Genomic DNA, 126,158 nt, shown 5'->3' on the forward strand with positions numbered 1-126,158 from the left:
TGACATGAAACTCGTACAGGGATTTGGATAGGTGGGAGCCATGTTTCAGCACCTAACTGCAGATGATGGCAACTTGAGAATCTTTAATGGTCTCAAATGGCGAGAAAACATCTGTATTTCACTTTATAGACCCAACAATAGAGCAGGGCACTTGGCAAGATACTTGCTTATATTTCTTTGCATGGCTACAACACATTTGGGCCCTGAAACCTGGAAAGTCAGCAGTTACAGAGCACAGCAAACAACAGTCCCACAAGTGACACCTGTCCTAGGTGTAGCTCTTGCAGCAACCCATTTCTGCCTTGGCAAAGTCAAACCCAAAGCTAAGTCAAGCTACCTCCTAAATTATGGGCAATTTGCAACCTCTGGTGACAGGGTGGCACATCAGCAAGATGTGAAAGCATTATTTTATTTAAATTCTTCCTACAGGGATTTATTTTCTTGAGCAGAAGAACAGACACTGGCACAGCAAAAGGTTCTGCTGGACTGTTTAACATAATCTAGAGTTAAAACACAGAGGCAGTATTTCCTACGTCAGCTCACTGCTTCAAATCTTACCTGACATCCTGCATCATGTATGAGACATCTGTGCTACATGCTGGTGGAACAAATCTGTCAGCAGAATGAACGTGCAGGGACAAATCCCTCCCTGTTGCAGCAGCAATGGTGTTAGCCCAGGGGGCTGGTTTCGGCCCTCTGCAGTCAGATGGGATTCAGAGTAAGTAGGTCCTTATATGCATCTTGGAAGACAAATGAACGACTGAAATAGCATTAGTGAAAGCAGGAGTGCCTGTTCAGTATGCTGAGATACACTGGCTCAACCATGGCTATGGCAGTCACACTACGTTTGGATTCAAATTACCACCAATCAGTTATGCCCTATACAAATCCATCCCTTGGTTGAAAAAAATAAAAAAAACACCCTTCTTAAAACCTATCTTGTGTTATGCCTTCAGGGCAAATTTGCTTTTATGAGCATGAATAATTCATGCATGTTCATTTATTATTAATTAATATTCCATGAACATGCATGGTTTATTCACCCAAACAAAGCACTGCACCCTGCAAACTCTCCTTGCAGTCTGGCGTTAGCTGCTTGCTGCAGCCCAGCTGACCAAGGCATTAGTTCAGTATCATTTGTCACCTCTTTCTCCCCAGAAGCTACTAAGAACATTTTGACTGTTCTTGCTGGTCACTGGCTTTCTATATTTCCAGTGCTGGAATAGGGCAGTTCAACTCTTCTGAGCTTAAACATCTGGAAGAATTTGAAAACAGGGTTGCAAGAGGGAGGCAAGAAGAGGAGTTTGACTCCAGTGCCAGGCTGCACTCATTTCCGTTTTGGAGAAGCAATGCCAGGCACCCTACAAAATGCTGGCCTCCCTGGGCCATCACATGGGTGAGCAGGGTTGTTGGGGGGACTCATTTCTCATTTCCCACATGGAAGTCCCTCCAAAGAGATTTTGTTGCTTAGTGCAGCCCATGCCAACCACATGTCCCTGCTGTGCAGGGAGTTTGCTGAGAGTGCACAGGTTTTCCCCAGCAAAGCCAAGAAACTAATGGAAATCTCTTCCATTTCAATATAGATCCTGATGTGTATTGACTTTGGCATCAGTCCACACCAGGGGAGGACAGCTGGATTTTTCTTCTCAGAGTCTATCCTCTGAAAAGCCCACACTTCTTGTATTTGCTCACTGGATCTGCCCCTGACACATGAGCAGTGCCAGCAGAGCCAGTAAAATTCATGATCCATCACCATTCACAGGTAGCTCCAGAGGAACCCCAGCTGAGCCCCTTCAAGCAAGGTCAGACCTGCCACTTGTAGCTCTCCGCAACTGTCACCATCTAAAGTCTAGCAAAGCTCCACGTTCTTATGGGATGGGCAGAGCAGGACTACCAACTGCTCCTTAAAAACATCACCCACAACGCCATCTTCGTCATTGCCTCCACACAGGCCCAGGAGGACCTCAGGTGCAAGCAGACTTCCTTGGGTCAAGCCACCACTTGGATCTTTGCCCTCCCAGATGGACCCACAAAACCCCACACAAAGGGATGTTCAGCTTTTCAACCTTCACCTGATAGGTTGAAAGCAGCCCTGTCACTCCTGGATGCTCCATTCATGTCTCAGATCTCAAAACAAGCACCTCACCTGAATCCGCTGTGTTACAGTCTTAAGGATGCAGGATCAAGAGCTGGATTTTATTTATTTGGGCTAAAACATTGCAATCTCTTTATATGGTCATATGCGAGTCCTGATTTCAAGCACAGGAATGCTGAGAAGAGATAGTAGAAAAATCCCTGTGCTGGAACACTTTCAAATCAGGAGTTAGCTAAAGCAAACAGAGGAGACACGATTTTGGCATTTACTCAGGGTTGAAGTACAGCACACATAGGGAGGGAAAGAGCAGAGCATCACTTATACGAGATGTTCACATGGTGCTCAGCACAACAGGGTAACAACCAGAACGATGGCAGGTCCTTTGATATTCCTGAAGTGGAACATGTAGGAAGATTAAAATGAAAAGTAACAGAAATCTAACCTATTTTAAATAATGTTGGGTCCAAGTCACAGGTGTAGAGCCAGATAACCCATCTGTGATCACCTGGAGAGGGGAGTGGACACCAGGAGTGACGCACACCAGTTCCCTTGTTTCCCTGTAATGGTTTGAACCAAAGGACTGGGTCCAAATTCACCCAACCATGGCGTGTTTCAGATCTGGATCTGAAGTGCTTGATTCTCATAAATACCCCGGGCACCATCCTATTGACTCAAATTGTTTTACAAATAGAGATAAGTTCAGAAACCCTTTGAGAATTACAGAGGCTTTAATACGCAGGGACTGCTCTGGGAAAACTTAAAACTGTCATAATTCATCCTCCCCTTCCCCTGGTCCAGAAATGAAAGTTTAAACCCAGGAAGATTTATTAAACTGACATTTTAATAGAATTTTTGGACTTTCCCTGTTAATAGCTTAAATAGAATTGAATTCTATGAAAGGGAGGAATAAGGGATGGAGACAGTGTCCCCCAACAATAAGAATGCTTTAGACACTGGGGCATATCGGTAATGCATAATTTAGTCTTATTTGCATGGCCCTTAGAACTGGGAGTAACGAAAACACAAATCTAATTAACAGAGTGAAAGAAATGCCTCCACCAGCAAACTTCATCACCGGCTCCACTACCACACACCCACCCTCCCCAAGTTACAAACATGAAGCAGATGGCAAGGAGGAGAAAAAAATAAAAGGCATCACATGTCAGCTCTTGGAGAGGAAGGAGCGGGGGGAAGAGAGAGAAAGCAGAAGGGACAGGATGGATAACTGTGCTACTTGACGATGCAGCAATTAACTTGCTGAGGGTGGAATAATTCTTGCAGTGCCTCTCTTTGGTTGGAGCACTCTCACAACTTAGCTAAGGAGTAGATGTATTGAGTGCAGTGGCGAGTACACCGGTTTCATAAATCCCAGCAAGAGTCCGTTTCGCTTTATGAGATTCATGTGAAAAATTGAAAATTCAGGTTTTTCCAAATGCATCTGTAATCAGCAGCCTGAGCTGCGCAGGTCCCATGGGGTAACTGATCACAGCACAAAGTTGGGTTTCACAATCACACCGAGCTTCTCCGCTGCATTTTTAAAGGTTAGACGTTAATTCCTGATCAATACAGTGAACAGCAGGCTACCCCTACCCCCGCTCCTCAGCTGTCTTACATTATTAACTGAGCCTTGGTTTTGTACTGGAATTACTTTGAAACACAACTTGGGGCTGTAAGCTGCAGAGTTCCTCCAGATCCAGAGCAGACAGGGGTGAGAAAGGCCTTCCCCAGTACCTAGTTCTGACTGGCATTTACTTTTTTTCTTGCCCCCTTTTAATTTTTTGCCCCCATTAGCAAACTTGCTAAAAAGAGTGGCTGGTCTGGGTAGGGGCCTCCCTCGCTCATCAGGAACAAAACCTGCTACAGGTTCATGGAGGTAACTGGTGGTTTTTGACTTCCTTACTCCAGTGGTATTTCTCTTGCTGGACAGTTGCAAACAGACAAGGCTTGATACGCTTGGCATGGCTGTCATCTGGTTAAACACAGACAGCAACGAAGACTTCTAGAGCTCAGCCATTCACACAGTCCTCCTTCTTGTCAGTGTTAAAACAGCCATGAAACAGAAGGCACAACGCATCCAATCCTTAAAGAAATGGCTAAGTTGGACCAGATTAATCACCCCAAAGAGGTTTACATTTCTTCCATTTCTGACACATTTGGGCCAAATATTGGAAAGCTTTCTAATTCAGTCTCTAGAGTACATACACACACGGGCTTGCACTTCCATACACACATAAATCATATTTCATGTATTTCAGAAATAAATACCAGAATCTGAAGCTTCTCCACACCTGGCTGGACTATGTAGAAACAAGTAATTCCAGATTGATCTTCATGTTTTAATATCCCTGCCTTAACAAGGAGACACACTAAACTTATTTTTCCCAGGTTCCGCTGTACCATTACAAGACAACTCTCTTGAGCTCTGAAAACAAACTCATTCTGTCCCAAGCATCAAGTTTTCCAGCATATTAAAGAGAGGAGAAATAAATAAATAGATAAATAAATGAAACTCATGCTCCTCAATAGCATTTGGTGATCAAAAAATTTCTGGTCTTCACACTTGCACATTGGGCTGTCATTTGCTTTCCATTCATGCAGCAGGCAGTGGCTGCTCTTAGGTGAAGAACTGATGCAGTTTGACACAGTCTAGGTCAGTGGCAGGAGGGATGCAAGCTGGTCAATCAATCAGATTTAGGATAAACGTCTGATTGTTGGTCATGCTGGTTCCTCCCCTGCCTCCCTTTCCTATGTGGTAACACTCCTGCAGTTTTGAAGGTTTCAGCTGCTATCTGGAGGAGGTTCTTGGACTTCAGGCAGCATTTTGGGGAGGTTTTGGAAATCTTCACAGTTAGGCAGGCCTGGGTTCATTAGCATGCACTCATGGTCTCATATTTTTTATTGCCTCTCTTCAGGGCTCATTTACTCCACTGAAATCAAACAGAAGAATTCCCCCAAGGCATCCTTGTCAGATATGAAGTGACTGGGCTACACGACACACTCTTTCCAGGTACTGCAGCAGGTACAGGAAGGCTTACAATGGTTTTCAGTGTCGTATCAATTCATTATCAAAGTGAAATTGATGAATATCCACTTTTGCTGAGTTAGAGAGACTCCTGATGGTTAATGAGCGTGAATAAAATGTTATGCAAATTAGTAGCTGAGAAGGGAATTCTGGAACTGAACTTGAATATGAAATAGGTCATTAATACAATACGTTTTAAACATCTGTTGAATGTTTCTAGTGTTACATTTGTGTTAAAAATGTCTATATTGAGAATCAGGGAGAAGAATGCAAGATGACCCTGCACTCATGCACACACCCTCTGAACCCTGTGCCACACTTGATGTAAGAAAGCAGGAGTCATTCCGGATGAACAAACAGGTCCCTACCCCTGGTGAAGAAACACAATTTATGGCCCAGATTGCTGTTTTTCACCTGTTCAGGACACATCAGTATTGTGTGTGCCTAGCTGGCTGTGCAGAGTTCCTCATAAAATATGAATACTTCTTCCAGATACGCATGGTGCTTAACTTGCGTTTACTGTATGAACAGTTATAGGTTTCTATTATTATTTATAAGCCTGTAGAAAGGGAAGCTTTTCTCTAGTGCCCAAGAAGTGGCAGCTTCTTTCTTGCCAAGGACATACAGAAAAGAAGACACAGCAAGAGGAAGGCAAACAACAAACAAGAGATGTGTAGGCAAGGCAAACTAGATTTTCTCTAAGTTGTACAGGCCATCTAGGTGTTTAAAGACGATTAACATTGGAATGGATTTGGACTTTGTGGGTTGGTAGCACAAGATACGGTCTGTGCAAGACGTAAACTGTACCTTACAACCCAGTCTGTCTGGGTTCCTGTGTATGATGGGAATGTTTGAGGGGAGGGGGAGGGTGGCGGCATTTTTTCCAAGGCTGAAGAAAGAGTGATGAAAGCCAGAAGGTAAAACAGGAAAAACCCAGTTTCTTTGAAGGCAATCTATGGTGCCTGTAGCTGTCCCAAAGGGTCTCCAACACATCAGTTGGTCTCCAACGCTCCAGGAGGAGTGGCAAGTTAATGTTTGGAGGGAGTGTGTCAATGGTCTTTAGAAATGAAAAATTAATTCTGTGACAAAAACCCCAGTGTCAGAATAACTGAAATGTTCCTTTGAAGGAAACAGGCATTAGTACACACAGACATACTCTCAGCCCTCACCTCCCTTGCAGCAGGATTGAGACCTTCCAGGAGAGCTAGGTCTGGGTAGGAAACAGTGATCATTACAGGGCATATTTTCAGTCTGGTTCTGCAAATCAGCAACCTTACGGTCCTATAGACATTCAAAGGGGAGAGGGAAGGAGAGAGGAAAGGAAGGAAATCTCTTTCCCACCTTCCTGCCCAATGGTTATTGAACTGCCTATACAAAGTAAAAAAAGTCCAAGAGAAGAAAAACAACCCATCTGCAGCAGCCAATAAACTGTGAACAGGGCAATACACATGCAGGACACAGCACAGTGAGTTTCAAGCCATAGTAGGGATACAACCTTCAGATACTCACTTTAAGAGTGACCACCAAAATCATCTTCAGATACTTCAGTAGAGGATATTTCTCTGTCAGAAATTCTACCCTTCTGACAAAGTTTCAAATTCCATTAACTGCTTCCTACCATCCCATCATAAAATTCTACACAAGCTCTACATAGGACGCTAAGAGAAGCTTCTTCATTCTCAGCCATTGTCTACAAAAAGGAAAATCAAACCAAGCCTCTTGGCAAAAGCCAATAAAAGCTGGTACAAGTGGCCCATCCAGTCCATGGTCTAGAGTTTTGGTCAGCAATACGAGAAGAGCAAAATGCAATGATCACTTCTGGTTGAGGCACATAACCAAGAACAAGGCAACAGTGAAAGAGAAGACCAGGACGTGCTTCTTCAGAGACACAGGCATGGAATGGGGATGACTGCCAAAAAATTAAGGGAGGACAAAGGAAAGAGTACACCATCTTACAGTTTCTGTTGAAGGGCTCTGCCTACTACAGCCAGGCTCTGTGTAATGTCTACACTTGCTTCCTAGGTGTGAAGCCTCAATCACTGCCTGATGTAGGAGCTTTGATCCAATAGATTCATGCCTCAGGTGGTGCAATGCGCCAAAGCCTCCTGCCCCACAAAACAAGGATCACAAAACAAAGATTACTAAACATGTCCTTTACCAGAGCAAGTCACAGGGCAGAAAAATAGCAATGCAAATATTCAGGTTTTAGAGTCCTCCAAGCAGAGGACTCAAGTTGTAGAGACCCTCATCAAAAGCCAGGGCAGTGATCTCAAAGCCCTTATTCCAGGAGGGCAAGAAAAGGCAGTTACAGAGCTTCTCCATCCAGTGCCCATTGCAAACCTCTGGATTGAAACAGCAAGTTGGTATAAGGAACAAGTTATGGTGGGGTAATGAAAACTGGAAGTCCAGCCCAAGGACTGGAGTTGCCAGGACATCAGGGAACCAAGAATCACCTAAATTCTTGAATAAGGACCCACAGCCCAGTTTCAATGATCCTTACCAGTCCCCTATAGCTTTCATTCATTGCCTGCTCATAAGTGCTAGCAGTCACCTCAACAACTTCCCCTCCATTCCACAAACCACAGTGGTGGGCTACTATATTTATTATCCCATCACAATTAACCACCTCTGATTAGTTCAACTAATTACTGGGTGCTAGCAATTACTCACTGACAGGCCTCCTCAGAGCCTTTAATAGCTGTTCCCACAAGATCAAACAGGTGAAGGCCAAAAGAAGAAAGCAAAACAACTACACAAGTGGGAAATGAGGGAAAGAATTAAGAAATCCCTGAACAGACCCAGGTCCTTTGAGACCCAGAGGAGCAAACAGCCCAGCTAATTAGCAAGCCTGTTGCCTTGCCAGCATGCATGGAAATTTTCCCTCCAGCCCTTTTTCTTGCAGAAGTTCATGATTTGGGATTCTTCCACAATACAAGAACAAGACAAGTTGCATTTGCACATTCTCATTTCAACACTGCAATGACCCTCCAAAATATTAAATTATGTCTGGGTATTTTTATTTAGAGGGTGGATTTTGGATCCTAGGTCTCCAAGTGGAGGGATTTTCTTTGCAGCTGTCAGAAGATCTCTGACAATGGGAGGGATTAGGGGAGAATGAAAATGCTGACAAAAGGACAGCCTTAACTGATGGGAAACATGCTTCTTTTATGGATCTCAGAGGCAAAAAAAAACCTTAGGAGAATGCTCTACATGTTGTAACAGCAACTGTCTGTTTTCTGTTTCAGATCTGCCAACAGACCTGAATAGAAAATAAATTGCTAGACACTCATAGAAGTGATCTTGATCTGTATTAAATTCTACAGGGTGCAGAAAAAAAAATACAGAATTTTATCTCTTGCTTACAGAATGCTTTTACTGTTATTGCCACTGAATTTACGGAATTTTCCTAAACAGGAGAGCATCCAAATAGTATCTTTTATTTCCAGGTGTGTCTTTTTCCACCTGTGGTGGGGTTTTCAGATGGCTTATGAGGTCAGCTGAGGTGCCAGCATCATCTTTGACTATGGCTTAGTCATTTTTATTTGAACAAACTTGTCCATGGCTACCATGGACATGATAGTTTCTTCCTTGTGATGCAGGTGTTTGCTTTTCCCAGCTGTGTTCTCAGCTTGCATAAGAGCAGGGCTGGTTAGAGGTAAAGCATGAAAGTTTCTGAAGAGTGAAACAGTTAATTCTCTTTTTCCTGCCTTTTCTCTCCTCCTGCCCTCAGCTCCTTGCTTGGCTGCATGCTTCACCCCTGTGGCTATAGCACTTGAAAGATCATAGAATCACAGAATGGTTTGGGTTGGAACGGACCTTAAAGCTCATCCATTTCCAACCCCCTGCCATGGGCAGGGGCACCTTCCACTAGACCAGGTTGCTCAAATTCGCATCCTGCTTCCAGACATCCTACTCCAAAGCCTGTTGTCTTGAATGAAACTCATCTGACAGGTTTTAAGGGAGAATTTCAAGTTGTCCATAAAACACTTCTGTTGACTTCCAGGTGGCTTTTTAACCAGGAGCCAGCTAGCTACAGACAGCGTGGCCATGGATCCTGAAGCATCTCAGCATCCCAGAACCAGCCTCCAAGCACAGCTAACATTACCAGAAGGACTGTAATCCTGGCAAAGCTTCTGGAGAGCAGACATTAAGCAGCCTGACAATTTATAAGCTTGGTTCAGCACCTTCCTTCAAACATGATTTTCCAAAATGATGAATGATTGTTTTGCAAATAATGGATTTGCATTAGAAACACACCTTACTTCCTGAATTGACAGTCCAACCTGGAAAGACTGTTGCCAGCACAGGGGGATGCGTTCAACACTTTGAGGTACAGGTGATGATGGAAGGACGGGAATGCTGACATGGGACAGGTTGTCTGAAGGAAGCTGGTGGAAAACATGACCCCCTACACTGACAACAAGCTTCCTGAGCACAACCCCTTGTCCCTGGGGGTGGGCATCGGGGTTTGGCATCTGTGTGGGGTGGATGAATCCTACTCAAAGCCAACAAATATAGACAGGATCTTCTGCAGACCACAGGTGGAAGAAACACCTATCCCACATGCACATGACATTATTACCCAATGCACTCCCTGCTTGAATGGGAAGGGACAGCGAGCTGGCAGGAAGACCTCTCACACCCTGACAAACAGCACCATGCAGGTCTTTTCCCTTTTTGAAGAAAAACGAGGGGGAGAGAGGGAAGGTATACAGCTAAAGCTAAATTGCCCCATAAAACATTTCACTACAACAAACCAATTAACATCTGACTCTGCTATAGAACCCAAACAATACTACAGGCTGCAAAATGCCTGCCAGAAAAGGCGATGCAAAACAATACAGTCACACAAAGAGCTCTTGCCGAGGCAGGAAGGGTCCCCATACAGCTCCCCTGCTCAGCCACCGGGTGTTTTTGTGCTCATGCTAGCTACCCATGCTGAAAAGGCTCGGGAAAGGTGTTTTGTTTCAAGGTACAATCTATCCAAAGGAAGTGTGCGCTGCAGAATGCAGGGCACGCAAGGACTTTCCCCTTGTACAGGAATTACAAGAGCCCTCTGCTCTTGCAAATCAAAAGTACTCCTCAGGTTCTGCTTTCTGCCCCCAAGGCACTTTCCACCCATGCACAAACCACAGCAGGTTCATCCAGGAGTTCCCTCCCATGCTGCTTGCGGGGAGGTGGGAAGGACGTAGGGAACCAGAGCAGCCAGCCATGCAGCCACCACCTGAACTCAGCCAAGCTGTTGCTAACTGTAGTTATCCATTTCTGCAGGTACATTCAACTTACACAACTTACATTCTTCTAGAATACTGGATGGGCTTTCCAGACCTAATGAGATTATCATGTGAACTGGATTGGAGAAGACTAAGTTTTAACTCATATGCTTTTGCTAATAAATTAAACTCTGGAAATCAGCTAAGGTTCAAGCAGCCAGGAGCACCTCAAAGGTTAATTTGCTGCTTTTACTCAGCTATAAACAATACTTTTCCCTACAGACACACATAACAGTTTGTCCTGATGGTTCTTAGTTACTGGCTGGGTTTAAACCACGACAGCTTTTTTCCTTAAAACTCTTTTCATACCTTTTCACTTTCTTTTTCTGCCTGCTTTTTATGATCAGAGCTGCCAGAACATCTTCTTGCAGAAAGGCTTGGGGAGATCTTGAGAGCAACATCCCACAGGGCCAATTCCTGCACAGTTACCTCCAGCAGCAGAGGCAGAACTGCAGGTGGGCTCCAACACTTGGGGACCCAATGGGAAAGCAAGAGGAGCTGATGCACTGCCATCTCAACCACCCTCCAAAGTACAATGGGTTTTGGTGTCCCAGGCTAAAAGGTGAGAAGGGCTGGCACATGGGAGTAGCAAGCCATGGCTTGAGGAAAATGAGTGCAGGAATTTCCATGAGGGGTTGCTGTCAGTAAGGAGCCTCCTGGGTGAGAAAACATCAGCTTGTCAGCCAGAGGGTAACAACTGATGAAGGCAAGGTTCTTGCTGTGCCTTACAGGGGCTTTTTCTTTTCACCCGCAAGCAGAAATTCTGGCTCTCCCACATTCACAGTGAGACACGTCTTACAAAGCATTCTCCATGCTCAACCAGGCAGGTAGCAGCACAGCAAGTGCTCAGGTTCAACCTAACACTCCAGCTTCACTGAAAAGCAACCACTGGCTGTCATGGGTAGGTCAAGCAGCACTGGATAGGGGCCCATTTTTAGGGCTCTGTCTGCATAAGGGGGGGCTCTATTGTTCAGAAGGGAGATGTGCCCACGGGAAGCCCCACTGCTCCTCTCCATCAACCCCGGCAAACAAGTGGCCACAGCATGAATATCCATGCTGTTCTGGGATATTTAATATCAAACAGAGAGGGCATGAAGGTGCTTGGGTCTGTGACTGCTTTACACGTTAACTCTGGACAGGATGAAAACATAACCCACTGGTTTTGCCTTTATAAGCAATACTTGGCTTATTCTGTTCCCAAGCTTGTCTCCTGTGCAGTGTATTTATTTTGCTGATAAATATTTATGCTCCATGATTTTGATTTATATAAGGGGCTTAAATATTGTAAAGCTGGATATAACCAGCATGAAACAACATAAAACAAAGCGCTAGTATTCAGAATGGGGTGGACTAAAAAGGCATGGCTCCTACAGCAGCCAGATTTTACCCTGGAAATGACCTCTTTCCCCTCTAGGAGTGGCACAAATTGGCAGCTTCCCCCTCTGCTTTACAGTTGAGATTCCCAAACTGTGTGTATCAAACAGGAGAGGTGTTTGCAGTATTGCCAAGGTTACTAGAGTGAAAACATTGCAAATGGCATTTGCATGATTGTACTTTCAAATCCTAACTTGTAGCAACAGTGCATTTTAAATGAAGGGGATTTATAACTCAAACCAGAACACTAATCATATTCTGGAGTAATAGGATTTATTTGTTGGTTGTTTGGTGGTTGCGTTTTTTTTTAAGCTCAGAGGCAACAAGCTATGTTCATGAAAAGGGAAATGCCTGGGCTTAAACCCTACTCCAACAACATTTTGAAAGGATTAGAAAATAAACATGAATGTACTCCATTTTCAATATGCAGTTCAGAGCCTGTGTAGTCTTTAATGCCTCCCTGCTATGAGAACATCCTAAATTGCTAAGCAAGTTCAGACAATTGCCATTTAAAATGAAGAACTCAGATTAGCACAAAAAAAGGAGTCATCTAGGGATCAAGAATGGATGTTTAACAGCACCCAGCTGTTCTCCAGCTATGAAACTCCTTACCCAAAGCATATTGGGCATGTTATGAAGCAATGCTCAGTCCTCCTCCAAGACTAGGATTTACAGCCCAATATCTTGACCAACTAATGCTGGAAGCAGTTGCCATGTTCCCATGACATTGGATTTCTGGGATTGACTGTTAAGGTCCTGGGGCACCTAACTTAAAGTCATGCAATATTTATGGGGAGAAAGAGCTCGTTTAGGCCGTAATTTAGGAGGCACACTAAATCTCATGGCTGTATCCTTACATGGAATAAATGGATTAAGTCAATATACACCACCCAAAGAGCTTGATTTTAACCTACATGCTCTGAATACAGCAGGCTTATGAGAACAAGGTGTTCCATAGGGGACTAGAGGTTATCAGAAATAGTTCCAACAAATTCCCTGGGGTTTTTTCCAAAAAAAATGAATTTTTCCAGACATTTCTGAAATATCTCTGTAAAACACACATTAAAGCCACCTTCGAGGGCTTGTTTTAATATAACTATTCTCAGTGATGGTCTTTTAAGCTAACCTGTCAGACATGGAAAACCAAGAGTACTCATGTGGTCTGTTACTGCAGCAATCTGAAGAGATGATGACCAGTGAGAACTCCATATAACACACACTAACATGGTCATTTACATCATATGATCATATACTTGCTGGTGATTGACTTTGGGCTAGTTAAAGGGATGTCAAGTGAGACACCTAAAAACAGCACCTAAAAATTTTGGCCTTAAGTATGTTCATATACACACTGATTTTATGCAGTGTGTATGTATATATATATGTATGTATAATTTCACACACACGTATACATACATCTATATATGAAAAAATTAATGTAAAATATGTCGCCCAGCAATCTGTCAAATAAAGCTGATATAATAAATATGTCACTTTATTTAACAACTGATGCTGAAGAGAACTAGGCGGAATGAAAGAAATCAAGACAGGGCTTAGTAAAAACACTGAGGAAGGCAGAAATTAAAGCAATCAATCACATTCTCATGGAACGTCTACACCACTCGAAATAATATTTTATTGTCTGCTATTGATTGGATGCCACTGAACAAAATTGCAAACAATGAATCTGGTGTTATAAACAAGAATCACAATAAGAATAACTTATTTCAAAGCCTTGGCCGCACAATAGTTGTACTCTGCAGGGCCACGCATGGAGAACCAGCCATCTACTTGCTCTGCCCCTGTAACATAAGAAAACATCCCTGCTTGTCAACAACAGAAAGGTTTGCATGCGACTGCCTGAAATAAGGGCACACTCCCCTTTTGACTTCCTTTGCATTTTATGCATGAACATTTAAAGCTTGCAAACTTCGGTAGGACTACAGAGAAGGACAAGGATACAAAAGAGACGTGGCACTGTTTTTTTTCAAAAGACAAAACCTCAGTTCAGGCATTGGAAGAAGAATACATTGATTCAGTCATGAGAAAAACCAAGGAAATTATGCTACATCGGAGAGCAAAGCCTGGTTGTGGTACCCAGCAGCCAGACCCAGGCAACTTTGTGGAACTGAGAAAATGTAGGTCCCTTCCCAGGTCCTTTGCCCTTGCTCGGGTGGCACACTGCCACCCTGACCTGTTCAGGGACAAGGGAGACAGGTCAGAACTCAAGCTGAGCCTGATGGAGAGAACCGGGCACAGGACAAGTCATAAGAGGCTACGTCCTCTTGCTGCTAACCAAGCCACAACTAACACCATCAGGACAACCTGAGAATAAAAGTGTTACTCATGCTGAACACTGGTCTGAAAGATTCACTTCCAGGAAGGGCTAGTTGCCACAATTCCTTACAGCAATGTAATAATCAGACCCACAGCTGACTCCCAAACACTTCTGAGCTTGGCTTGTTGTAAGGAGCAGTGAATATCTGGCAAGTTCTTTGTGTAACTGAGAGGAAGTCCTACTTCTTTCTCACCCTTCTAAAGTTCAGAGGATGATAAAACACCACTACTAACAGCTCTAGGTAAATCAAATGGGACAGTGTTTGGATGTTACAATATATCCAGTGTCTAAAATAAAAGTGGGCAAATATGAATGCAAAAGGCTGGATGAAGGAGCAAGCAGTCAGGCTACATCAGAGGCCACATTTCCTCTTCCTGGGTTGTCTTATGATGCCACCAGGTTTACACACGTTAGCCTTTTACAGGCACTTATGAGTGGCATGAAAACACTGGGCTAAATCTATCCACAGTGCAGATTCATTGAGTTCCAGCAGATCCACACTGTGTTCTAATTTGGCTTAGTATGTATAACTGAACATAATTCTAATTGACAGGTTTGATTACGCCTCACATCACTTCTGCTCTAATTTACCCATGTGAGGAGAGAAAGAAGTAGCACACAGACTGAAGTCTGGCTCCAAGGGTGACAGCAACAGGATGAAGAAGGGAAAACATCCCTGGACCTGTGCACAATGGCAAGGGATGGAGGCGAAGGCATTCCCTCACTAGAGAAACAGTTACCCTGCTGGTGTTCAGGAATCAGCTTGTTTCTGATTTACCATTATGCACCTTTACCTACCTGACAGTTTTCTACCCACCCCTCCAATATCCAATCTCTACTATTACTACAGATTTTATGGAGTGGGTGTCCCTGTAGGTATTTTAGGGGTAACACCACTGCTTGGTATGCTTGAAGATCCATAAGAATCATGGAACGGTTTGAAACCTTAAAGATCTTGTATTTCCATCCCCCTGCCATGGGCAGGGACACCTTCCACCAGACCAGGTTGCTCAAAGCCCCAGACTGGCCTAGAACACTGCCAGGGATGGAGCAGCCACAGCTTCTTTGGGCAACCTGTGCCAGGGCCTCACCACCCTCACAGGGAAGAATTTCTTCTTAATATCTAATCTGAGTCTACCCTCTTTTAGTTGTGAGGAAGGGTGTGTTTATACATGGACGGGATTACAGTCCAGGGGATTCGGAGTTTATAATTATTTTCTCCCATCTGTCTCGTACATTCACCCTTCTCTTACAGACTTTTCATGTCTCACATTAGGAGCCAATTTCAAACCCACAGGGACCAGCGGTGCCAGCTGGACCTTTCTGAGGAGGAGACACATTTCCAGTGGGGATTCCAGTTAGTGTGGACAAGAGTCTGGTACACTGGACACATTCATCAACCCATTTGGAAGGAAAAGCTCTTGTTCTAGTGAATTATAATTGCTTCAGAAAGGTGGGCCTAGATCCCCAGCAGGGTGGAAGCATCCTTGCAGGGCTGGTACTGCACAATAGTGTCCATGGACAGATCTATGGATCTTGGTGAATTCATACTATTAATGCTTTGGGCCCAGAAAGCCCAGCTGATAGCCCCAGGGTATAGGAAAAGGTAAGGAGGAAAGACAAGCATGCAAGGTGGTTAGTGATGCTTCACTCCAAAACCTGCAGAGGCTTGCTTCAGATCTGGGCCTGGCCAGTGTCTAGATTGATGCCTTTGATGAAAGGTTGAGAACATGCTTGTGAAATGCATGCTGGGACCAAGCTTGAAAGGGGCACAGGTGCTCCAGAGGGGAGGACCAGAATTCAGATAGACCGCAACCTGAAACGCAACTATCTGAAAGAAGGAGGAATGAAATCCAGAGAGGTGAGTTCAACCTCCTGCCTTGTAAAGGACATCCCTGGAGCACAAGCACAAGAGGTGCTGGCAAGGGAAAAGGGCCACAGAGTCAGCAATGAGAGCAGCATCCCGTCAAAGCTGTGGGCTGTGCTAGCTGGAGGGGCTACCCAGGGAGCATGTTCAGGGACATTTCCTGTTACCAGGTCAAGGTATGTCCCACAGTCAACCCAATTTGCTGTTTGGCCACTGCTGAGTTTCAAGAAGCAGCTCTGGCTTTGTGACCAAGCCAGCCAGTGCAGAAGAGGACACCACACATCCATGGCACGGATTTTGAGGTGATCAGTGCTCTTCCACCTGGTTGGCAGCAAGGCTGTGAGCATACAGAGAGCATTCAGAGGAGTGGAAGGAGCCATCAAGATGTACAAAGCCAAATCTGTCCAAATCTGTCCAAACCTGTACGCGGGAAGGCAACAGTGTGGAGGAAAGCAATCTGGCACCCTCTAGTGTGATGCTCTGAGAAAAACTCGTCCCTCCCGCACCCTTCTCTCTACTCAGCCACGTCTTTCCTCACAACCACACAGGCCGTCCGTGCCCACAGGCTTAGTCTCGTCAGCCCCCTTTAATTGCCATCCACTGTAACAAGACACGAAACTCATTAGCTCGAGCAGCAACACTTCACAGTGAGCCTGTCTAGCCGTTTGCATCCCATTCTGTGTGTGCAAGCCTGATCTGTGGCACATGTGCAGCCCGGCAAGGATTTAAAAGAGATTTCCAAAGCTTTGGAGATGTGGCATGGCTGAGACCAAAGAAGTGCCGATGCCAAGATGCTGGGGCCACCATCACATGTTGCACCGCATGTGTGGAGTTCAGCTTAAAGGCAGATATGTCCCGGTGCCCATGCTGGTAAACAAGATAAGTTGCTGTTTGACAGCGTTAAGCCAGAAGAGAGCAGAAGTCTGCGTAACATCTGGAGTGGGACATTTGCATTAAAAGAGACTGAGTTACAGCAAAACCAACCCCAAGAACCAGCCTGGCCCCAGCAGTGCAGACATAGCTACAGCCGCCCAAGAGCATTTCACTTTTTATGAGTTGGCTCTCAAGCCATTGGAAGGAAAGCAGCTTTCTCCCTTTCCTAATCCCCTTCACCGTCCTCCAGTGAACTTTTGGGTAATGTATGCTGTGTCATCAGAGCAGCGCTGCTCCACAGATAGTAAACAGGCACCCATATATTTCTCAGGATGACAGTTCACATTATCATTGAACCCAAGGGGCCAATGCAGAGCACAGGCCAGAGGAAATAATATATCCCAATTTCCCCCAAGCCAGAGACCACCTTCGCCTTGCAGGGGGGTCTGGGACCACTTACACAAATGCTACTGAACAAAACGTCCTCCTCTTCTAGGGCTGTGCAAACAGAAGAGTTTTGGGGTCAGACCATGCATGCATGGGACAGCAGGTGGTAGCCTGGCCATCAGCATCTGGGATGGCATCAGTGGGACGACTGTCCTAGCAGCAACTGGATTGCCAACCATCAGAGGCAGGACAAGGCCAAGTCCCAAAAGGCTGTGATGGATATTGTGACTGGTACTGCAAACACATTAATGTGAGTATCCCTATCAACCCTGGAGAGCTGGCATCTAACCAACCTCCGTGCCACTGAAGGTTACCCCTTCTTGTCACATCATTGCTGGCATTTTTACAGGTCAGAGGTCTGCATGATCTGCATATACTTTTGTGTTTGGTTTAGGGCAAGCTTGTCCCCTCAGAACAGTCCTCTACCCTCACGCCTTGTGCTCTTCCTTGTCCTTTTAGTTCAATACCCGAGGACCCTGCTCAGGTAGGGGGCAACCCAGGGCCATGTGTCTCCTTCACCACCTTTTACATCCCCAACTGCTCTCCTCCATGGTCTTTGCTCCTCTGCACTAGCCAGCTATACCCCATGAAAACCATCTGCTGATAATGCAAGCCATGGATTTGGCTAAGCTCTGGGTAAAGCTGGAACCAATTTTACAAACCCCATCTCACAAGCAAGTTCACCTCCTATAAATAAACACAAAACCTGGAACATTTGCCTGGCCCCTCAAACAAAAGGATTTTTTGCTACACAGCTTAAATTTTTATTGCTAGTTAGTGTAAGAGAGGGGGAAATATAAAATCATGGGCTGAGCCAGGATCTACGCAAGCTTTTGCAGGCAGATCAGCCAGTGTATCCCTTAATGACCTTTAAAACGCCTATTGCCTGTCATGCTAAATCATATGGTCATATTGTGATGTAGATACATGTTCACAGAAGACTGAGACCATCCATGAGACAGATTACTCTCAATTGATACACATATTCTAGAAAGTGAGATTTTTCTCCCTTAAAGATGCAAGATTCTTCTTAAAATCAACTTTATTTTCAAACCATAGATTCACCAAAAATGAATACACTGAATCCAGAAAGAAAAAGTTATTAAAGTGGTGACTCAAGCCATGTTCAAGACATTAGAGTTATGACCAGATCACCAGCCCCTATCAGAAACAGGGCAGGAGGATAAATGTTAAAGTAATTCCCTTACAAGGGCATTTCCACTTGCAAACCAAGGTTTCCTTGACATGCGCAATGCTTGAACCCTTTTGGTAAATCACAGAAAGATACATCCTTGCCATAAGAACGTTACAGAAGCTGTGCTTCATAGGACATCACTTTAAAAACAGGTATTGGCAAAATGCAATGAGAGCAAGTACTGCCCTTCTCACTGCAAAGCAGGCTGATGCTGCTCTGTATCTTGCCTGCCACAACAGATGCCTGAGGAACAGTAGCACATGACTCTGAATGTATAACATTGGGTTGTGTTTTCTAGTTATGCACTTACAGAAGACACAAAAGGAAGATAAACAAGGACCGAAGCATTGTACTTCATCTACTTTTGTACAACAGTGCAACATCACATTTGTCCATGCCTACAGCTGTTCAGCACTACCGAAGCAAGAAAACTAATGCAATAATACCAAAACCAAATGAGACATCTTTCATCTTCCCCACAGCCTTCCTAAAAGTTTTGAATAAGAACCATTAAAAGACAGCTATAGGTCAATCTAGCCATCTCCTTTACTGTCAGAGAAATTGCATCAGGCAAGGGCTCAGCCACAGGGACTCAGGGAGGTTTGGACAGGGATTGTGCTGGTGAGAGCAGAGTGAAATCACTGACAAGAGCAACAGCCTGAGCTGTTGTAAAATTAAGGAGCTGAAACCAGCTATCATCTAGAAATAGACTAGACTATTTCAGTTGGAAGGGACCTACAGCAATCATCCTGTTCAATTGTCTGACTGATTCAGGGCTGACCAATGGGCATTGTCCAAACACCTCTTAAACACTGACAGGCTTGGAGCATGGACCACCTCTCTACAAAGCCTCTTCCAGGGTTTGAACGCTCTCTTGGTAAAAAAATGCTTCCTACTGTCCAGTCTGATCCTCCACTGGTGCAGCTTTGAACCATTCCCATATGTCCTATCACTGGATCTCAGGGAGAAGAGAGAAGTACCTCCATCTCCACCTCCCCTCATCAGGGGGCTGTAGAGAGCAATGAAGTCTCCCCTAAGCCTCCTTTTCTCCAGAGTAGACAAGCCCAAATTCCTTAGCTGCTCTTCATAGGACATTCCTTCCAGCCCTGCCACCAGCTTTGTTGCCCTCCCCTGGATGCATTCAAGGACCTTCATATCCTTCTTAAACTGTGGGGCCCAGCACTGCAAACAGCACTCCAAGTGAGGCTGCACCAAAGCTTGATACAGTGGGATAATCACCTCTTTTGACTTGCCAGGTCATGCTGTGTTTGATGCATCCAGGACGCAGTTTGCCTGGGCACACTGCTGACAACCAGCACTTCACTGTCCGTACTTTTCAGGTGGGAAAAGAGATGAGTGCACAAGCAATGACAAATATCTGTCTTTGTGCCATTAGGGAAAAAGCTTTAAAGTTAACACATTGTTTCTTGGTTTACAAAGATCATTGAAACAGAGAGAGATTTTTTTCAATATCCCTATTGCCTCATTTTTCTTGCTTGTTCTTTAGCCATTACTTAGTTCAACTCAAACTTATCGTTAAATGTATTCCCATCAATGCTGGTCAACAAAGCATTTAGGCATGTGCTTAACTCAAAGCAGATAACTAAGGTGCATTCAGCAAAACTCACACATATGCCTCACTTTTTTTTCTTTGAATAGGGGCCCTCCATCGTTTTAAAGGCTGTATTTCTTTTCAGCATAAAGCACTACAGCCACAAAAATCAATGCACTATGCTCCATCAGTGTGCATCTGTCACTCAGCTCACAGCATGGGAAAAAGAAGAGGCATGCCTAGAAAACACTCACCCAGTCCCCTTCCTTTAAGAACAGCCAAGAGTAAAAAGATGCATAATTTAGCAGAGCAGTTTTATTTGTGTATCGGGTTATTTCAACCGTCAGCTAAGGCTATGTTCTTGTCTTCAGGTGCTGCTGGGTGTTTCTTCAAAGTCATTCTGAGTCACTGCTCTCCATCTTCATCTGCTGATGGGCCCCCTGGTACTGATGGAAACATAACTTCCCCTGGCACGGATAACCTCTAATAAAGGAGGGACTTCCCTTTTGACATGGTGATTAGAATAAATGAGGGGAGGTGTAAAGGAAGAAGAAAGGGACCACAGCTCATGAAAGGCAAAGAAAATCGGTCATATCCTGCTCTCTGCTTTTGTGGCATCAGATTCACTCCAAGCTATTTGCAAAGCAGCAAGAAACTCATTAGACTGCTGCTAGGGCTATTGATGGAAATGTAAATCTTTACCTACAGTACCTTATTCCACAGCAAATGAACAGCAGGCTGGGGAAAACCAGAAAGCTATAGTCTCAGGTCTGTGAGTTTGGCAGACTGAAGCATCATCTCTGCTTTTCAGATCTCATTCCAAACAGAAAAACCCAAGGTCTGACTTCACTCAGATTTTCCATTAGTTGCATCAGCACTGACTTTAAAGACATTCCTTCAGGTTTACATGAACCTGAATAAGGTAAGGATCAGAGCCTGCGTGTTCAGTAAATCAGCCTCAGCCCGGTGCAATATGAAAGGGCTGTGCTTAAAGGGATACAGTCTGGCTGGCACTTTGCAAGATCAAGGAAAGCCTTCCCCAGAGTCAAGCTGTTGTTTTGGCCTGTCACAAGACTTGCCAACGTCACTAATTCTTTCCATTATCTTCCATGGGCTTTGGATTAGGTTGTTTATAGTATATGCAGCTTTGGCTGGCCAAAGTGATACTTTGTGAGATCATCTAGCTCAGAAACCAGGTAGAAGATATCCAGAAAAATCCTGTCCTGGTCTTCCAAGGGGTCCCACTGAGACAATGACTAAGTCATTGCACTGGTCCCAGTAAGGCTACTTGCAACTGGATCAGACCGCCAGGGACTTCTGCTCTCTAAGAAAAAGCATTAACACCCCCCATCTCGAACCCCTCAGTAGGGTCTGCACTCATTGTCACATGCACATTTTCCACAGAGCACCAAACATTGTCATTTACACCCATAAAAGCTGAATTCAGCACTCTTTCCATAAAACGGATCGTGAACCCTTAACACCACTTGCCTCTCCTTGGAATAATAAATTATGAGGACAAATGGCAGAATCATTATCAGTTTCAATATCCAGTCATAAATAGTCTTGTAAGAACACTCAAATGATGGTGTTTTATTGCATTAGATATCACTTGCCATTAATTACAGCATGAAACTTTTGTACTTTGATGAAAAGCATTTTAGCCAGCTCAGTTATAAATTTAAGAGTCTTAAAACAAAAGTCACCTCAAGTTGTAGAGTTTTTTTCCCCTCTATAGATCTGAACACAAAATAGCATTTTTGGCTTGGAATGACACAAAAGCAAGGTTTTGTAAAAGCTATTTTATTGCACACACATTCAGCTTTAGTGCTTACAGCAAACTAATAGTCCCCATGGCTATTTTTTATGATAACATTGTTGGCAGATGGATTTCACTGCTACAGATACTTCATAGTTCATTTGGTTTAGTGGGGGTTTTCTCACTAATGATCAAGTGCTGTTATGAATCAACGTGATCTAGTTTATGTTTCTGCCCTGTTTCTTTTGTTTGGATCATTTCTCCTTCCTTCTGTTGCTGTAACTCTCCTCACAGGACAGAAATATAGCTGGCTGCAGACCATCAACAGGAGCAGTCCCTAGCAAATGTGGGATACCCACAAAACCTCACATAGAGAAGTAAACCTCAGTTTAACTTCAGTGGGATGACCCACAGGAGTGATGCCAAGTTCTAAATTTTCATGTAATTGTAGGATCAATCTTCAAATCTCCAGGCTGAAGGGATTCAGGCTGTAGCAATTTAAGTTGCTGCTGCTCCTAGGGAACAGGGTACCATGGCATTGATCACATTCTGCATTCGTTTGCAAAAGGGATTAAAGGGATTATTCCACTGCCACTCTGGGCACAGTAAATTTACAACCACTGCAGCCCAATCCCCCAGACACAAGGATTCAGAGGCTCTGCTCAGGTGAACAGCGTCTATTATTAAATCCAGAGGGATTGCTAACATCCATACATGAATGTACAGTTCCAAACCCAGATGCACAGCACCAGCTGTACTGGCTCCCATAGATTTTTAAATAGATTCTGAGAAGACATTTTGCTTTCCTTTTCCAACTGTCCAGGAGGAATTATGAGTGGTCCAGTATTTAAATTATTCTCATGAGGCCTTGGAGACCAAGGTTTGGTTCCTGTCCTGCCAGGGACACAGGAAAAACACCCAGCTTCCCAGAAATATGGTGGGAATCTTAACATTAGCCTCCTCCCAGTGACTGGAGACCTTCCACTATCATCACCACCTTTCAGAGATGTTAGAGAGCAGTCTCACAACAACATCAACCAGATTCCTCAGCACCCTCGAACACATCCCATCTGGTCCCATGCAGTCATGTATGACCATTTTGCTTCAGTAGTCCCTAAACTGATCCTCCACTTCTATAGGTAGTATCTATCTCCCCTAAATTCTGCCGCTAGGTACAAAGAGACTTGACAGCAGATCTTGCCAGTAACGACAAAAGCAAAGAGCGCCTCAGCTTTTACCATGCCCTTTGTCACTAGGTTAGCCAACCCATTCAGCAGCAAATCAATCTGTTCCCGTTTTCTCTTTCTTTGGTAATTTACTTTGAAATCCTTTTTCTTGCCCTTCACACCCCTCACCATTTTCATCTCCCTTTTGACTCCTTGAATTTCATCCATGTTGGACCATATCTGAGATCTGAGGACAAATGACATTTCCCAGGACTCATCAGCACCTGTAAAAACAGATGTCATTGTCGCAACCCAACTGTTACTTGAAATGGTGACCATTTGCTTTTTGACACAAAAGTGAGAAATTGAAGAACAGTCTAACTGCTCATTTAAGACAGCCTGCTCTTTCCCTTCTGCTTAGCCAGTTAAAACCTCATTCAACAATCTGAGAGTTTAGCTCCCAGTGCTCTTGCTTAAAATATAACAGATGGCCTCTAATAAGTAGATTGAAAAGTGCAAATAAGGTTAAAATGATTTTTCTTTATTGAATATCATTAACTTCAAGGCTGTCCACTTTAAAATGCTAATTAAACCTCACTTCCTTTTGCAGGGCTCCAGTGAAGAAAGATTGCCATGGGGTAAATTTCTCTTGTTTGTAGAGGACTAGCCCAACAAACTGATAGCAAACAGGGCTATTATATGTTCCAAGCTTAAGAATTAGAGTTGGAAGCTTTCCATTTATTTGTCCCTTCCATACTAGTTCCTTCCCACAAACCAAACACAGTCAAGAAGGAAATTCAAAAGAGATCAAGTGTGAAACCCCACTCTGTCCACATGGCAAACAACAGCTTCTCTAAAGGTCACTACTAGTCCAAACTAAATGCTGTTTTCAGCACAGGATTTCTGCCACCATGTTATAGCCTTGCAAAATGTCATGCTGCAGGTATGGGGCTCTATATTCCTGGCGCCACACACAGAGTACAAATAGATGCTTCGGCACCTCACCCCCACCTTACTCCAAACTTCCAGATCAAATTTATTCCCAATCAGTATGTGCCAGTTGCTCGTGTGCCAACACTGTTCTTTGGATTGAATAGCTTCTCACCTGCTCTTTACACCCCTAAACTGAAGGGGTTTTACTGAGAGATGGGCTCATCTCACAGTTTCCACTTGCCACGCAAAGCAAGCTAGGCTTTTAGTCTCCTCTTCTAGGACAGCCTTTCTTTTTCCCTGTTCAACGTTATCAGCCCTCTTCCTCACCTGATCCAGTTTTAATTCTTCATTCTTGAGCACAAGTGAACAGATTTGCAAATCCCTCCCAGGCTGGGTCTTACCAAAGTCTTGCATGAGGCAGTGTTCACCTCTCAACAAGAAAGGCACAGCGGTAGGCTCAAGGATAACATTCACCTTCTTCATGGCCAGGTCATACTCAGAGTTTCTAATAATCACAACTCAGCCCCCAAAGAGCCTCATGTTCAACTAAAAGCAATGGGTGCAAAGCTGCCAGCTTTTTAGGCAACAGCCTCAGAACGGCAGCACATCATCTGGAGCAGAGAGCTCTGGGTGCTACCTCTGCATGGTGGGTTTGACCCCAGGTCCCAGTTTGCAGGCCAGTGCTGGCAGGCTGGAGGAAGCTAGAGAGTTTCCATACCTCCCATGATCCTGGGTTGCTGTAGAGGAAAAAAAAGCAAGATACATCAGATCAGAAAAGAAGGGAGCCTGACTGAGTACCTGGGTCCCCTCACCAAGCAATTCACAAGCCCATATGCATTCTTCCTCCCCCTCTAAACACATGGTTTTCACTCATCTAAGAAAGTTAATTCACTCTGTCACTTAAAGATTCAGTGTATAAATTACAAATGCAGAACTTGATATAAATCACCTGTCCAGTATCACCTCAGTGATTTCTTACAGAGGCAATCTGGCTCAACATCAGCAATCCTTACCCCAAAATACTCATACTATTGACAATCCAGCACTGCCTGTCCAGTGAATCGGAGATACAGCAATGTTTCTGGGCCAAGAGAAAAAGAGTTTCTTGACATTTACTCTGGCCTTTACAGGAAGCAGTTGCCCATGGTGGCTCATGGCGAACAATGAGGGTTGACTACCAATAGGCAGGGGCAGTTGTTAGCAACACTTGTTTAACCGGTCCATTTATAAAGCATGCCAAAACCGCACACAACACAGATCCAAATGAAAAATCTGTATTCACTGGGTAAACAGCAAAATGAGTCTCTGCTGAAAGGCTTCTGGGAGAGTCTGCTGTGCTGCAAACACAGCGAGATGGAACAAACGAAAAACAATGGCTGCACCTTCTGAGGCAAGAGTCACTCTGAAAAAAACACAATCACAGCAAGGAAGGCCTTGAAATACAGCTTATTTGCTTATTCATTCAGTTGAACTGTCTGACTAAGTCACATATTGAATTAGCTGCATTCAGTGTCTTCCCTCTGCTTGAGTAGGCATTTATTCTAAGGGACAACAATAAGAGAGACCAGAACAATTAGGATCAGAAATGGAAATCTGCAAAACATATTGTTGACTTTCAACAGCTTCTTTCTTGATCAAAAGGGTATTTCTGCTATATACAACTGTCCTCAAGTAGGGCAGGAATCTTATGTAGAAATGGTACCAGGAGTGACAGGGGAATGTCCCAGCCTAACCTAACAATCTATGGCAGCAGTGTGAAGAGATGTTCTCAAGAGGCATAAGTTGTGATACCGAAGTTGTGTGAGAATCCTTTGCTTCTTACTTGTTTTCTGCAATGTATTTCATTTTAAGATAAAAGTCCTCAGCTAAGAAGCAGCTCCATTTCTGCTCTGTTTCTCTGTCTAAACCCTGTTATACAGCATGGCTTAGGCTATTTTTTTAAGAACTCCATCTTCCAATTCACTAGTCAGATCTTGAACAGAGTTAAGGTTTCACGAGGGTAGTGCATACATGTCAGTCAAAGAGTAAATATTGTCTCCAAACAGCAAGTTGAGCAGACCTTTGTTTTCCTGTGCAATGCTTGTCTAAGTCTTAAGGGAGCTGTCTTTCACTGAACCAGGGTACTGAGCTTGCGGGCATAACACAAATGCCTGAAAGAGTCCAGCTCGAAGGGATAAACACAAGCAAGGGCATGCAACACAAGGACAAAAAGCAAGAATGTTAAGTAACAAAGCTCCCGACCTATGTCTGCTGGATCTCTCCATGCAGGTGTATGGAGAGGACTGTCTGAAGGAAGTTGGGGAGGTCAGTCTCATGAATTTGACAGTAAAAACAGAGCAGTCCTGGAACAAGAAAGCTTTCTCAGCCGTACGATGGTAACTGGGGACAAACCTTCCCTCCCAAGTTGAGACCAGCTTTCAATCATGTCTTCAGGAGTTTTGGCACAAGAAGTAAAACTGTCTTTTTCTGTCCTCTTCTCTAAACCACTGCCTTTCTACTCAGCAGGGAGAAATGGCTCACTCAAGAGACAAATCATCTAATCTGTTGTAGACATCTGCCATAAGATAAAATAAATAACAGAAAGAAGCTCCTCTCCCTTGTGGTTCTCTCTGATTATAAAAGGAGCCCGTATGATAGCAGACACAGATGTCTACACTGGTCAGATGAATCCCACACCTGAGTGACCAAAGACTTCTGTTTGGCTGAAAAGAGAAATGACAACCAGATGGATGCATTACAGACTACTAAGGCACAACATACCAAACAAAAGCAGAGCTAATCAGAGCATCGTAAGAAATAACATATCACTAATACCTGTCATCTAAAAATTTTAGAGCAAGAAATATTGTATGCAATTAAAAATATTGCCAGTTGTCCTAATGGGCAGGCTGACACATCAATGGATGAAGCAACTTAGTAAAAGACTAAAATCAGAGATCATAGGAATATCCATAAGCAGCAATAGCTGTTCCTTTACCCTTACACCTCAGGGATACGCTTCAAGAATATTGAACAAAATCATCAAGTTCCCACAATGGTTGATACATATCCTGAAGTCTGGGATCACTGCAGAAGCATCATTCCGTTTGTCAAGGCCAACTTTAAGAAGCAACAGAGGAGCAGAAGAACAAGTAAAGCAAATGACTCTTGGGGCTGGATTTCATGAGGAGACAAGTTCACTCAGGGAAGTGTCATGTAAGAGAAGTTCTTAACATCCCACAGAAGTGGAAACAGCTAACAAGGCAAAGCATGTACAATAAAAGGTCACATCTGCCGCAGGAGAGGTAAAAAATGTTCCAAGGGGGAAAAATAATCTACAAGTCATACATTCTGGTAATGTAAGCTTTGGTGACTCAAAGCTAAACCCCTCGAGGTGCCTAACCAAAGAGGCTTGACCTGGGCTGTAATAAAAGCACAGAAGGTGAGCAGGGGCTGTAACTACTCTAAATATCCCAGTCAAAGATGTCCTACTCACACACTTCAGAGACAAGCTCAGGAAAAAGCGGGTTACCAGAAAAATTCATCCCAAGTTAAATTCTTTTACCTTGCACATCACTCTCTGATTTTGACCTGTACAAGATGAGCGTAAAGTAGTAACAAGGTAAGATCCTTTGGTCCAGGTATGATTTTGTACCCAACTTGCACAAAAGTAGAACACTACTAAAATTTCAAGCCATGTGGAATCAGTCACCTTCAGAGAAGCTTCCTAAGAGAACGCTCCTTAGGGGATAATGATTCCCTGGTGTCTGAGTGAATGTCCACCCACCTGCTTTTCATCCTTAGCCATATGTTTGTTTTCAACCCAATTTAACATGAGGGTTGAGATCTCACAAAAATCAGAGAGGTCATATGAAAAATCAGCAGCTGAGGAGAAGAAAAATCCAAATAGCATCCTTCTGTTAGGGAAGGGGCTATAATTTGGCCCCATATTCATAACAAGTACCAACAGCAGACAGTTTACTTCTCTAAAATGTTACTCTTCCCTACCCTCAGCCACTAACCTGCATGCAGCAGTCTAGTGACCAAAGTAATAGAAATACAGATAAAACAAATGATTTGTTCAGAGTTCTGCTCTGTCTTTTTGTGGGTTTAGATACACATCCTTCACTGCACTGCTCTGTGATCTGTGGTGGTAGCTGCAACTCCAAAGGAAAATAAAGCTGAAAAACAGAAAGGTCCCACTGGGATCACACATGGCAGCATTCAGCTCAATTACTTATTAAAGCACTGACAGAGCATAGACTTTTTTCAGTACATTACTTATTCAATCAGAGCTCCAGTTCTCAGTCTGATCCCTTAAGAAAAAGCAAACATTTTTCCCTGTTTGTTTCCAGCTGCATCACAAAAGACTTTAAAGACTTCAGGCTGCAATGAAAACTGTTTGTCTTTGGGTCATGGTACACCAGGAGCTTGTGGGTGAATCCAGTGCAGCTCTGATTGATGGGTGAGGGCACAAGGCCATTGATCTAAGGAAGCTGCTTGGATTTTTCCATGTAACTTCCTGGCCCATCTCCAACCTAGAGTGGCTTTAGTTGTGCAAGACAGGAGCTGTGAGGTTCGACAGCGATGAACAACCTCCTTGCGGCAGTCAAGATGATATCAATTTTTCAGCAGATTAGTTTAGACTGGGAATAGCTCATCAGGTCTTTAAACACAGAAGCTAACCTTCCACCCAGACAAGATGGGGATGCCATGTTGTTCACCTTGAAGAACAGTAAGGTCACTTATGGGGAAGGGAGGGAATCAACCCCCATCAAATACATTGAGGTAGAAGACAGTGTCTTTCCTTTAGACTCCTGTTAGCTAAGATGTTAATTCAGTAATCTCTCTGCTCCAGAGAACCAGAATAACATAAGGTAGGCAAGCTGGCAGAAAAACCTACATGATTTTGGAAACCAAAGGGCACCGGATCCTTCTATCACTGGGGGATGTGCAAAAAAGCCTGTGGCTCCTTGGCAAGCTGATGTGCATTCCTGGAAAGACAAAAAGAAAAGAGTGGTGGGAGTCTTACAGCAGCATTTCTTCAAAGGACCTTTCAAGGAGAAGATTTATTGAGTCTTATTCTATTTGACACTAGTCAGTGAACATTTGAAACTTTGGAGAGCTGGGAAAAAAAAAGAGCTTGTCTATAAATTCTTACACACCAGACACCATTCCTCAGAGGCCAGCCCTAATAAACCCATCACCACAGCAATACTATAATTCAGTGGTGTTCAACTTCTGGCCCTTCGGAGCCATGCATCTGAGTCTTTTCTCAGAGACTCCAGCTCCAAGTACACGGTGCATCAGCTACCTTGAGGAAACAGTGTTTTAATACTAACATGGAACGCATCAGAGAGCCCCAACCCAGCTCAAAAGAAAAGGACATGTATCTTTCCTCCTATCCAGAAGAGAGCTCAGGCCCAGAAAGTCATTAAACCATCTAAACAACATCCTACTAGCACCACGTAACATTTTGCTATTATCTAGAACAATAGAATCGCAGCATGGTTTGGGTTGGAAGGGACCTTAAAGATGATCTAGATCCAACCCTAGAAACCATCTAGAAGTGTTCTAACATGTGGTATGAGCTGGGAAATATAAGCTTTAACCTCCTTCGGCTGAGTAAGAAATTGACCCCATGTCTCCCATTTCAGGGACAAATAAAGCCACAAGGCTACAAGGCACATCAGTCTTCTCACTCTGATAAGCCAAATGAGCTACTCAAGAAGTTGTCACCAAAACTGCACAAAGCTGAAACACCCCTCTGAATCCCTTCCTTGTGTGGTTACCCTTGATGTCAAACCAGTAACCAGGCAGAGCGAAAGACTAATGATGATGATAATGCTGCTTAAACTAGTAGGCATTGTTTAAGTTGAATTAATGAATCCTGCTGTACCTTTCTACAGCCGGGCTCAACAATGACAAAGCAACTGCTGACAGTGAAGGCCTGTGAGAAGTATTATACATTTTAGCACTGTACCCTGGGACCTAGAGTAATAAGCACATAAAAGAGATATATGTGTATTTCTAATGCTGCCTTTTAAAGCAATTGCTTAAAAGAAGCCTGCTTTAGAAACTCGGAAATGTAATTCTTGACCTTCCTGAGTAATCATGCTAATAACAAGAGAAATTATAATTATTCAGTTGTGAACAAAAAGAAAAGGCACTGTTCATTCTTGCAAATGAAGCACATAAAAGGGAGAGCAAAGGGGAACATGCCCATTTCCCTGCCACTTCAGAGGTGAATCATGGCAAGGGGTTCCCACCCTCATCACAGAGGTCAGGTAGGGACAGGGAGAGTGCTCCTGTGCCACTTTAATATGAAGAATACAAATCTGAGTCACCCAGCTCCATAATCCAGCTCTCAAATACTCAGTAGAGATCCTCTATTCCCTGCAATTCCCTGGCTTATTTCCTAGGCACATTTCTACAAGAAGGGAAGAAAGGATTCAGTCACTTTCATTAAATAAGTCTGGTTTACTCCCAGAAGAAATTTTATCCTAAGGGAAAGATACTGGCACTGCAGAATGGTACAGAAAAACCTTCCCACATGCACAGGGTGAACTAGGATGTTCACTCCAATTCTGCGACTTCCATACATCTCTGTTGAAAAATGTCCTGGCTTGTATTTTCTCTTTAGATTTTCTCAGCTAGATGCTGCTTAATCTGGACTACAACATTTAAAGTGTAGCAACAGAGTAAGACAGCCAGCAGTTCTGTTCAGTATCTCCAAGAAAGAAATGGGATATTAGTGATGCCAGAGCCCTATTTCTGCAGTTGAACTCAGGATAACACAAACTGTTCCACAGCCATGACACCTGAAGGAGAAAAGGAAAAAGGAATAACCCTAAACCAGTGCACTGATGAACTGATTCTGCTCTTTGGAACAGGAAGGAAACACGTAACACTTCCCACTTTTGATCCCTTATTTTCTTTTTTTACAGAACTGATGCCAGGTGAAACACTGCGCAATGACATCTGTATCATAAGGCCTCTGTGCTATCCACAATTTATAAAATCCAACTACGTCATGTGTTATCACACAACAGACTTTCCATATTGTCATGTAACAAGAATTCACCTTCTATGAGGATCCCAGGGAGTCTTTAGAGACTTTAATCAGCCTTCACACCACAAATATCCCACATATTAAAGATGGAATTAAGTCGGTATACTACTGCTTTCTGTTGGTTTCATGGAGGCAAAGACACAAACATCGATGAGTTACAGATGTACAAAAAGATAGTCTCAAATGATTTAAGCAGAAGTTGTGGAACTAAGATACTGTGCTAGAACCTCATGCAGGGGCTGCCATGCTGAACGCATGAAATCAAAGCCGACAGAGGTGGATAGAGTGATTCATCTATACAAGGAACTTGACTTTGTCATCCAGCTAAACAGCAAAGATGATGTGAAAAGTACCTAGGAAAAATTGAAGTCACAAACACACAGAGCAATATGATGCTTTTTTAATCAGGTTTTCAATCACAATGTAATTTTTTCCACCAACACAAACACAGACACTTAAAAATTATTTGTCTACAAAGAGGAACAAAATGATTTAAACAACTCCAGTAAATTCTGAGCAAATCTTCTATGATCTTCTCCTTGGGAGTCCACTCCAGCCAGCTTATAAATTTTGTCTGCTTCTATTTCACAAGACAAGAGGAGGTTGGGTTGTAGATAACCTTCTGTTCAAGTTCAGCATATCTTTTCAGAAGTGGACGATACAGCTAAATAGAAAAAAGAAATAAATATGTCTAGGTTGAAAAATTAGACTTCTGAATCATGCCACAGTTAAAAAAAACATCTTCAGACCTGAAAAATGCAGCATCTTCATAGGTACCTAGGGGTCTGTGGGTTTTTTTTCCTCAATTTGCTTAGAAAATGCACAGATTCTTCCTTCTTCAAATATCACAGTCATTTTTACCATCTCCTTGCAGATTGATTTTATGACACACACAGGTTCTTATTGTGACTGCATTCTTGCTATAAGGAGAAGTCATTACTTCCAGTGGAAGCAGCTCGGTTGAAGTCACCTCTCCCAGTCCGACATACCCCCACTGTAATAGCTGTCCTAATCACCCAGGCAGAAATCCTGTCCTTGCCTCCCTCCACTGTCTCACGATGGATCAGTTTCTCTGTCCCATCCTCTTTGGCCTTGCTAGGAAGTACACTGCCACCCTCTAGCACAAACACTGCTGTCAAAAAAGAAAGGTCCTCCTTGGCTAATATGCTGACCAAATCATTCTAAAATACACTTCATGCTCTCTTTCCTGCCACTCTCATACTTCCTTATCTATTTGAGCTTCTCTTTCACACATCTACCACAGCCATGAATTTGCCCATCTACAGTCTGCTCCATGACCAGACTCATCAATCCCTGATCCCACACTCTGGAGGACAAATGGAGACACAACTTCTTTCCACAACTAAACCTGAGTAGCTTTTTTGTATTTCATTAGCTAGAATTCTTCAGGAATTAATTATTACAACCATAAAAAGAAGAATTAAGACTCAGAGGTATTCAAAACCCCAGATTCAAATACACTCTATGCTTTTGGATATTGGCAAAATCCATGTAGGGATTTGTTTCATTCATTACTTTTGTCTTTTTTTCTCCTTTGCTTCAAATTCATCACAGGATGCATCATAGAAGATGAGCTGCTAGTATGTGACCAGGTTACATAGCAGAAAGCCTGAACAGAGCCTAGCCCTACTGCTGGCTCCAACCTAAAACTGTGCTTCATCTACATCTTAGAGATACACCTTCTTCCTTATCTCCTCTTTCTGAATTGTCCATCTAATAAAATCAGTAGTTTGACAAGCCATACCAGAACAGATTCACTCATTTGCTAGCTTGAGCACAAAGAAGGGACTGCCAGGAGCCAGTGTGGGGTCTGGTATAGGCATGAGCAGTCCTTAAGAGGATGCCATAAGGTCGTGCCGCAATGAATCCTAGGGGCCGCCAGTCTAGTCTACAAGCCCTCTGCACTGATGTTATTCATAATCAGGGCAGTCTAGCTTCTGGCTCCAGGTTCACAGAGGTTACAGAGCCATAATGAATCATACCCAGTAAACTGAATTACTGCTCTCATCAATAAGTGAGATCCAGCATTTAAGTGCAATTTAAGTGCATTTTATCCGGGTAAGATCCACAGCCAACAACCGGGTATGTATTTGTGTGAAAAACTCAGGAGGAAAATATTTCAAGTGTAAACTATGAGGCTGTAGGAAGAGATAGAGTTGTTCTTGCTCAGTTTTATGTACAGTCCTGCATCAGCAAGTCACACTTTCTCAGATGAATTTAAAAAAATAAAAATCCCACTTTTTGCTAACCTAGGAGATAAAAAAAAATTGTGTCTTTTAGTTTTGTGTTTCAGTTAATGGCAAAATATCCAGTTTCTGTGTTTCACTCTTCCTGAATGATGGTTTCAGTCTGACCAGTGAAACCTGGAAATACCTCTTCATTCTCACTTCCACCTTCCACAAGGGCATGTGACAGAGAGTTAATGGACAAATTCTGCAGGAGCCTGTTTAGATCAACTCCTTCCTATTACAATCAGATGTTACAGAAGTTAAAGTACATTTCCACAACAGATTAAGTATATGGAGGGGAAGAAGAGAAGGAGCATCTACAGCAAAGGGAAGGAGACACTGTTTGCTAGCCAAGGCATCATTATGACAGTTTTAAAATCCATCTCACGGTGACTAGTGAGATGGTGCAAGATCCATTTCACAGTGACAGAACTGTAAGACTGACTGGTTTTACAGTATCTTTCACTGATTAAAACACAGAAAACTACTTGTTTCTTATTCTGCAGCAGACTTGTTCAGTGACCCCGGGCAACTTATTTAACATGTATGTGCCCCAACTCCACTTCTCCACAGGACAGCGATATGAGATCCATGAAGATTTATGCAGATTTATGGTGTTAGACAATAAAATGAGCTCCTATTATGAAATACCACTTGTCTCAGCATGGTATTTTTAACTAACTAACTGCATGAGGGCCTTGCAAGCTCAGTGAAGTACATATATATATATATATATATATATATATTCTTGTCATGTTCCCAAAGGGTATTATTGCTCCCATTTCTCCTAAATATGCACATCAGAGTACAAAAAATATTGGCCAGGCAACTACAGCTATAACTGGCAGTATCAGTATGCCAAACAAAACCAGCACCTTTATTCACTGAATCATCTATAACCAAGCCTCTCTATTCCTTACTTTGCTGTTCAGTAATCTGATAAACCCTAAGCACTTCTCAGCAAAGATTCAGCACAACAAAGCTGCATTGGTAAGTGAGCTCAGAGAAAACAGGCTCTGTATTATTTACCCAGCAGTATTTCTACAAAATACACAACAGCATATTTATTAGGACGCTGGGAAGCATTATTGTTAATACATCATTCTAAATTAAAATGTGTCAAAATAAATGAACAACATCATTTACTGATACAGTTTCTTTTCCTGTTTATTGGACTTAAGCACTTAGCTTGCTAATTGACAAAATTCAGGCATTTGCAATAAGCTTCTCGGCCATTAGTGTAAATGAATGCTGCATTATGGACCATCTGAAAGAAATGCAAACAGAAAATTAAGAATATTCCTTGTACTCTATTTTTTTTTCCTTTGGGGTAAAAAGCAATGCAGTTCAGAGGGCTAAGCCAAAGTCCTAAATTCCTCTCCTCGGGGAATCTGGCAGTGTTACCACCAGTACATCATGGCTGATAAGTGCACCACTTCTACGAGCTTTTCACAAGCAATATTTTACATGCCAGCTTGACACCAGCTGAAGTTTGGGGCCAAAGCAGAGCAGCTCTCATGAAGTATGGAGAAGAAAAGCCCAATTGCACTGACTGAGAATATGGCCTGAGAGTGCACACAGCTATGTCTGTGAAAGATGCTTCACTGTCTCTGCCACAACTGAACTGCCCCTGCAGAACCTCAGGCAAATCCTCCTAAGTGATACCAGGGGTCTTTATCTTGAGGCAATTATATAGATTTATTTTTATAATTGAGGTCCAAAGGGAATAAAGACCTCTCGATGCATAAAAACTCAAGAACATAAATTCCCTGTCTGTCATAGCCTCAAACCTAATGTATCAAACCATGATATTTAACAAAAGCAATTACATGTATCACAACATGAACCTTATTATTGTCCATAATTTAATTGTCCTTGCTATATTATGGCTTCTTCTCCTGCTTATCTCCGTAGCCTACTCCACAACATCAGCAGTACTCAGATGGCTCTGCATTACTGTGATGGCTTCATTTACCAAACTTCTCTCCTGAGATAATCTGGCCCCACTCTGACAGTCCCACAAATAACTAAGAAAATGCTAATGATAAATACTGCATTATAATAAGGAATAACTTAACCTGCCCTGCCTGGAAAACACTTTCAAATAAGCGTTACCTTGTGCTCTAGTGCAAATCAAATATGTCATCCTCATGCCACCTCTCACCATGGCACCAGCCTATGACTTAAGTCAGCAAATAGACAACTCTTTGAGAGACTAACAAAAGAATCACTTCAAGCTAAATTTGAGTTGGAGATTGTTGTCTTGCCTGTGTTGGCTCAACAGCAGAGTAGAGGTTTCTGTATGTAGCAGTCTTATCTCAATACTGCAGAGAAGATTGCTCTTCTGGCAGCTTGAATAATCGTTTCTTCACTACCAGCTCTTCAGCCTTCTGCTTTGGTACCAGAGCAGTGCTTGGGACCAAATGCAAAAATCAACAAAACCTGTTGGTTTTTCATTAGGGCTCTGAGCCATTGGTAAAACTTGCTTTAAACTTCCCATTTCCTTTTTCCATTTGGTGTAGTTGATAACAGAGGAAATAAAACCCCCTGAAATACAAAGACATGATGCACAGGGAAGTTGTGAATGCTCCATCCCTAGCAGTGCTCAAGGCCGGGTTGGAGAGAGCCCTAGATGGCATGGTCTAGTGCAAAGAGTCCCTACCCATGACAGGGCGGTTGGAACTAGATGATCTTAAGGTCTTTTCCAAGACTAACTATTCTATGATTTTATAAATTAAACAGGGCTTTTACTTTTGTCCTGCCACTCTCTAAAAGCAAAACCAGCTACAAATTATTACAACAAGCAACAATCCATGTGGATCCTTCTATCTCCTGCAATGGTATGTTAGCCAATGATTAGAGCAAGTCAAAATTTACAAATTACAAAGGTTATGCTGGTGATTATCTAATTTTAATTTACCCTAGTACGTTTAATCTACCCTGAATTGGTTAAAATTAATCAGTCTCTTACAAATACTAACTACTTCTGATAGGTCCCTTTCTTAAAAAAAAAACAAAAACAAAACCAAACTCAAATTACTCAAGAGATTTGCCTAAGAAATCAAGAGTTACAGGTGTTTTATTTTTAAGTCATAGCAGTTGTTCACCTTTCTTAACACAGAAAGAATACTTGTAAAGCAGAAAGAATATGACGGTGTGCTGAAATACTCTGAAGACTCCTCCAAGGAACCATACCTCCAACAATTAATTTATTTACTTCAGATAGTCATTCTGCAAGCCTATCTTAATCAGTTTAATAGGTTAAAAAAAATATTGGCTACACAAATCACCTTAATCAAACTCCCATCAATACCTATTATATTTTGGTGGTTGTATTATTATTACCTACTTTGCAATAAATTAGCAACCTAAACCAATACTGGAAAATAACCTCCCCCCTCAAAAATCTAACTCAACAAAAATATAATTATTTTAAATCAATAACTAAGTCATTATAACCTTCCTGGGTAATGGGGTCACTTCTATAAATCCCCCTACTTACAAGGCAATTTACCAAAGTCAAGAAAACCAGTTAGGTCTACATTTTCCCTTCTTGAATTTTTGCAGGATTAATATGTCTCAGTAGAGTCAATAATGCAATCAAAAATACACATCCAGAGGTCGTGTGCTATGTGTTCTCCCTAAAAAACCCTTCAGGACAATATCCCAATAAATCTAACACTAGGCACATGGAATGTGTAAGCACAAGTGATCCAACTCCAGATAATCATGTTCTCTCCCATGCTTTTTTGCTTAATTAACCCACTAGCCAACCATCTCTGTTTTAATAGATTACTAAAATAAATCTGAATTCTAATGCTGGAATAATAGATTCTTTCTGTCCGTAAAATATACTTATTGCTTAAGAATCTCCTGGTTATTTCTGGTCATGCTTAGCGGTTCTGATTAGTCTTTCTCCACGGGAGGGGGTGGAGAGGAGGCTCCAAAGAGATGAGATGACTCTTTAATTTTTGTTATTCTTAAAATAGGGAAGAAGGATTAACCCACAGATGACTGACTTCAGCTACCCCGGTTGAGTAACTGACCAAAGACTATCACCACAGTGACTCCCACCAGAATATCTTATGACAGAATTAGACAGAATTAGAAACAAGCCCAAGTGAGACCCCACACCCTACAAATTTACTGTGAAATCAGGTTCAGGTAAGAGACTTGTGGTCATAGCCAGAGAAAGGGATTTACCCTCTCTGAAATGGTCTCTTCAAGGCAGGATGGTCTGCTACAGGATAAAGTCACATTTTTGCCAGACAAGGTGGAGCTTATGTGACTTCAGTTTCCAATAACTACTAATTCATCACCCATCACAAGCTCTATGCTCCCCATTTTGAGACTTTATTCTATTTTACTTGCCCATCAGTTTAATTGAACCAGAAGAGCGGTTTTGTGTGCCCTGCCCTTCCTTTCTGAACTCACATTCATTATCACAAACGATCCCTCAGCAATCAAAGAAATACTTTTTGCATTTTTGGTTCCTGGAAACCCCTACTGCGTGCATAAGCCTTGGCAATGAAGAGTAAGCTACATCAAACTGTCGCGTTTGACCTTTTTCTATAGGAGGTTTTCCTCTCTCCAATGATCTAACACATGTTGTCTCCTACCTATACCAGGAAGAAAGGATGAAATCAGAGCAGATTGCTGTGTTATGACCTGTTTTTTCTCCACCCTGCCAAGATTTAGCTGTAGCTGTCCAAAAAATGTAGGAAAGTGGTCCGGGGAATTTCACATTGGTTAGCCAGACCCTCTCAGATGAGCTCCTCAGTGAGACAGAATTTAACCTCAGGACGACTTTGAAGTTTATAAAAAGAACCATCATTTAACTGAAAGGCTCTAACCTCAACAGAATGAAATTGGATGGACAGGGCAATGCAGCTCTGTAAAAAACAGAATCAAACTGACTCATCCCATTATGAATTTTTACTGCACTGTTCATGCTAACACACTGTATTACTGACAGGCCCTCTGGCTTTCTGCAGTTTCACAGCCATGAAACTGGCCAGGGAATCCACCATCAACTGCAAAATTATAAGACAGGAAAGGAAAAAAAAAAAATGGTGTGGAATATGTAATTGCAAGAAGCTGCTTTTAATGGAATGAAGCTGGCAAGCTAAGCTAACGTGCAGGAACAGTTATTTCTTCACATGCCGTTTGGCCACTACTTTCTCTGTCATTCAGTCTTATCTACTGGGGCAATAATTCAGTGCTGTACATCATTTAAAACCAATAAAGATGTGCTATGAGAGCCAGGTCTAACCAAGTGGAAAAGGAGAAGAAAAGTAGCAGGAGAGAGATAATTAACTCTTTTAGCTTCCAGGCCATTTTATGCAGACGGTAAAGGAGAAAGAGGTAAATGAATTCCCCACTGATCTCCACAGCTAGGTCAGCTTGGCTGCTGCAGGGGTACAAGGTGCTTGCTGTTCTTGCAAGGCCCCTGTGAGTGACAGCTGTATTCCCTGCCCTTGAGTTTTTATAGCTGAAGCAGCACTGGGGGGTCAAAAGCAGGTCTCTGAGCGCTCTCCAGCTCCACACAAGACTGCCTGGTAGCTTTTCAGCAGACAGCATTTTTGGGGGGAACAGGGCAGCAGCATGAGGTCGAATCATACACCAGGGATCTGCTCCTGAAGTGTATTCCCTGCAGAAGGTTTCAGCTGCAGAAGGCTTCAGCTGCAGAACACATGACATAGGTCATTGCTGTTAATTATTTTATCTTTTAAAATGAGGGGGGAAGGTTGAGTAAATGAGATCAGATCAATCAAGTTTAAATTATTCAATGTCTTAATATTTCTGAAGGGGACTTCTATTCGATTACTGAGCTCCTCCATCTCAGTTAATAATTAAATAATATGCTGGCAGGCACAATGCAGCATGATCATTTCTGTTACTACTCATGATGATATCTAGTGCTCCACTACACATGTAGCTGGGAGTTAGTAGTTTTGGCAGATCATTAATTTCCCAGTTTAAATAAAAGCTTTAAAACCTTGTTGCCTGTAGTTAGGGCACATCCAAATCTCATAAATGGAAAGTGTAAGGCTGTGTTGATGTAAAAGTTTCTGCACAGCTGAAGACAGAGTTAGATTCACTTTTGGTTATTTAAACTTGTGTTCTCTAGTAATCTTGCTGTATTGTATTGTTTATTACTGGACGTGCTATTTCAGAAGGTGTTGTAAACTAAGGCTTTTGACATCTGAAGTACAGGGCTGCACTGGTCTTACAGGTGCTGGAACCACAGTTAGCAACAATGACTGTTTCTTTTGCTTTATCTATGTGGTCCCACAAAGCACAAGTTTCACCTTGAGATGAGCACAGTACTGAAGCTGTGCCTACTGAATCCTCCCAGTTGGAACTCCTTCCAACTGGGAACTACAAGTAAAGATATAGAATTGCTCTTTCAGTGCTTAAGATCAGGAAGGATTTGTTGGGGATGTTTTCCAAGAGGCCAGAAAGCACTATCAGCATGACTTTTTCCATGCTGCTTGCTGCAAACTATCAGTCAAGACTATGTTGTCAATATTGTCAGTTACAACCTGACCGACCTGTATCCAAATTCAACCTGTAACTTTTTCTGTCCCTTAACAAACAGATTTTGCTCTCTGATAGTACCTACTTGGAAAAATCAGTCTCACAGACCTGGATGGAGTGATCGGATCATTGCATCATTACAGCACTAAAGATCTCTCCAAATCAAATCTATCTTTCCAACAAGGAACAAGAACTGTGTAACCAAATGTTTTTTTAAGTTAATCTATTTTACTAGAAGAGTTAGTAAAACACTACATTTTGAAGCAGACAGGAAATTAAAAGAAAAATGGTATTCCCAAGCTTGCTCACCTCCTCAGCCCCAGCAGCTGGCGTAACAGCCAATTTAGGCTCTGGTGCTAATTTCACGACATCAGCCAAGGACACATTCGTTTCAGCTACAAACCCTGCAATGAGAATCACAACCCTGATCAATGCAAAAAGCACGATGAGGGACTGGAAATTAATACATTATATTGATCTTCCCTGGTCAGGTCACCATTCAGGACTGAAGGATAAATGGCAGAAGATCTTACATTCCTGCGCACTAGCCCAGGAAACTGGGACTCTGTGATTGAGTTTTTGCCACTCACTCAATTTGTACCCTGGGGAATACGTAAGCAGCAGAAATGCTGCTCAACAATATCAGTAATTATTTATGGTTACAACAATACAGTAAACAGCAGTGAAAATATGTGGAAGCAAGGGATTCAAGGACAAAATGTGACTAAACAAAAAGCAGGAAGAGAAATGAAAACACTGTCAAGAAAATATCCTGCAAAGTATTAAATATATTTATATATAAGGAAGCAGAATAATAGGGGAGTTCTGGTACTACAAAGCATTTTGCTTTGCAAGTGACTCGCAATTTCAGGAGTTCTATGTACGCCTACTAAGTACCCCAGGCTAACTGTGGAACACCCTACTTGTACACGGTAATATTATTAAGAAACCCTTGCCATCAATATTTCATTTATATTAGCAAGTCTTCACTTTTACTCAATTCCTTTGCCTGGCCAAGAGTGAGTCAGCTGAAAGCATCAATCAAAAATGCCATTTAGAAACACACACTGCAAACCCCTGGGGCTTGGCTGGCAGAATATCTGAGCTAAGGAGTCCCTCCATCGGCATGGCATCTGAAATCTTCTCTGAAACGCTCTGTCAACCAAGCCTCAAGATTTCATATGCCAAACTGGCAGAGGGAATACTCATCTTCCATACACAGGAAATATATGTGTACAAACTTTAACGACAGATTCGCATTTTACATGCATTCATGGACAAGGAATTTGCCTGCAGCATTAGGTGCTGGGAAGCTTCTGCTGGCTTCTGAAGGAGTGGGCAAAGTTTGAGTACAGAGAAAAACAGTTTGGAAACCTGGCCCCCAAGGTGGAAAAACGGTCTTATTATGGCTTCAAACATACGGATAATCTAACAGGACTGTTTCTGCTGTCCTGCAAAAGCATACTTTGCTTGTCAAAACCCTTGTGTATTTTTTGGAAATAAACAGAAGAGCATGCTGAGTGTATTAAACACATTGACTCAAGTTTTTTGCTGTGTGATTTTCTGTGCTGTTTTCAAATGCAAGAGAGCATGTAGTGTTTAGATGCTATAACGTGACAGCAGAATTTGCTTCTAAAATTAAAACCTGGCTGATTTCTTCTGATGGCTGATGTTATCTTTTCCATGCTTGTTGAAATCCCATGATTTCACATGAATTTGTGCTGAAGCTGTCCATGTCTTCAGGTCCAAATCCTAAAGTTTCTAATCAAAAAACTAAGGCTAATAAAATTCGACCTAAATAAGGATTTAAGAATTTGATACACATTCCTTGACTTGTTTAGTTGTAAGATACTAGGAACTGTTTTAAAAATAGGAATAAAATCTCCTGCCTGGGATTCAACTCTTAAATGGCTGAGGGCCCACCTTAACATACATCTGCATGCATTAATAGATGTAAGTTAATTAACACTTTAAATCTGGGACTTGGACTGTTACATTACAAGGAGTGATGTAGTACAGTGAGCAAAACGACTGGTCAACCTAAGAGTATCCCAGGCTTTATGCTTTTACAAGAGAAAGCGCATGGAGCCCATGACACCTTGCTTATCCTTCATCTTGACATTTAAAATCTGGAAGATACATACAGGTTGAAAAACATTTACTTGGCCAGCAATATGCCTGGTTATGTCGTCCCTGCCCTCTCTGGTCTTCTTTGCTTGCACTGATCTTTTGTCTGGTTTGACATTTTAGCAAGCTGGTTCACAGCCTGGTCCACAAAGCAGGGCAGCAAGCTACACCAGCACCTTCAGTTGGCTGTATTCCCCTAAGAGTGGCACATCAAAGTAGTCACTCAACACATTAAGGTCCTAGACCTTCCTCTGTAAGTACCAACAGTTTTCAGGCCCTATCCCTTGGCTCAGAAGCAGCCACCAGATTTGAATTATAACGTAAGTGTTATTCTTGGGCCTGATCCAAGTGTGCTAAGAGCAAAAAACCCTCTTTGACCTGAGCGACCTTCCAGTCAGATCCACACAGCTTTATTCTCCTTTTTCAGTAATGTTAATCCCAAGTATTAATCAACTGAAATTAAATGCCCAGACCACTCAGAAGTATCTCCTCACAGTCTTACCGTGAATTGCCCTGTAAGCACTTCCTAAACAAGCAGAGTTGGTGGTATCGATAGTATACACTGGTGCATTGAACACGTCAGACAGGACCTGAGAAGTATCAAAGCATCAGTTACATATGTTCATGAACAATGAGGGACCAGCAAACCCCTATCACTGCTCAGGAAAACAAATAACTACCATACACACCAGACAAGCATTTGGGTAGCCAGGGAAAGAAGCGCTGCAGGAAATGATGAGTTCTGAACTTGTCACACAAGACGGTACTGGTAAATCTGAACTAGAGTTGTAACTGCAGCCAGGAAATCAAGTCCCATATCTCTCTAGATCTCTTTATTGCAAGTTCAGAGGAGTCTGGGTTTAAGCACTTCCTCCCTCATAAGCCCACACAACCAGCCCATGGCAAAGACTTACATCAAGGAGATGTAATCAAGGAGATCTGCTCAGGAATCCACAACTGGTGCCTGTTTTCTTCCATCACATTTATGGCTGAGCCAAGCAGGCAGGAAGGAGAGAGGAACCAGTCATGGGTCCTCAGTTCTTAATTTTGATAAAACAGAAGTTCCAGCAGAATGAAGGCCTGCTAAGCCTGTCTTCCTCACCTCCACCATTCCCATCATATTAGGGTTAGCAGGAAGAATGACATGGGAGTTGGTTACAGACTACATTTAGCAGGAATTTTCCTGTATTCAAGGGATCCTGAGCTATGAAGATGTACCGAGACACTTCTCAACTTGGCTTGAGCTATACAAAGAAAATGTTACAGGCAAAGAATTTGTCATGGTATCAGACACTAAAGATATTTGACCACACATTGCTCTGCACTGAAATAAATACCAGGCATTGTGCATTCACTGAGTACATATGCTTTTCCCCACAGTGTAGGTTTAGGAAAATAGATATAAAAGGGAAAAAATTAAGACATATTTGGATAGGGACAGAGGAGGCTCAATAACACTTTTCCAAAAATATTGTCAACAAACTCCATCCATTTCAGTTTCATCTTCTCTAGGATTGCAAGTGTCTCTCAGGCTGAGCACTGTAAAAAGCAGGTAACAATTCAGATGTAACTTGTGCTGGTCTTATTATTTTTGCCAAAGGGAACAAAGAATCACCTGATTTACATCTGGACAATTAAGTCTAAATAAAGCCAGAGTGCCCAGGAATCCAAACCATTTGAATCAGTGATATACAACCCTGACCCAGGGATTCACAGCTCCACTGATCATGGGCCCCATGGCTTCATAAAAGACGACTAAGAAATTCAGTTCGTATGTGCTACAGAAAAGAATAGCATGTGAGGTTTTTTAAAGGCTTTTGCCTCTTTCTCTGAATGTTTGTGGGGAATCTGCAAATCAAAACCTTTGAAAATCACTAATTATAATATTAAACAAAGGTGGCTGGCTGCTCACTAGAATCCAGTGAAAGGCCGAGATTATACACTTAAAACACTCTTCTGGTAAGATAGCCAGGTCAGTAATGTCTAACTTCACTTGCACGCAAGTATTGAGCAGTACATGAGCTTCAATGCTAGAAGACAAATGGAAAATTAATCACGGTACCTATTAAGAAACCCTCTGGAAATTATAAGGTCACAGAATGCTGGTTCCACTGCCCATCCTCCCAGGCAATACTACTGTAGTGTTTCAGCACATTCCCCATCTGCTTCTTCATCCCAACTCTGATAGGTATTTCTTTTCTTAAGCTTGAATTGTACATTCCTTTGGACAACACAGGTCTATTCTGCATCTCCGCAGAGCCTTATACATTGCAGCTCTATACTGAATGCTAATAAGTGCTCTAATACTACAAATAACAGCTACCTTTTGTGTCACATCATTATAAAGTTAAAATTATTCAAAGTTCATATATTCAGGAAGTCATTTGAAACTGTGGTATCTCCCATTGATAACTTTTAAAGAAACCGTTAAAGGTTTTACTGTTAAAAATATTTCAGTGTTTCATGTGGTCATTAATCAAGGACCACATCTGTTATAAAAAGCTTCCCAGAACTGCAGAGAAACTGCCCTACTATATTTTTTCTTTTTAACAGATTTTCCTAAATTGCCTCCTTTGCAGTGTAAAATATAGGAGTTACTGAATGTTAATTAAATGATAGCCTTTCGTAGCCCTCGAACAAATTATCCAAAATTGACCATGATAAGGGTGGAAGCTGTTATTCTTCACGCAACTTATATGGTTTCTGAGGTTCTGATTAAATTAAAAAGAAGGATCCAATTAACCAGTGATTGAATTAAGTGGATGACACTGTATTGATCATATTATTTTAAGACACTTCTAAGGAGTTTTAAAAGCAGCTGTATTGTTACATGTGAAGAGCAAGCACCACTCCCCCATCCCCACAATTTTTCAGCTGTGCTGCAGAATTACATGCTGTAAGACCATTCTGTTCTCTGTCTATATTCCACAGCAAGGAGATACTCCTGGGACCTGAATTGGAAATGCAGCTTTAAAAACAAACTCATCTATTAATCCAATCTCTTTCCTGACATATTCTTAGTAGAATTACCCCAGTAGGGACCAATGTTTTAAGCAATTAACCTATCAGTTAATTTTCTAACGTCAGGTTCTTAAGCAAAATAACCAAAGCAGATGAAGAGAAGTGACATCTACAGGCAAAACATGCCAAATTTGCTGTGTCCTAATCAGCTGTACAACCAGTGGTTATACAAACATGTTTTAGATGGTTTAAACCACGACAGGAGAAAAACAGTTTTTCACTCTTTGCTCTTTAACATCCATTTGGTCCAGCTCAGGTTTTGCAGAGCAGATGACCTTCCTTTCATATGGTTATTACTGTCAGAGTATGGTATCAGTTAAAGCTGGCCTCTAGACTTTCTTTAGCTCATGGAAAGGGATTAGCATCTCTGGAAAACAATTCACCCTGTGCTGATCAACTCCAGTGCCAGTACTTAGCCCAAGATTAAGACAGGTACTTTTTGGTGTAAATGTCTACCTCCAGGCTCAATGTTGGAACCTGTAGTCAAAGGGGAGCTTGTCAAGGCAGTCAGTGGAGTGCAGAAAGCTCTCAGGTTCACTCAGAGGGAGACATCTACATTTGGTAAGTCAAGACACCATCCGGTTTCCTTTATAATGTAACTGACTGGATCTCTCCTGACTATTACAGGATTGACAGATCATATACGCAACATCACAGATGACTGGATTTGGGCAAGATGAATCCCAATCCAGATGTCTAGCTTTGAGCTAGTAAAAGCCAGGTGAGAGGCCTCTTACTATGTGTCAGTAAGGCTTTGCCAAATCTCAACAGGTAGAACCACCTGGTAGTCTGCTCCCAAAAAGATGGATGAAGGATCTTAACAATGCCTGGATGTGCAGCAACAGCAGCAGAAGGGGAAGGTGAGAAGAGGGAGGACGGACTATGCAGAGTAGCCTCCCCTCAGTATGTGACATGATGCTAATAAGTAACAAATACTCAGAACAGCAAGGGCAGGGTTTTGAAGTTTGTATGGGGGATTTTGTTTGTTTGGATTTTTTTGAGTGTTCAACACCAGCATAACCACACCCCAGTTTAAACCCATAGTCCAACTTTGATCTGAATAACAAAAACCACAAAAAACCTCAAGATTTTGTATCAAGTCTCTTATTGATTTCTTTGTTGATTGATTTAAGTAATGAGACCAGGAAATCACAGGGCTTCAGATACACACATTCATAGAACTAGTCAAATGTAAGAAGCACTGGGCTAACAGTTTCCACACTAAACCTGAAGAAAAGCCCCAAAGACCTGCAGCAGATTCACAGTCCCATTTCCACACATTCCTGTGCAGCTGCACTGATTTGGATTCAGTATAGCAAAATAAAAACAGAAATGAAAATGTAACTGCAAGTTAAAGCAAAGTATTCAATTTTCTTCTTACCTGTAAGATCTTTTTATTGTGTGATGCACCACCAGTAGCCAAAATCCTTGTTCTCGGCACTGCAATGTAATACAACATACAGATCAGACTGAAAGCCTGTATTGTCAAGATTAGTACTACTGAACCAAGCAATGAGAACAAGGAGAGGGGAGGCAGATGGTCTGGGTTCTCTCCCTGTACCTCTGATTTACCTTCTGTAAAAAAGGAGATAAGACTAATTACCCACCTTTCCAAGGCACATTAGAACACTTCCTGAGAAGAGGCAACATAAATATTGCAGATCTATTACTATTATAGTGCTATCAAAGTCAGGGAGATTTACAAAAGAGATATACAGTAAGAAAGGCAGAGTGTTATCATAGTACAGAGCTCTGGTTTGAGGTCAGATTGGTTTGGCTCATAGCTGTACATATACAAACTGACAGATAACCTTTAAAATCAGCAATACTTTTAAACTTATCTCCTTGTGACGTTTACAGTCAGAGCTCACTAAATCTGAGCAATCCCTATCTGCTTGAATGACAAGGAAGTGTGTCGAAAGGTAATTAGAAATGGTCTAAGTCACTTCAATAAAATAAAAAGTATCTGAATCTTCATCCAGTGCAAACCCACAGCTTTGGGGATGATAAAAAGAAATTATCCTATGTTCTTTAGTCTCTAAAGAAACCCACCTTTCCTTCTCATATTCCTGAATGTCTGTCCTGTGCCTCATCATTTACTTGTGTGCATGCTCCTCTGGAGCACAGAATGTGATAAGCCATACATTTATCCATAACTGCACTTCAGCAAGGCATTATGAATGTGAGTAGTCCAAATGATCTCACTGAAATTCTTCAAAGGCTTAAAACAAAATACATGCATAAATACTTTGATACCATACATTAAAAAAAAATAATAAAAAAATCTAAACAATTAACCTGATTTATGACAATAGGAAATGATACTATCATGTATACCCTCCCAAAAGCAGAATTTTACTGTGGTTATTGTTTTGTTATCTTAATCTCCTTTTTAATAAAAGTTAATCTATTTCTCACAAGGCAAGGTTGGTCAATTTATACTGATACCCTAAACAACTTCTTGTCATTTATCCTTTCAAGTATCTTAATGAGAAAAGCCCTGAAGACAGAACTAGAAATAAACAACAGACAGCTCACTATGCCAGATCTAGACATAGAGCGAGGTGTTCAGGTGGAGTCTAAGACCCAGACAAAGCCTTGCATGGGGAACCCTATTTTGCTGATAAATCTAATTTTATTTTCCTCTTTGGAGGATATTCAGTGATGCACAAATTGGGTTTTAAAAGCCATTAGGATCTCTGTCAATGTCAGTAAACAAATAAAACAAACAGCAGAGTGATTCCTCAGGGAAAACAAGTTTCAATTATGCCAACGCAGAGTGACAGATCCCTGCCAAGATTATCACAACAGCATAATAGCACAGAAACCAGTGAAAAATAACTAGTAAGCCTGTGTTCCTAGAAACCAAACTGAACTCTAAATGATTTGTTGCAAATACAAATTCTTGAAGAGCTACAGTATCCAACATGAAAACACCACATTTCAGAGACAGCCAGCAAGGCAGAATGAGAAACAAACACGTTTGCTACACTTCACAGCAGCTAAAACTGAAGAATAAGGCTTGTTTGTGCTTCCTTGCCTCTGCAAAGGGGCTTCGTAAACTGTTAGGCTATTACCATCAGGGAAGAAGGGTGGACAATGTATAAGTGGTAAAGCCGAACAGCAACCACTCCCGTGAAAACTGCAAACATACGTTAGCTCAACTGCTTCTTAGGCTTCCACCTGCATGCCAGCTCTCTCTCTTTTAGGGCTCCACAGCTTTCCAAATGTTTCAGAGCTCTGTCAGCATATACTGCCACCTGCTTGGGCTGAGGCCAACAGGGCTGATTTGTGCCTTTCACCTGACTCAGTGGCCCTGTAACACATAACATGCTTGCTTTGGGAATCGAGGACTGGACAGGAGACTTACTCCTTGCTAGGTCAGAAGTTTCAAGTTTTGGCTATGTTATCAATTTATGCCATAAGTATAACAGATCTCAACTCTAAAAGTGTTTAACACCCTGATTACCTGCACACCCATCTTAATCGAGACTAACCCTTTCACAGAAAAATACTAAAACATTATTTCAGTATGTAGCTAACCTGCATGATAAAATATACTAACCCAATTTACACTGCAAAGTTTGTAATGTTGGGATATCTCAGGTTCTAAATTGGATCAGTTCATGAATCATAGAATCATAGAATCATAGAATCGTTAGGGTTGGAAAGGACCTTAAGATCATCTAGTTCCAACCCCCCTGCCGTGGGCAGGGACACCTTATGCTAAATCATATCACCCAAGGCCTCATCCAACCTGGTCTTGAGCACTGCCAGGGATGGAGCATTCGCAACCTCCTGTGCACACAGAGTAAAAAAACCCAACAAAATCCTATGCTGAAGCTACGTGAACATCAAAACCATTCATTCCCCTCCATTTCAAATAATTGGGCTCACTTCATCAAAACATATCCCAGTAGATAACAGCCCAGTGAGCCTCAGCCATCACTGTATGACAACGGAATCAGACCTCTCCATCAGTGGGACTGATCCATCCAGGCCATGTGGAAGAGTGCTCTTAAGGTGAAGCCAGCGCACCAGAGCAGAGACAACAGCTTCCCTGGTTGAGTTTCAGTCACTTCTTACAGATAAGGAGTAGGTTGCAAAAGAAGAACTTACTTGAATTTGCTGAATTTTAGGTCTACCTTTTATTTCCCTCTCTCTCTGGAGAGTGAGGAAAATGCATTGATCACTGATTTCAGGGGTTGTCTTTTTAATGCCAATATTATGTGCTTTACTGAAGGGTAGATATTTGCTCCGAGGTGTGTAATTGGATACATCTCATAAATAAATAAATAAAGCCCATCATTTATGTATACAGGGGCATTAACAAAGACATCGTTCATCCATCACTAGCAGTGTTCTCAGCCAGCTGTGTTTGAATCTGTCAGGAGCTACCATCTATCCCCCAGGGCAGTGCACAGAAAATACAGTGTTACTAAAAAAATAAACAACTGTAGCAAACATAATTCATGAATTCAATTCTTTGACAGCTGAATCAGATTTAAACGTCTTTTAATTAAAAGCTCCCTGCGTAGTACCTAACCAACCAGTTTATTTCCTTCCTATTTAAAAACTAATGATTTTTAGAGAGCTGATACAGAATTTTAACCCTATCTGGAAAGTGCTCGCAGCTGCACATGGCATAGTGTCATCCTGCAATATACACATCTTCTACAGATCTGTTATCTGCTGTGGAACATGGCTATAGATCTAACAAAACTCTGTGAAAATAATAATTCCCACTGGACTGGAGGAGTAGGGAAGATCCAAGTAATGATGTTCACTTATGTGGGAAGACACAGCAAAAGGCACCTTTTCACACAAGGCTGAGAAGTCAGCCCACTCTATGTATGTTACTCCTCACACAGGAGTCCCCATTTTGCCTTTCAGAGAGATCCAGCAACAAATGAGTGATCAAGAATTAAAGTTCATCTCCTGACTAGTTTTTAGCCAAAACATTTCTTTCATTGAAAGGCACGTAGGGTAAAAAATACAAAACAACTGCCACTGAGAAATTACTCTTATTTGCATTTAGACATTGAGACTGGTCCCAAAAAGATTGAAGTCCTGCATCACCATACATTTAGAAACACAGAATTGATGCCTTCCCAAGAAAGAAAGCAGTTTAAGCAGATTAAGACAAAAGGCAGAGGCAAAACCAAAGATTTTAGGAAGTGCAGACTCAAAGAGCGTTGCCCAGGTGGATTCAGCAGGTGAGACAGTAGAACCAGTAACGCAGGGCAGCTGTTCCCTGAGCAGTCCGACATCCCCTCTAATAGCCTTGGCACAAAACCATAGCTATTAAGGAAAATAATAATATAAGCAAACTTGCATCATCAGAAGGTTAGTGCTGATAATCAGCACCAAAAGTCCGCTGCCACATCATTTGTGCAAGGAAACTGGAGGTAGAAATTCAGCTTCCTGTACCACCAGGAGCGGGGTCAGATCAGACTGCTAACGGGTCCGGATGCTGAAATCAACGGGATGACCTTATGGCTTTTGCATCTGGCTGTATTTCAACTGGGTGGCAATAATGTGCCTGTGTCAGTCCAGAATTTTGCTGGCTCATGTGCTGCAAAGTCTGAAAGCAGAATTTGACCTTCCATTTTGCCAGTGAAAACTCAACTTTATAATCTAAATTTCCAGTGCTGCTCACAGCCCTGGTTTGTATCCCAAACTCCAAGCACTCACTGACATTCAAAACTCCTAAAAGACATTTCCAAGGCTTCATCCAAACAACTTCATAACATCTTTCTCATCACAACTGAATACATAAATAAAACAGAACAATAAAACAGGCATTCAAAAAGCAGCTGATTATGTGCATGAACCCACGCCAGCTATAAGCATGATTGCGAATAACTGCAATTTACAATTTGCAAGCAACAAGAAAAGGATCAGCCCCTCCTTTATTTCTCTGATTAACTCCAAACACTATAATTTAAAAAAAAAAAAAAGTATTTTCTAGCTTTTCATTAAAAAAAAAAAAAGTATGATTATTTTTTCCCATTTAGAAAACAAATCTAAAATCATCCTACTTGCACATTAGCTCTTCCAAAATTCATGCTAATCTTTCATATTCAGATAAAGCTCGTGAAATTAAACTCCAGCTATACTAAAAGGTTTTTCATCTATACCCTTTTAAAATATGAAAACCTTCAAGGTCCTGAGCACCCCTTCTGCCCGTGTGAGGTCTGGGGCTGGGTCCAAAGGCACTTGTTTATCTGCCTCATTGTGCTGCATCACTTCTGACATCTCCAAGTATTTCACAGCAGAGAAAAAAAGACTGCCACAAACGAGCCTTCAGCATGTTAGACAATATCTACCTGATTGAGACAAAAGTAACGTGAACTAGGACACACTCTTTTTTTTCCCTTTTTCATTTAGACCAATACAATCACCAAGCAGACAAAACTAAAAGCCAAATACTGAAACCAAATACTCAAATTCAGCTATTCTTACAATTCTAAAAACAATACAGTAATTCATACAAGCTATTAAAAAACTATTTTTAGAAGTGTTTCTGACTTTCACTTTGAAGTATGAGCCAATTTATTACAGAGAAAAGCAAGCCATATTTGCCATATATTGGCTGGTTTCTTGCTTATAAGCAAAGACACTTTCATATTTTGTAACATGCTTTAATTTCACTGAGGGTTTCAATTGCTCAAATGTATGAGAAATTTTCCAGATGCAGAATTTATTCTTATTTTTTAAATGCAGTGCCTGTGGAAGAAAAATAACTTTTAAGGATAGAATTGATCATCAGCCTCTAAGGCTGCTGTAGCAGAGCTACCATCATATCAGCTGTAATTCAATAGGGGGGAAAAGCTTCAATTTTCTCAGCAGCAATGACAAATATGCCTAATATTCTCGACATTTATGCTACTTACATAGATAAAGTCTGTACAATGATATAGGGGAGAACAAGCATGATTCTTCTTGCTCACACTGCTCTAAGGCAAGAATAATACCACTAAAATAAGCAGATGCTCACACACCTAAGTAAAACAGAGTAGGACTGGTATCCATAGTCAAAACTTATATGCTACTTATAGCCTAGGTCACCTTACGTCCTCAAGCAACTTCTAATAGCAGAAATTGTTCTTCATGAGGATGCCAAATTTGGTTTTCTTAAGCTCTTGCTGTACTAAAGACAAAACTTTGTATTTTGCAGCCTGAAGCTTAAAGACGCCAAACTGCCTCATTCTGAAAATTCTCTTAGTCTAGATCACGTCAGATATGAATTTAAAATTTAATGTTGACTCAAGGCCTTCCCCTTTCTGATGGATTTCAGAAAAAAAAAACATACAAAAACCTGTACATAAATTTCTCCTTAACAGCACCTTAAATTATTGCAGATCACCTGAAAAATGCACACGGATGCACTATAGGAAACAAAATCTACTCAAGATACAACCCCACTGAAAATTCAACTTCATTGACTTTTGCAGAGCTATACAGCAAGGGAAACTTTGGAACATGACCGGCAAAGACTTACTTGGGAACAAGCAGATCAATAGTCATAACACTGTTAAAACACATACGCTGACACACTCATGACAAGACCTCTGAAATATTTGCCCTTCTTGTAGAAATACTGCAGAGCTGCAATTGCTTATCAATTCACTGGGATTTTCTTTTTCATTGAGACACAGACCTCTATTTGACAGAATATTTTGATAAAGCCTGGGATAAATATCAGTGGTAATATAGAAAGAAATTCTACAACTCAGCACTGGAGTTTACAGCAAGGGAGGAGGAGAGGGAAGTAGGGGAGGGACAGGGAAATATCAGATTCAGACCAAAAGCTTTGCAGATAAAGGCTGAATATTTATTTTTCAAAAATATTCCTGTGAAAGCTTTTAAAGGAAAGAAATGGAAGACAAATTAGAAGGAGCACTTCAAATCTGTTTGGTCAAGACTGAAAATATAGTTGGGGAAAAGTCCTCTCCTGAAGACACTATTACTAGATGGAATTTAATAAACCGTTGCTACCTCTAACTTGTGTAAATCCTTGGTTCAGAATTAATTCCTTAAAAATTAGGTAATATTTTTAGTGAATAGCTAAGTTAAAATGGGTTCATGTACCAATGGAACTGCCTTATATCAGGTTTATTTTTTATTTTTTGGCTACTTAAAATTTTCCTCTTTTGTTACACAGTTTGGTTATGGCAAGAACTATAAAACTTAGAAATAGTGTGTGTTGAGGAAAACTTATCACAAAAGCCATTCACAGCAGTTGTCCAAACAACCATAAAGTAGCAAAGGCTCCAAGTAAACGTTCCAGCTTTGATTTACTCAATGCTTCCACAATTACTCAGAGACTCCTGGCAACACCTCTCCCTTCACCCTCCACTTCAGAATTCCTGTCATCTAGTGAATAAACACAAAATCTGGAACCAATGTAACAAACCAACTGACTTTCCAAAAATATTCTAAAACAGGTGATACCAGTCTAAAAACAAAACTGACCATTTGAAACCTAGCCATCACCTACAGCTGCATAATAACCACATGCAGAAAGCTCCAAAAACATAAAAGGTCAGAATGGACCTTCTGCTTAAACAATATGACACAACTTCCAGACCATCCCAAGATCCCATTATCCAGCCTTCCTCTGTATTCACTGAACTACAGTAATTTGAAGAAGACACAGAACGTCAGCTGAAGGACTCAAAGTGACAGAGAATTTACTGCAACTATTGGCTGTTTTCATGTTTAATACCTTTAAACATTTGCACTTTTACCAAAATTCAGGTTTTTATTCTTTAAAATTCTAGCCACTTGAACTTTCTGGCTTTAGCCTTCCAGTTAAAATATTACTATAGAAATGGGTTTCCCCTTCATGTGTTGGCACTTACAGACCACAATTAAATTGCATCTTGTCTTTCTTTTTGATAAGCTGAGAATATTAAGCACTGATTCTCATTAAAAGCCATAATTTCAAGACCACAAACCACTGATGCTTAGTGCTGCTGGTATACTACTAGTGCCTAGCAGTAATGTCTTCACCACTGAAACCTCTATCAGAAAAGAGCAGAGTTGGTAAAAGCATTAAAAATGCCTAGCCTAGCAGTATCTGACACTGCTTATTGTCAATTTGCCTATCCAAATATTTAATAATAAAGTACCAGTTTATAAAAACTCCTTATAAATCACAGAGAACCTTATAGAATCATCATAGCATAGTTTGGGTTGGAAGAGAACTTAAAACTCATCCAGTTTGAAACCAAACACTTTCCACTAGACCAGGTTGTTCAAAGCTGGTTGAACTAGACCAGGTTGTCCAGCCTGGCCTTCAACACTGTCAGGGATGGGGCAGCCACAGCTTCTCTGAGCGAGCTGTGTCAGTGCCTCAGTGCCCTCATAGTGAAGAATTTCTTCCTAATATCTAGTCTGTATCTCCCCTCTTTCAGTTTAAAGCTATTCCCCCTTGTCCTGTCCCTATTTGCTCTTATAAACCTTGCACTAGAAAACTGCATGGCTTCTTGGGAGCATCTTCCGGCTTTGAGGGTCTGTAGCTCCAACAGACAGATGCTCTGTGGAACCCTGTGGTAGAAGGTCAGGTGTCCTGCAGTCCCCATCACAGGAAGCCCCAGTGTTCAGGAGGGGTCTCTGCACTGAGCTGCGTATCAGTGCCTCTGAGAAGCCTGGAAACGCAAACTTACAATTCCTGCTCTTCAGTTGCCAGGACTGGAGGTAAGACACCCACTCAAAGTCAGGAGCAAAATGTTCCCAGAAATTGATTTTAAAAATAAGTAAGTTCACTGCTACCATAGCGTTTCCACCAACAATTGTTTTTTTAATGTGCTCTGTTACCAGTGTTGCAGCACAGCTCAGTATTTCCTCAAAATATTCTGATACATGAGAAATTTGTGCTTGAAATCTCATACAAAAATACACCCTCCAATGCCGATCACAACTCTGATGTAAGTACCACATGTAGCTTTACAGACCACACATCAGTAAATACCGCTTGCTAGGGAGTTATTTAGAAGCACAAAAGCCATCATTGTTTCATTTTTGAAAACTATTTGTCCTTATAAAGAGCAATATTCACCCTTGGAAATCTTCTAAAGAAAACAGAAAATTACAATGGCAAATCAACATATGACACCATTCATTGAAGGTTAAAATGAGAAAAGCAAGGAAGAGGGTAAATGAGCTGCCCAAGGTCACATAAAATCAGGAGAACAACCAAGAATAGAACAAAGGCCTTTTCATTACTTAGATCACAAATGCATTTGATTCCACATTAGTTAATCTGCAGAGTGTCTGCATTAGTAGCAAGACATGTCCACGGGAGAAAATACAGTAATAATCAGCTGCAAGTTCAGCATTACCTAAAGCCATGGGACATAATTAAAAGGTACAGGGTGTGATAACCGGACCTTGCGTGCCACTTGAGTGAAGAAGAAAGAACATCCTACCAGCTATTTTGATTCTAGAGAAATCTAAATCACCACAACCTTGGGGGAAAAAAACAGTTTGGGATCTAGATTTGCAAACCAGATCTCTACCAGAGGGAGGTGGTTTCTCAGGACCACTCTGCTTCCCTCAGTAGTGGTCTTTGCATCTTATCAATAACATTAACGAAAGCCTTTACAAACCCAGCAGAAAAGAATCAAGTCCCAAGTATCATTTCATTTTTGCAAAGGATAAAGCCATCTGAAAAACAGAAAAGAACTGACAAAACAAGGCAATTTGGGTGTTTTCTTTACAAGATTTTTCAAAAGAATTATTACAACTATTTTGGCATCCACAACTACTGCCTGTAGCTCTCTACCCCTGTTCCTGAAAGACTGTTTTGTGTTTGGTGCTGGTGAAGAATTTTTCTTCTTGATTTTTCTTTTTAATACCTCCTACTCCTCTCAATAGAAATAACCTACAGGTTGTAAAATACTTCGCAAGAATAAAATGAATTGATGGCAGGGTGACCCTGCTCCCAGAGCAGAAAAATCTGTTTACTTTGTTTGTTCAAGTTCCATATGCCAAGAAGGGAAGCAAATATACTGAGTAGGAAAAATTTGCTACTTCTTCAGCCTAAAAATCACACCAAACTTACTAGCAGAAAAAAAACCCAGGCTGACCTTCTATTTCTGAACGTGGCGAGTTACTGCACTCCTCTGAACCTCCTCCTTTCTGTGCCTACAGAATACAGCAGTGGAGACCACTTGTACCAGTTGAGGCTCTGAGCACTACTAAAGTCTTCTGTTATTAATAAACCCCCTGCTTTCTAAGTGGATTATTTATAAATTAATTTTGTGACCTCTGACAGGCTAGAACTAAACAGAGAACACAGGGGATTTTCCCCTTTAACTGAAAGAGAAAGGCTACAGAAAGATGGATAGAGGCAAGCAATTAATATTTCCTAATAATTGTCATACTGAATGGGAGAACTGCTATGTTTCTCAGGGTTTCTGCACAGAAAGGTTCCAGGTAACCATTCATTCATGAGGCTGGGTTCATGTAAATGGGATGCTGTTGCCAAGCAACCATAGGTGCTAAGGAATGAAATACAGTCTGCAGAAACCTAATAGCCTGGAGAGAAAAAGAACTACAATCGGAGATTTATGGCATATATAAAAGGAAAAGAGTCATTCTCCCACACAAAAAGAACACAGATACTTTATTATAAATGTCCTTAGTGTGTTTTTCTAAGGCATAATTAAGCAATAAAATTCCTGCCCCACCCCAAATCAAAGAGGTAAATTTTTTTTTAATGTTTTGTTCATTAGGCTTTCTAGAAATATATCTTGAGAAATTAGCTACCAAGACAAAAGCTAAAATTTAACCCAAAGATCTTTCTTTTGCACAAGAAAAATGTTAGCCATACAGACAGCACTGCAACTGCCAATCAGCTATCTACTTTACCTTCCTATGTTTTTATACCATGCTCATTAACATTGCATCTGATCATCAGAAATTCTCTTTAAGCTTATTAAGATTTTAAAATATTTTTAGCAAGTTAATTAGAATACATTAACAGAGCTCATCTGTGTTCACCCATCATGCATATTTTATTTTATTCAGGCAAATTGCTTTTAAATGAAATATTAGACCTAGGAAGGGTATACTGTTGGGTACTGAACAATACAACCCCTTAGTACAAACACCCTAATAACTTTATGTCACTGGAAAGTGAGATCTCCTGATGCCAAAGTGCCTGCCCATATCACTATCCCCTCCAGCTGGGGTGTGGGTACACAGACCTGGGAAATCATCCTAGTACCTGAACCATCCTTAACTGACATCATGTTTCCATACAATCAATAGAAGTTAAAGCCACCAAGAGACCACTGCAATGGGAACCAGAGGTCTAGCCAAGGAGAAGGAAAGAACGTCTTCAACCCCTCACACTAAGGTTCAATGCTTTCACAAATTCATGTTTATGTTGTTTTTTTCTCTGGCTGACAGTCTCTGAAGATATCATTTGGTCTAAGGCAGGAGCCCAATTAGAATTTGACACGGAGAGGCGCAGGTTGCTAACATGCAGAGGTGCACATGGTTTTGCCAAAACAGCAAGAACAGCTCACAAAGAATGAACCTGAAATACCCTTTGCTTTTGCTAGGATTATAAATTCCTCCCTTTAATGTGCACTAAATGTCACCAAATCAATCACATAAAATTAAATAATAGTTTACGAAGAAAAAGGAGGCAGCAAAAAACACCTCGGGATATTTTCAGAATGCCACTTCCAGAATTTCACTCCAGTGAGATGAAGTCTATCACTGGACAATGAAAAGTAACTACAATACTACTATAAAAACACATTCCCTTCAAGCTCCAGCTATACATTCACTCAAACCAGTTAAATATGGCTTTTACAAGGGCAGGTAATGAAAAGACAAGGGGTAATGGCTTTAAATGGAAAGAGGGTAGATTTAGAGTAGATATAAGGAAGAAGTTCTTTACTATGAGATGTCTCACCGGGTTGCTTTGAGCAACCTGCTCTAGTGGGAGGTGTCCCTGCCCATGGCAGGGGGGTTGGAGCTGGATGAGCTTTAAGGACCATTCCGTTATGTGATTCTATCATATCTTTGAAATAGCTCCTTTAGACTCCATATGGCCCAAATCTTTCTATCAAAGGAGGGCCGGAAAAATCACATTAATTTCATCAACAGTTCTCAAGCTAAGCAGTTACTTTTAAATAAAAGGATAAATAAAGTTTGCCAACTTCATGCTTGATTCAGATTTTACACTCTCACTGCATTTCAATTAACCTACCACAGACTGCAGAGCTGACATATTTGATTTGGATAGTAAAGAAAATGCTCTTTAAAAAACAACAGGTCTGAAGCTTTTGATGAGCGATCATACAATCCATATCAAAACATACATTTAAATCTCAGTCACCACACATTTCATGATCTGCATCATTAACGCTGTCTGGTTTGAGGGATTTTGATAATCTCTTTTACAATCTATAACAGCTCTTTATCTCCAAGGCACTGACGCTTTTTAACCAATGATCATTATTTAGGTATGCTTTGTGCCTGTAGTCTTCCCCAAGATATTAATCTCCTCAATTCTAGAGACCGCTTTTCTATAAACTGCTGTCATATTCCCCACATTTTCTCCCACTGAGGAACCCCAAAACTGGACGCATTTCATTTAGTATTTGGCTGAACACATCAGCCATGCTGGTACAGGGGAATTTTAATCACAGCTGGGCAATCCTAGGGTAAGCTCATTCAAAGGGCAAGAGAGGAGGACCATACCAATGGGTAGAGTCCTTTTCTCTGAATAAATCAATATCGATTGCACTGAATCCAAACCCACCCTGTCATAACCTTTCCTTCTATTCCTATATTTATTTATCAACTCAAACATCAAAAGCATAACCTGCAGTGTGCACTTTCTCCTCAAGCTTGGCCGAGCAGAAGTTTTGTTTTTTAAAGGAATTCTCTGCCTTCAACAGTTTGAGCAGAGATTTCACCTCCCTGCCACGGAGCTGGAATCAGGTAGCTACCTTAGCTGCAGGGATCAGCCAGGATCTCTCCCTGGCACTCATTGTATGTTGAGTAAAGAGTCACACAATCCCAACAACCTATTTATTGGCATTAAAGAACACAACTGTCTTGGTTTGTTTTGTAACATTTAAGCAGAGATATGTCCTATCCTACTGAAAACACCCACCTAAAAATCAATATAAATTTCTAGTAGCACCCTAATTGCAAAGAGCAGGGCTTGAATGAGCAATGAAGGCAAACCAGCATTTTAATGTCATTTAGAGTGACCAAAGAGACTGAAATATGTTTACAATTAAGAGTATTCACTAGCAAAAGGAGGGGGGAAAGTAAAGCGTGACTACCAAACAACAGTAAAATTAAATGCAATTCAGCCAAGCACAATTTGTCACTGGCCTACCCTGGTGCAGGTTCATTGTTCCTACAATGAAACAGTGACTCAGTTACCCAAGGCAGCACATAATATAGGGATTTGTTAATTCCTATGATATCAGCACTAGAGCTGCATCTGTAGTACTGTTACACTCAAGCTCACCTGGCTGAAGATTTTAATGAGAATCTGGATCTCTCCACTGCTTACAGAAACTTCCACTTAACCCAGACAACCATCCCCAGTGAAACAAGTTACCAACCCCTCTGTCCCTAGCTGAGACTAGACTAAAAAGCTGGAAAAACTCCTCATGTCCATCCTCTCTCTCTTCCCCTTCTAACAAACCCACAGCACAGAGAACCCATGACCAATTCTTTGCTTTTAGTTTTCTTCTATAGAGGCCAACATCTTCCACTACCTAAAAGCCAGCTCCTTTTAAGCATGGGGCATAACTGAATAGCTACTGACTCCACTAATTAATATTTTGTTATTGTTATTATTAAAGTAAGAGGTCGCTCACATCTTCCTTTGAAACGGCAAAAGGACAAGGTTTCTCAGTCTGGGTACATCCTCTGGGTACCTAAGATGTGGTTCACCACGTACACTCAAATACAGCATATTCTCCCATTCACTATATTATATCCAATCCTTGCATAAAACAGCAGTCAACTAAAATGCACAACATCTTTTCCGAATTCCTCATGGTTAACACATTAAGTGGCAATAAAGGGTGCAATGACTTTCCAAGGGCATGTACCTGTTTAATTATTCAAAAGAAAATTGACTCAGGCACCATGGTATGAAACACTAAAATATGCAAACGAAGTAAATTAGGGGGGAAAGCGACAAAAGAGAAAAAAAGAGATCATGGTGAACATACGGGAGCAGATTCTGATCTCCTTGCATACCTAAGTTTCCCTATATACTTGTGTATAGGAAGAAAAGGTTGTGAAATGACGGAAAAATTATTTACTCATTTCAGTGCTCTTGACTAGGGTCTTGAAACAATCTAACCATGCCTAGAATTTCCTAAGAGAGTGTTGTTTTCACCTATACACATAAAGCAATTTCAGAAAAAAAAGAATGTTTACACCTTTCTAGACAATCAAATCTTACTGGTGGGAAAACACTTATTTCAACAGAGGCTGTACAGAACAGAAGAATAGGTGCATGATCTAATCCATGAATAAATCTTGTTTATTCTAAATTGAGGCCCTGATATAACTCACTAAAATAATATGTAAACAGAAAGATACCACAACACTAATTCTGGTTATTTGTCCATAAAACATGAATATATCATTAAAACAAAGAGCATTTGATTCTAGCTTGGACCAAAGCAAGCATGTTTCCAATCAAGACATCCACTGAATTGAGTATCTCTTGTAAGCAGGTGCCACTGTGTTATATTTTCATCTGAACTGCTGAAAATAAGCTAGAAGAACATGACAAAGTAAATTGAACAAGAAAGTGTCTGATCTTGATGAATAATTCAATGATGCAATGCAACAAATACTGATTTTTCCCTGGTAAAGGCAGTTTACAACTGTCCTTTGCTTAGAAAAATGACCTTCTCATGGTAATTATGCTTTTGTCTTTAGGCACTGGATGACAGTCTCAGTAATACTCGTGATTCCAGTTCACAGCTCTATTGCTGATCTCAAAGCACTCCATTCCTTCTATATCATCTAATCCTTAATCCAACTTCTGAAGAATCTCAACTATATTAGGTCACTGACTATTCTTTGAATATTTTGTTTACTTTTCTTGGGTCTTAATGAGCATGAGAGTATCTTTTAACAGAGCTCAGAGTCACAACCCTCACATGGGCATAGCCATAGTTGCAGTGTGATCAAGGCAGGAATGATGCAATCAGCCAGGAATACAGCACCTAACAACTTCTTACAGCATCACTGAGAACCTGGAAGCTAAGGATTTTAGGGTCCACATGCAGGATTGTCTGAACTCTAATAAAAGTACATTATACCTACTTTTGTCTTCTCTCTGTTCAACATCATAAAAAAAGCATCTGTAAGAAGAAAGGAAATAAACTCTCTTTTCCATACTCATGACAGAGACAGAAGAAAGTCAGACAGTATTAAACTGCGACATGCCAAAGTTAGATTTGTTGCAAGAAAAACTTTTAATAGTCAAGATAGCAAGACACAGGAATAGCTAACCACCACTCCAGTTCCTTGAGGAACTTCTTGGCTGCATGGATAACAACATGTCTGTGAGCGCAATCATCATTCTTCAGTTACAGAAAAGTTACCATGCAGACAGGACTGCCAGAGCAGTGGTCCAGAATAACCATGGCCATATAGTCTAATGAAAAAATAATTTACTTGGGAAAGACCTGAGCTGGATGCCAGTCTCTCTGCTCCCACAATTTTTTTTATTCCCAACAGTTACAAAATGCAAGTAAGAGTCCACATGTCAACCCCACTGCATCTAGAGTAAATATTGTGTCAAAAGATCCCATCACTGGGGAGGTGGGCTCAGTCTGACGATCTAATAACCAGAGAAATCTTCCTTAGAGTTGTGGTACACCACAGTGTATTCAGGTCTTTCTGTAAATCGTACTTGCATATCAATATTAAAAATGGATATACGTCACTAGATGATCAGGACAGAGAAAGGCTCATTTTGCCTTTTCTCATTTATTCCAGTAAGGCACTGGAACAAGTTGCCCTGAGAAGCTGTGGCTGCCCCATCCTTCAACTGTTCAAGGTCAGGCTGGATGGGCTCTGGGCAACCTTCTCTACTGAAAGGTCTCCCTGCCCATGTCAGGGGTGGGGGTGTAACTGAATGATCTTCAAAGTCCCTTCCAACCCAAACCATTCTATGATTCTGTGCTAATTGTGCTCTACTTACTTTTTTTCTTGATGTATTGTCTTATTACAACAAAAATATGTGGCAAGGAATCCAGTCTACAGTAGATCACCAATCCAAAAACAATTAAGAAAAAAATTAACCCTACTAAAATCTGTGATAATGGACGTAACCAGTAGGACTGGTGCAAATACAAGTAAAGACACAGGCACTCAGGTGTGTATTTCCTGTCCCCTGCAATATATCGGTATCTCTTGTTCATGAATACTTAGATTACATCTGGCTCGTGGGCAGCACTTCTTAACACCTAACAATTTAATAAAAATACATTTTTTTCTCTGTGCTAGACAAATCTGCCCACCTTCAACCTCTGCTACCCATAAAACACAATTTATTCAAGTACCTTTACTCTGAGTATAATTAACCTTTTCAACATACAAAAGCATCTGTGCCTCTTAAATGAACAAAGAGCTATTAATGAACAAAAAATACTTTCCTGATCTAATGTTTCATACTATTGCTGGGAATACAGACTATAATATTACTACCTCTATACTGCATATAATACAGTATACAGCTCATACATCTTCTTACAAAAGGTTTCTGTTTTCAAAGTATCATTGTATAAGACTGACTTTTATACACAAGGATACTTTAGCCAGGTTACTGCAGATTCACAATCAGAAACAGAATGACATGACCATGAAAAAGAAAAACCCCATTTGTCTTCATTTCAAAGCCAAGGGATGGACATAAGAGGAAAACATGATTAATTTTATTCATTTCAAGGTTAAACTGCAAGAAACCTTAACATCACACATACGGGCATAAGTTTTCAATGCATGATCTGTGATCTTTTGGCAGCCCATAATGTAAGAGAAGTAGGGCGGTTGTCAAGGAGACTCAAATTTACCATTTAAGAGGTCCAGTCGCATATTGAAAAATTTAGGGAATACAAATAGTACAAATCTCAAGTCTGAAAATCAGCGACCAAGAGAAAAGAAGGCAGCACATGAGTGGTTTTCTTCCTCCTTTCCCTAATTTCTTACAGGGATGAGAGATCAGAATTCGCCAGTGTTTTGTGTCTTCTATTTACACCAAGACAAATTCTGGGTTTAGTTCTGTATTTTTAGCTGTATTTTAAATGAAAAGATGCCCTGAATTCTGCAGCAACACAACTGTTAATCACACTCTGTTTTCTAACAGAAGTCCTGTCAGATATTTAGCCTTAGTTACCAAAAACTATCTTTGGGGAGTACAAACATTTCCCCTCTGGCATCCTGTCAGTCCCAGCAAATCTGTAAATAAACTGTCAAACTCCATTCCAATCACTCCTGAATCTGCAAGGGAAAAAAGTAGTAAAATTGGTGCAGCTGGTTGTAGTCCCTGTAGAGGAGGGCTGATTTCACAGCTTTAATATGGTTCAGTACTTCACAGCAAGTCCGGTCTGATATACGGCATGCAGAAATGAGTGACACCTTTGCTAATCATTTTCTTAAACTTATCACATGTGGAGGTAATAACAGATGCAATGACTTTTCAAGGGCATGGTTAATTTTTCAAAAGCAAATTGACTCAAGTTCTGCAAAATGAAAAATCCACTAAGGCACACTGTCAAGCTACCTAAATTATGGAGAATCACACAAAATGAGAAAAAAAAGCTCTAGTCATGAGAAAGACAGCGTTAGATCCTCTTCTTACGTTGTCATATTTCAAAGTAGGAATAGAGTAGCTGCAAACAAGCCAAGGATCTAAACAGAGATGCTGACCTTAGCAAAGACTTATTAAATAAAATGGCATATCCTATGTACTATTACCTAGAACATATTGGCACCCTTGTTCTATAATTCACAACTTACTAAGTAATTCTGAAAGAGCTGGTCAAGAATTTCTCTGCAAGATATTTTTTGTTGGACCACGACAGCTAATCAAAGAGTTTCTCAGGGCCATGACAGAAAATGTGCAACAGAAGAAAGATCAGAAAGAGCGCAGATAAACACTGTCACCTTGCTGCCTACGGACTCACTTAGGATGTAAAATCACCTAATTTGGGAGGGGCAGAACCTGAACTGGGGTCTGCTTTATCTTACAGATTTTCCTTCACTATCAAGTTATACAAAGTCACATTGTCTCCAGACCAGTGAATTTTTCATAAGAAGTAGAATGGCCCCAAGCAGAAAACAGACTGACTTTAAACCAAATAGCAAAGACACTGCCTTGGTTTACGTTAAACCTAGGTTCAAGACTCATTTCTGTTATCAGTTAGTACAGGCATCTCAGTCTCAGTCTCCAAAAGGAGACATCCTTCATGTTTCTTCATAAAAGACCTCTGAAATATTACTTTAATTATGAGATAGTTTGAGAAGAAATTTTGAAAGCACATCATTTCTTATGAAACAAAAATTCAGGTATTTGATTGTACATGCTTACTCAGTCTCCCTGCTCGGGAACACAAACCTTCCATGCGAATAGCTGAATGCACCATAGGAAAGGAAAGAGCACTTAGGTCAGTATAGACTGCAAAGAGTTTTAAGGTGAAAGAAAAATAACATCACCGCCTTAATTAAGGTTGCCATATGTTCAGATTTCTGCTTTCATGTCTTCTTTTTTGAGCTCAAATTTTGACTGGTTGAAAAGAATACAAAAGGCATCAAGATTTACCATATGTGCCCTGGCCTCCTGTGCACTACATGTGTCAGAGATCTGACATATCACAGACATGATGCCCACCATGCAAAGGCTACATGGCCTATCAGCTACTATTTCCTTCCACAAATTCCCAGAAGAAACTGTGCGAGTCCTACACCACATCTTCCATTTTCCTACCACACAAAAATCCAAAACATGTGCCACAAAAGTTTTCAGCAGAAGCAACAACTGCTGCTCTCCAGAACTGAGTGTCAAACTGGCTTATTCTACTTATATACAAGGATCTTATCCAAGGTGCAAATAAATCACTGTGAACCTGAAAACTTTGGTGACCCTGGTCTATATCTCCGTACATGTTGGCATACAGGGTCCTCAGCAGGTCTTTCATCTGAGAATTAACCCAGAAAGAGAAATCTCCGGGCCTGAATCTTGTTCCCTATAATGACTAATAATCCTCAGAATAGCCTTAACAAATACGAATTATCATAATCCTGATTTCAGACATGAGAAAAAGACACAGTGAAGATACTCATCTAGATGAACGAGGACTGCAGCCCAAGTCTGAGAATATCATAACAGCACCTAAATTGCACCACCTTTTCACTGTGAACTACAGCCACAGCTTTGCTTTAAAAATCAATGAAAAACCAAAATCCAGACTGTATATTTTTTCTAATAAAAAAAAGCAACATTATTTCAATTCCCAGTAAGAAAGAAAATGGTTTATTGGATTGTCCTCCCGTTATTTAAAAAAAAACAACAAAATACTTTGCATACAAAAGCTTCAGCCCTAGAAAATTCCACAGTGAAATACAACCCTCTCTGGGTTGTACAACACAGGACAACACAACAACTGATGACACAAAAGGAACCCCAAGATAATAGAGACAAAAAGGGGACTTCAATAAAAAGAATGCAGTTATCCCAATGGGACTTGCTCTAGGGCACCTGCATGAACTCCCTTGCCAAAAGCATTTTGAACTCTGTAATGGCTACAAATGATAAGAAAGGCGATGATGAGAGAAAGTCCACGAGGCTACACCTGCGAAGTGAAGTATTTTTAAGAAAAATGCTTCAGATACGGAGACGGAAGCAATTAAAAACCAAAAGACAAATGTGTACCGCTGTCTTTGTTTTCACCCAAGCTGAACTTCCCCTGCAATTGAATCGCTGGCTCGCTGCGGCAGCTGGCTGACATCCTGAGCCGTGGACAGGAAGAGCTTGTCTGGGAAATCAGCACAAACCTCAGGCTTGTTTGCTTGGAAATGAGCCCATGCGTAAACACACTTACACACACAGGCAGATCAAGGTCTATAGCATGTGATTGTAAACTCACAGGGCTGGGTGATAAAGGACTAAAGTTCTCGATGCCACCTTTGCCTCAGTCTTCACTGCTAAGATTCGCTTTTAGGAATGGTAGGTCCCTGAGGCCAAGAGGAAAGTCCAGAGCAGGGAAGAATTACCTTAAATGGAATAGACCAGGCTAGGGAACATTTATATAGATTGGACATACAGAAGTCGATGGAAACTGATGGGATATCCCCATGAGGGCTGAGGCAATGGGCCAACATAAATTTTGAGACCACTCTTGATCATCTCTGAAAGGACACAGCAACTCAGGGAGCTCCTGAGGACTGGAAGAAAGCAAATGTCACTCCTGTCTTTGACAATGGCAATGAGGAGAATACCGGGAACACGGGACAGTCAAACTCACCTTGATCTTTGGGAAGATGGAGCAAAACTTCCTGGAAACCGTTTCCAAATATATGAAGGATAGAAAGGTGATTGGCATTAGTCAGCACAGCCTTCTAATATGAGATGACTGGTTTGGTGGATAAGGAGAAAGAGCTGGGTGTTGTTTATCTCAATTTTAAGCAAGCCTTTTGACACTGTCTCCCACAGTATCTTCACAGACAAACTGACGAAGAACAGACTAGATATGGGGACAGGGAGGTGGACTGAAAATAGGCTGAACTGCTAGACTTAAAGATTATGATCAATGGTACAAATTCTAGCTGGAGGCAACTCACTAATGGTGTACCCCAAGGGTGAATACTGGTCTGATACTGGTCAATATTAACGACTTAGACAACAGGACAGAGCGTATCCTCAGCGAGTTTGAAGAGGATACTCAACTGAGAGGACTGCTGATACACAAGAGGGCTGTGCTGCCATCAGCAGGACCTCAACAGGTTGGGCAAATGGACCAACAGGAACCTCAGCAAGTTCAATAAATGGAAATACAAAGTCCTGCACCTGGGGAGGAAACACCCCATGCACCAGTACAGGCTGAGGGTTGACTGGCTGGAGGCCATCAGCTGGAAAGTAGCTTAGCAGAAAAGGACCCGATCCTTTTCATGAGGTAAACATGATCCAGCTATGTGTCCTTACAGCAAAGAACACCAACAGAACCTGGGTTGCATTAAAAAGAACATTATTAGCAGGTCTAGGGAGCACTATTCAGCACAATGTGCTATGTATTGGTATTGATGGGTCCAGCTCTGGGGAAGACTACAAAAATACTGGAATCAGTCTAGTGAAGAGCCATGAGGACAGTTAAGGACTAGAACACCTGGCATACAAAGAAAGGCTGAGAGAGGAGCTGCGATTGTTCAGCCTGGAAAAGAGAAGGCTCATGAGGTGTTTTAGCACTTCTCACTGTCACCCAGTGACAGAACAAGAAACAAAGGGCACAAACTGAAACACAAAAAATTCCGTTTAAAATTGTGTTCCACCACCCCCACCCCCCCACCCCCCCCCAACCCCCAGCAGTTTTCCCAGAGAGTTGTGGTGGAACTTTCATCCTTGAGATATTCAAAACACAACTGGACACAATCCACAATCCTGGGCTACCACCTCCAGCTCACCCTGCTCTAACTAGACCATCTTCAGAGGTCCTTTCCATCCTCATCCATTCTGTGATTTTAACTATTCTTAGAATAACTTATAACAAGGAACTGTAAACAGAGTAAAATACCCTGAAAGACTATTTTGCAAAATCAGCCTGAACTGTGTGAAATATTAATTTACAAAGATCCATTTTTCATCATTATATGATTCAGCCTGTACAGACAAAATATATAAGATCCATGTAAGAATCTACTTACAGAAATACAGAAATGAAATACCTAGGGAGCAAGGAGTCAGAGCAAACTAGAAAACTGGTCATATCCCTGTAATTTAAAGTGCATCTTCAGTGCCCTTAATGAAGTCAGGACAGAACAAGCTCAAGATGACAAAATTGCTCAAGAAAGCATCATTATGAAGGTAATTTTTTGACTAGTAAGTAAGGACACTCTTGAGGACATGACAGTTATGTTACAGAGCAAAAGTTTGTGAAGACAGCCATGTCTGCTTTGCAGGAGCCTTTGACCCCAAGTAAGCCAAGTGATTTCAGTTCAAATTGGATGGGACCATAGCAATACTGAGCAGTTTTACAATTTGTGATGATCTAGTCCAAAACACTTCAAGAAACAAACACATTTAAAGCCAAAGACCCCAAAGACTGCTAACTTACAACTATAAAATTGGGGTAGTTTTCTACCTCCCATTATAAAAGCGGGGACTCGAGTTCCTCATATAACATGTGATAGGAAAAAAATGGTACATCCAAGAATGTGTAATGGTATGGGGTTTTAGTGAGGAAAAAGAGGACATAATACGTATGAAGGACACTACCAAATTAATTTTGAGAACCTCCTGATTTCAAGGTTCCTGGTATTTATCAACGTGATAACTCCAGGGACAAGAGTTGTCCATAACTTTATAAGGTGGAAACAAAAGGAAGCGCTTCAATACTGCATAGAAACAGACAGACAGATTTATTTGACATGCTTTCTAGAAGCCCTGCAGGCTGCATCAGTGGTACTTGTAAGGTCTTTGAAGTGTAGCTGTTGCACAGCTTGTAAGTCCCTTCCTCCAGAGCTAGCAAGCTTGGGGTGTTATAAGCTACTTAAGCTCCTTAGACTAGATCTAAGTAAACAGCTTGACGCACTTACAAGCTTCACTCCCTCTTATTCTGAAGATGTTAAGCTGCTTAGCTCACTGTCTTCAACTTTCAAATTCCTACAATCAAATCCTACCCATACACCATGCATCTGCCTTTATTAGTCTGATTCTCCACTCTGCTGAAGATTCTGAATGTCTTGTGCCAAGTCAATGGTAGAACAAAATCATATTTTATAGCTTAGTACTTCCAACGTCATAGCCAATACGTGAATGCCTATTGCTTTGGCAACTACACCTTTGCATTTTCAGTGTCCACAGATTTACTGTAAATCAAGCATTTTATCTATTCTAACAAATCTCTTCCCATCAATAAAGTCTATTAAACATTTTGGTTATGATTTAAAAAAAACAAACCTCCACACTGGCATAACTCTGTTCTCACAAATGTGAGCTTTTACTATTAAATTTTGATTCAGTAGGAACTGCAGAAGCTTTTGAAAGAAAGGCTGCTTATACAGGAAAGATGGTTTTCATCTAAATCAAGCTGGTACCAGACTACTGGCATTTACAATTAATAACGTTACAGAAGAATCTTTTAAACTAAGAAGTGCAGTAAGGCTGGCACAAATGGACATGACACATTTTCTAGGACTGAAATCATTAAAACTTTGTATCTATAAATAAAAGATAGGGCAGACATTAATAAATCTGAACAAGAAACTGCAAAGAAGAAATAATTCCATTTTAATCATAGCACAAAAAACCCGCTACTAAGCCAAGCACAGAAGTGTTCCTGTACCGATACTAGGTATCTAAAAAATTTAAATAGAAAACTTTAAAATACCTAGCTTTCAATAAGGATATTGGCAGAAGCATCTTACTGGTGAACGGCAATCATTACATGCTGTATAAGAAAATAACAAATTACGTTGCAAAGACATTGGAAAACCACAGCCGTGAGTGTTGTTATACATTAATAAAAACCTGAAGTCAGAGCAAACAGTTAACTGTACCAACTTCTAACATAACTCATATGGTTTGAATACCACATCAATGTTGGGAACATAAAACAGGCCACTGCCCAGAATGACAACAGTGACTAAAACACACACAAAGAGATTGGAGAGACCACCTGGACAGACAATGCAGTAACAATGAAATAATACAGTTATCTCTGTATGAGTTAGAATAAACACCATATTTGCACATGCTTATGCGACAACTTTTATAGAACTCTAAAAAAAAAAGAGAAAAAAGCAGCAACTCCTGACCTGGCTTATCTTAAGCACAAAACACAGGAGGGTTCAGAAAGTTACTACTGAAGAAGCACTCTGTAATAGTTACCATGAAGAACAGAGCTGAGGTTGTTCAGCCTGGAGAAGAGAGGATTGTGGGGAGACCTTACTGAAGCCTTTCAGCAATTAAAGGGCAGCTTATAAGAAAGATGGTGACAGACTTTTTAGCAGGGCCTGTTGCAGTAATAGAGCAAGGGGTAATGGCTTTAAACTAAAATAAGGTAGATCCAGGCTAGATTTGAGGAAGACATTTTTAACAGTGCAGGTTCTGAAGCACTGGCACAGGTTGCCCAGAGATGTGGTAGATGCCCCATCCCCGGAAACATTCAAGGTCAAGACTGGATGGGGTACTGAGCAATCTGATCTAGTTGAATATGTCCCTGCATACTGCAGGTTAGATGATTTCTAATGGTCCCTTCCACACCAAAACATTCTATGATTCTATTAAGATAAATCAGTCTATGAAGGGCCAATCAATAAAAATAAACCATCAATCCACAGTGAAAATACATAATTTCAGCAAACTGGAATAACAAAAGACAGAGAAAAAAAATTAAAAAGAAATTAAAAGCAGCAGTCAAAAGCCTAGAATACCCTTAACTAACACCGAGACAGTTCAAGGACAACGTATGAAGGGTGTCTTAATTTGGCATGTGTTGGAGGGCCTGTCCCAGACTGAGTTGTCAACATGGGATGATGCTTAGAACGTGTTGTGTATGAATGAAGTGCCAAGTTGTTCAAATGTTAACTGGAGAAAATGCATCTTGCTAAAAGTCTTGAAACAGGAGTCTCCAACAACTTGCTTTACAGAAGCATAAGCATGGATTTCCAGCAGCTTTTTCTAGCAGGGTTCTTCACCAAAATTTTTTGCAGAAAGGCGGTTGCCACAGGACAGAATGGAAGTGGTCTTATGCACTAATGATGTCTTTTTAAAAGACATGAAAAAAACAGTAGGACTAAGTGATCATTTTTCACAGTCACTAGTGAAAGGTCACAAGTAACGTGGGAAAGGGCAAAGAACAACAAAGCCAGCCCTGAGGAGTTACAGAATTTTCTTATGAGAGACAGGATAAGAAACAAAACGGCAGATGAAATTCAATGTTGATTAGTATAAAGTAATGTACACGGAAAGAACAAATCTAAATTTACATATCCATCATGCTCTAAGTACTTATCTTTGAGTAAAGCATGGTAAGTTTCAATAATTTCATGAAAATATTAGATCATTACTAAAAATTGAAAAAGCAAGTGCATTAAAATTGTATTAAAAGAATAAAACCAGAAATAGTATTATGCTACCTTTTAAATAAAAGGTTAGTGTCTGTTTGAATATTCAGTGTAGTACTGGTCCTACGTCATGAAAATACATAGTAAAAATGGAAACAATACATAGAGGCACAACAAGGCTGATCAAAGGTGTGGGACAGCTTCCAACGAGACATGACTAAGTCTTGATTACAGTTCTTCAGCCAAGGAAAGAAATAGCTAAGACAATACCAGGGAGAGGCCAGCAGATACACAGGCAGTCAAAAAGATGATAAATACAGAATAATTATTCACTGTTTCTCATAGTACAAAACCTATTGAGGAGCAAATGGAATTATCAGGTGACATGCTCAATATAAACAAAAAATAGGGACTTCTCACACGATGCATAGCTCAGATGAAATGCTCTGTGCTACAGGACACTATGGGTGCCAAAAACTTACATTCTTTTAAAAAGTGATTAGAGAAGTTCATGGGAAAAACTAAGTCAACACTGTTAAATAAAAAACCCTGAGGCTCAGGAAGTTGCTAAACTGCATACTGGTGGAAGCTGGGAGGATATAACAGCCGTTCAAGCCTTGCTTGTGTATTACAGCCTGGCCACTGTTAGAAGATTCTAGCCTAGCTGGCCCTTTGGCCTGACTCAGGATAACCATTCTTACCTTCACCAACAGCAGCAAAACTATTTCAGTCTTAAGCACTATTGAAAGAATTTCCCCTTAATTCTCTGCCACTTTTGAATGAAAGCCTGTAAATCAGGTCAACCCAGAGGTGGTCCAAAAGAATGCTGTGGGGAAGACACACCCAGCACATTTTTCTTTTCACAAAATACATGAAAGTATTTTACACCGAGTGTTTAAAATATTCACCATCAAGCCAACCAATAAGGCACCTTCAAATGTTGCAAACAGACATCTGATTGTATCAGCTCTAAATTTCCAAGCATATCCATTCCCCCCACAATGTGTTTGTTTTAAAACTCACAAGAAGACAAAAGTCTCACAACCCTAATTATATTTATCATAATTCTGAAGACTGCTACAATCTTGACCTGTTTTACTATATGCTAATGCAATTTCAAATTAATCTTCTCTGTTTCGCAAAAGTTACCAAATGTCATATAGCATGTAAGCTACATCTTGATTGCTGAGAAAACATCTCTGCAGAACATTATTTAGGCATGCATTGAAGTTTCACTGACGTCACAGGTACCCAAAGCAATTTCTTGCATCACCATTTCTAATCCTTACAGCACCAAGAGTCAATGGGAGCTGAAAGCCTGTACTTCAACCCCAAGACTTTCAGTCCATAATATTCTACTCAAAGGGTGGCTGGTCAAGAGGCTGCTTCGCCTTCTTCCACTGTCATGAAGGGCATAACACAATACAGCTAAAAGAGAATGCATTCTCTGCTTGTCAGAAGTAATCAAACATGTCACTGATTTCTGTAAAACTCAAGAGCCATCTGGGAAAAAAGCAGTATGTCTCCACATCCATCTGAGTGACAAGGTCAGAGCACCCCTCACTTTCTTGGTTGCATCTCCATCACTGACTGTTCATCATGCTGTAAATTAATCTGCAAAAATTTGGATAGAGTACCTACTGTAATTAGTTCTATCTGTCCAAATGAGGCAAAATGAGATGAGGTAGCAGCTGAAGGATCCAATTGGCTTGCGGCTGCAGAGTGACAGAACTAGGTCAATACACCAATTTTATTCAGAAGGAGAACAACATAAAATCAGCCTTGTCTTTTTACATTTCTGAGACAAGGTTTCAAGACCTTCAGTTACCAAGAACCCGCTAATAAAATGCTTTATAGTTATAACTTCTCCCTGTGAAAAACTTATCTTTTGTATATCCCATTAGAAACTATCGATTTATGGATATGGTCTGACATCCCTCTGCTGGATACCTCACCAAAGAGCACCTCAACAGGCCACCATTAAGTCCCTTCTAAAGTCTCCTCTTCTCCAGGCTGAACAGCCCAGCTCCCCCAGCCTCCCTGATCAGGACAGGCTCTCCAGCCCCTAAGCACCTTGGTGGCTTCTTCACTGCACTTGGCCCAGTTTGTCAATGTGTTTCTTACATTAGGGGGTCCCAAATGGGCATTGTACTCCAGACCTGATCTAAAGGACTGCTGAAGAAAGAACAGTAATTTATCTATTTCAGTTGCCTGGCTATTCTCCCGTTGCTACAGCCTGTATGATGTCAGCCTTCCTTGCTGCATAGATACACTGCTGGCTCATTCTTAGCTAGACCTCCCACGTCCATTTCAGGAGAGCTTCCCTCCTTGATTCTTATCAACGCAGGGAGTTTATGTGCCCCAGGTGCAAGACTTGACATTTTTCCTTGTTGAATTTGATGAGGCTCCCAACATACCATTCCTCTGTTTAACATGCAACTTACGTGATTTATTCAAGTCACAAGCATAAGCTTCTCATCATCATATCAGAGAATAAGCCTGGAGAGACAGTTGACTGTGTAAGACAGGATTAGAGGAACACTGGATGAGGTTGTGTGATGTACAGCTCACCTCTTTGGCTTTTTCTCATTATATAAGAAGACCTTTCTCAGTGTTTATAGTCACAGCAACTAACACACTGGAGGTATCGCCACTAATAGCTCTCTGTTCTGAGAAACTGGGCCTGAGCCACATGTCCCTGTTTAAAGGACTCCTGCCAGGTATTGCTAAGCACACACTAGGTCACAAATTACACGACTCAGTTTTCTTGCTGGCTTTCAGCAGGAGATGAAAAATTAAAGCTAAGAATTTAGGAAATCACTTCAGAACATGCTTAAACACAAGTAGCATCAGTAGCATCAACAAGCCAATGAGACAATAATGTCTGTATTTAAAGCTAGGGGAAAAAAAAAAAAAAGGCCAGACTAAAGATAAAGCCCATTTATATAAAAATACATACATTTTCTTCCAAAGGTGCTTTCTTAAGTCAGAGATGGGACTGCAGGATAGGGAAGCTTTCACTGCTGTCTGTGCAGAATCTATTCTACAAATAGAGAAGCAAAACAAATGGCAATTTGCACCACTGATCCTGCAGAAAGCGTGTTCTCTCTTGGTTTTTGTTTGTCTTCCAGATTTTCTGTGAACTTCTAAAGCCAACAAAAGCATTTCAGGACTGAGCTGGTAATGCCAAGTGGCAGAACACAGGAAACTTTTTTTTTTAAGAGTTTAGAAGACTTACATAAATAAGCATGAGGGAGGAGGTGCTAAACTGACATGTCAAGGAAATGCCATGTACTTGTATTTATTGAAACCCACGGATACTTATGGATATGAACCAAGTGCGTCCCAAGGGAGAATAATTTCTACCACTAAGATCAGAGTAGCAAGACACCTATGTAATTTAAACAGCAGTCTCGGAAGCTTTAATGACAGCCTTTTCACTAGAATAAGCATTTCAAAATAACTTCCCCAGGATTATTTATTAAAGTTAATGTTATTCTTAAATTTGTGTATTTCCTTTGAATCCTTGTCAAGACTAGCATATTAGACAACTGCTACGCTTGCAACCTAGAAGCACTTGGGCTTTTTATGCATAAGTGGCACTAGGTCAGGAAGAGGTTAATGTGTGGAAAATGGATATGGTAAGAATGAAAAGAAGGAAACACTGCACTTCGACTCAAGAATATGACATTTCAGCACATGAGGATACTAAAACATCAGCTATTTTCTTTCTAGCAACACAGAAAGTGCACAACTATCCGCTCCATATCTTGACAAACTGAATGAACATCACAATTTTCAGAAAACATGGAACGTAGTAAAGGTATCTTTTCTCAATACAGTGTGGGATTTGAATGAGCCGGTATCCACTAAGGATCTGGAAATGTCCTTTTTCTCTCTCAGTTACAAAACAATTTTAAACATATGGGGAAGGAAATAGTTATTCCCATCCTGTTCTGTAGCTGAACCATGAATCAAGATCTGAGATGTCAATTTACCCTCCAGAATCTTTTGTCGCAGTTTAATTTACTTTTTCTCCAATGTAATCCTGGTGTCACCTTACTGTTTAATATTGAAAGTTATTGACAAAGGAAATGCTGATTCATGAAAGTGAGATTTTGCTCTAATGCATTCATGTGAAAACAAATGAGCCTGTACCATTACATGGTTCTTCCTCTTGCTCACATTTCATTTCAGCCCTGACAGAATTTCAGATGGGGCAAATGAATCCTACACAAATCCTGCAGCAAGTTTTTCTCAGTCCTGGGCCAACAAACAAAAATGATTCCAAAGAAAATCTTCATCTTTGGTGCAATGCAAATTCTCCTTGGAGTATAAAAGGGCATGATCACTTACAAACTGAGGCAGAGCTGCCTCTGAAATTATGAAATCTGTTTATCTAGGTTGTTCCCTATTCAGAAAGCACATTCTGCTCCATAGGTGCATATTAGCTGTGGCTTAATCCTGTTTAAGATTTATATTCTAATCCAGCACTACTTATCCTCACTATTCATAATACCTGTACTTTTATTTATACAGACTTCATTGCATGAGCTGGGTCATAACCTACACACTACTCTAGGCACCTGAAACCAGCCTGTTTTGCAGGAGGAAACAGGCTTCTACTATGCAGCATGGTCAAACATTAAAGTTCAATACAAATCCACCTTTCCTCCATGCCGGTGCTTCCAGGACTTCTCCATAATTGATTCCCATTTAACTAGCATGCACTGAAAACAACCCATTGTTTGCTCTTCCTGGATGCAGAGACCTCATTCTTTGCAGATTGCTGCAGTGCCATACATTCAATACAGTTAAGCAAGTACAAGATGATGCCATTGCAACATGGTGCCCAATGGCCAGAGTCTCATTCTGGAAGTCTAGTTATCCTCTGATCACGGTGTGGCAAAAAGGCCCGTAAGTCTGGAAGAAGCACCTGAAAACATCTATGTAAGAGGATTTTCAAAAATCTTACAGAAGAGAAGCCCAAGCAATGACCACCTCAAAACCACAAAACATCTCCTGCAAGGTAAAGATCTCTGTCTGCAACCCAGAAACTCATCATCCTGCCTCCTTGCCACCACTGCAAGGAGGCACTCAATAGCTGGCATCACCCTCAGCAACAAATGCAGTATAACATATGGAAGTGGAGGAGGTGTTGAGCTAGAATGGTCTCATTTTTAGCCCAGGCACAGAATAGGGATTCTGATGACCATGGGCATGGAGTAGCTCGAATAGACTATGCTGTCAGAGGAAAGTGTTTCAGGGAGACTTTCTGGAGCCATGCTCCAAGGATTTGTGTAACAACAGGCATGGGAGGAAAGCATCAAGAAAGAGAAGCATTTTGCTAACAGCATGGTAGCAGTTACTAAGCAGTCAAATGTGAAACAAAGCAAGACGGCAAATACCGTGAGGTTCTCATGATGATGCAGAAAAGAGGGCTTTTTTTTCACTCATTCCAGTAATGAACATTACAGTCTCTTTCTGTGTCTTCACAGAACCATTTTGAATTACTCTAGATGCAGGTTGATCCAGAACTCGGGGAAAATGAAAGAGGAGGACAGAGAGAGAGAGAGAGAGAGAATGGAAAACGACTGGTTTACACTACTTAGAGTAGAATGGGCAGAAGTTTCTCTGGGCATAGGGTGAGAAGGCTGACACCCATGCTAAGTGGGTGTCAACGTCTTGTCTCAGCTCTGCCAAATACTCCCCCTGCAGACTTAGACATCACAAATGACTTAACCACAGCATTAGAATGCCATCTCCCATACCCAGCCCACACTTTAGATACACTTGCTATGCCCACCACATTAGGTTAAAACAGAACAGTAATTACCTCACAAGGCTCCGTCACATCAACTGCAACATTTATCCTGCCAGGAAAAGATTAACTATTGACTGAAGCCAAAACAGTTTTATTCACATGGATGATTATGAAGCTGCTACTGCTGGATACAGCAGCACAGGCAGAAACCAGGCACAGCTCAGGAACATGGTACCACCAGGTGTGCCTGGCTTGCCCAAGAGCTGTGCAGAGCAAGCCATGCAACAAGGTTTACCCTTGGTTATGGTGTCCTCTCTCCACCTGGGACTGTCACAGGGCAGCTATGAGAAGCTTTGGCTCAATTTTGCCTTCCTGAATGGCTTCCAGGGAAAAAAGTAGTTTAAAAATCAAAAAGGAGCTTTTACACAGACAAGTACTTTGGTTGTGCCCAAAGCAGACAAGCTCAAAATGGCACATACATTTTCCTCTTTCCTACCTAGATTTCTACTTATTTTAGTCAGTTTAGGATACTGCACTTTATAAAAGTATAAACCAACAGATACAGAACAACTTGGATAAATTTAGTTCTGGTACTTGAAGACACGCTCCATTTATTTTGGATGTTTTAATCATATAGGGAGATACATCATGTGAAACTAGCATTTTCCTCACTAGCTACTAGTATTTACAGTTAGCATAGCAGAAGCCACTGAACATTTATTCAGGTGAACTCATGTATGTAATGGAGTTGCCTTTAGCAACTCTCCCTTGCTCCCAGGCCTCCTGTGACTATGCTACCTAAAGTTTTACATTTATCTTTCTCTGATGATCACAACTGGACAGGATTTTAAAACATTAAACTAGAAAGCCTGCATTACAGGCAGCGCTAACAGCCCAAACAAAGAGACAAAAGCAGCAAGTGGTTTATTGTAATACTGGTATTTTCCAAGCTCTTATCGAGCAAAGCATTTAATCTAATGTATTACACTTAATGAAGAGTCAGGAACTTGTACTGCAAATAACAGATCAGATATAATTGGAATTTGCTCCGCACCACTAGCCTACATATATCAATAAAAACAATAACCACATTGGATTTTGGGCTTACTTCATTTGCATTTCTTAATTTAGTGTTTAACTAATTTAACAATAGCAATGATTTAATTCAAATTAAAATCTAAGGAAAATAATTTTAAAAAGCCATTAAAGATTTAAGTTCCATCTAAATTAATATTAGCTTTCTTAATATTTTTCAGTAAATGGATTTTTCCTCTCACACTGAAACAAACATGAAGTTTCCTCTGTGCAGCCAAGCTTTAGATAAACCTTGTTAGATTTATAGGTATTATTTTAAGCAATTAATTATTATACATTAGAGTTATTTAGAGGAAAAGCACAAAAAGGGCAGGAAAATGGATTAAGCTGTTTTTAAAACACTACATTCAACTGCGATAATTGTTCTTTGAACCTTTTATCTGGAGCTCTTTAGGTATACACTGTTCGTTACATCACTTTTCTCATACATTTGTGGTATCACTCCTAAGCATCAGAAACATGAGTTACCCAAGCCACAATAGTTCTACAAGACATTTTCTGCATCTCCACACGTACCAGTCACTTGCACATGAGTGACTACTCAGAGAAAATAATTCATTTCAGAAACGTCAGTTATAATAACCAAAAGGTTCTGTGAATTTCCAGTCTTGCCTCCTATCCTCTAAATGAAATAGAAAACTTATTTGTACAATATAGTTATTTATACTATATATATATAGCGTGTGTGAGTGCGTATAGGTAAAAACCATACATATATGAAACTTTCTTCTTTTAACCACCAGAATACAACACATCCTACCTCAGCCCTCAATGTACTTTTGCTTTTGTAGTCTGCTGGAATGTGCAGCTGATTTTGGGGTGTTGGATGTGCCATCAGGACAGATAGAAAGGATGTATAGGGGAGGTAGATGACAGAAGTTTGTCTGAGGCCTCTCCAAACTGGAACTGCTGTCAGTTTTATCCTTGGTTAAAATGAAAAGAGTTAAATGATCGGGCCTCTGAGGAGTGATCTAACCCATTTTCAAGCATATAAAAGGGGATGGAAATTAGGGTTATAGTCTTACACTCTCCTGGTTCTCATGATTAACCCTTATTCATGCAAATGGCAGCACTGAAATCAACAGGAATGCCCTTGCAGTGATTACACTCTAAGCAACAGCCTCGATAACATCTATAATCTGCCCCGACCTGTATCAAAGTTCATAGCCGCTACCATACTTGAAAGAATTTAATAACTCCAATGAATAAAAGAGGAATTTAAAACACAAAAATAAACAAGAAGCCACTAGATCCTGAGCGTTTGCCAGCAATTTTTTATTCTAACATATCATACTTAAAAACAATGGCTTCAGATGTTCACCTGCATTTCAGTGGGTACCAGGCTTTTATGTTCACAGACAAAAATCAGATATGATATATGAAGCTTTGTATCACTCTCCAGCACAAGTGTTCACTTGCAGGTAAACTTAAATCACTTTACTAGAAGTGCACTTAATTTGAAGAGATTACTCATGAAGCTCTCCACTTGTACATTTGTATAACCATTATAATTAGAACCACTTCAAAATAACAAAAAGTTCATTTTTGACCAGAATAAACACAGAGGGAAAAGATCAAGAGCACCTTGAGTGAAGAGAGTGAATGCTTTTGAAAATATCGTTCACCATCCCTCCAGCTCTGTGACCACTTTAATTCCAATGCTACTCACAGTGCTGCTGCTACACAGGCCAATATATATTATTTTCTGCTGTTTTGTAAGTTTTAGTTGGCCACCGACAGCACAGAAATACTTTGCCAGTTTGAAACAATGCTGAGTGCCCTCCAGCTCTCCATAATTACTTCTTGAGATGCACACATGGAAATAGCTATGTACAGATAAATACTGAGATTTACCTGTTTGGTACTAGATACTAGCGATGGTGAGGGAAGGAACTGAGTGACCCAATGCTGGAAACACAGAGAAGTCAGCCAAGGATGTGCTGGAATACAGTTCCCAGATGCATTCCTTCAGCACATGGATACCCCTAGGATCCAAACTCCTCTACCAACAAAGTCAATAATTGAAATGTAACAGAAGTGATCTTAACATATTGAAAACATGACAGGAAAACACACAAAAGTGAAGAACGTTGCATTCAATGATGAAGTACATTGACTAGATAGATAAGTACACTGAAACTCTGGCTACTAACTTTAAGCTAAGGAAATCGAGCATATTTCCAAGTCAGTTTGTTTTCCAAAATAATACTGCCATTTGCTTCTACTTCTGTAATGAATACACACTGTTTAGAATTGCTATCTTGGGTAACATTGTTGCCTTGTAAAAAGAAAGAATTCAATACTGTGTGTTTGCGCACAGCAAACACCTTCTCATAGAGTTTTTGAGACAGAGCATTCAGCTCATTCAAATTCCAATGCAGCCATTCTTTCCACTCAGTGTTGCTGCAAAAGTGGAAACACAAAGGCACACAGGTTTATGTTTTATAAAGATGCTAGCTGGTTTCTACAAACCAGCTCAGTTTGTATAGTGCATAACTGAACTTCCATCTACCAGAACTTCTGAAAACAGCTAATAATTACGCATTTCAGAAGAGTCAACCGAGATAGGCACACCCAGAGGTGAAACACTGAGAGTTGAGTTAAGTCACGCTTTAGTAACATTAAAGATAAAGACTTACAAGTTCAGTTATCTGCCGTAGAGGTACCCTCTACGGTATTTCACTTTCAGACACTATCAAAAATAAAAACATCACAAAACCTCCCTTTGTATGTATATATATACTCTATTTTTAATTTCAAATTTCCACTTTTCAGAAATTTCTTAAGTTTAAATATTGTCAAACGGAAGACAAATACTTTAAAACCAACATAAGTGGTAGAGAAGCGGCCACTTTTAAACTCACTTTCTACTTGAGTAGTAATTGATGTACAATGCTCAGCAGGTACACCTGAGTTTAGTTTTACTTTAAGTCTGCCTGATGCTGTACAATCACTGTAAGTGCAGTTGGAAGAAGACAATTTCAGTTTCAAGCAAACTTTTTTCCTTGTGTTCTTTCATACACTCCTTAGATTTTCCAAGTAGGAATAGCACTGATGTGCTGAAGGCCACTGTAAGAAACTCAAGTCCAGCCTTTTAAACATCAAAGAGAAAAATTATATCACTGTCTGGAAGCTGGGATCAGGAATTTCATCCTTCTTTGGGTCAGCCCTGTCACTGATCATAAATTATAGCCTCCAAGTGCAAACCTAAAAAATCTCTGTTGGTACTCATGTCAGAGCGAGAACTTCAGAAGCACATACTGCACTTGAAGCTTATTTTTCATGAACTTCCCATCCGCTGCTGTCCTTTACACCTGGACTGAACCAACATTATGAAAGCCTTGGGGCTGAGACCTGTCACTTTACATGCACCATGCACACCTTCGCAAGTGCATAAGTTAGACACACCATGTACAGGCTAAGTAACGTATTTTAAAGGCAGAAAAAGAGACTGCCCTTTACATGCATTCCTGAAAACCATGGGTCAGAAATTAAAAAAAAAAAAAAAAAAAAAAAGCTGCCCAAATTAATCCTTTAACGTCTAAAGACAATTAAAGTTACGCAAGTAGAATGCAGAATTCCCCTTCCCCACAGACATGTGAGCTTTTACTCTGTTTTTACTTAATAAATGCAGGGTGGTTTGTTATTTTTCTCTTGAGATAATCTGAGTAAGCACTGAGAAGCTGTCCTCTAGAAATCAAAGTCTGTATGGAACCAACACTTCAGATATTTAAATTCATTTTAAAACAACTCAGACAATGATCTCTTTTAAAGTAAGGCAAAACTGTCTTGCTTAATTTCATGCAGCAAACAGAGTAAAAATTACTGTACATGCACGCAAATAGAGTAGGTCGGGAAAGAATGACTTGTAGAATGCCTGTTAACACTGAAAAATCTCAAGGGTGGATTGATGCAGCTGAAAGCTTGGAAACACTTAGTGCTCAGAAGTGATGCATAACATGAGATGTGTAAGAGCAGCTGAATAACCTTAAGCCAGAAAAAAGAAAGACATCTGGAGAGACTAGGGATTCTTGGGAGAGCTGAATGGAGTTCACTAACAGACCTGTCACATTTGAGCAACAAAAATGAAAACACAGAAAGACACTGAAGAAAGATTTAAAGTAATAAATAGGTATCATCTCACTAAGTGTCAACTAAGGTAGCTATAGTGTTTTACAAGCAGAATGTAGAAACAGGGGGTCATTTACAGTGATACCAGCAGCTGCTATTGGTAGAAATGATTACTACAAAGCAATGTATATATAGCTGTGAATCAGATGAGCTTCCTAGCAATGGCATCTCTTACAGATTCCCATGTGTCTGAGACAGAATGGACCACTCTGGTCCTTTTAACTCACCCTTCTATAACATGAACAATCTCTTTGGATCAGAGCACCTGTATTTAGGAAAAAAAACAAACCTTGTTTGTAGAACTTCCAGTGCTAAAGAGTTCACTACATCCTGTCAATTGCTGCAATGTTTTATTTCAGTTTCTGTTAAAAATCTGCACCTTGCTTGTCATTTGAGGTTTACCTACTTTCAGTTATTGAACAATAGTGTTGCTGTCTGTAAGGCTCATGAGTTCTATACTACCAAGTTTCCTTTCCCCAAGAAGGTACTTATAGACTGCAATCATGTCATTCCCTCCCTAATCTAACTGGATTTAAAACTAGATCAGTCCTAAAAACACAAGTGATAAAAGATTTATTAGATAACTGATGCCCAAGTCCCCAGCTTCTAAAGATCCATGAAGCTCTAACAAAACCAGTCAACTGACAGCTTGACTATTTTTCTGAGTACTGCTTGAAAAGTACATCATTGAAACAGCCATAAACAATCCCTCCTAACATTAGGGCACAGGAATTGAACCATTTACATACTTAGTCTTTTGCTGACCAAACATTAAAAGTGATTGTTCAAACAATGACAACATTTTATCATTGTGTCAGAAATGAAAGACTGATAGTACCTTCTCCAATCTTTTTATTAACTCTTCAGATTTTCTGTCTTCACTGTGTTTCCTGTATATGTATAACAACAATAAAACAAAATAAAAGCAAGACAATAGCCACTGCATGAAAAATTCTAGAGCACGTATGCAGCTTCCTTATAGTACATTAGGTCATTTCCTCCAGAGACATTTTATCTAACCCTTTTTAAAATTAGTTAAACTAATACTCTTGGCTCTCTGGAGCCAAGTAATAATAAAAAAGCTCTTCTTTGCAAAATACTTGGTCAGGGAATTGGTAATGAGCTAACCAACCTTTCACTCCAGATCACTGGCTTAAAACCAAGCGTTGCTTGATCGTGCCTGGAAGGCTCTGCTACGTGATAGCAGTCTGATGCTTTGTGGAAAATAAGAGGGGATACAGTCAAGTTCTTGGCAAGGTATTGCCCATCTCACACTGGCACTCTTATCAGCCGGAACTTTCATCAGAAAATACAAATATCCTCTGCAGCAGAATCACTAACTTATCTGGGAGGAAGATCCTGACTTTGATGAATTTGAAAGTCCTTCTTAAGCCAACACTCCTCCCTCAAAAATATAGGCTCAAGATCTAATGGCAAGGCATATTTATGGTCTGTTTGTATTGCATGCCAAGCGGTACTCTCTGCCCCATCTCTGTTCATATATGTTCCAATCTGACCTATACCATTATTCGTTATTATTGTGAACAAAGGACTTCAATTTCTCACCAAGGGCTCTGTCCTCTAATTATTTTTAAACTGTTTTCATTCACTTGCTGAAGCAAAAGGCCCCTAACAAAGCCATCACCCTCATGCTGCTGAAACAACATCAGCACTCTTAGCAGCAAACAGCAAGAGACAAGCACGAAGCCAACACAACATTTTAGTATTGATTTCTCCAAGAAATTTAAATCCCGCAGGGCATAAACATCAATTTAATCTGTATGCAACTACAAAATGGCCTCACAGTTTTCAGCCAGAACACTGCTACAACTGGAGTAGAAGCACACTTAGTGGTGAAGGTAAGGACAACCGACGGAACAAGTACCCCAACATTCTTGATATTTCATAAGACTATGGAGACTACAGTCACTGAAGCCAGTCAAAGACAACTACCAGCAGAAAAACCTGTCTCATAGCCTGACACAAAGCCATCTCCAAAGTGTCCCAAGGATCAGTGCTATCTAGCTTTGCCAAACTGGAAAGCCAGTTCATCCTCCAATGGACCAACACTTTGCTCTGAATTGACAGCCCCATGCCTCCCCTTCGGGTTCTGTGATTCTGTGTGACATCATGAACAATGAAAATCAATCACACCATATTATACTAAGAGATATTTTCTGAGCTTCCCTTGCTCCATCACACTGCCTTCCCTGCAGACAAAGCACCACACATTATTACTACCTTCAACCTGCTGGAAATAGCATCAGAAGAAAATACCACCTGAAGAAAAAAGAAACTGGGCACCTTTGAGTTTGCCCTCATGTAATCTTAGACTGAGTTCTTCAGAAAAGATAAGTTCCCCCCTCTAATCACTGAGATGTCAAACCCAGGATGCTCTGACATTTCCAATTTTTCCCTAGCACTGCAGGACTGCTGTTTTGTTTAAGAAAGCATCTCATTGTATATTTGATCAGAAGGATGTACTTTCACGTATTTGAAACACCATCAACATGTAGCACTTAAGGAAAAAAAATGGCTCATTCTTACACCAGTGCAAAGCCATAGGCATGTCTGTGTCACTCCAGCCAGGACTTAAGCACCAAGTACAGTCAGTAGAATTCAGGGCACCAACATTATTTGTGAGTGACGGATTTATGTATGCAAGAAGCTGTAAATTACATAATAAACACAGACAGGGGATTTTATGGACAAAGATCATGCTTGTAATCATGCATGCACCTTCTACCCATCTACCCCTGCTGTTGACAGTTAGGTGGCAGAATCAGATTCCTAAAGGTATAACTGTGACACAAAGAGCACATCCAGAGCAACTGGAGTATATAAACTCACTGACAGGCACAAGGTGAAGGCAGAAAGCCTTGTTCAAAGTTAACAGTTTCAACACAGACCCCACCCCAGATAACCAGCCACCTACAAGGCATGATTTATTAATTGATGCTGCAGTCCCACAAAAACCTTGTTTAACACAACTCTAGCACACACAGGACCCAGTACATATGGACTTAGTGCTGAGATTACCATTGACACAAAGTTTTCTACACTGAAGACCAGCACATCACTTAAATATCTATTGACTACATGTGTGACCAACACCAGAACCAAACAGTGGGCCTGGAGGTAGATTTTGCTCCCAAGAATAATCATTTTTGTGGATCTTTACCAGGATAGCTTCACTAGATTCAAGCAAGGACCATTGCAACATTCTCCAGTCAGTGTCAATTTTGGGATGAACTTTAATATTGCTTGGTCAGGAATAGAAGCAACTCTGAAGTGACCACCAAGGTTATTAAAGTATATATTGGCAGATCAGTTTCAACCAGTGACAGCTTTATAGCTGCTGCGATCACCTGTGTCAGTAAGCTGCAGACACTGTCATTTCTCTATAAAGTTACCATGGTTTTGACTTCAGAGAGTCCACAAACCAATGCAGCAAGCATGTCTGTATGACGAGCCTCTGAAAACCAGTCATGAGTTTGGCTTTCAAAAGGGGATGGCTGCAAGCAGAAAAAGGAAGTAACACAACAGCAGTTGTTTATGATACAATCAAAATTCAGGAAAATAAAGCCAGAACAGCAAACCTTCACCTTATCTGCATGAATCTCTGAATCGGAGGATGTAAACAACAGGGACAGACCAAACTTCACTTGTTTGTTTCTAGATCTCAATCCTCTATCCACCCCTTAAGCACATAAGCAAAACAGGATACAGGGTGTTACTGAATGATTTCCCCTGAAATCTGATTGAGAAAGATTAGAGCAATTAGAACTGAGTGACACACACTTTTAAAACCCTTATATCACGATTAATGTAAGGCTTAACATTTCTCCTAGGGATCATCTGGTGACTGCCATTTTCAAAACAAGGCTGACACACACATCCCAGCCTCAAATTAAAAGTCATGAGAGAGAATCCCCTGCCCTCTACTGGCACACAAGGCGCACTGAAACCCCTGCACATGGCTTCAGGCAAGCACAAACAGCACCCGAAGAGCTGTTTTAAGGGGTTTTGAAACTATTATTTGCAATTTGTATAAGACAACCACTCATATCAAACTGGGAACAAAATCACACGCAAATATAAGACACTCTTTCAGCATCACTGCACTTCTTCCTGCAGTGCTAGCTAGACTGAGGATTCAAAATACTGCTCCTAGCAAGATAGTATATTCATTAACTGAAAGTAAATTCTAAGGGATTATCTAATGTTTGTCATGTTCACAGTGCATAACCAAGAACTGTATATGGTTGATTTTTATTTATTTATCTTCACAAAATTCTCTTCCATGTATGCTGCTGCTTTTCAGATCCCAGTCATCCAAACTGCATTTGGCCCAAGAACAGAGTGCATGACTGCCAAAATGATTTTTCCAGAACCTTGGTGCCAGAGCTAGGGCACTTCTTAGCCAGGTTTCTGACTCATATGCACCATTGAGATGGCACCACACAAACTGCAGGACACCACAGCAAAACATTTGCTGTGACTGACCATGTCAGTTCCATTTGTGTTACAGATCAATTTAATATGTGTTATCCTATAACTTTCCAGATATTATGAGCAGTTACTATTCTATTCTCCCATTGTTGTAAACAACAACAAAAGCCAAGATTTACACTGCTGTGATTATATTTCTGAACGTATATCAGCTTGAGTCCTGGAAAAATCAAAGTAAATTCCCTGGGTAGACAAGGCCTAAAAGGAACTGAATAAACGCAAGGGTCCTGACTGTATATTTCACCCAAAAGATAAATAAGATTTTAAATCGCATTAGAAGAATTAGAGAAGCAGCCTGAAAAACAGCAGCTATTAAACAAGAGAATGTCTAGCAATACAAGAGTAATTCCCACAATGCTCATCCGTACCCTCAAACACATTCAGAACTCACCCTGTTTTCAGAGCTGTCACACAACAATGCATATGTAAGCCTGCCATTACTACACAAATAACAGAATATGACATTTGAATAATACCACTAAGGAAAAGTGGGAGATGCATACAGCCTACACTACATACAGCAGTTCTCTTTTAAAGCAACTCATCTGTTAGTTACTACATAGCTGAAAGACTTCTGGGATGCAACAAAACAAATGCATACAAGGTTCCACGGAAACTAGAGGAACATAGTGCAATCACACCCATCTCCTTCTTACTGTAGACATCTACAGCATTAAAAAAAGAAAAGTTTTTAAAGCTTATTAAGCCACATCCTAAATCTAGTTAGGCTTCTGGTTGTCCTACAGAGCCTAAACATATTTACAGATAATTTCTACCCATTTGTTTCTGTGTCAGAGTTGTCCGATATCTTAAACAGTTCCTCTTGCACTCTGGTGTTTGTCTAACCCCTGACATTTACAGATTGTAAAAGTATCCTCTTCAGCCATGAGCTTTCTAGGCCATATAAGCCAAGCTTTTGGTGGAGCAGAATCTAAGAATGAAGGCTATAACAGGTATTTTAAACACGATCTATTTGAATCTCAGCCTGTTGCCATAAATAACCTTCCCAAATAAATGCGGTTTCAAGAATATAAGAAAATATATAACAACAAAGCCTTTATGGCATAAATTTATGAGGTGGTGTTGCCAAGCCTTGTGATTTGTTTCAGTGTCTCTATGTTTTCTCAACTTACAGCTTCCAAGTACTCTTTTAAAAGTAAAAAAAAATCTATCCTTCATGATTATGGATAAAAGCCTGGAGGTAAGAGTCAGGCAATGGCTTCTAAATTAGGAGGTCAGCGTTGGCTTGTAAAGGAGAACGTCAGGATGTAAATAAAAATAATACGATTTTTAAAAGATAATTCAATATTTTTTAAGACGCCACCGGTTGATACAGTGGCAGAAAATGCCAATAAAACATCTTACCCACCTGCCTGTATATTTTTTTGTAGAATAGTACAGCTAGTAATGACCTGATCCCACTTCTACAGGTAAAATACAGACTTTGTTGTTCCAATGTGCTAAAAATTACTCACATTATCAGCTCTAGGAATCAAGATCTCTTGCTTTCTGAATCACAAGACAGGGAAAAGGCTTCTGCTTTATTAACAGGAAACTGAGGTAAAGAGGCTTATGGGAGATCCAGGAACTGAACATAGATTTCAGATTGTCTGAGTTACACTCTTGAGCTTAAGGAAGAAGGCTGGTCGTCTTTTCACTTAACAAGCTGTTGAAGCCCAAACTCTTATTTAAAAATTGATAATGCAGCTCAGTAACAATGAAACAGCAAGAATACTTGAAAAAGAAGTCATCTTAAACCATCAGTCCTTCTAAAATTCACATCTGCAAAAACTTGCCCCAACACACCATCCAAAATTTTTCCAGGAGGCTAATTTAGAATTTATACCAGTTTCTATATCCATCAGGCAGGACAAGAATCACAATACTGACATTACTGTTAGGACTCCTATCTTTGCATTTGATCTCTAGTGCCATGAGTTGTACCGCTTTTCATCATACTTACTGACTTTATATCCCAGCTTTTCAGCATGAATCCTCTTGGCCATGAACTGCCCTTCAATCAATGCTCGTATTTCCACCTCCTTTGGAAAGACTGAAACCTATTATCAAAGAAGGAATACATTAAGTTAACAAGCACCTTACACAGTATATAATGCCAAGCTGCAGACTGGTTAAAAAAGTGAGACAGATTTATAGTTTATTATCTCTATCTTCACCCCAAGTCTGCTTTCAGCAAGGCCTAGTTCTTCACTCATACACATAAGATGGACCTAAAGACTCATGACAGAGAACGCAACCCATAACCTCAGTGTTTGTTGGCAAATCCATCAAACTTGAAATCAACACACAATGCGAAGAGGTTCTACTGCAAGTTGTAAACTCTTCTCTATGCATTTCTCAGCACCAAAGGCTGCTTAAGAATCAATATCTCAAAAATATAAAATTAAAGCAGGTAGATAAAATTCAGATGCATTAAGCAATGTCACAAAAATTTATTTCTGGTTCCACAAAAGTGAAACTATGTAATCTTTCCATTTAGTTTCTACATGTAACATTTTTCTGTCCTTTCATCAACCAGAGTATGAAAAATGCAACAGAAGTAGGAAAATACAGAACTAAAATACAAAGAAAGCTTCACAAAATACTGAGTTTTGCCATGCGCTACAATAAGTGCCTACAACTTGCATAACAGAAGTGATTAAGCATTCATTTAAACAGCAAACATTTAAGACACTAGTGCTACACTGCAAACACATGACAGTATCAATCTCTCTTCACCTGGGTGAAGTCTAATTGACCGGGAGTCATGATTGATAAGAGACATCTTTTGAGTTTCAGTACCATCCAGAAATCCAGACATTTAAACAATATCCATTCCTCAAAAGAAAAAAGAAAAAAAGATACAAAGAACTTTCCTTTTCATAATTTCTATTTTAATTCCAATTGGACTTGAGCCTGTGTTTCCTTAGATACAACTATGTAGCTTGTAGGTTACCCCAAGCCATGCATGACAGAAAACTGAGGTCTTCGTATACACATTTAGAACAAGACAAAAGACAAAATATTATAGCCCCAAAATTTCAACACATCCTTATCTGTGTGTCTGAAACCTAGAAGGTGGGGACCAAGTCATGTAAGCGTATTAAGCTCTCAATAAGCTTAAAGTTAATCCCTTTTCCAAAACAGAATTGGTTTCACTAAATCCATATTTTCCAGTAAAGGAAACATTTCCTAAAAATAATACCACTTAAGTTCTAGTTCAGACTTTGCACTGTAGACACTCCCAAGCTACAGTCCAAATACTTCCCTATGAAAATCATCATCAGGGACTTGCACCAATAAATAAAACTTGAAAGCAAGTATCTCCAACCAAAAAAAAAAGAAAGATAACAGCAAAGATTTCAAGCCTTGACAGCACTCCTTCAAGGTTTGAGACGTTAACTAGATTATTACTACCTTTTGGTTGTCTTTGTTGAATCTGTGAATCCCAACTGCTTCAGGAGTAATTTCCATCACATCAAAGTAGAAACCTGCACCAAGGAACATTAAAGAGCGTTATGTTTGCTTCTAGCCCAAAGTTGGTATCTTATTTCAGCACACAGCTAAAATGATAATAAATGCTTATCAGGTATTTGGACATTTGAGTTGCCAGGCACCCTGTTTCTTAACTGATTTCAGTCCACAAATTTATCAAAATGTCACTACTTTCCAAAAACGTGGATCTTAAGCATGTCTGGGTCTAGGAATCCAAACGATATATAAACAACAAGACTATGAAGAGCACACATCTACCACAACAAACACACATGCAAGCAACATAGATACCATGCAACATGTGTTAGAAATGGGGAAGTGGGGAGGGGTGGGGTGAAAGGAAAAAAAAATACAAAACACATAAAATGGCAAGCAAGAAGAGTACAGGAATACTGTTGGGTTAGATTTTGCGAGCATATTAGAGAACATCAGACATTTTAAGTCATGAAGCAGAGCTGGTCTGAATAGTTTTGATGAGATCTGAAGAAATGCATGAATGCTTTGTAGAGTACTAGAGAAAAAGTGTGAAAAAGATTTCTTTTGTGTTGATGGCAGGAACGGTTGAAACGGTCAGAAAAGATATTCAAGAAATGAGACTCAAAAAGAAAAAGAAAACAAGGACAGAGAAACTGAACTGAATAGCTAAGCTACTAAGGAGACTTTCTAATGTTCAGACCTTGAAACAAGAATATGTTGCCCTAGGAGGCCTACAATTATTAGCCAAAAAAGCAAACAAACAAACAAAAAATCTAAAAAAAATTAAAACAAAAAAAATAAAAAAAATGCCAAGTGCAAGGTCCTGAATGTAGGTTGGGGCAATCCCAAGCACAACTACAGGCTGGGTGGAAAATAGATTGAGAGCAGTCCTGAGGAAAACGACTTGAGGATGTTGGGTTGACAAACAACCTGACCAAGCAGTGTGTGCTTGCAGGCCAGAAAGCCAGCTGTCCCAGGCTGCATCAAAAGAAACCTGACCAGTGGGTCAAGGGAGGCAACTCTCCCCCTCTACTCTGCTCTCGTGAGACCCTACCTGCAGGGATGGGTCTAGCTCTGGGACTCCAAACAGAAGAACATGGACCTATTGGAGCAAGTTCAGAGAAGGGCCGCAAAGACCATCAGAGGTGTGGAGCACCTCTCCTATGAAGACAGGCATACAGAGCCTGGTTTGTTCAGCCTGAATAGAAGGCTCCAGAGAGATCTTACAGTACCTAAAGGGGCCTACAGGAAATTTGGAGAGGGACTTTTTACAAGGGCATGTAGGGATAGGACAAGGGGAATGGCTTTAAACTGAAAGAGGGCAGAGGTAGATTACATATTATGAAAAACTTCTTCACTATGAGAGTGGTGAGACACTGGAACAGAAGTAGTTGTGGCTGCTCCATCCTTGGCAGTGTTCAAGGCCGGACTGGACAGGGCTTTGAGCAACGTGGTCTAATGGAAGGTGTCCCTGCCCACGGCAGGGGGTTGGAACTGGATGGTCTTTAAGGCTCCTTCCAACCCAAGTGATCCTATGACTCTATTAGCCTTCTCAAGTACTTCCCAGATACAATAAGACCCTCACCTGGTCACTCCTCCTCCTTCCCTGTTTACTACCCCTGCTACTCGCATTATCCCAGCCTCATCCTAGCAGCTGCCTCTGCCCATCTCTCAAACATCTGCAAGCACATCTCACAACAGGCAATGAGGGAACAAGTTATAAAAGGGAGGGTGGCTAACTAGTTACTTCTTTGCTTTGCTCTGGAACTCAGATTTTGGAGATCACTGTATTCTTACAGTGTTATCCAACCATACATGTTATTGAGGACAACTTTCACAAACACCCCTTGTTATAGGGGATGGGATATTCAAGGAAACACACTATAATACAAATTTTAAAACTTTAAGTTGGTGTCCTGGTACCCTTGAAATCAGTAACAGTACTTTCATGAACTTCCAATTTTTTTTAATACCACCCATAGCGACTGACTATGGGGTTTTAGAGTAACCTTTTGCCATTTTCTGAAACACCTGAATTGATTTTCCTTCTAGTGAAAAGTGATTCCTGGTCATTTTAATACCCCACAGAGAATGGATCTGACAGACAATATAACAGAGTTTCTAAAAATGAAAAATCAGTGCTAATCTCATAGTGTCAATGAACTGTATCTTAAATTCACTTTTCTAAGGAGTGACGTCTTCTATAGCTTAAATATCTACATTTTAAAACTTTGCTACCTACAGTTCTTAAATTAATTTTACTCACATTAATTCAGATCTAGGATAATGGTGATGGTTTTAAATTCAGCTCTACAAAGGTTAAATTTTTATCTTGATTACACATATGCTCACCTTTCAATAACATACTTCACAGCTACCTGCTACACTTGTAAAATATTAAACTGTGGGAAAGAAAATAATGTAAAACTTGAAATACATGGGTTTAAGCTTTTACAATATTTCTATCATCATCATTTCTTTCATTTCACTTACTATAATGTGGGGTAAAGAAACAGGATGAAATGACTCTGACATACATGGGGGAAAATAAGGAAATCTGCGTATCACTTGACGTTACTGCTTTGTCCACGTGTATGAACAAGATTCTGGAGAAATGATTGAAAAAGAAATAATATGGAGCTACTTAATTCACTTGGTTTAAGTCTTCAGAGAAAGAAACATATCTCTAATTAAAGTCTCCTTCAGAAATTACTAGTTTTAAACAGTCTTAGCTAAGATGCTACTAATACCCTTTCAGTGATTAAAAGAGCTCCATAAATATAATTTTCTTATTTAGTGAATATTGAAGGAAAATATTATCATGACACTTAGCCTACCAACAGCGCATTTTTTAAGTACACATTATGAATTCCCCTTCTCTAGTTAACTTAATCCTTGGCCTTTATAATGACCCAGTTAAAAAGTAGGTACAACACCCACTCAAACATGTGTCTAAGGAAACCCTGAACTCCCAGCCCTGCTAAGGATCATACCCAAGTTTCCATTGTTTCCAGCAACAGTAGATGATAAGGCTTTGGAGAATTCATCCCAGGAGCCTGAAGCACAGTCATCTCTGACCCTCTCTCTCATCAGAGAGCCGTTCTTAAAACTGAAATACACAAACACAACATATGCATTTTCTAAAACATTTTGGCTCTAGATTCTTAAAGGAATTTGCTGGTTTACTCAATATTGGCGTTTACTGTATCAGCTGAATAAAGCTGGGGAAGTTTAAAGATACAATCACTCCTTCATTATAAAAAGACAGAGAGGAAGAAAACTAGATAAGAAAGAAAAAGATTACAGGACGTGTTGAGGTGCTCAGTGAAGAGATGTTGGTATATACCTCTCCAATAAGTCAGTTTAGATCCAGTTTTGCAGGCCACACTAAACCCAGGCTAAATCTGAACAGCTAAGACACTTCCTGAGAGAAGCACTCTGAGGCAGTGCTAAAAAGCTCACTCTGAGATGACTCTGCAAGGAGGAGCAAGAGTGTCCCTACATTGCATTTATGATTTCAGGAGCATGGTACCAGTATGGAGCCAACTAGGGTCCAACATGACTTATTAGGTCTAGTCCCAACCCACGATCTGGCAAAGGAAAGTACCACAGCTGCATCTGCACATTTCTGGTCCAGAGCCAGTAAATCGCACTGCAAAACATGCAGTGCTCAGTGTTCATGAAGTCAACTTCTTCACCTCCTCTGTGAACATAACACTACAAGCGTTATAAAATACTTATGCAGCATTGGACTCAAACCCAGAGGAAAGTAGCTTGAATGCTCTCCAGCACAGAGTTATCAAAGCAACTCAGCAGAAAAGGCACCAAAACATCCAAAAAGAGGGCAAGGAAATTACTGAACATGCTCAGTAACAGCAGCTGAAATTACATGAGTTTTCTGTGCAAACACTGTGCGTGGTAGCTTGGGCACTCTTCCCCTACTAACCAGGAGTCCCCTCTTAACTCTAATATTCTAGAAATAAAAGGGCATTGGTGCAAAAAGGGCAGTGTCAGAGCATAAATCACTAGGCAGCAGAAACAGGAACACTGCATCTGCATGGCTACAGAAATATCTTGTGCTCTGAAAGGCAGGTTTGGCCTTCTGCACATATTAAGTTGCAATAAAACAATAGCAGTATAACAGGTATCAGAAAAATGCCTCAGCTTTTCCTTTGCTATTACGAATAGGCTGTTTATATATCTTTTTTACACAGCGAAAGTAAAATACTGGGTAAAGGAAAAATTTGAATGCAAAACTTCAGAAAAATAATAACTGCTGGAAAATCATAATATGATACTTGGTAATGTGCAATGGACATCATGCTTTGGAACTCAACTTTATAAGCACTGTTCCTAAAGTCATCTACAGCATCACATTACTGTTCAGATAAGATTCAATATTATAGTTAAAGGGTAGACTCGAGCATTGCTGAAGTTTTGAGTTTCAAGCATCTCCAACCCATATGATTTAGACACAAAATTTCTCTGCATATTACTTGCAAATATTTGCCTAAATACTATGACATGTTTTGGAAGATTCTACCCTGAATACAGTGACTCAGTGAGGGAAAACATAGCTTCAGGCCACCTTTCCACCTACTTGGCTGGCAACGAACCCAACAATTCCCAAATGACAGAAGCCAAAAGCTACCATGAGGATCATTCTCACAGCTGGCTTTCTTGAGATCTCAGTATTTTCCACATGCACAGCCTAATGCATCCCTCAACAGCACCGATTATACTACTATCTGAAAAGGCAATCTTCACTTGCACTATTTTGTCCCCTCTGGACCACTAGAAGAGCACAGAAGTTATATAGCCTGGTCAAGCTTTTGACATTTCACATTATATTTCAGGAGACTATTATTCCTGTACATTAAATGTACTGCTTTAGATTCATGGTGAAGTGGCTTTATGTATATGTAAAAATAATTTCAGCTTTTTATTGCCATGAGAATTTATCCTCCACAGCTCTGCAGTTTCAGTTACTCAAATTAAACAATAGAAATGCTATAACGTTGATGCAAATGTTTCAGCAGTACATTGCCATATACCATACAGAATGCTGAATGTTCTATTCATTATCATTTTGCAAAAGAAATAAAAAATACTAACACAGAGGAAGAAATATGTTACTAATCCCAGATGTACAGAAAGTAAATGATATTACCATAAAAGTGCCATATATGCTTGAGAATCAACAGGATTGCAGAGGATATGACCTTCTAAGGCAGGAGTTGGTTCTTGGATCCACAGAAACAATGTGTCACTTGTGCCAAGGCTAATCTGGAGGGGGAAAATGATAATTGAAGCGTTATCACAATGTGCATGGAAAGCAATACAGAAATTAAATTAAAACCATTTGTTATTACCACTAATTGTTTTTAAATTACACAAAAAGTCAGTTGGTTTCATGTTGAAGCTAGCTCTGACTTAGGTTGTCGTGCCAGCAAATACATACGAGGTAAGAGACTTAGGTTTTAATGTCTGGAGTATTAGCAAAAAGGAGTCACAGGAGTTTACTTACAATCTTTGAGGCAGCTTACAGATTGATAGAAATAAAACAAGCATGAATCCAATAAACGGAAAATCAACATTAGCAAATAAAATTATCTGACAACGTACAGCTATTTTACATATCATGTATTTCATTTATTTGGGAATATGGACAATTTTCAGGAGTATGTTTTGACTTACTGCAATATCTGCTTCTTGAAGTCTCATCCCTGCCAATGATGCTGAAAGCAAAAAGTCAGAATACCAGATAAAAAGTTCCTTGTTTGACTCAATTATAGCATGTTGTGCAAGACATCATAATACATCACATTCACCACCTCAAAGCACAATCTAAATGGCAAATATGCTCATGATGGCCTTGGTCTATACACTGTAAAAGATGGTCAAAGCATTTGGGTGAGGGAGCAATTTTTAACAAAATCAAAATGCTCAAACCTGCATGAGTATCTAATGTTTTATGTATTCAGTTTTTAAATACAGCAGATCCTTTACTTAACAACACACTTTAAAGGAGAAACATTCCCACTTATATATCAGACTACTCACACATTTATTGAACTAAGATGGATTTGAATCTCTAGAAAAAAATTGGACTTCTGGGAAATGCATAGTTTAAACATCTCCCAGAATATGAACATAAAATATACCATGATGAAGCCTTCATATTGATTCAAACCTGCATATGCTACAGTAACACGGATAAGTATTTTATTTTCACAGTCTTGAGAAACAGATGAACTTGCTCTACGCTCAGTCTCCAAGATTTAAAAAACTTACCCTAAATTAACACCTTCTCTTATATTGAGCTCTATCAGTCTGACAAAAGGACAGCTCTAATTCTTAGAGAAAGCTACAAGGTCTTTTTTGGTTGAAAAGACAGAAGAGCACCTTTTAAATTAATATTTTCCAAGTTAAAATGTTAGCAGTTCATAGTAAGAATATTTTCTTAGGGGCAGGCAGACCAAAACTGAAGTTACCAAGAAGCAAATCAAGTGACTCTAATTACTAGGCAAAAAGAGAATTCATTTATCACACCCAGCTTATCCAAGATGCCTATATCTCAGAAGCAGTGATTGAAGGCTGTTGGAAAAACGTATTAATGCTGACAAAAATGATATTCTTTCATTGTATAGGAAGCATCTGAGAATCAATGAGATTGATTTAGAATTTTAGTACATACATAAGCATATTCACTGAACCTAAATCATGTTTAATCATCTCACCTGGATTGTCTCCTGTAAATGCTACCACTTTACAATCTGGGCTAAAGCCATAACGCTGACTATAATATGGAGAAATGGGCCCCTAAGGAAAGAAAGAGTTCAAAAAAGCTCAAAAAACAGAAAGTAATCTTGCAGTGTATGACAATGTGTTATAACACAGAACTGAAAAAAAACAGAGCAGCTACAATAATCATTTCTGTATATTTAAGGCATGACTTAATATTTTATAGATTTTTAACACATTTTTTTGTTGTTGAGAACCTCATAGAAATACCCTCAGATTAAATTTTGAAACAGGTTAAGTAAATAGTAACATTTAGCTTTGGGTCTTCCACCAGTTATTCACATCAAGTTACATAAACACATTCATTTGTTTTGCACACATACATGAATATTAATACACAGAAATTAGAAATTCAATGCAAACATAGGAGGAAACACAACATTAATATACATCACAGCATCAAATGCGTGATTATGACCCCTATTATTTTAGGGGTCAAGAACTGTATTCCTTCAAACCTCTCTATTCTGGCTTATCTATTTGATAGCCACAGAGAAAAAAACATCCATAAAAAAACACAAGAAAACCTGTACTGATTTTTAATACATTCCTCTCCTTTACAGAACATCAGTACTGAATTCAGAGGTATCAGGTAATGCGTAACCACACTCTTACACACGTGCACCAGAAACAGCAATAGCTCTTTTTGTACTGGGTAGTAAGACTAAATTCATTTACTCTAAGAGATGTGCAGCTTGATTTGATTTCACCATTATGCTACATGAACTGAGGAGCTTTAAATATCCCAAATTATTCACAAGGATTACCTCATTAACTCTATGAAGAGTTTAAAACAAGCTCTCTGTCAAGAAATGCAGATGTTGGGTTGTGTTTCTGCAGTAATAAATATGATGCACAGTTCTGCAGTGACCAGCTGCTCATGGGCATGGGAGCAGACCCCAAAGGTTCTTATCACTGGAGCATCTACCAAACCTCTTCTCATCATAGCCCAGGGCATGCAAGAACCCAAGGAGGTCAACAATGAAAGCTACAACAGACACCAGCTAGCAGTTTTCAAAGATGTCTGTTTATACTCTGGCATATACATTCACAATACACCTGAAAATATTAAATCAAGCAGCATAGCACTGAGGATCTGTGCACACATGCTTGCATGTACATGCAAATACACTCAAAAAAAGTCCTATTAGCAGAACTCTAAGTACAAGCCCTGTTTGCTGTTCACAACTCTTCTAGGCAGGCACATACCAGCACTGAATGGGATGGTACAGGGCATCCTAGTTTCTCCTTTAATCCAGGTGCACAAGCATCAAGGCAGGATACTGACCACACCTTTTCCCAAATCTGCAACAAGTTCATACCAGAACCTACAAGACATATCAGAACAGGAAGTATATAGGATTAAACACAAGACAGTACTGTATCAGAAAATAACACCTTGTTATCGGCAACAGAAAATTTACAGATGTGTATTTTACATTTAGAGGGAATTGTTTCAGCTCTTCTAAGCATAAAGCATACTGATAATTCAGCCTCTGGATAGCTTTCACCTGTAAAGGTAGCAGAAAAGGCTTCTCTGATGCACAATGCATTTGACGATTCAATTATTCCCAAATTAAGAGGAAGAAGAACATGGATGCCTCCTCATCAACTCCTCCCCAAATCTTCCACCTTAGGCAAAGACTTCACTACAACCATCTAAAGGTGATGCAGCAATGTCACTTGAAGGTGTGCTGCGCTCACCTGAGACCTAGCAGGGGAGAAACTTCCCCCTGGTGGTATGGCTTTACACTACTCCTGCCCCTGGGTATCATATCAGCATCTAAAACCACACTGACCAATCTTCCTCCATATCAATGTTTCCTTCTTCAGAGATGACAAAATAAAGGCTTATAAGTTGCAAAAACCCAGGTAACTGATTTGGTCACTTAAGTCCTCACCAGAATTATCACTATATCCGAGGAAAGCCTGTGCAGTTTTGGTTTGGTTTCTCATTGTTTTTTTCTCACTATTTTATTGCTGGTTTAAAAGTTAATTGAAGGTGGTTAGTGGCCAAACGTACACAACATACTGAGCACTCCACATCCCTCACTTATGTTTCTAAGATGCCTTTAATTGCACATTTCATTAGACTTGAAAATCTGTATACGCTTTTGGTTAGTACTGTTCAGGGACATACAAGTCTTATTCTGTATTAACAACATTTTAATTTTCAAAGACCACTTAGCCCACAACCTATCTCAGAAACAGAGCCACATTCTCAGCTGAGCACAGTGGAAAACCTGAAATTTACCTCCATTCAGTACAACTTTAAGCTTTTTAAAAGACAAAGATGGTGAAGCTGACCTCATATGCGGTGTCTGTGGAACAAGACTATGCTTGCAATGCTAAAACACAGGTTAGTTAGAAAGGTTAGTTGTTTTCTGTGGGTTTTCTTAGAAAAAATCCTTTTCGCTCCCCTCCCCTGTAAGCCTAGAGAAACATTTAACCAGTATCCTCAATGCAGTTTTGCAAGACATAAAGACAGTCTCCAATCTTTTTTGCATAAACCAGGAAAAATATGAACCCTTATACCTGAAAAGGACTAAGTTTATATTATGCAGAAACAAACCCTTCGTTACAGAGATCAAACAATGCAGACTAACTGGTTTTATTGATAAACAGACTAAAGATCAGTATTTATAAACAATTCAGTGCATCTGTACTACAGCTCTCCAAATAGCCTTTTCAGTGAGCTAAAATCATAAGCAGTGTAACTCAGCTGACACTGTGCAAGTTACAATAGAAGTAAATTCAGCCCACCACAAAGGCTTCAGTTTAAAGCATCCTTGTTTAATAGAACAACAAAACAAGTATGCCAAGCTATGATTTGCCTAAGGCTCTTAGAAAAGCATTTCAAAAGATAAAGCTTCTCTAGGTCAAGAGCTGAACTGCTGTTATTTAAGGTGTCTTCTAAGAGAAACAATGCCTCAAGTGTTCAAGTTGTTTAGATCCCAAAGGTATCTTACTTTAAACATCTGCACAATATAAATGAAAATTACTCTTCATTCCACTAGAATGTAATTTGATTTTTTTTTTTAAATCAATCACCCAGAGTGCTCAGCCATTCACAAGGACTGATGTGAACATTATGAGATTGGACCTTTAAAAAGAAAGCCAAAAAAATTCTAAAATTGAATAGCACTTTTCCTACAATAACCTGCAAATTTAGAGAGATAAGTTATTGTGCAGAGCTAAACAATCTGACAGGGTCTTTTAAAGACAGTATGACCTGAAGTTAAACCTACAGAAATGAAGAATAGGGCTATTATCTGAACATTATTTTGAGAGATGCATTTTAAACTACAGTATACAGGTGCAATGTAAAAGATCAAGTGAATTGCAAGAAATCAGAAATGACAAGGAAAAAAATTTTTCAACTGGATCCAAATAACTGCTGCATACTTTAATTATGTATTAGTACTGGAATTAGAATTCTCTCATGTTAACAGAAGAAAGGGACAAGCAAGAGAAAACATAGGTTACAATGCTGAAAAATCTTTTGTCTTGTAAAGAGAACTATAACATCCTGCTTACTTCCCTTATCTTTTTTCACACAAAGATTTAATAATCTTACATGATCTGAACAGTAGATAACATTTATTCAAGTTCCATAAATATCCAGAGGTATAACAGAACGGGATCTCCTACAGCTGTTTGAAGAACATGACACTTTTTCTAAGAAAATTTTCCAATTAATCAAATTTTCATTTTCTTTAGTTTGAAATGGTTTGGTTTTCAATTAAACATGGTCATTTTCATGTGCTGAAATTGAAGAAGCACAGTGTTCCCCCACTTGCTTCCAAGTAGAAAAGGCAGAGGGGAAACTACCAAAAAACCCAAAAACCCTAACCCCAAAACCAAGACTGTTTTTTTAATGTTTATAATTTTACACATTTGAATCAAAATTAACACTTCAGTCTCATTAAAAAATAAGAGGAAAAAAAAAATCAACATACTTCTTTATCAGAAAAAAAAGTACTTTGAAGATCTCCCCACCTCTCTTCGAAATGCAGTGCCTGGAGGTAGTTCTGTGGATTGCTGAAAAGTGCTCAGTATTTGGGCCTACTGAGGAGCAAAGTGCTAATCCCTAAAGAGTTATTTGTGGCAATAATGCACAAAAAAAAAAAAAACAACAAAATTCAGTTGTGAAAATACATGACTAAGAGAATGGGACCAGAAGATTGATGTAATAAACTCACAACCACTGCAAAAGAAGCATGGGTTGTCTTGCAGTTTTTAAGGTCTCAAGTATAACTGGGAGATCTGATACTGAATAAATCGTCCATTAGCTAGAATTGAGGTGTCTTGCCTTTTCCTATGAGCTTTGATGGAACAACAAGGGAATAAAAATGAGTTGATCTTAACACATGGGTGTCAACTATGGCTTTATAATGCAACAAATTCCTTAGAGAGCCTTGTAATCTAACCTTTTAGCTCTGAAATATATCTCCTCTTAGTTTCAGAGCAGGAACCAAAAATGCTACTTAGAAATAACAGCACAGCTCCTAAGAAAAGGGTTTCCTTTGTAACTGCCTTTTAAAATTGTCATTTAAAAGCTGGATAACTGAGATCATAGAATCATAGAATAGTTAGAGTTGGAAAGGACCTTAAGATCCATAGGCAGGGACACCTTACAGTAAACCATGTCACCCAAGGCTCTGTCCAACTCGGACTTGAACACCGCCAGGGACGGGGCATTCACAACTTCCCTGGGCAACCCATTCCAGTGCCTCACCACCCACAGAGTAAAGAACTTCTTCCTTATACCCAATCTAAACTTCCCTTGTTTAAGTTTTAACCCGTTACCCCTTGTCCTGTCAGTACAGTCCTAATGAAGAGTCCCTCCCCAGCATCCCTATAGGCCTCCTTCAGATACTGGAAGGCTGCTATGAGGTCTCCACGCAGCCTTCTCTTCTCCAGGCTGAACAGCCCCAACTTCCTCAGCCTATCTTCATACAGGAGGTGCTCCAGTCCCCTGATCATCCTTGTGGCCCTCCTCTGGACTTGTTCCAGCAGTTCCATGTCCTTTTTATGTTGAGGACACCAGAACTGCACACAACACTCCAGGTGAGCTCTCACAGGAGCAGAGTAGAGGGGCAGGATCACCTCCTTCGACCTGCTGGTCACGCTCCTTTTGATGCAGCCCAGCATACGGTTGGCTTTCTGGGCTGCGAGTACACACTGCCGGCTCATGTTCATTTTCTCATCAACCAACACCCCCAAGTCCTTCTCCACCCAACAGGAGAGAGACACTAGCCTCATCCCTTTGTTATGATGATGGAAAGTAAATTTTATTTTCTTTTTTTTAACTGAGTTTAGGATTTCTTTGTTTGGTTTATGCTTCTTTTTCTATGGGTCATTTTGAAAAAGATATTTCTGTTGTAGAGCCATACTCCAGATTGGGGGAGAAATAATCACAATACACATCTTGTTCACATCCTGTGCAACTCAGAGCCAAATCAGCAAAACCAAAGAACAAATATCAAAACCATGAAGTCTAGCTTAAAAATCCACATTTTTTTATGCTTTCAAATAGGTATTTCAACATTCCTTTATACATCATAAAGTAATGAAAAAAAGACACAATTTCTTTTATGAATATTTTCTGTGGATCCGTTTTACAGAAATGGGAATCATAGTATGATAGGAATAAATAAGCACAGCTAACAGCACTATCAAGAGTAGCAACAAATTGAAAGGAGTTACTTAGCTTAGTATGTAATAGACTTGTTATTAAAGTTTAAGGACTGAAAATAAATAGCAGAGACCTTTTCCCTCTTTTATGTAAGGTGGGAATGGACAGGAAAATTTCCTTCTTGAATTGTTACTAGAAGAAAAGCCCACACACTTACCGTCACTGTAATCGATAGGTGCATAAGCTCCTAGGAAAAGAGAAGCTGCAAAACTACTAACCAAAGAGATTCTCTGAAAGAAAAAGTATGAGATAGTGAGTCCCATCAGTATTCACTTCAAAGAGTAAATAATTGAAAAATTGAAAGCAGCAAATGTTATTAGATGCTTAATGTTAGGCACAGAAAGCACACAAAAAATACACTTATAAGGATTATTCAGTTCTGTCTTACTGCCTAAGTAATACAGCAGATATCAACCTAGAAATAACCCCATGATAAAAGCTGTTAATAGCTTTGCATCCTGAAGCATGCAAAATACACCTAGTATGTTAGCACACTATGTTATCATGAATTAATTCACAACTTCAGTGTATCACGGATCTCATTTCAAGGAAAAACACTAAGGAAAAAAAAAAAAAAACAAATGACACCACCTGTATGTTGATGACAGGGAAAAACATCCAGAAACTATGCATTGGTCCACTCAGAGCACAGGTCTGTAAGCTTTATAGCAGCTCTGGCAAGGCTCTACTAGCACCTTTACATGAACTCCTACCTTCCTCCCAAGAGACCCCAGACCTTCCAGGAGTTACTCCCAGGAGCTGGTAATAATTAGCTTTAACTGAAACATACCCTGCAGCTCTGCCTCAGGGTATGTTTCAACAGTGCATTAGATACAGCTGTAGGGCTTCTAATACTGGCTCAAAAATGCCCCAGCCACATGACACAATGCACTGATTCAATAAGAACTTGCTCCCACTTCAAATCTGCTATACAAACCACCAATTTAAGCGGCTACCGCCAAGCTTTCTAGGTGATCAAATATTATTTCTTCCCAAGAAGCTGGCATAAAAGCTGACAAATTCCTTATTGTGTGCTCTGACTAATTCAGAAGAAATGACTGTCACCCAATAACTAATCCGAATCAAATCTCTACTGGTTGAGTGAGCCAGCAGTGACAGGTTTTTTACTGATGATCACAAAAATCACTGCTTCACACAGCATTCAAAGATGGGACTATAGCCAGAGCTCTAAGAGGTGGTTATAATGGCTGGGAAACTTAATGATGCATTTGCTCTTCATGCGTCTCTCCCCAAGAATATATCATATTGTGCTTAGATAATGAAGGCCTACCTTCTGTGGTGCCCCAGTGGGCACTAGCTGCCTGAAATGGAAGGAAAAGGATGAAGTTAAACTCTGAATCAGCCAGTTTAGCAAGCTGACCTACAGAAGGAAAAACATCCACCTTCCACATTGTGACTGCCAGATGCTGATTTTTGAGGCTCCCCAAGAGCATGGAGGTATTCTGTGCTTGAACAAAACACCTTGCGTATCATTTACTGCTAAAAGATGCCATCAATGTAACCAGCCCTCAAAGTCTGAAATTGTTCTGACTATATCTCAGTTCCACGAGCTCACATCGCTCCCATTAACATATCTCTAAATTTAGTCTTAAGCTTATTATCAGACTGTATGAGTGTTCTTTTTCATCCCATACCTTGCCAGCATAAAGGTTATACAATGAAAATGCACTAAGAAAGAAAAAAATATTAAAAATTAAGCATTCTCCACAAAATAGAGAGTCAACTTTGCAACTCACTTCTCCATTAAATTGTTTCATGCAGGGGTGAGATTTAAAACACCATAAAAAAAAAAATATGATTAATGCTACTGATTACTGCAGTAATACAAAAACAGGAGAGGCCCGAGCTCACGGGTCCAGATATTTCGCATCTTCTAACCACAGGACATGAGTCCTTCTTTCATTTACATCATATTTGCATGGAGTTTTCACCTTGCTTCAAACCATTGCATTTCAGACTCAATGAACTGAAACAATAATGGAATTGGAAGCCAACTTCTGAAAATAAAAAATCAGAAGGAAATAAACTACACTGTACAATTCATTTGCTATAATAAAATCAAAATAACTCCTCAAGGGAAAAACTATGAAAAAGAGCCTAGAATTGATTGCAGCTATTTTCCTACACACATCCACATGGATGCTAGCTTTGTGTGGCAGAGCAATCACATTTCTGCATGCAAACATTCAGTTCTAAGTGTGTAAATTTCAACTCTGTACTTAATTACCAACTTATGTTCAAACTGCAGTAAACACAATTTATTAGTACTCAAATTAAAGTATTTTTTTTAAAAAGCTTCTTCCACAAAGGTGAGATCCAATGAAACCTGATGTCTTAAATCACATAATCATAGGATGGTTTGGGTTGGAAGGGACCTTAAAGGTTATCTAGTTCCAACACCCTGCTATGGGCAGGGACAACTTCCACTAGACCAGGTTGCACCAAGCCCTGTCCAACCTGGCCTTGAACACTGCCAGGGATGGAGCAGCCACAGCTTCTCTGGGCAACCTGTGCCAGGGCCTCACCACCCTCACAGGAAAGAACAAATATCTAATTTAAATCTACACCCTTGCAGTTTAAAGCCCCCTCGTCCTATCCCTACATGTCCTTGTCAAAACTTCCTCTCCAGCTTTCTTGTCAGCCCCTTTAGGCACTGGAAGCTGCTCCAAGGTCTCCCTGGAGCCTTCTCTTCTCCAGGCTGAACAAGGCCAAATCTCTCAGCCTGTCCCCATAGGAGAGGTGCTCCAGCCCTCAGAGCATCTTCATGGCCTCCTCCAGACTTGCTCCAACGGCTCCATGTCCTTCTTCTGGTGGAGGTCTCAGAGCTGAATGCAGGACTGCAAGGGAGGGGATCTCATGAGAGCTGTCCTTGCTTCCACCCTCTGTAAGCCTCCCTTCTGTGTCTGAGTTTCTCCAGGAGCATATTGTTTATCCATGCAGGCCTCCTGACCCGCTTGCCCAACTTCCTCTTTGTTACGATGCATCACTCCTGAGCTTGGAGGAGGTGATCCTTGAATATTATCCAGCTTCCTTGGGCTCCTCTTTGATCCAGGGCTTTATCCCATGGAATTCGACAAAGCAGATCCCTGAAGAGGCCAAAGTCTGCTCTCTTGAAGTGCAGGGATGCAGTCCTTGCTATGCACCCTCCCTGCTTCCCTAAGGAACTTGAGCTCCATCATGTCACAGTCATTCCAGCCAAGGCTGCTCTTGAGCTTCACATTCCCCACCAGTTTCTCCTTGCTGGTGAGAACAAGCTCTAGCATAGCATCTTTCCTCATTGGTTCCGCTATCCCTTGGAGAAGGAAGTTATTATCAACCTATTCCAAGAACCTCCTGGATTTTGCTTATGCCCTGCTGTGTTGTCCCTCTAACAGATTTTGGGGTTGTTGAAATTCCCTGTGAGGACCAGAACTTGTGAATGTAAGGCTGCTCCTATCTGTCTACAGAATGCTCACCTACTTGTTCTTCCTGCTCAGGCACCCTGTAGCACACCACTACTGTAATATCACCTGTCCCTGCCCTCTCTTTAATCCCATCCCATAAGCTCTTGGTCAGCTCCTCATCCATCCCCAGGCAGACCTGTATGCACGGCAGCTGGTCACTGACATAGGGTGACACCCTGTTCTCATTTCCCCTGCCTGTTCTTCCTAGAAAGCCTTTATCCTTCCACTCCAGCACTCCAGTCACAGGAGCCATCCCACCATGTCTTCACAATGCCAATGAGATTGTAGCCCTGCAGGCATACTCTCTAACTCCTCCTGTTTATTCCCCATGCTACATGACTTTGCACAGAGGCATTGAAGTTGGGCCCCCAGTGAAGCTGACTTACTGGCTGGAGCGGCTGGAATTTCTTTGTGCTGCTCTTCAGGTGCTCTCCTGCTTACCTGCCATCCCTCTCTGGCTCTGGGCATCTCTTGCTAGCACTGGCATCAAACTGGTAGGAGTGGAATGGATTGAGGTTCCCCTCCCCCAGCAACTTTAGTTTAAGGTTCACTTCAGCAGTTCAGCAAATTTAACATTGAAGATGGAACTGATGCCTGACTTTTATCTGCCTAACAACTAAAAATGTAACAAGACAAAAAATAAACTAATCAAACTTATCTTAAAATCAAACACAAGGATCAATACACTCGTTAGTAAAAAAGTTTGTAAAAACACCTCTACAAAATTAATTTTAAAAGATTTTCAACTGTGTTTTCCAATAAGTGAATTGAAGTTGAGCCAACCTCAGTTTCCATGTAGACCTCAGGATTCTGGCCATAAATCTTTGCTATCTGGTTTCCTGTAAAACGCTGAGAGAGAAATGCAAATGCTTAGAAACACAAACTCTAAATGGAGTCAATAATCATTAACTCTGTGTAATGAGTTCAGTACATTGCACTTTGGATATTTAATTTGCCTGATGCATGATGAAAGTCAGTGCACAGCAGGCAATCTGCACTAAACAGGCTATAACACATAGTCTCATTATGAGAATTTTGCTCACCTTTTGAAAAGAAAAGGCATGTGAAAAGCATTCCTATCCGTAATTTACATTTCAGAAATGACAGTTCAATGGAATGAATCACACTTATTCTGTGCACAGAAACCAGCACAATTCACATGCTGCCTTCAAATCCTTGAAAAGGTGTAAGCTACCGAGCCTATGTACCTTTTTGAGAGGCAGGTGAACTGGGAGCAAAGCAGAAATTTTCATACTCAAAGAAGCAACTCCAGCACAGGCTAATAACAGTTGCAACAATAATTATTTTTTATCCACGCATTATATCAAATAACAAAAAACTTCTAACACTGTAACCTTAACCTTTAGCAAGTTAAAAATAAACTGTTAGTGATATGCAAAGTCTGTTTTCAACACTGGCCATAAATCTTGCATGATGATTCAAAACCAGAATCATCAATTTGGGAAGTTAGAGCCTTATTCTGTTGAACCAACAGTAAAAGCAGGCAGGTGCTGACATGCCTGGAAGGCAGCACTGGTCCCACTACATAACTCAGTGTCCCAGTTACAACAGAAAAAGGTACCAGGAAGAGGAGACAAGTGACAGTACTCTTTGATAGCACCCCAAACCTCTGAGGTCAACAGCTGCTTGTTAGCTTTTAGGGAATATTAAAAGGCCAATCTTCTAATTGCAGGAGTAAACTAGAACATCAATCCACAAACAGGGGATCATAACCCAAAGTAAACCTGTAGCACAAACTGGATTGCCACCCCAATGGAAACGTGGCTGCACAGGAGCTCCCAGGGGAGAACCAGGCTACCAAACACTATTTCAGAAACACTAGCCAAATGCAACAGCTCAACCCAGTTGCTTCCTGCAGCAAAATTTTTAGTATTTACCTAATTTCACTTCAAATTTTCCACATCTTCCTTTGTGAAACTTCTACAAAGCACAATATTGTTGGACTTCGTTCAAAAACTCTCTTCCTATATAACGGCTGATCACTGTCTGCTGCAGTACCACTGCAACGGCAGAATTGTTTCTATCACAAGACTGCTGAGGACTTTCTTCCCATCTGCTTCTTACCTCATAGGCTCGAGAACCAGTGATACTTGCTAGGTGCTGTGCTCCCCCCACGGCTTTCTCCAAAGTGCTGCACTGGGAAGCTGTGCTAGAATCCATCCATATAGGGCTGTTACTGACAGAAAAACAAGCCTGCAATGAACAATATCCTTTATTAGTAAATCTGATCTCTAAGAAGTCCCTACTACAGTTATAGCAATACAACAGACCTATATATCAGCTCACAGTTCAGTTCTCTGACATGCCTTCTGGTCTCCTCTCAATAATGACAGGAATGCAGATACCGGGCAGCATGCTGATCAGTGGTGAGAAGTTTAACCCAAGCCTTACACTAGATGGAAACACAGGCTTTTTCTGCTGTTACTTGATATAACCTGCAGCACAATGTCTCAGTACACTCCTTCAGCAGCCAAAGCACCTGCCCCTTTATGCAAGTTTCACCCCACTTTTTAGAACTCCTTTCTAAACAATCAGATTATCTTTCCACAGGTCTGCCTTGACTGACATACTCATTTGGAAATGCAACCAACATTTACTCCATCACCAAAGAGCATTTAATTCCATTTCCATGAGTTTTGCACAGCTATGTCTAAAATTAATCAATTGATAGATCAGATGCACGCATGTCTCCCTTTTAATATAGAACTGTCCTTTCTGATCTTGAAGTAAGGAAGCTAGGAGGATTAGCCAGGTTAATAAATGATTAAAAGGGTGGTGTCGTAGTCAGGGGTTTGGGTGTCTTGAACACGGGACCCAAGTTTGTAGGCCAGGTCCAGTGGGGACTGGTGGAGCTGCTCTGATAAAGAAGGGAAAGAGCAGTTTTGGTAGGAGGCTTGCCAGACTGGTCAAGGAGGCTTTAAACTAGATGTGTTGGGAGAGGGGGGCATCATTCCATCCCAACACACCCAGTCAGTTGCCAGCAACTATAATAAATGCTCGGAGCAATGTAGAGATATCCCAGCTGCTCCAGCCAATGAGCCGGCTTCAGCTGGAGCTCAGCTCAGATGCCTCTATACAAACACCCATAGCATGGAGAATAAACAAGAGGAATTAGAGATGTGTGCACGTCTACGGGGGTATGATATAATAGGCATCACAGAAACATGGTGGGGTGGCTCCTATGACTGGAGTGTTGGAATGGAAGGTTACAGGCTTTTTAGAAAAGACAGGCCCAGCAGGCGGGGAGGGGGAGTTGCCCTTTATGTTAGGGATAGGCTGGAGAGTATGGAACTCTGTCTGGGGACAGGTGATCAGTTAACAGAGAGTTTGTGGGTCAGGGTTAAAGGGAATATAGCTATGGGAGACATTACTGTGGGGATCTGTTACAGACCGCCTGATCAAGCAGGCGGGCCAGGAGACCTCCTTGGATGGATAAGGAGCTCCTGAGGAAAATTCAAATGAAAAAAGAGGCTTGTAATAAGTGGAAGCAAGGACAGGCGGCCTGGGAAGAGTACAGGGATGTTGTCCGGGAAGCTAGGGACCACGTTAAGAAAACTAAGGCCCGGTTAGAATTAAACTTGGCTAGGGGTATTAAGGATAACAGGAAGGGATTCTACAGGTACACAGCAAATGAAAAACAGACCAGGGAGAATGTAGGCCCCCTCAGGAAGCTCTCGGGAGAACTGGCTACACAGGATTTGGAGAAGGATGAGGTTCTGAATGACTTCTTTGTCTCGGTCTTCACTGACACAGGCTCTGACCAAACCACCCAAGTCTTGGAAGGCAGATGCAGGGACTGTGAGAATGAAGGCCTTGGGCCCACTATAGGAGAGGATCTGGTTCGAGACCGTCTTAAGTATCTGAACGTGCACAAGTCCATGGGTCCTGATGAAATCCATTCGCAGGTCCCGAAGGAGCTGACGAATGAAGTTGCTAAGCCACTGGCCATCATATTTGAGAAATCATGGTAGTCAGGTGAAGTTCCTGACAACTGGAAAAAGGGAAATATAACCCCCATTTTCAAGAAGGGGAAAATGGATGACCCAGGGAATTACAGACCTACAGTCAGTCTCACCTCTGTGCCTGGCAAAATCTTGGAGCAGATACTCCTGCAAGGCATGCTAAGTCACATGAAAAACAACAAGGTGCTTGGTGAAAGCCAGCATGGCTTCACTAAGGGGAATTCCTGCCTGACCAATTTGGTGGCCTTCTATGATGGGGCTACAGAACTGAGGGACAGGGGTAGAGCAGTTGATGTCATCTACCTGGACTTGTGTAAAGCATTTGACACTGTCCCACACGACATCCTTGTCTCTAAATTGGAGAGACATCAATTTGATGGGTGGACCACTCGGTGGATAAAGAACTGGCTGGATGGCCACACGCAAAGAGTTGTGGTCAATGGCTCAATGTCCAGCTGGAGACCAGTAACGAGTGGTGTCCCTCAGGGATCGGCGCTGGGACCGGTCTTGCTCAACATCTTTGTTGGTGACATGGACAGGGATTGAGTGCGCCCTCAGCAAGTTTGCCGATGACACCAAGCTGTGTGGTTTGGTTGATACGCTGGAGGGAAGGAATGCCATCCAGAGGGAACTCGACACACTTGTGAGGTGGGCTGATGCCAACCTCATGAAGTTTAACCATGCCAAGTGCAAGGTCCTACACCTGGGTCGGAGCAATCCCAGCCACAGCTACAGGTTGGGCAAAGAAGAGATTCAGAGCAGCCCTGCAGAGGAGGACTTGGGGGTGTTGGTTGATGAGAAAATGAACATGAGCCGGCTTCAGTGTGCGCTCGCAGCCCAGAAAGCCAACCGTATGCTGGGCTGCATCAAAAGGAGTGTGACCAGCAGGTCGAAGGAGGTGATCCTGCCCCTTTACTCAGCTCTTGTGAGACCTCACCTGGAGTATTGTGTGCAGTTCTGGTGTCCTCAACATAAAAAGGACATGGAACTGTTGGACAAGTCCAGAGGAGGGCCACGAGGATGATCAGGGGACTAGAGCACCTCCTGTATGAAGATAGGCTGAGAAAGTTGGGGCTGTTCAGCCTGGAGAAGAGAAGGCTGCATGGAGACCTCATAGCAGCCTTCCAGTATCTGAAGGGGGCCTACAGGGATGCTGGGGATGGACTCTTCATTAGGGACTGTAGTGACAGGACAAGGGGTAACGGGTTAAAACTTAAACAGGGGAGGTTTAGACTGGATGTAAGGAAGAAATTCTTTCCTGTTATGGTGGTGAGGCACTGGAATGGGTTGCCCAGGGAGGTTGTGAATGCTCCATCCCTGGCAATGTTCAAGACCAGGTTGGACGAGGCCTTGGGTGTCATGGTTTAGTGTGAGGTGTACCTGCCCATGGCAGGGGGGTTGGAACTAGATGATCTTAAGGTCCTTTCCAACCCTAGCTATTCTATGATTCTATGACTCTATAAGGTAAGGGTCTTCCAGAAGAAAGCTGATTCCTCCCTACTTTTCTTTTTAAATAACAGTTTGTCTTTAAATAAAAGTCTGCGTTCAAAACTTACCAACCATACACACATACACAAAATGTTTAGGTTCAACAATGTACTTGTCTCCACATAGCTTTACACTTTCATCCTTTCAGACATTAAGTGTGTAAATTGTTATTTTTATATATATTTTTTTCTAGTTAAATCACAAGCACTGCGAGAAAACTTCGGTACAACAGTGTTTTTCACCACAATATTTTGTTAACGCAAATCTGTATTTAAAGTAAAATATTTATAGGTCATTTACAAAAATATTACATTTCCTAAAAGAACAAGCAGGCTGCTACTCTGACACAGAAAGATTCTGGGATGCCCACTGGCAACTGTCAGCTTTTAAAGCAGTATATACTGCCACTTAGGAATAAAGGAAATGTCAAAAGCCCTGGAGCTGAAGGAATAACCAGTACATTCCATTTTATGCTGCAGCAGGATGCAACTCTGCCAAACGAGAGGAAAGGTTTGCAAGAAGAAAAGCAATGTGTAAGGATCAGAAAAAGGACAGTGCAGGTCTCCCTTCAGAGGTCTTCTATGCATGTTTACCTGTAGTGACTGATGTAAAGGCAGTTCAGCTGATGCATTCCTTAAAATTTGCATGCTTCCTTTTTTCCAGTACACACTCCCATGTTGCTGCAGAAAGTACAGAAACAGAAGCTGAGGATGCCCTCCCAAGCTATGAAATTCATCTGAATTTCAAGCTTTAAGGGACAGAGAACTCTCTCTAAACCAAGGATCAAAAAAAATGCACTTTTTCAAATCAAGTGTTTCATTAAAAGACCCCAAGATTGAGCAAAGCATATTCTAAACCAGAAAATGTAGCAGCCAAGAGACAGTGATGATTTTGAACTATGGCAGTTTCTACTGGGAACTATTATTATACTGCTAATGGCATTAGATACTTCTCTGAGGGTTCTCTGAGCTGTAGCCATAGCTCCACTGTCAAGACTGTTAGTTCTGCACTATTTCAGCACAGCCCCCAGATTCTTCAGTTACATGCCCGCCCCAGTCACCACTAAGGACTGCAGAATTTTGAGGTTATTTAAGCTCCATCTCTCTGGCAGCTTCCTCAAGGCAGGCATCTCTAGTTACGCACCTGCAGAACACCGTAAGGAAACTACAAAGCACCATCCAACAACCCACTCATAGTTCCGATGACACCAAGTCACACAGAACCCCCTCGACACAGAGTATTTGACCACAGTGTCATCCAGATTGTGTTTCACATCTCTCTGACATTTCTGGAGGTAATCGAGATCACGTTTATCCCTTCTTTGGGATAAACATTGGCATATCAGTGCACCTCCACAGTGATCTGCAGCATAAAGACAGTTCTTCAAAGAGAAAACGGAGACACTGTGGATTCAAAGGAGGCAACTCGAAATCTTTTCTACCTGAAAGAATCTGAATATTGAACCAAGTTGATTCCCCCAACTTTTATTGAAGGATGGGTAAAATAAAGGGAATACAGGAAATCTGGAAATGCACTTCCTTTTTTCCCTTGAGTGAGCTGGGATTACTTGGCAGTCCTAACTTCTATTCCACTGAAGACTTCATAACAGAGCCTTGATATTGGCTATGATTTTCAGACACTTTGCTGACTTTCAACTGAAATCGATGAAAGGGAGATCAAAGCAAGAGTTTTGATTAATTAGTCCCAGATATAGCAAGATGACTAACCGAAACCTCATGTGTCAGAATTAGCTATTGTTTCAGTGCTGTCCTCACCATATCATCTGTGAAAGTTATAAAGGACTTCCTTATTTCACCAGAGTACTAGGAGACTGGCTGACTAAATCTCAGGATGGGTTTTATAAAAGCAGCATTATGTACTATAGGCTAAGCTATGGCAGCATCTTTGCCATTTCTGCAAAGACCATCACCATTTGGTTTCTGCTGTTCCCAGGCAGATCTCTATCCTAGCCAACAAAAACTGCACTCAACAGCATGTTAGCACACCTTTAGAAAACTGCACTCCTTGCTATTTTTTCTACCCCATTTCCACAAGCACCTGGATAAGCTGAAATTCGAAATTACTTCAGTCATTTCAGAATCTTTGTACAAAGCATTTAAACAACAGGAAGCCAACTAGTTATGCACTATACTGATCTAAACAACTGCACTGTAAACTTCATCCTCCACTCCCACCACCTTCTTAGTGACTGCTTTGTGTGCGTCAGAGTTTTAAGCTACCCTGAGGAACAGATCTTTCAATGGCTGCTTATACAGAAGCTTCAGTCTTGCTTGATGTCATCGTGGTGTTCTGCAATACAATTATTTATATGAAATTTATAACTATACCTTATACTCTATTGAAGAAATACAGTAAGACTGATTTTTTTTTATAAACTAACCTGGCCAGCACCAGACAAAGCTCTGACTTGAGAGAAGTTAAAGCCTGAAGACTTCATCTTTTCCAAAATCATATCCAGAGCCTACAAAACCAAGCAGAATCAAGAATACCTGTAACAAGCTATCAAATTATGCATACTCACAATCTCTGGAATTAAACAGTAAACTTGTGGCATCACTGACAAGAATTCATTGGCAAATAATGAAAAATTAGCTAATAACTATGGATATCTCAAGAAGCTGCATAAATTAATTTACTAAGGAAGAGTCCATAAAAGACAAGTTGAATCACATGGGGGAAAAAAAAAGATCTTTGAAGAAGCTGAATCATAAAGAACCATTCCTTGAAACCTAAATAAGAGGCAAGAGTTAAAGAATTCCAGTTCATTAAAAGACCACTGTCAACAGTGCCAGACACAAAGCAAGATTATCTTTTCCTGTTCTTACTTTTGGAAATCTATGAAATCTTAACGGGTTGCACTCTACACCCCGTCATACAAGATGTTAGGTATCCTCAATAGCACTGCCCCCAGTGCCAGGTAAAAACTCAGAGTCTCTTTAATATAAGGCTAATTCAAGTGAAGTTAGCACTTTAAGCACGCATCATATACTTATATCATCATATTATTGATTTAATAATTACAACTGTTCCGGTTCACTATGGTTCAAAAGACCAATTGCAAGCAAATTTACCAAACCTTTGTCAACTACTGAGATTCACTAGCTGTGGCGTCTTTGACCTTTCAAATACCTTAACTATGCAAATCACACCAGTTAGACAAATTTAGCTAGTGCTAGGTGAGAGCAAGTGTTGTAGAATCCACACAGCAGCAAGGAAAGCCTTCTTTTAAAATAGAAAATAATGTTGTATTTCAAAATAAACACCACTTGAAGTGACTGGGAATCACTGAATAAATTGCTTTTTAACCACTTAACCAATTGATGTCTCAAACTGGTATCAAAGCTTACTTTAAAAAAATGGTGCAAATAACCTGTATGTGACACGTGAAACAAAAAGATGAGGGAAAAAAACGGTCTTTTTTCCAAATGAGAGGAAGCCAGTTAAAGATTATCATACATACACTGCTGTAATAGTAGAGAGCAAACAAACGAATGAACCCCCCACACACCAAAAAGGTAACATTAATATTTGCATACCAAAGACAGAATAATACTTAAAAGAAACAGAATGCAAGCAAAAGGGCTACGCTGATTTGAATGATGAGTTTCACTACTGCTTGGAATACATTTCCTTTTCAATAACAGCAAAGAAGAAGCTGAACTGCATAAAGATTGCTCATACCTTGACCCACATTAGCACAGGAGAAGTGACTGTCAGCCTGTCACTGTGAATATAGACTCCACCTTGAGTCCTACATGAATAAAAAATTTTCTCTTGGTAAATTCAGTAATTTTTTTTCCCCACCAAGAAAAGATCTTCAAGTTTATTAATAACCAAAAGGGTTTGAAATGTTTTTATGCTAAGAGGAAGGATACAATCAGCGTTCAAAACCTGAAAAAGTAAAAGCCAGCTGCTAGGAAGTAACATAAGAGATATTTGACCCAATTGCACAGTAAGTAATTTGCAAGGAAAGCCTCTAACCCTGAAGATCTGTGATAGATTCCAGTGCTGATACTGCTCACTGTCCCTATGTCATTCATAGCTATTTCTAAATTTCTTGACTGTTCCCAGTAGCGGCCAGAACCTAGAAGATGAAATTCAATCTTTGCTGTTAAGCCATTAAGTAAATAAATACACTTAACTGAAACTTGTGACTAGGAGAATGTTTGTAAATTCTTGTCTATTAACTGAACAAATACTGTCATCCTGCATCTTATTGTGAGATTTGGAACCACAGCATTTGTCTCTAAATGCCTTTTGGAAGTTCCCCTCATGCAATTTACTTGCTGTTATCATAGCATTCTGCCTTGACACAAAAGTGATGCTTACTTCTGCAACTCAAGAAGAAACAGACATGTTCACAAGTCTGAAGTCCCAAAAGAAAAAAATAAATTATTTATTTATACATAGTATTTTTGGGTAGATTTTCTTCATTTCCTGTTGGGGGTCCTTGCCATATTTGCATACTAAGGAAGACAAGAGCATACGTTACCCTTGCCAAGTATGAAACATGAACATGGCAGGAAGTTTTTCCATGCCTCCACACATCAATGAAACCAAACAGGACAACAGCCTCCCACCCAATCTCCAAAATTCTAAATTCGAGTATCCAAACAAAACATAAAAAGCCTTACTTGAATTCCGGAAGGTCTTTATCAAAATGAACATTATCCTCATAAATTACTCTCAGCTGCTCATCGATAGCAATGACTTTCAGCTAGAAGATATAAAATAGGATGTTAACAAAAATTTACAACAAACAAATAACTCATTTATAATAGATCAGTTCCCCCAGAGAAAATGTGAAAGATCACCCAAATCCATACAACTTGCTGAAAGCATGGGCACAATTTTACATTAAACAAATTACTGTGTGGATTTCCAGCACGCCACCTGTTCAGCAACATGCATATTTGTGTGCTTGCGTTCCCTTCCCCCCTCATTTTCCCTCTCCTTAAGCACACCAGATCCAGAGGAAGGCATATGCTAAAGTACAACAAACAAGTGACCAGGTTCGTAACTTGCATCATTGTAACCATTCTTTCCAATTTCTCCAAAGAATACAGTATCTTAGATTAAAGATGCCATATGTTGGTGGTGGCTTTTTCCCCCCTCTCCTTGTTTTTTTGTCCCATCTATCTCACCAAGGAACCTGACATGCCCTTAGAATACCTTGAGGATCTTCCCTGCTCCCCAAATGATGAGTAAACCAAGCTCTACTAGCCTGGCAAATCTCAGAGGGCATTACACAAGTTTATTCCAAGCGTCTGCAATATATGGAAAGCAACATCCCAAACAGGTAACCCCGTAAAGCTGCATTTTCTTGTAAGCACGTACTAGAAGGGTACCACAACCTTTCCTCCTCTATCAACTCCAGTTCACTTACTACAGAAGAAAAACATTAACAACCTAGAAGAAAAATGAGAAGGCAGCTCACATTCTGCGCATATTTCAACAAAGGATAGAGTGCAAACTGCTGCTAAAGGAACAGACAGAAAAAGACTAAGTCATCTCTGAGTTGCATTCAAGTAACAAGGCCATCCCAATTTAGCCATACTAATGTAGGACCATTATTTATGCACTGGGGCACAACTATTCATTACCAACCTGATGCCCTGTGCTAGCTTTAAAATGGTTCTGACCCACTGCAGCTTAATTGGCTTTCTGCTTGCAGCATGCCCCCTTAAAAAACACTTAATCAATCCAGCCTGGATGTGTCTTTTCAAGCTCCCGAACTTCAGCACAGATATAGTGATTTATGCTTATATGCCTATTTTAAACGTATTCATACCTCAGGACAACTTGAGCAGAGTTTCTATTCACAGTGTATCAATACCCAATTGTGCCAACAAATCAAAACTTCAAGAAGCAACCCAAACATCCAGGTTCACAATCCTACTAATCCTGATTCACACGAGGACACTGGAAAAGCTGGAATCAGGTGCAAATCACAGCTCCCAGGCTGTCTGATGCAGCGGGCAAAGGGGTCTCAGTTCAGCCTGCATGTAAAGGGCCACAGCAATCCTTTCCAGGATTAAAGGCATCCTCAGCAGGATGGGGAAGAAGGACACGTCAGGACATGCAGCCTACAGCTTCAGTCAAGAGATGGGACAAACAGAAAGGGACAAAAGATGCGTTTATGTTGGATGAGGCACGTGGACAACCAGGCACAAGCACTGCCCACGGCCCACTGAAGCTTTAAAACACGTGAAGCACTAGGCGTTATCCTGCGTGAGCTGTGGCAGGCTGCCGGCGTGTGCGAACGGCGGCACCCAGCACAGCACAGCATCCTGCAGCGCGCTGCTGTAAAAGGGGAAACCCTGCAGAACAGAGCCGTCGCGGGGTGGAGGAAACGAGCGCTGACAGCCGCCTGGCGGGAGGAAGGCCCGTTCCTCTCCCGTGCTGCGTGCGGGTCAGCGCAGCGGCAGCCCGGAGGGCCACGATGGCGGGCGGGCCGGGCCGGGCCGGGCCTCCCCCGCTTGCAGCCCCCCAGGGCACGGCCGGGTGTAACCCGCTCAGCGCTTGACCCCCGGCGGCGGCAGCCCAGCCCCGCGCAGGGCAGCACGGATCCGGACCCCGGCTCTGCTGGCCCTGCGCGCAGCCGCCGCCGGCGGAAGGAGGGTAGAGGAGGGGAAAGGCAGAAAGAAGCGGCTGCGGATACCTGCTGCGTGCTGAAATCCCAGCCTAGGTAGCACGGAGCTGCCATGGCGCTGCCCGGCCCGTCCGGCTCTCACCCTTGCTCCGCGGCGGCTTTGCAGGCCCGGCCCCCCCGGGAAGGCGCCGCCAGCCCGGGCGTGTGGAGCTGGAGGTCGGGAGTTAATGAGTGTTCCGCGCACGGGGTGCAGGGCGAGCAGGAGCAGCCCCTCATGCCTGGCACGGAGGGGCTGTGCAGAGTGGTGGCAGCACGGAAGAGCTCTGGGCAGGGGAGGAGATGTGATGTGGCGGCGGGTTGCTCGGTGCCAGGGCTGCTCACGGCAGCTGCTGATCACCGGTAACTGGGAGATAACACACCGTGATCCCTCAGCCTGCCTATGCCCGAGTAGGTGATAAAACGCCAAAGCAGCTGCACAGCGAACGGAAGGAAAACAAAATAGGAACAACTTCAAACTACATTCCAAAGGAATTCAGGAAATGTTAATATCCCATTACTATCTACCAGTCCTGTTGCTGTATTGTGCTCTGGCTTGCACAAATACATAGTATCCCACTAAGAAAATAATCAAGAGTTGGTACTTAGGCTGAAGTTTGGGGTTGCTCTCCCTTTTCGGCTGGAAGGGCCTGGGGAGGTATCTTGGGTTTATTACCTGCCGTAACATGTGACAGGCAAAGTGGAATTGCTTAATCAGAAGGCTCATCTAAAATGCTTTCATTCTGCAATCAAGGTGGTACCCTGGCAGGGCCTTAATGAAGTCAAATGGGTTTTACATGCCCAGGATCTTAAACTACTTTAACAGTACAAATACTTAATTTGAAATGCCCTTTAAACTGTAAAATATTACTGAATTTTGTAATATGCTGAATGTTTTAAATACATTTTAAATATTCCCAGTGATTTCTCAAAGCCCTAACTCCCATAGGTTTATACTTTGAAGATTTCTAATTATTATTGCAAAGAAAAACCTTTAACATTAGTCCTGAAGACTCTCAACCTACAATGCAAACTAACATTTCAGTATACTGACTTTTAAACCCAGTTTACTCTATTACAGCACCTCTGAATATTCTGTATTGACAGTACCTTATTAGAAATGTGACCACAACATTTGTAAATAAGACAGAGTTTTATTGAAAATTGTCTGAAAAATACAAATCCCTTTAAATGCATAGTGTTATGGGCCTGCATTTTTGAGTCTGATCCTGCAAATTTATCTGAGGAGTTTGCAATCACAAAACATCCAAAGGAACTAAGTGGAAGTACAAGTCCATTTAAAAATAAAAGTATTATATGGTCACCCAGTTTGTAGTTTGTCTTCTTTAAATCAGATGGTTATCAGGTAGTGATGGAATTTTCCCCCCTCAAAGGAGCTCATACTGGATGGACGTATCCTGAACAAAGGTCTCACTTACCCAAGAGGCTGTGAAGGAAATAGAGGGGGTTTTAAATGTTACCAACAACTGTTTCCTTAGTGAAACTCTTACCAGAAAGCAAAGGATCAAAAACAACACAGAGGCTGTTTTTCCATTAATACAGGATGTGACTGGTGAGCCAAGGAGAGGCTTACTCTGCCCTTTAACTTGCTGCACATTCCCTATAAACAAGTAACAGATACAGAGGCTGAGGCTTGAAATGCTGCCATTTTCAAAATACTGAAGAGAAACTGAAGTCAGTTCTGAAGGTGGAAGAATGATAAATTACTTCAGAAAGAGAGACATTAGTGGATTTTTATTGTTTTTTTATAAGGAGGTATTGGTTAGTGGAAAAAAACTAAGTTTATAAGTAAAGCAATCTTATGAGGATGTAAGAATCAATTATATTGTTCAGCAGTTGTATCAGAAAAATAGTCCCCAAAAGCAAGAAATACTTTGCTTTAAGTAGCACAGAAAAGTTAGAGCTGGAATAACCAGCCTTTTATTATCAGATCTCCTTAAAGTAGGAACAAGGGTGCAAGAGAATAGGATAGGAGAACCCAGTCAAGGACAGAATGGGAATGTTAACATTGCTGCTTTCACGTTTTTCTAGTTTCAAGTTTGGAGAATTGTTGCCTTACCCAATTATTCTGTTGTCTACCCTTCCACCAAGGCAGTGTTCTCTTAAGTTTAGTTACTTGTATATGCAAAATGTGCATTGTTGCTATTTTTCCTGCATTAAAGTTCATAGAATCATAGAATAGTTAGGGCTGGAAAGGACCTTAAGATCATCTAGTTCCAACCCCCCTGCCATGGGCAGGGACACCTCACACTAAACCATGACACCCAAGGCTCTGTCCAACCTGGCTTTGAACACCGCCAGGGATGGAGCATTCACAACTTCCTTGGGCAACCCATTCCAGTGCCTCACCACCCTCACAGTAAAGAACTTCTTCCTTATATCCAGTCTAAACTTCCCCTGTTTAAGGTTGAACCCATTACCCCTTGTCCTATCACTACAGTCCCTAAAGAAGAGTCCCTCCCCAGCATCCCTATAGGCCCCCTTGAGATACTGGAAGGCTGCTATGATGTCTCTATGCAGTCTTCTCTTCTCCAGGCTGAACAGCCCCAACTTTCTGAGCCTATCTTCATGTTGCAGATACTACCACAGCCTCTAAAATAGTTTCTTGAAAGTAAACAAGGTTTAGCTGTGCAGTTATTAGTGAAGTTACAATCATGTACTAGTGAAGTTTTAGCAGTGACAAACCCAGAATTTCCAAAGGGGATAGACAAAATGCCATTTATAATTGAAATGTCACCACTGCAGCTTAACAGCTTGAGGCAGAGCACTGATTAATCACTCAAGACATGGAGCAGCGTAAAGGGAAAAGCAAGTTTATTCCCCTTTTCCTATTAACTACTTTCTGACCTGATGGAGAAGCAATACCCTCCATGCTCTGCTAGGCCCTTGGCTGTTCTGATAAGCTATAACTAGTATGCCAATTAATGCTTTTTTTCCTCTCCCCACTGTCAAGTTAACTTCAACTGCACATTCATTTCATTTTATTGCAAAACAAATTATTTTAACTGTATTCCATATTCCTACATAGTGGTATTTTTCACTTTTTATTCTCATTTTGAGTATCAGAATCTGTCTCTGATCTTTGTTGCACCCTGATATGAACTTAGATTTAACTGCATTCTTCAGCTTCACACAGGTGAACTCCTTCAAAAACAGTGACAGCCTAACTACCAAGCTTCATCATCATCAAATCACCTTAGACATGCCAACAAGCTCCAGAATAGATAGACCAGGCCTTTGATATAAATTAGGAATACTAAATTGACAGCAGTCCAGCTATCCTGATTTATACTGGTTCCATAATTTAATGGGATGTGGAAGTACTTACACCCTCACAGGAAGTAACAGAAGTCCATGATCCACTCCAAAACTACCAACACTTTTGCTTCCAGCATTTGATTTTGGGCATCTAACTAGTTATTTTAAGTAGCAGGGCAGCCAAATATTTCCAAGCCCACAACATTTATTTCACATGGGTACATCAGCATCGGCTGGCATCACAGAAACAATAGGACAGATAAGAGTAACTGCATGTACAGGCATCAGCTCTGCACATGCAGTACAACTGCAGCAGCCCATGTTAGACCTAGCACTGTTAGGCCTGCTGGCACAATTAACTTTTTCCTAATAAGAAATCATGTCGCACTTTCATTAGCCTCAGAAACATTAAACATAGCAAGCTGGGTCAGATAAACCCCAACCTATTTGCCAAATAACTCAATAGTCACGTGTAATGCCACTTAATTAGGTGGGAGGCGTTTACAATGTTAAACTCCAAGTAGCCCAACAATAACACATTAACATACCACCTTAAAAAAAAAATTCAGTTTGAGCACTAGACCTACCTACTGGAAAGGTATCTGAACAATGACAATGCTCTAAAGGTCATTCCCTTTCTACTTAGCATTGCAGGTTCTCTGCTATCACAGAATCTCCAGCAATGTTTAACCAAGTACGGATCACAGAATCACAGAATGGTTGAGGGTCACCTAGTCCAACCACCCTGCTTAGTCAGGGTCACCCGCAGCACATTGCTCAGGAGTGTGTCCAGACAGCTCTTTAATATCTCCAGGGAAGGAGACCCACAAGCTCTCTGGGAAAACCATTCCAGTGCTCAGTCCCCCCCACAGTAAGGAAGTTCCTCCTCCTCCTTTTCAGGTGAAACTTCCTGTGTTTTAGTTTGTGGTTGTTGCCTCTCAGCCTATAGCTCGGCACCACCAAGAAGTGCCTGGCCCCATCCTCTTGACACCCTCACTTCAGATACTTCTATACATCAATCAGATCCCCCTGGAGCCTTATCTTGGTTGAACAGGCCCAGCTCCCTCAGCCTCTCCTCATATGAGAGATGCTCCAGGCCCTAATCATTCTAGTAGCTCTTTGCTGGACTTGCTCCAGGAGCTCTACGTCTCTCTTGTACTGGTGAGCCCAGAACTGGGCACAGTGCTCCAGGTGTGGCCTCACTAGTGCTGAGCAGAGAGAGAATACCTCCCTCAATCAGCTGGCAATGCTCTTCCTAACACAGCCCAGGACAGCACTGACCACCTTGGCCACAAGGGCACATTGCTGACACAAGGACAACTTGTCCACAAGGACCCCTAGGTCTCTCTTTGCAGAGTTGCCTTCCAGCAGGTCAGGCATTATAACACCAAAATGATTTCCTTTCCCTAAATATGCATTTACCCATTGAAGTTACTTTTGCCCATGATTTTGTGGTAACCATTGTGTTTATCCTTGCCTCCAAAGGCTGTGGAGATTCTCATTATTCATTCTGTAAGAATAAAAGCAATGGATTGAAGTAGCTATTATCCACTCTGATTTTACTGACTGTATTCTGAACAGATGAAAGTATCTATAAAGACCCAGCAAAAGCCCCATGCATAAGTTCCACAAGAGGAAGCCTAGATCGCAGTTGCTCTATGGAAAATGAAGACACAGCTCAGTTTGGTAGAGTAATAATTCCACAAATGTATTGATCAATCTAATTCTTGACATGTGCATATTCCAAACCCCAAGTGTGGTACTGCATTAACCAATTAAGGCCCTTTATAGAGACCTCATGAAGAAGTGGTGCAGGATTCCCATACAAAAGCATATGAGCTTACATGAACAAGAAAAGAATTTAGATGATAGCTCAACTACACAATCCCAGTTATACTGTCAGTTTCATAGGTATTGGTCAATTTGCAGCTTCTATTTAATCATATACATAAAATCCTCCACTTTCACTTCAACTGAATTCAGCAGAACATGTGTTGACTTCAGTGGGCACTGAATTAGGCACTGTGGAATTGTATCTGGTTTTATATACTCTAGTTTTACAGATGTAATTTCATTGACTCAATTAGGCTACTAGTGATTATGAAGTGCAGTACAAATTCCTCAGGAGATCTCTGCATGGAAGTGAAGTGAAGGATGTTTCTGAATAACAAATTATTTTTAGGATACTTTCCTCCCCTGCACGGATTTCAAGTCCATATTCATTTTCACAATAATAACAGTAGTTATCCATCCTCTTTGGAGGACTGTCTCAACTAGAGTCATTTGCAAGACTTATTAAAGTTAGCTTATACACCCTGCAGATTTCCTTGAAGATGAATACTGAAGTGGTTTATGTCCTAATGCTCAAAAGCAAATATCTCAGAAGCAAGATGTTGTCATCCAGATAAAACTTTTCATTAACAACAGATTAACCAGTTCTTTCATGCTGTACTTGATTCTTATCAAACTGCACTTACAGATAAGTACATTTTATTGATTAAAAACAATCTAAGATAAACTCATCCCTACTGAAACAATGCCTGACGTGGAAACTAATAAGGGCCAGGCCTTGCACTTTTCGGCACTATCCCGAAAGGATCAAAATAATTTTGCAGCCAAGAATGAATCAAAATCATGCCATTTACAGGTGGAAAAATCAAAGCAGAAAATTTACATAGCTTATCCAATTTGGTTCAGACCCTGCCTGAAACTCTCCTAGAGTTCCTATATGCATATTATATTTTTGGGGAGAACAAATAAAGCCAGGTTGCTGTCACCTTCCTGAGTTGTAGCCATCATAGAATCATAGCATCATTTGGGTTGGAAGGGACCTTAAAGCTCATCTAGTTCCAGCCCCTCTGCCACTGGGCAGGGACACCTCACACTAAACCATGTTGCCCAATGCCCTGTTCACCCTGGCCCTGAACACTGCCAGGGATGGAGCATTTACCACTTCTTTGGGCAACCTGTTCCAGTGCCTCACCACCCCCACAGTAAAGAACGCTAATTATCATAACTCTATGAACAGGAAACAGTCAGAGTAGTAGTTGCTGTAGAAAAGACACTTAGGTAGTAGCAGAAACACAAACTCCACTGACCAGTAACTGGAATTTAAGGCATCTGTAGGATCAAGGAAGCTTCAATGAATTTACAAAAATCCCTGAAGACAACTATTGAAGGCTATTCCTTTCCCTCTCACCTTCTTTTAACAGACAGTTTTATGAGGTCAAAATGGAGTAAATCTAATTATCTTGTTTGTCACACTAATTTAAGAAACCAGAAAATGATAAAGGAAGGCTGAGGAACTGCAAGGGAAGATGTCAGGTTTCATTTATTTAAAATCTCTAACTGGTAAATACCTTCAGTTTCCTTTTAGACTTGTCACTGCACATTGTCACATCTAAAAGAGAATCTCTAAGTCCTCAGTGGGCAAGCACAGCAGAACTACAAAACAAACAACAATTCCTGACCTTAAATTTTGGATGCTAACTGTTTGCACTGGGGGAGATTCCAGTCCTAACAATGCAGGCATCCAACAAGAGTGAGCAGCCCTCTAACAAAGCAAATTTCAGCATTTCAGCATTTTCGTTTACTTACCACAGCAACTAACACTCCAAAGGAAGATTATTTAATCCTCAGATTAATTAAATAATTGTTTAAATAATTAAATCTGAGGATTATTTACAACAGAGTCAAGATAGAATAACAGAGATTTTTAAATGCTGATTAAGCCAGGCACAAAACCCACATACAGAACACCTCCTGCATTTAACTCTTCACAACCAGCACAATTCAATTGGTGATGAATCCAGTGACTTCAGTGTGACCAAATTTATCATCCAGAAGGTTAAAAAAAACCAACAAAACACAAACATGATTCTGCAAAGGGAACTGGATAGCGCCAACTTCCCAGTACATGCAAAGCCAGATAAGTATTAGAAGTAAAGCACACCTGCGTTCTGCAAAAGCCCTCCCAGTCACTAGGGGCTGGATCAGTAGTATTGCACTCGTTATTGGGAACCTTGGGGATCCAAGGAACAGAAATTTGGCAAGCCATTTTACAACCTGTACTAACCAGACAACGTTCTCAGACCAGCTAAAATAACATTCCTGATTTATTTTGGATATATAGATACAGTGATATATACCTACATACACACACACAGAGTCTAATTATATTTATTTAAAGATCTCAAAGGGATAAAAGGGGAAAACAGAATCCTATCAAGGAAATGTGAGTGTAGGCTACATATCACCCAAGCTCACCAAACCTTCAAAGGGACTTGAAGGACAGCTGGGCCACTCTCCCTCTGATACATTTGAAGCCTGTATGTCTGAAAGCACATGAAAAATCAGATCAGAAGAAACATCTCAAGATCATACTGAAAACTTGCATTATAGGCTTCTTCATCCCATTAGCATAGAATCATAGAATCGTTAGGGTTGAAAAGGACCTTAAGATCATCTAGTTCCAACCCCCCCTGCCATGGGCAGGGACACCTCACACTAAAGAATATCACCCAAGGCCTCATCCAACCTGGTCTTGAACACTGCCAGGGATGGAGCATTCACAACCTCCCTGGGCAACCCATTCCAGTGCCTCATCACCCTAACAGGAAAGGGTTTCCTCCTTACATCCA

At 40.8% G+C, this 126,158-nt stretch overlaps 1 protein-coding gene and 1 long non-coding RNA gene across 5 annotated transcripts; both read right to left on the reverse strand.

The window, feature by feature from the left end:
- Positions 1-31,329: 31,329 nt before the first annotated feature.
- Positions 31,330-118,813, reverse strand: XYLB (xylulokinase). 4 transcript variants are annotated; one of them, XM_057398311.1, is made up of 19 exons: positions 118,273-118,788; positions 116,246-116,328; positions 115,293-115,362; positions 113,992-114,072; positions 112,184-112,270; positions 108,205-108,333; positions 106,903-106,968; positions 102,813-102,885; positions 98,167-98,285; positions 96,894-96,975; positions 95,851-95,891; positions 95,324-95,439; positions 93,147-93,262; positions 90,100-90,173; positions 88,646-88,742; positions 46,264-46,322; positions 42,364-42,451; positions 40,044-40,138; positions 31,330-31,609 (listed from the first exon to the last, which is right to left on the reverse strand). In XM_057398311.1, exons 1-19 carry the CDS (start codon positions 118,315-118,317, stop codon positions 31,526-31,528), a joined length of 1,605 nt encoding a protein of 534 aa, XP_057254294.1. In that variant the 5' UTR covers positions 118,318-118,788; the 3' UTR covers positions 31,330-31,525. The 4 variants fall into 4 exon arrangements, 2 of the variants coding, with proteins under 2 accessions (XP_057254294.1, XP_057254295.1); XM_057398312.1 differs by lacking the exon at positions 118,273-118,788 and adding an exon at positions 117,403-117,508; XR_008970773.1 differs by lacking the exon at positions 42,364-42,451 and having other exon boundaries at positions 31,556-31,609; positions 118,273-118,809.
- Positions 80,674-83,689, reverse strand: LOC130593284 (uncharacterized). Its single transcript, XR_008970775.1, has 4 exons — positions 83,303-83,689; positions 83,009-83,060; positions 82,398-82,435; positions 80,674-81,130 (listed from the first exon to the last, which is right to left on the reverse strand). It is a non-coding gene; the product is annotated as an uncharacterized LOC130593284 (long non-coding RNA).
- Positions 118,814-126,158: the final 7,345 nt, after the last annotated feature.

This window comes from Pezoporus wallicus, unplaced genomic scaffold, assembly GCF_028554395.1.
Source record: "Pezoporus wallicus isolate ANWC-B61680 ecotype Strahan unplaced genomic scaffold, APGP_CSIRO_Pwel_v1 contig_7237, whole genome shotgun sequence".
Taxonomy (NCBI): domain Eukaryota; kingdom Metazoa; phylum Chordata; class Aves; order Psittaciformes; family Psittacidae; genus Pezoporus; species Pezoporus wallicus.

Excerpts from the sequence above, each read along its gene's own strand:
- XYLB (XM_057398311.1), bottom strand. The coding sequence starts at position 118,317 with ATGGCAGCTCCGTGCTACCTAGGCTGGGATTTCAGCACGCAGCAG. Across the intron at positions 106,969-108,204 it reads CTGGTTCTCGAGCCTATGAG|CGTTTTACAGGAAACCAGAT; the intron begins GTAAGAAGCAGA and ends TTTCTCTCTCAG. Across the intron at positions 95,892-96,893 it reads ATTTACAGGAGACAATCCAG|CATCATTGGCAGGGATGAGA; the intron begins GTGAGATGATTA and ends TTTTGCTTTCAG.